Source organism: Lytechinus pictus, unplaced genomic scaffold (assembly GCF_037042905.1).
Source record: "Lytechinus pictus isolate F3 Inbred unplaced genomic scaffold, Lp3.0 scaffold_20, whole genome shotgun sequence".
NCBI lineage: Eukaryota > Metazoa > Echinodermata > Echinoidea > Temnopleuroida > Toxopneustidae > Lytechinus > Lytechinus pictus.
This window is the reverse complement of record NW_026974141.1, coordinates 4,727,192-4,871,370: the sequence shown is the minus strand read 5'-3', so window position 1 is coordinate 4,871,370 and position 144,179 is coordinate 4,727,192. Positions and strand designations below refer to the sequence as shown.

The following is a 144,179-nucleotide window of genomic DNA, read 5'->3' as shown; positions in this document are numbered from 1 at the left end:
AATTTGGGCAAGTGCAAGCCGTTATTTTAAAATATAGTATAGATTGGTTTCAAATCTTAGGCGATTGCATGATTGTTACGACGTCATTGCGATTCGATGTAGCGTAGTCTTGAATTTGATCATATGTCTTCATATGTAAATAAGATATTCCATGTCTCAATCTTCACATTAAATGTTATGCCGATTTGTTCCGATATCGGGTCGCAGCTCTATCAATCATCTATGGAAAGCTGGCAACATCAACATCTAAAACACATGTTTTTCAAAATATTTTCTAAATATGATGTACATGTATATCAGACATTGGCTGTTTTCTTGACAATTCAGTGTGCTTCTCTGTTTTCAAAGGACATTGTGGAAAATTCCTAAATAAATAAGTGTTTGGTACCGCAAAACCGTAATATAGCCTTAAAATCGCATGAATGACTAGAACGCTAGAGCGAAATAATATATAATAGAACCGAAAAAGACAATGGATGCTAAACGGCGAGATGTGATTAACTGTCAAGGTAAAAAAATTTCTAAAGAAAAAAAAAATTCCTAAAGAAAAAACTTATGACATTGATGGATTTCCATAATACTCGAGGTTGGTCAGATCAATCATAACTCTTTGTAAGATGGGGCCCTGGTTAGCATGGCAGTTCAGGTGGGCATCCAAAGCAATTGGCATCATCACGATGGGTCTTGATGAATGCCCTACAAGGCCTAGTAGCAGAAGCGCGAGTTATGACCCCTGTACATACACAAATGCGTTCCTTACTGGTTTCTATTTACCCACAATTCGATGCCCCAGGCAATCCTAGGCAATCTTGTAAACTGGTTAATCAGCGCTATTGCCACATGCAAAGCATTTCTATAACCAACTTTTGAAGCAGATTCAAATAATGTAGATTTAAATTTAACGGTTACTACATTCTCTCATTCATAAATACACGATCAATGGTGCAGTGGTTCAGAGTTGACCTTTTGGTGTTGGCGTTGGAACAATTTACATGTATCAGCACAGCACTAAACACAAAACGAAGCGGGTTCTTGGGTGCATCAAACTTGGTGTTCATACTTGTTTTGATCAATTAAACTCAAGGAAGGCAATCTCTCGACTGTTCGCCCAACACCAACCCTGGCAAATACAGTATAAAACTTGAAATTGCCAAATGCAAGTGCCATCCAGTTTCCACCGAATAGGCCGTTATCAACCTAAGGGATCGATTAGCATTGTGAAGTTTCGAGAGGAAACCTTGAATATTTTACTTCATAAGCAACATTACATGCCTCACAATATTAAAGCAAAGTTTATATTTTCCCTCCATAGCCTCCAGTGTTCACTGGAGGCATTCGAGTTGACACAATGACTGTAGTCATCATAATCGCGGCAATTAAGTGACCGATTAGCCTAAAATATCTCAGGAGAATCCTGTCTAACCTATTTAATGAAGTTAAACAATCCATTTAACATTAGTATTCTCCAATAGATATAATATTTGCACTCTGTATTTAATCAAGATTTGTGAGTACATGTGATTTCTATGCACTAGAACTCGAGAGTGCAGTACACTATGTATTAGGTGTTAATTACATTGATTTGCTTTCGAAACAGACCACTCGAATACACAAATAGAGATGAAGTTTGACATATTATATTAGGTGTGTATTTTTCAGATATGACACAATAGCTACCTAACTCATGGACTACGGAATGGGCATCGTCAGGCATAGAAATTTTTGACGATGTGTTGAATGGGGCGTCGACACACCGGACAGGGTTTACCTCGTCGCCTCAGTTTCTTGGCGCACTTGTAACAGCAGACCTGGTGGCCAGTGCGGCCATGGATGATGCAAGCCGTCTTGGGTCGCACGCAGCAGAATCGGCACAGCTCCTGGGCGTGGCTGGCAACTGCCCCACTGCCCATCGTGGAGCTGCCCACGATTGGAAGGGGAAGGGTTGTGCTGGAAGTAAGACCAGGGGATTCAAGTCGGGGCGACTGGAGAGTCATGGTTTGGTGGGGGCCAACTGATGTCTTCTCTGTGAGTGAGGTCATGACTGGGATATGATGCATAGGATGGGTTGCAATTGATGGCCCTGCCAAAGGTGAACTGCCACTTGTTTGACCTCCTACCTTGGTGATCATCTTCTCATGGCTACAGCCTACAATTAGAAGAGAAGATTTGAGAGAAATATCATCATTGGTCACACTTTTATCGGAGGGGTGGGAGGAAAATAGTGGCTCCTTTAACCCTAAAATGGCCGAGGGGGGGGTTGATTCAACCCCTCCCTCAACATTTTCTGCAATCATTCCGCCGCGCGAAATTTTTTGACCGCGCCACTCGCAGAGTTTATACTTTTAAGTCTCGCGCATCTTTTGAGACCAAATTTACGACGCCCAGGTACGCGGTTCTGAAATTACGCAACATGTTGTAAGTGCATGTCAGACCAAAAATTGTTCCTAAACGTGATTTTGTGTACAAAGTCAATGCAAATTGAGTTTTCTCATCTTATTCATTAAGATATGATTATTTTTACTTTAAACAGCTGAAAGCAATTGATTTTAGCATAATTATGCTTCAAAAAGGTTGTGCAATAAATCTGGTGAAAAAACAAAGAAAAACAAAAGGTTGAAAAACAAGGAAATACATAAGAAATTCATAAAACAATAAAATACATAAGAAATTGATTTCCAAACCGAAGTTTTTTTCAATTGTCATTGTTAAGAATGCTACAAAGAATATTTTTACCAAAAAAAGCATTCTAGGAGCTTTATTTAGTGAATTAGAGCAAAAAGTATGATTTATGCATAAATTAGCATAATTAATTCATATAAAATAAAATCTCATTATTTTGGAAAATTTTACCATACAGCCTTGTAGATTACATCGCACACTACCAGCATGCAAATTTTTGCGGCGCTCGCGCAATCGGCGGCCGAGATCTCAGGGGGGGGTTGAATCAACCCCCCCCCCCCCCGGCCACAGAACAGCCAAAAAGCCCGGCCTAGTTAGGGTTAAAACGACCTTTCATTGACAAATCATGGGGAAATCGAGGCTAAACTCAGAACAGAGAAGGGATTCAAGTCTTCCACTCGGCTGCATGCCTGGGGGTGTTATGTAATAGATGCCAGCATGTCTGGGAGGTCAATAGGAGAGCAAAAGTTAGTAGACTAACCCACCAGAAGTAAACTGCGTGTTTTCACTTTGAAACATGTAACTTCACAGAGATTAATTTATTTTGGTTTAGCAATCAAGAGACCTGCTATGAGTCTAGGAATTGGGATTGTTGGAAACTGGAGCTGTGATGATCCCAAGTAAGTAACCATCACGAGTTTGGTCGAATTTGTGCTGTCCGAACTTTTATCGCATTAGTCCGACGGGCGCTCATGACGGACGGATTATATTATGCAAGTCAATTGGCCTTTTGCAAATTTCGTATTGATTCAATTTCCCCATGATTTGTCAATGGCTGGGTCCTTTAAGATCTTGGCTGTGGATCATGTGACCGTGAAAAATTGTGGTAAACTATGAAGTTGTTACCATAAAAACGGTGTCTTTGTTTTACTTCTGCTAAAAAAATATTAATCTATTACCAGATATATCGGAAGCATTCAGAACAAAATTAGTACACTTTCGAATTAAATCTATCTCACAAGTGATGAAGGAATGACACTATATGCTGACGAAACCTCAAAATAACTCCTAATACTACTGACCTGTTGTTATTATTGGTGTTGCCTGAATCAGATTAGTTGATACTGGAAGGGTACTTTTGACGACTGGTCGAATACTATCCGCACCAGAATGGCCAGAAGATTGTCTTTTGAGGCATACGCCAGAGTCTTCCCTACTGACCAGTAATGCCCTTCGCTTCCTGGGCGTACATCCAGCAGCATCCCCAGAGCTATCGCTCGAGTGGTGAGACACAGTATCAGCAACTCCTTGAGTGTTCTGAGACACGTCACTCCCGACACCCTGATCTTCATTCCCATGAGTCGTGCTACTATGAGGGGTAAGAGTGCAGGATGCAGGAGCTCGCCTGTTGATATTCAAAGGGATCGCTTCTTCAGACGCCTCGTGAACTGTTGTCAGGTGAGTCAGGGGGGCTTTCCCATCCTGGCCGTGGAACCCTTGGAGCGGTCTCAGGGGCGGTGCCAACCCTGGTGAGGATATCTGGCAGAAGACGTGCCTCTCCTCCTGGACATGACTCCGGCTATGTTCTTCACCCTCATCACCACTCTTCCCATCTGCAAAATCCCTGGGAATGGACTGGAAGCGAAGTGGACTGGCTGTTCGATGTCCAATACCCGCTTCATCACTTCCACAAGGAGCATTGTCTGCTTGTGATAAGACTCTCGCTGGGACGCTAGATTGACGGATCTCATCTTGATGGCAGCCAGCTGAAAGAAAATCAAGTGAATCCTATTTCATTCAAGAAATGTACAATTTTTCCCCCACAAGTCATCAACCAAGACCCATCTACATGTAAATATTCAAAGTAATGGAACCTAAATTCTAACAACTGAGACTCATGGCACCAACCAAATAGCTGCACATGATCATTACACATCAAGAGCAAATCAAGGCTAGCCATTTCAAGGGCTCTTATTACTAAGGATCTGGATTAGGCCTGGGCCATTACAAAAAAAAAAAACATTTGAAGGTTATCGCAGGGTGAAAAAAGAAAAGTTGCTGAAATTTCACATTTTGCAACCTTACATCCCTGGAATGGCCATCGATTTTCCATAATTTCCCCCATTTTTTTTTCATCAAGTTGGAACTATCAAGACAATGAAGATTATTCTGTTCTTTGTTGACTCCTAACTATTGTTTTGACTCGATGTCTTATTAGAAGTGCTAACATAAAATGTCTACATATGGGACTATATATTTTTTCATCTCATTATTGTTGTAATGTACTTTATAAGGGGCCCCTCTCACAAGCTCTGCTTCCATGGGGTTCCAAACCTATCATGTATTCTCATTTTTGTTAAACTATGTAATATGTCTCTTGTTTTGATTGGTTTAAATAAACATGAACTTGAACTTAATGAACAAGGATTCAAACCATGCTGAAGTCTTACCAGGTGCAGAAAAGGCTCTACGGAGTACATGCTTGTCACCTAATCTTTCTGTAGGGTTCTTCCTGTCTTCATCGGCAAGCCAACCAGATCTCCTAGCCCAGCAGAAGGAACAGTAGCCGTGCACAGGGTTGTTGACCTGGTTGCATTCGGAGCACTTCCATTTATCCTGCATTTATCCAGTAAAGTACATTTTTACGCTCAACAAATATCTTGAAAACAATGCTTTTCCCCGACTTCACCTGACATTTTGCTTTTGGAAAAAAAGTATTTTTAACAGTGTAGTAGGTTTCACGGTACACCATGTATATTTCTTGGGCAAGTGTTGGTCCTGAAAAGGACCACTCAATCTCTTAACACTTGCCCCAAAAAGATACGCGGTGTACCGTGAAACCTACTACACTATTCTTCTTCACCATGGAAACCTTCAGAAGTTACAGTATTTTTAACTTCCCTGACTTTCCAGAGATCCCTGACCCATATGGGCCCTGTTTTACTCCAAAGTAAAGGCTTGCAAATATTATATTAGATTCACAGAAAATAAGCAAAATAAATGTTCCTAAATCAGTCAGGAAATTTGTTTATGTAGAACAGCATTCAAATCACTATCAGGAATATAAACAGTCTATATGAAGTGTCAAGCCTTTTACTATGCACAAGCATTTCAAGGAATAAATTCCTGTCAGGTACCCATTAATCACACCTGTTTTACTCCAAAGTAAATGCTTGCAATAATTAAACAAGATTCCCAGAAAATAAGCAAAATAAATGTTCCTAAATCAGTCAGGAAATTTGTCTATGTAGAACAGAATTCAAAGCACTATCAGGAATATAAACAGTCTATATGAAGTGTCAAGCCTTTTACAATGCACAAGCATTTCAAGGAATAAATTCATGCCAGGTACCCATTTATCGCATCTGGGTTGAGTGCAGCCCAATAAACAAAGTGGGCATTTTCCTAGCAAATTCATGTACTTCCCGCCCAGCAAGGAAATACTTGGAAAAAAAGGGCAAAGGCTAGGAAGTACTTCAGATATACTGGGAGTTACAGGGAAATGCTAGTTTAGGAAACACCTGGGCAATACTTGAAAGTATTCAACAAGTATATTTTCGTAGGATTTCCCTGCATATCCAACTATTTCCAATTTTTCTGAAGAATTATCGAGGGGAAATTTACCAGAACCCTGTGATGTTAGAAGGTGTGCGGTGACCTTTACAAACACTGTTTTAATCCATTACCTACTGAATCCAGAAGGACCCTATACAAAGCCTATGGGTATAATAGAATTCAGTAGTCAAGGGATTGATACCCACCTCTTCAGGTATTTCCGAGTCTGTGGTGTCCTCATCAGCAAACCTGGAATCACTGGAACTGCCAAGGTCATCAACCTCTACAAAGATCTATCAACAAAATATACCAGAATGGTTCAGTAAAGGAAAATGAAGCCCTTGAAACAAGTTGATTCATATAACGGTAAGAGGAATAAATCTACTTAATTTTCTCCCTCCCTCACCCTCTTCTTCTCTTTCTTCTTCTCTTTCTCCTTCTTCCTTCTCCTCTTCCTCTTTTTCGGTGCCTTCTTACTTAGGCACTCTGCATAGACAGTCTCTATCGACTGTTTGGTGCAATCATTGAAAAAAATGAAATGAAAATCCATACTTTATTGTTCGAAATAGACATGAAATGAAATACTCCGAAAATTTGCTTTGCCCAATTGATCGTGGTCCCGGCAGCCGCTGTGCAGCGCTGGATTGACGAGGCTCTATCCCTTCAATCGTTGAACGCCAAACAGGGCAGCAGCAACTCCCATCTTTTAACGTGTTTTGGTCTGACGCGGCCGGGGTTTGAACCCCTGACCTCCCGGTTGTGAGATGGACGCTCGACCAATTGAGCCAACACACAGATCTTCATGGTGGGAGCCACTGAAGAAGCATCTAACATCACCCTTAATGGCAGGAACGATATCTTGCAAGTCTTCAAGAAGATGGCAAGCATGTACTTGCCGAAACATTGAGTTTGGGCAGTCCTTTTTAGGACCAATACACATTCCCACAAAAAATACATTTTGTACCATGAAGCCTCTACATTGACTCATTCTTCACCGTGGAAACATTCAGAAAATACATCTAAATTCAAATGCCTACCTCGGCCTCGGTCGTAGTCGAGTCTGACCTTGCATCATTGCTTTCAGGCTCCGACTCAGAATCTTCTACCTCATACTCTACAGAGAATCGATCATCGTCCATAAACCAAAGATCGTCAGAAGTGTCAGTAACGACAGCAGTTTCCTTACCCTGGAAAGAGAGAACGATGGAGAAAAGTATGAATGAACATGTGTGAAAATGTGTTTGTGAAAAATGACCTTTCACTCAAGACCAACAACGTTCATACATGTTTGTTACGTCATCATATTCATTGCCTTGTAATGAAACAAGTATCACAGGACATATGAATAAAACATGTGAAAATGTGTTTGTGAAAATGACCCTTCATCCAAAAAACCAGCATCATTCATACATAACATCAGATTCCTTGCTTTTCAATGACAGAGTATCAAAGGAAATATTAATAAACGTGTGAAAATGTGTTTGTTAAAATGACCCTTCATTAAAAAACAAACAACGCCTCACACATGTTTGTTACAACAGCAGATACCATGCCTTGCAATGAAAGACTATCAGAGACAGTATGAATGAACATGTGTGTGGAAATGCCATCTTAATGCTGAGATAATGATTCCCAATTGAGAAATAGACGCTCCATCTTGGGCAGAAAAAGTTGCGATCATCAAAAGCAACTATACTTTCAGCCATTTAAAGGAAACCAAAACCCAAGGAGAGAATCAATTTTATTGGAAAGAGTAAAATGAGAGGAACAATTAAAAAAAAGTTTCATGTACACAAATATTCAGATTTTCCCCTTTACTTTACATATTTCAGTTTATCTCCTCCTGACCTTGACACATGTGGTGTGAATGATATTTTCCCATGACGTATGTTGTGCTCAGAAGGAGGCAAGATGCAATTTGAAAGACACTGAGGAAAATCTGAAAATTTGTGCACAAAACAAATGGAGAGTTGTCCACATAATCAGCCATTTTGAAGCACGTTTGCCAATTTGAGGATCCCCATAGAAAGTACAACAAGACTTTTTAGATGTCCATATTTTGGTTATTTCATAACCGATTTTGATGAACTAAAAAAAAAAAAATCCTCTCATTTAACTCTTTCCAATAAAATTGCTTCTCTTCTTGGGTTTTAGCTTCCTTTAAATGCACACATAAGACTCGTACGATCAATTAAAATAGTTACATCCTTCGTCTAAATTGTTGACTGTCTATGTAATATTGGATACTAATTAAGTTCTCAATGGTCATAACACACTTCTGCCTACATCCTACCCACCTGCACACTGTATATCTCGCTGCTCTGTGACTTCACATCTTCCTCTGCGTTGTAGAAGACGCAGTACCACGGCCGACCTTCTCGACCACGCCCATCGGCCACGTCCCCTCTCGACCTCTTCACCGTTGACCTCTTCGTTGCGGACTTCAGAGATGACCTCTTTGACGATGACCTTTGCGATGACCGATGTGATGATCTTTGCGATGATCGATGTGATGACCTGTGTGATGACCTTTGGGATGACCTATGCGATGACCTTTGGGATGACCTGTGACTTGCTCTCGAGGCTAGAGTTAGGCTGGATGACTCAGATCTTGAGCGTGATTTCCTTCCTGTGAAATCAATTCAAACAAAAACTGTCTTGCTTTACATCAGATTACTTGCATACGCACATCTTCGTTTATCTTTAAGATCAAAGATGATTCCACAAATTACAAGATCAAACACTTCACTTCTCTCCGGTCCGGATGTTTCCTCTTCCTTGCTTTAATAGTGATAAAACAAGCACATATAGAAACACAGATCTGCATCAATGAATGCAAATATTGACCAAAAATATGACAAATTGAGCTGTAAACTTGTTCACTCATTGAAGTTTAATGTACTGTATAACTCTTAAAGCCTCTTGCATAAATTCCAGGTGTGGTAATCCGACATCCATTTTATCTCAGATATTTTATTTTTAATCTCTGTTAAAATCAGTGAGATAAAGTACCCTTAAAACCTCCACAAATTTGTATTTTTTGAGAACCATTTTATCATCATTTTTTATAAGACACACCTATTTTTGACGCAATATCCCATGAGAAACGCTGTTTTATAGTGCTCACTCTCATCTCATTCAACCAAAAGAAATCCATTCCGCCCGGTGTTACAAAAGAGCAAGATTGTGTCAATTTATTGAATTCAGAAGTGCTTCAGATGCAGGTCCCCGCCTTACAGAGAGTTTTGATAGTTTCAAATAAAACTCAAGTTGAGATTGATCTGAATTCCTATTTCTTAACAACAATTATCTCAGATTGAGTTTGATTTGAATCTATTGCAACTCTTTGTAAGAAGTAGCCCCGCCCAGCCACCTGATTTGGGGTAAAAACAGTTCTGGAACAATTAAACTGAAGTTACTGAATCATCATATGGGTATTCAAACTAATCAACATTGCACATTATCAAAATGGAAATTCACTGATGCTAGTTTCCTAAAAAATAAAGGTCAAGGTTAATTTCCGACTGTCATGGCTTTCATTCTTAACTGTAAAGATACCTCTTAGACAATATATTCCCCCAAAGCAAAGACAATATCATCTCCTTTAATACCCTGGGGATATTGGTGCCAACGCATTCAGGAACACAAGATAAAACTCACAGAAGTCATGCACATAAAACAAACACTCAACTCCGGATGTTTTTGCTTCGTGCAGTTGCAACAAAACAATTAAATTTGACATGACTCTGTGGGGTGACTGTGGTCCGTGCAAATATTTGGATAGTGGGGACTAAAAATGAATACTCCAGAACTACCTGAATGCTTGTATCATTCTCTATGTTGCAATACATACTGATACCTGATAATGACTGATGATGTAACCATCTTTTATCAGGCTTTCATTCACAGAACCGCCCCGGACTAGACAAGACTCATGAAAAGCGGTTATATGAGATTCTCAACTTTTACAAAATGGAAGGAGTTTTTCTAAAATGTGATTAAAGTTTCATATCAATCTGGTAATGGCGTCATAATGTAAAAAAAGTTTATTTCATTAAACATTGTAAGGGAATGGCCATAAGACACTGCTCTGCATGCTAAAACTGTCACATTGTCTGCATGTACACCCATTTTGTCTTTTGGCCTTTTGGGGATATATATATACTGTATCAAGTCATCATTATCATCACTAAGTACTATAACAAAGTCCACTTCTGTATTAGTTTAGTAGAAGAAAATTGATTTCTCATATCTTTTAGAAGCAGAATCAGTCGGTCAACACCTGTTTCTGGTTTGCGTTTGATTGCCATTGACTTTGGCAAAGTATTAAATGAGTCATTGTCAGCATGATATTGTCTCATAAAAAGTCACGTGGTGTGGAGATGCTAATGTATACCTGTATGTAGCGAATTTGTTCTCAAAAGTTGTGCAAGACTTCAAAGAAAAACATTTAGCACCCCTATCATTCACAACTGTGTGACAAACTTAATTTGTGTTCCATACCGGTTCCATTCATGCATGGAGAAATAACAATACACGTAATAAAAAGTGTAAAATGTCAACAAAATTCTGATTTTTTGGCATCTCATAATTTTCTTTAAATATCTCACAATTTTCTTCTGAGTTAAACCTTGGTCTAACTTCAACCTGGCCCCATAACACAAAGGTTAGTGATTAATAAATAAAATGGGTTGACACGATCATCGTTGTATGCGCAGTTTGTTCAGTTGACTCACTGGGAACCCATCGGAATCGTTCAAATTAGCGTTTAATAACCTTCATCTTAAGGGGCCCTGATTTTAGTTCAGTTTTTTGTCCTTTTGAATCTTCCCATTTGTGAGCCCACTAGAAAAGTGACTTTGCCCAAAAATATCAAAATTTAAGGCCTGGTGGGTGTTTGATAAAGCTGTTTCTTAATTCAGTATGACTTTATACACCCAAATGTTCATTGGAGATGGTTCAGCACATAGGAAAGGATCTCCTGTCAATCGTAAAGTCGCTCTTAACTTACAAACAGCTTTATGAAACACCCACCAGTTTTCTGCTCTTATTTCTATAGTAGAAATTTAATCCCTCAACTCTTTAAGCAGAGACTCAATCTCTCAATATTTCAAGCAGCAAAAAACACTGAGTAACACTGTAAAGTCAACAAACAAGTTTTCCCCGCGCTTAGAGATAAGACCCCATCTGAAGTGCAGTTATACTTGGCACAATGAGGTAAAAAGTCCATGTATCTTTAAACTTTTGAATTATCGACAATAAAATCAAATGACTTCCTAAGTTGATTAGATCGCAAACAAGACAGGAGTTACATGTAGGATCTTATCTGTTAAATTGATACTCTGTGCAATCATATCTATAATAAACATGATTGTTGACATGAAACATATAATGATTCTGGTTTATGATACAAAGTCATTCTCTATTACTACATCTAGCTACATGTAAATGACATCAAAGTATATCTCCCTGGTAGCCTAATAATGGACTCCAGAAAACAATAGGCTTTGATTCTTCATCACCAAAATGGCAGCTACATGTCTCTATAAATGACCCATTCATTTGGTCTTGAGGCAATTGGTCTAACTCTAAGATGTAGTCTATTAACACATCCATTTGGTCTATCATCAATTTTGGTTCAATCGCTATTTGGTCTACATTACAATACACTTGGTGTAAGACCTATTTAGTCTAATGCAAACATGGTCTAATTTCCCCTTTTATCAGATTCTTTATTTTGCACTTTTCGGCTAAATTATTCGAATATAAATAGTTCATTTCATCATGGAGGCTTAGTGGTGTTAACCTTTTGGATATCAAATGAAATGAGCACAGCCTACTGAACTAGAATTTAGATTAAATGATCAATGGGCTACATGGCAATTGGACCAAATGTTTACCTGGGGGTGTTTCACAAAGAAGTATAGAATTGCGCTTAAATGTTGACGCATACATGATATGCAACGCGCAATCTTCTTGATTGATACGCGGCACTGCATGTCCTGTTGGCAAGATCTGACCAATGCGGTCATGCCTTTAATAATGCACCCAGCTAGGCATTTAAGTGCAACTCTCGTTACGCTTTCTAAAACTAGTTTCCTGGAAACCGATTCAGGAAACCAGTTTGGAAGATCGCATTGCCAGCGTTCCCACTTGATCACATGAAAGCGGTTTTCAAAATCACTTCACGGAAAGCAATCTTATTGCTATGGAAACGCTCTTCAGTGGGGCAAAACGTTTCGCGCGAAATTCGAAACTGCAGCGTAGGCATGCTACACCTGTCGTGTGGAGTGGCGCGCTCAAAATGTGCGAATATCGCTTCCCGAGAACGGTTGTGTCCTCACTTACGCTAAAACCAATTCAACAAGGCAAAGCGATCTTGAGAACTACCTCACGAGTTGGTTTCTGAACCGGTTTGGAAGATCGCTTCGACCGTTCTCACTACACATTAAACTAGTTTCCACTAATCTGGTTTTAGGAAGGTAGTGAGAACGGTGTCTTAGTCATACTCAATCTTCGTGAAACACATCCAGGTTGTAGATGAACTAGACCATGTGAAATTAGCCCAAATGGAAAGAAGACAAACCACACATAGCCCAATGGGAAATTTACCAGGTTATCAAGATCTTCTTTGAATGGAAGATGACCTTTGAATGTATATTCCTCATTAGAGAATGAATCATAAAAACCTGATAATTTTGTTATCAATTTACTCAACCTCCCCAGAAATAAGGAAAACATTTTTTTTTTAATGAATGCCACATCCCTATGCCAATATTGACACTAAACTGACCAAACGTAAGATTCAAATTCAGACTTTGGACACAATTCTTGGAGGACGTTATCCACCCTATCACAAATTTTCCCTGAAATAGTAATCCTGCATCAATTTCATTTTTAGTGCAGGCTCTTGCGAAAAAAAAATCAAGGGTTCAGAGAAAAGATTTCTGGTATTCACACAAAGATCTGGGGCCCGTGACATAAAACTTAGCAATGATCTTAGAACATTTTTCTATGATTGATTTCATTGACAACACGGTACAATTGATCGTGAAAACCGAGTGTATGATTAATTGCTAACTGTCGTGTTGTGGTACCCTGATTAGATTACGGCATTATGGTCCCCTAAGATCTCGGGAATGGATCACCCCATTCATAAATAAAGCCATTGAACTGCTTGAACTGCTGTTTTCTTCAGGGACTCTGGGTTTTGATTCTGCTCATGAACATGGATAATAAAAACGCAGTTCTTGTATAGCGCATATCACAGTATGTCATAACGTCCCTATGCGCTTCCAAATGACTTGGGTATTATTACCCCGGCTTTAGCCCGCAGCCTTTTACAGCGCGGTGGCATTTCAAGAAATAAATTCCTGCCAGGTACCGATTCACCTCACCTGGGTTGAGTGTAGCACAACGTGGGTGAATTCCTTGCTGAAGGAAATTACGCCATGGCTGGGATTTGAACCCACGACCCTCTGTTTCAAAGTCAGAAGACTAATCCACTGGGCCACAACGCTCCATTAAAAAAGAAACGCTGGATAAAAAAAATTAATTGGTATAAAGCTGTATTCCTATGGAGTTCTAGCTTAACCCTTATCAAACGGGGGGGGGGGGGGGAGTCAATTTGAACCCCCCCCCCCAGTCACAGTATATTGGTCCGAAATAGCCCAGTTAATAGAGGGTTAACAGTTATTTAGAAATTTAAATCTAAATCTAATAAACGTAATAAAAAGTGTAAAATGTCAACAAAATTCTGATATTTCTGGCATCTCATAATTTTCTTTAAATATCTCACAATTTTCTTCTGAGTTAAACCTTGGTCTAACTTCAACCTGGCCCCATAACACAAAGGTTAGTGATTAATAAATAAAATGGGTTATCAAGATCATCGTTGTATGCGCAGTTTGTTCAGTTGACTCACTGGGAACCCATCGGAATCGTTCAAATTAGCGTTTAATAACCTTCATCTTAAGGGGCCCTGATTTTAGTTCAGTTTTTTGTCCTTTTGAATCTTCCCATTTGTGAGCCCACTAAAAAAGTGACTTTGCCCAAAAATATCAAAATTTAAGGCCTGGTGGGTGTTTGATAAAGCTGTTTCTTAATTCAGTATGACTTTATACATCCAAATGTTCATTGGAGATGGTTCAGCACATAGGAAAGGATCTCGAGTCGTTCGTAAAGTCGCTCTTAACTTACAAACAGCTTTATGAAACATCCACCAGTTTTCTGCTCTTATTTCTATAGTAGAAATTTAATCCCTCAACTCTTTAAGCAGAGACTCAATCTCTCAATATTTCAAGCAGCAAAAAACACTGAGTAACACTGTAAAGTCAACAAACAAGTTTTCCCGCGCTTAGAGATAAGACCCCATCTGAAGTGCAGTTATACTTGGCACAATGAGGTAAAAAGTCCATGTATCTTTAAACTTTTGAATTATCGACAATAAAATCAAATGACTTTCTAAGTTGATTCGATCACAAACAAGACGGGAGTTTGGATCTTATCTGTTTGAAATTGATACTCTGTGCAATCGTATCTACAATAAACATGATTGTTGACATGAAACATATAATGATTCTGGTTTATGACACAAAATCATTCTCTAGTACCATGAGGCCTACAGTTACATGTAAATGACATCAAAGTATATCTCCCTGGTAGTCTAATAACGGACTCCAGAAAACTTTGTAAAGAAAAGTTAACAAACAAGTTTTCCCAAACAAGTTAAAAAGCTTTGATTCTTCATCACCAAAGTGGCAGCTACATTGTACATGTCTCTATAAATGACCTATTCATTTGGTCTCGAGGCAATTGGTCTAACTCTGTAAAGATGTAGTCTATTACCACATCCATTTGGTCTATTAACAATTTGGTCCAATCGCTATTTGGTCTAAATTACAATACACTTGGGTAAGACCTATTTAATCTAATGCAAACATGGTCTAATTTCCCCTTTTATCAGATTCTTTATTTTGCACTTTTCAGCTGAATTATTGGAATATAGATAGTTCATTTCATCATACAGACTTAAGGGGGTGTCGGAAGAAAATATTTGCGATCAATCGCATATATTCTGTTGCAATTTTACAATTGATTGATCACTTTTAACTATAGCCAATCAGATTACACTCCTTGTTTCGTGGAGCAGATTAGCAATCAATCGTAAATTTGCAATTAATTGCACGGCATATGCTTGATTTTAGGAACGAAACTAGACTTGCAATTGATCGTAAGTTTCTTGCAACTCCCCATGGTGTTAGACCTTTTGGATATCAAATGAAATGAGCACTGCCTACTGAACTAGAATTTAGATAAAATTTAATGGTCAATGAGCTACATGGCAATTGGACCAAATGTATACCTGGGGGGTGTCTCACAAAGAAGTGACTTAGAGTAGCGCTTAAGTGCTGACCCTTACAGTACATGATAGGCAACGCGCAATCTTATTGATTGATACGCAGCACTGCACATCCTGTTGGCATGATCTGACCAATGCGGTCATGCCTTTTATAATGCACCCAGCTAGGCATTTAAGTGCAACTCTAAGACACCGTTCTCATTACGCTTTCTAAAACTAGTTCCCTGGAAACCGATTAAGGAAACCAGTTTGGAAGATCGCATTGCTAGCGTTCCCACTTGGTCACATGGTTTTCAAAATCACGTCACGGAAAGTGATCTTGTTGCTATGGAAACACTCTTCAGTGGGGCGAGATGTTTTGCGCGAAATTCGAAACTGCAGCGTAGACCTGCTACACCTGTTGTGTTCCCGAACAACGGTTGTGTCCTCACTCACGCTAAAACCAGTTTAACAAGGCAAAGCGATCTTGAAAACTACATCGCGAGGTGGTTTTCTGAACCGGTTTGGAAGATCGCTTCGACCGTTCTCACTACACGTTAAACTTGTTTCCACTTATCTGGTTTTAGGAAGGTAGTGAAAACGGTGTCTTAGTCATACTTCAATCTTTGTGAAACACCTCCAGGTTGTAGATGAACTAGACCACGTGCAATGAGCCCAAATGGAAAGAAGACAAGGCAGACATAGCCCAATGGGAAATTTACCAGGTTTTCAAGATCTTCTTTGAATGGAACATGACCTTTGAACGTTATCTTCCTCGTTAGAGAATGAATCATAAAAAACCTGATAATTTTGTTATCAATTTACTCAACCTACCAGGAAATTATGAAAACATTTTTTCTTTTTCAAATGAATGCCACATCCCTCTTCCAATATTGACACAAAACTGACCCAACACAAGAATCAAATTCAGACTTTGGACACAATTCTTGGAGGATGTTATCCACCCTATCACAAATTTTCCCTGAAATAGTAATCCTGCATCAATTTCTTTTTACGTAGGCTCTTGCAAAAAAAAATCAAGGGTTCAGAGAAAAGATTTCTGGTATTCACACATAGATCTGGGGGCTGTAACATAAAACTTAGCAATGATCTTAGAACATTTTTCTATGATTGATTTCATCGACTTCACGGTACAATCGATCCTGAAAATCAAGTGTATGATTAATTGCTATTAAACTGTTGTGTTACGGACCCTGATCAGATTACGGCATCATGGCCCCCTAAGATCTCGGGAATGGATCACCCAATTCATAAATAAAGCCATTGAACTGCTTGAACTGCTTTTTTCTTCAGAGACTCTGAGTCGGGTCCTGCTCACATGGATAATAATAATAATAATAACGCAGTTCTTGTACAGAGCATATCACATTACATGTATGTCATAACGTCCCTATGCGCTTCCAAATGACTTGGGTATTATTACCCTGGCTTTAGCCCCGCAGCCTTTTACAGCGCGGTGGCATTTCAAGGAATAAATTCCTGCCAGGTACCCATCGTCTCACCTGGGTTGAGTGCAGCACAACGTGGATGAATTCCTTGCTGAAGGAAATTATGCCATGGCTGGGATTCGAACCCACGACCCTCTGTTTGAAAGTATGAAGACTAATCCACTGGGCCACAACGCTCCATTAAAAAAAGGCTGGATATAAAAATAATTGTTATAAAGCTGTATTCCTATGGAGTTCTAGCTTAACCCTTATCAAACTGGGGGTCAATTTGATCCCTCCACCCCCAGTATGTTGGTCCAAAATAGCCCAGTTAAGATAGGGTTAACAGTTATTCAGACATTTAAATCTACAAGGGTCTAAAAAAATTCAATGTTCCCATTCCACAGCCCTGGAAAAGATCTTCTTTATCACAAATGGGTGTTGAAATATATTTTCATTCTGATAAGAGCAATTCATTGTCTTCTTCCCCTATATGCAATGCACATGATTTTCCCGCGCTTCGGAACAAATATTGACAATGATATGATTATGATCTACTTAAAGATGTTTTTGTGGCTATATAAGTTCAATATAGCAGGGGCAAATTGTTTCCTGTATTAATCTATAATTTGAAAGCCAGGACTGATTCATATTAAGTTTAATGTTTACCAAGTAGTTGAAAACATGATATCTTATCTCCTTTTACGATTATTGTCACATTAATAAACATTGTGAGCATACATGTAAATTGTAGCCATCTTCAAGATGCACAATGAACAGCTGAAATCAGTCTGTTTGGAGGAGTTTTAAACATTTCTTTTTAGTTTCTCCTGGAAAATTAATAATTAATAAACAATGTGAGCACAGCCCTCCTCAAGGTGCACATTAGACAGCCGAAATAAGTCTTTTCGGAGGAGTTTTGAAACTTTTTTTTACTCTTTTACTTTTTAGTTTCTCCTAGACGACGAGCCATATTGCACACAAATAGGGACCTACGTCAAGCGCAATGCATTATTCCCCTCATTGTGGGGTTCTGATTTTGATTGATTACTTATACTTATACTATCTCTCTCTCGTGTCTGGAGCGAACACAGCATGAAATTACTTATCAAAACACGAAGGGCCGTTTAGATCATCTGCGGTAATCGCGAGGTACATCGTCTCCCTTTGGACTCGCAAATTGCGTTGTCATGGCAAAATGTCAATCAAGGGAGAAAGCGTGCACTGCACAACAATCGAGGCCATGCGCTCAGCCTCAGATAAAGGACTTCCGTTTTCTATGCCGCGTTTACGCCAAGACCGTTTAGATCTACAGTCCAACAGTGGATCACGCTTTGTGATCTCGCAATGGTGCTTCACTGTCTAGGGTGTATTTTCCCTCGTGATTACCTCAGATTCGTGCTCTAGCTTTTGTGCCGAGACCGTTTAGATCCAACGACTTGTCTTGAACGACCTGCGGTTACCTCCGGAGGCACTCCAGATTTTCGACAGATCTAAACGGGGTATCAGTTTAAAAGTACACCGAGGTGGTGTCAAATGTAAGATCCTTGCTTATTTTCATTTAACTTCAATAATTCAAGGAGATATATTTTGAGGGAAAATGCTGTATTTAACATAAATCAATAATGAATGTTTGGGTATAGGTTCCCTGAACAGAGTGGAACAATTTATTAAAGTTGTGAATACATTACATTTAGCTTTATGCACCATGCAAAACAAGAACAACACCATGGTAGTACTCACTAGATGAAAGACATGTCTGAGGGGGCGGAGTCACAGAGATCCCAACATCGGGCTCGTCAGTACCTCCTGGAAAATAATAATAAAATGGGTTGAAAGTCATATTGTTAATGGATAAGACTCCGGACTTTAAACCAAAAGGTCCAGGGGGGATCAGATCCCACCCAGCACTTGCGTCCTTTGACAACACGTTCATCTAAATTTGCCACTCTCCACCCAGGAGTAGTAACCATGGGTGTGTTCAATGTCGATTTTCAAATTAAACAGCAACATGAATCATGACTGAAAATTCAATTACAAACACAGAACAGAACAGAACACGATCAGCAGTGCACTTTCCAGTGTCGAAAATATAAAGCTGATTATTTGTTGATTGTCTTTAAATTTCCCGCTTCCTTTAGCGCAGCTTTAATGCACAGTTTGACCCACCACAAGAAAAGTCAATTCTTGAACCTGCTTGTGTAGGCTTCCACTGCAAGAGCAAATTTAAAGGCGTTTCAAAACTTTTCAATATTGCATTCGCGATGCTGAAGGATGTTAAAATCTGAGCCAGTCGCATTAAAACAGGGATGCCACTAGGTGTCCTCCAAAAATACTGAAACTTATCGCGGGCCGGGACAGTGTCCAAGAAAATTTTTTTTTAGGGGGGTCCACCTTAAATTTTGGGATGGACACATGTCACAGGTAAAAAATTGGACAAGCAAAAAAAAAAAAAAAAAAAAAAAAAAAAAAATTGGAGGGGGGGGGGGGTCCGCCCCCCTCAAATTTAGGGGAGGGGGGAGGACCAAGTGGCTTCTTTTTTTTCTTACCTTGTTGTGATCGATGACTTTGAAGTCAATTAGGTTTGAAAAACTGACGGTAGTTAGTTGTGTGTTTATCATAGAACGCGAGACCAAAAGCTTCAGTCTCTATTTTGGTTGTTCAGCTTAAAGGAGAATGAAACTCTTGGAGCAAGTTAGCTTTTGTGAAAGCAGAAAAATCCAAGAATAAGATCAACAAAACTTTGAGTAAAATAGGACTAGCAATAAAAGAGTTATGAGCATTTGAATGTCGAGATCACTAATGCTATGGAGATCCTCCCATTGGCAATGCGACCAAGATCTGTGATGTCACACACGTACAACTCTCCCATTTGGACACTGAAAATATACCCCAAAACATCTCTTTTTGCTCATTCTAATCATATGACAAACGATTCATCAATGATATAATGTTGTGAAACCTCTGTACTTGTCATCTCATAAAGAGAACATCTCACCTTGTGATAGACTCTATAAAAGTGAGAATATAAGTGAAATAAGTACTAAAGTAATGAGGGAGTTGTACGTGTGTGATATCACAGATCTTGGTCGCATTGCCGTTGGGAGGATCTACATGGCACTAGTGATCTCAATATTCGAATGCTCATAACTTTCTTATTATTCATTCAATCTTCCTCAAACTTTCAACAATATGTTTCTTTGATTTTTTTCTTTGATATGGATTCAGCTGGTTTCAAGGGTTTCATTCTCCTTTAACGGTGAACCGCGTTGGCTCCACTCACCAATACATAGACTGAAGAGTTGTTGGCCCGTACATAAAGACAACGTATCAGCTAACCCAGGGAGCTGATACGTAACCCAAGGAGCTCCGGCCCGCTTTCCGGGCCGGAGCTCCCTGGGTTCCGTATCAGCATGCAGCAGTAACGTTAGATCTAACATTCGGCGGAAACCCGATTTTCGGATTGTTTTTGGTACATAAAATGTCACATTATAAAAAAATAATTACATCCAAACTTACGAGAAAATATATAAAATTCAGAAACATCGTACCTTAGACCGCAGTTACCGCTAATTCCTTTCAAATAATGATCAAAACTTAGTCATCCTCGATTCCTTCGTTGGTCATCGTAAGTTGCCATCTTGGATGACGTCATCATCTTTACAGACGTATTTACCAGTCGCTATTATACCGCGATTCGTGCCGCTGCTTCGCGCTTGTCTATGTGCATGCGTTTGGAACTTGTCGCTCGCATTGATTGGCCAGGATATCGATAATTCTAATCAGAGAGCCTTGATAAAAGCATAACTCAATGAACGTAGTAGGCAGTGCGCGCGTTGATAAATTATGTACCGTATAAAAGCAAATATCTCGGGGAAATATCTCTCACTCGGTCGATCGACATGCATCGCAATCGGGAGAGATAGGGGAAAAAAGGAGGGCTTCCGTTTTTTTTAATACACAGAAAACAGGAAAAGTCGGAAATACGGAAATAAGACAGATAGCAGGAAAAAAGCCGGAATTCCGTATAAATACGGAAAAGTGGCATCCCTGTTAAAAAAAAATCTTTTTCGACGTTTAATTTTCCTCTGAATCATGATTTTGAAGACGTTTACTTTTACGACAGGAAATGGGGAACATTGAACACACCGTTTGTTTCTCATTATATCGGCGTTTTGTAATCCCTTTTTCACTTATGATTCATGTTGCATTTAAATTTGGAAACGGACATGCCACATTAATTTGTATTGAAAAATCAGATAATTTCTTTTTAATCCCTAAGAAAATATGGAAAAATCATGCATCATATTGATGACTGGAATTTAATCCACAGACACAATACAAGAAGCATTGTTGTTTTCCAATGCCTGTACTGTACTGTCATCATTAAAGAGAAAAATTATTATGATTGAAAAGACACAATTGCAAGAAAACGTGTCCGTGGCACGATAAGGGTTAACATACCCTTAGTGCCTGGAAGGAAGTAATACCTCAAATGCTTGAGCACCTGATGAGATGTAATATCATAAAGCTCTTAAAAAAATTGTATTTGGTGCTACATAAACGTTGCATACGTTATTGCATGATTATGACTTGAAGTTTCTACAAGATTTTCTTAAACTCGAAATGAATACAGTGGTGAAACCCACCATAAAATGCACTCCTTGACACCGAGTATTCAATGGAAACAATAACATTACAATGTTCGGCGAGCCCAGAGAAACAAACAAACTTAATTGAATGTAATATTATATCACCTGACTTCACAAATAAATATCTAATACATAGCAGGACTTGAGCACTTGAAATATATTCATTTTCTGGTGGAGTTCACTAACTTTTAGCACCATTGAAGCGTTCCAAATAAACTGAAAAAGACCGAGTATCACCTCTACCTTCTCTTCCTTCAGATACTGTATCAAGCATCTTCTCCATCACCTGCTGGTCAAAGAAATCCTTGTCGATCCCGTCTGCGACGTCGACCCCCGACGATATCACCTTGACTCCCGATTGGTAGGCTGACCTAGGGGCGGGGTGGGTGTACAGATGGGGGAGGGGGTACGGAGGTGCTGGTGCCATTTCATGGGTGTGCTGTAAAGTACAAAGTAAAAAGGAAAAGAAGCGATAAAGGACTGATGATAAATCTTACTACATTCAATAAAAAAAAAAGAACTATAGATATTCTAAAATAACAAAATACATCAGGCAAAAGTTGGCTTTCATCATGAAAACAGATGACTAACTAAATTTAAATCTCACATGAAAAGTGGGTGTTTGATATGTTTTTGCACATATATTTGTATAATCGATTCATATGTACTAGAAATGTCGATATTTTGACATTTTTCATGCAGTCTTTGTACTTCACGTGGGAGGGAATGTTCCTGCCAAAATTTGATGTTGATGCATGGATGGTAGCGGCCGAGATTGGGTGGGTTTTTTTCCAAGAAAATTCTTAAAATATGCTAAGATCGCTTCCCGAGGAACAGTTGTGTCCTCATCTACGCTTAAACTAGGCAAAGTGGACTTGAAAACCACAACACGAAGTGGTGTTCCAAATTGGTTTGGAAGATCACTTCCAAGACCGCTTCGAGCGTTCCCATTACATGTTAAACTCCCTGTAGCTTCCACTGAACGAGCTTTAGGACTATAATGAGAACATGGTATCTTGCAGTCACACTGAACTCTTTTAGAAAAACCCCTGTCCCTGGCACCAATTACAATTTATGTCTATCCATCCTATAAATGGAGAATTCATAACGAAATCTGAAGCCTTACCTCTTGATTATTGCGGAAGGTGATGTAGTAGTCTTTCCTTGTTTCAGGTAGGGACTGTCTTCTTGGAATGGTTGGCATTTCAGGTGGTTTATCAAGAACCTTCATGTTCTCAAAGAGTAACCTCCTACGAGTCAAGAGAGTTAAGAGAAATTACTGAGCTATTGGAGACAAAGCATAATATTGGGAAAGACATTCAAAGGTGCATGTTTGGAGGAGCCAGCCAATCTGGGTCGCCTAGAAGGGCGCGCACATAGAACTGTGACCCGCAGGTCTCTCCTCCTGATATACCTGTAATTGGTTGGGGGAATGCAGGTGGACCACTACACCGGGGTTTCTCCCTACTCTTATTTGAATAGTGCAGTGGGTTGTGACTGTCCTCTACACGGAGCCTCCATTTAACGTCCTATCCCAGGGACGGAGTGTTTTCCACTGTAACGTCGCCTGCATCTATGAAACAGGGAAGAGACGTTTACACACAACGCACTGGCTTCAGTCATCCGCCCGGGGTGGACTCGAACCCACGATCTTTGGTTCGACGGGCAGACACTTTACCGACTGAGCCAACTTCGCTCTCTAAATGTGTATATCAAAGGTGCATAAACTTTTTTTACTCTAAGGTCATGGTTTTCAAAGACGTTTTAATTGAAACATACCTGCCATCATTCGAAATGCATAATCTGGGTCCCCTACCAAAGGTTAGCGATTAATCGCACGCTTAATTTCCACGATTGATGCAATCAATTGCAGAAAAATGTTGTACAATCATGGCTAAGCTTTGTGTAACGGGCCCCTTGGACAAACAAAGGTTGAGAGGCCAGGGGGCAGCATCCCCTAAAGTTCCTGGATTCTTTTACAGCAGCTTTAAAGGCCATAGAGACACAATTTTCACACCTCAACTTACATTAATGTATTGAAGGTTACAAAATCTTTTGAAATACACTGCAGTGTAATGAAAATGGTCTCGTTCATTTTCATTTAGTTTTCTACGCTCTTTTTTTTCTAACATGACGTTCAGAATCTCCCGATTTTGGGCCATTTTGAAAAGTTGAAAATCTGCACATTTAAAGATGAAATTTGGACAGTTGGCAGGTCAGGGGGGTGTTTCACAAAGATTGAAGTGTGACTTAATAGAGTCGCACTTAAATTCCCGGCTGCGTACGGTATAGAAGACATCACCACATTGGGCAGATCATGGGCACGGGACGCGCGCTATCGCGTATCTATCAATCAGATTGCATGTTACATATCATGTGCGCGTCCGCATTTCAGTGCGACTCAGCAGTGTTGCAAGAAAATATTTGCAATCAATTGCAAATATTCTGTTGCAATTTTACAAGTGATAGAAAAACGTTAGCTGTAGCAAACAGATTAAACTCCTTGTTTTGAGAAGCAGATTAACAATCAATTACATACATGTATTTGCAATTAATTGCAAGACGTGTGATTGATTTAGGGACCGAAAATAGACTTGCAATCGATTGCAAGTTTCTTGCAAAACCCTATATTAATCTTTGTGAAACACCTGCCTGGAGTACAAAATGTGGTTGCATTCAGTATCTACATGTAGATAGCAGGATGTGTATTGGTTGTGTTTATTATAAACTCTTTTACCCTGGATTCATGGTACAAGAATCTGACGTTTCTTTCCAACCACAGCTTCCTTTGGTCAAGTTTTTGTCGGTCACAAAAGAAACAGCTTCCAACATGCAAACATGGACGCTCAAAAACAATCTGCACATTTCAGATGGGCTATATAGGAGTACATGTATATCTACTTTTCACTTCAATACATTTAACATACATACAATACTTTAATATTTTTTAATACTTTGAAGGCCATTGTGGGGGAAATAAAATCCTTTTGCTCAAATGAAATTTTTACTCATCCTAAATTTTCATTTGTATTCCTCCTATCACATTAAATAGAAACCTACAAATGTATAGTGCAGTTACACCTTTAACACTTGACCTTTGACCCAAACACTATTGACCTTTGACCCCAAACACTCCATGCAATTTACCTGCGTTCTGTCCAGCAACCTTGTATGCACTTACTTTGCATCTTTTATCGTGAATGAATGGACTTTGAAGACTTGGCCGAGTGGGTCTGATTTGCAGAATACATTCTTCGGGTCGTTGGGATCATAAAGCTGCCTTGAGCTGATGTATTTGATTAGATAAGAGAGAACCTACATGTAGGATGAGAATGACAAAAAGAAGCAATTTGAATCTAGTCTGCAGGCACAGACCCTGATTGTATTAAACTTTGCACAAGTGGGTCTTCACACCAGACTACAAGTATCACAAATACTGCCACTGAAGAGAGTACCAAGGATGGGCGTGACAAAAAGAATAGTGTCAGCGACTTCAGTCTAGTCTGCAGGCACAGACCCTGCTTGAAACTTTGATTGACAAGTGGGTCTTGACACCACACTAGTGCTCACAAATATTCCCTCCAAATTCTCTCTAAAGGAGCATTTTCAAAACTTTTTTTTTGGTATTGGTGGTGATTTTATACCTGATTGCTAAGAAAGCATGAATGCTTGTAAGCAAGCAACCAGAGGACCGACGGCTTAAGGTCCTCTCCGAAGGACCTGGTACTGAGGATTACATGCCTTTTACCAAAGGGCACTAGCGCACCAAGTGGGAATCGAATCCGGGTCGCCGGAATACGAGTCCCCCGCTCTACCGGCTGAGCTATCGCGCCTCCATTATTAGGGCTAATCTACAGCTTTTTTTTCTTTTTTAACTACATGTATAAATCGCCCTCATCATCAGCACATTTCGCTGATGGTGTACATGTATGACCACATCATAAAACATGATTTTTTTTGTTTTTCTTTCATTTTTTTTCTTCATCATGTTGAATAATGTACTCTGACTGTCATTTACTACAGTGTACATGTGTATCATCATGAGTAATTACACTTTTTGTATCCCTCAGTTTCTTACAAGTATTTCTCATTATTTGTGACAGACATCCTCACAGGAATACCATCATACTTTCAAATGTCATTTCAAGTGGCTTAAAATATTTAATAATTAGCTGCAATTAAATTGCATCATTAAATTTCTGACAAGAGCTCATCATAATCATATTACAAAACATACAAAAGGAAACCTATGAACATAATGCACATAAAAGAAACACGAGGTGCTTTTAGACCGACCTGAAAACCGAGAATACCAGGTAACCTCTGATAAAAAAAATAGACTGATTTTATACAGTACTACCCTCATATTAAGAAAATACCAGGTAATTTTGTGGAAAGAAAATTTCTGGCAATATTCCCAAAAGAAAACACCCCCTAAATAGTAGCTCCTTGTCATATTATGAGAACTTTCAAACGGATATTTTTAAAGGTCGGCGGTATTCTCACGATGTGAAAGCAAATTACGAATTCATTTCCATCCCAGCGAGTGGTTGTCTGGATTGCTAGCTTCTACGGTGCCTGCTAACAACTTCCAGAACCTCCAGATTCTTGGGATCGAGGCGGTCTGAAACCATCTGTCTGGTACGGGTGGGTATGAATGGAAATTAATTATCGGGAATTTAGAAGCCTGAACAATCTTGGGAAAATTTAGAGATATTTTGGAGATGGAGTCAGTTTGAAAGCATCTATTGATTTTATAGTTTACACTGGAAATGATTAATCAACGGGCCTTGATAAAATAGCAATCGATACTTGAAACCAGGATGTGAGAACCAGGATGTATTTTTTTTTTCCAGGGACTTTACGGATTAATCATCAAAATTTAATTCATCTTATTCTAACAGGTGGATTCCCTGTCAAGAGTACCTCTACACTAGGTGGGTGGTGTTCTGATAGCCATGGTTTGAGTTTTAAACCAGAGTCAAAGGTCAAGTCCACCCCAGAAAATTGTTGATTTGAATAAATAGAGAAAAATTAAGCTAGCACAACGCTGAAAATTTCATCAAAATCAGATGTAAAATAAGAAAATTATGACAATTTAAGTTTCGCTTATTTTCCACAAAACAGTGCTATGCACAACTCAGTGACATGCAAATGACACAGTCGATGATGTCCCTCACTCACTATTTCTTTTGTTTTTTAATGTTTGAATTATATTTATACAATATTATATTTTTTACAGATTTTACACTAAGGACCAACTTGATTGAACCATATAGTATTAAACAATGCTAATTCCACATGTTCAGGGAGGAATTAATTGTTGTTTCACAGAACAACAGGTGGAAAATTTGAATATTTCACATTTCATATAAAAAATACAAAAGAAATAGTGAGTGAGTGATGTCATCAGTCTCCTCATTTGCATACCGACCAGGATGTTTTTATTTTGGGAGTTCATATGGCCGGGGGGGGGGGGGGGGGTGAAATTGCACGCGGGTTATCTGGGACATAATCTACACATTGTATAGTAATTTATTTCATGCAAATTGCTATTAAGTGATTATGCTAATTTATGCGTAATTAGTATGCAAAATCATACTTTTTCCTCTAACTCCCTAAATAAAGCTCCAAATGTTCTAATTTTTGGTATAGAAACTCTTTGTGGTGTTCTTAGCAAGAGTACATGAACAAAATTGCGATATCAAATCATTTTCTTATGTACTATATTGTTTTTTTGCAATTTCATATGTATTTTTTTGTTTTTTTACCTTTTGTTTTTCATTGTTTTTTCAATGAAATTTGTTGGGGACTCTTCTGAGATCATAAAAAGCATAAAATAAATACATTTAGACCAGCAAAACTAAAAATAATCATACATTTATGATTTTTGATTGAAAACACAATTTGCATTGACTTTGTACACAAAATTATGTTTTTGAGCAATTTTTGGTCTGACATGCACTTACATAATGTTGCGTAATTTCGGAACCATGTACCCGGGCGACGCAATAGATAGGGTTAAGTTGTGGTTTAACTATGGATAGCCAATAGTAGCAAAAAACCTCCCTAAGAGTGAAATTTCAATGTATCAACTCATTTTTCTCTCAAATCATTCTGAACTCTTTCGGAAGGATAAGATTGTTTTTTTTTTCAGTATTCATGATGAGTTAGGAAAGAACCAGGGTGGGTGTTTCGTAAAGCTGTTCGTATAAGAGCGACGTTAAGAACGACTGGTGATCCTTTCTTGTGGTATTGTATACACCAAAAAGTTCACTGGTGATGGTTAAGCGCGTAAGAAACGTTCACCAGTCGTTCATCAGTCGCTATTAACTTACATGTACGAACAGCTTTAAGAAACAGCCCCCAGTAAACATAAACATAAAATGTAAAGTTTTGACATTATTGGCTTTCCCTAATTTTGGCATTGAGTTTATAGACCATGGTCTATTTAAGTTAAACCTGACTTCAGAATAAGGGCATTTGGGTCTAAGCCAAAAGTGGGAAACCAACACCTGAACAAGCCTTTCATATCCCTAAGAGCTCAGAATTTACAGCTTATGAAACATGAGTTTACCAGTTGTAATCATGTCCATTTAATAAGAAAATAACCTTTGAAAGCGGAAAAGCGCCTCTGTAATAGTGCAACAGGACAGAATTTCAAAAATCTATATTACATCTGTATGTCAAAACTAAAAAAAAAAAAAAATTGGGGGGGGGGAAATAAGTCATCCCATTGAGTTTTGGGAGCTACATGTATCTGCAAAAATGATTAAAATTTCAAGATTTGGTTAAAAACTCTTATTTTGGGGGCATTTGATATTTTTTTGGGGGGATTGGTCAGTTATACAGTAATTGTTAGATAGATATGTATACATCAAAAGCTAGGAGCCTGGGACCCATAAATTAGTACCTTAAGTTTCTTAACGATCAAAACCAATTTCCTACGATTCAGAGCAGAACTGTTAAGTCTTAACCTTTTTTTTCTGTCCCTCCGCATAAAATTGGGATTTTAAAGTACAGATTACAGATTTGGAATGTTAAATTTTTGTAAATAGCAAACTGCATCCACCAAACAGCCAGTGTAAAAGGTGCCTTAATGTAAAAACAATCAACTTACTTCTTTGGCTGTGAAAGTGTTGCCCTGAGCTCCAACTGTTCGTAGAAGCTTGAGAAACTGTGGTATTGGGGATACCTGGAAGAGAGAAAAGTATAATACATGTATCTTCTTCAGTATCCAATTAGTACTAGTATCTATCCTGGGGCAACAACGCCATGAGTAACATGATTGTGCACATTAAAGATCAATACAAAATTCGTCATGTACATGTACTGTACACTGTAGGAGTAATAATACATGTACATGTAGGCTGTGGTCGAATACCTATCATGTCAACCTAATTCCATTATATTTTCTAGCTATTCCACCTTGGAAAAAATGAAGGGTTAAGATAAGATAAAAGGGGAATAGATCTTTTTCTCGGTGTGTACGTGTAGGTCTACATACTGTAGTTTCACAATTTTTTTGCTAACAAAGGCACTCTCTGAATCTCCCCCTCCCTTTCTGCCCCCCCCCGCCCCTCTCTGTCCCTCTCCAATCCTTCTTTCCCTCCCTCCTTCCTTCCTCCTTCTCTCCCTCTCAACCACACAATCCCTCCCTCACTCTCTCTCTCCATCCCTCTACATGTATATCTATACCTCTCTTTTCTCTCTCACATAATCAGGGTTTGGGATTCCTCCCTGGCTGGAGAAATAGTGAAAAACTACTGGTGCATGAATAGGCCTCCATACCTGCCATGCATATCTATTTTTGTTTCTTACCCCCCACCCCCCCCCCTAGTCTGCTGGGCAAACCCTTCACTCGAGTTAAGGGTCTGAATGTGCAGCCTAATCATGCCTTGTGTACTGAAGGCTCTCTCGCTCAGGATTGGAACAGCAAGTTTTGTATGTGCTAGTCTTTGCGTGGAGGCACACTTATTGATCAAAGTTCCAATCAGGGTCTGTGCCTGCAGACTAACCCCCCCCCCCCTCCTCCTTTTTTTGAACTCCTGATAATATATACATGAACATGAATGTAATATTCATGTTTTCACAAAAGCATTACCGAAGTTGGAGCAATACAGTGAGAGCTTTGTCACACAATGCAAGAGGGGCGGGAACCCTATTGTTCCTTGCAAACAGTTGTCACAGCGGATGAACAATAATTGAACTGGGAAGGATGGAAAGGACAGATTGCACTCTGCGCCATCCAGCCAGCCAGGCAAGCAGAAACATGTCCAGTGGTTTACAGGAAGCATTATTAATATGGATGCCATGTAGGCATACATGTAACAAATTACCAGTACCTTCAAACAATATTCTTAAATCGAGATATGTAATCACAAACATGAACTCTTTCCATGCTTTTTTTCTATTCAAATTAAATTGTTGGACCTCACCCTGAGATTAAAAAAAATACAAGTTAATAATGTTCTTTCTTTAAAATGAAATATACTATAAAAAAAAAATCTTTATGATAAAAAAAAATGGACACTCCATGGACAGGCTTTTGTACGTACACTCCGTAGAAGATTGCTTCAAAGTTTCAAAACTTTAATAATATGCAACATTTTCAGTGCTTAATACAGTGTTTCTAATAGCGCAATCACATTTCCCCTACAGCGGCCGTACGGCGAGTAGAAAACGGCTGTTTGATTCATTTTTATTGAAACCACCTATTTGTAGCTGGTACAAAAATTGTTAAAACGGGTGTTTTCTACTCGCGTATGGCCGCCGTAGGGGAAACGTGACTGCACCATTTATTGTATTTTCACACTTAAAATGTTGCATATTCATCCATTTTTTAAACTTTGAAGCAATCTTCTATATGCTGTGGATGCTGAATATCATTGTAATATAGTTTTCTTAAAATACAAAGTGCAGCAACCCCTTATCAATGACCTGAAAACAGACTGTATTGAGAGACTACATGATTACCTTTATATTAGAATGCAGGAATAACACATGTATTGATGGATGTGAACATTGTAATAAACTGAACATGCACAGACATGATGCAGTAGGAGCAAACCTTGAGCTGACTATCATGTTAAATCGTGGAACAAATGATCCTTTCAGTGTCTGACTTGGTGTGAAATGTGAATGTCCAACCTAATGTATTGTATGTATACTGAATAGTAGGGGGGAGTGGTCTCAGATTAAATTCAGACCTGAGAACTCTAAAAGTCCATATCCAGGGCTCGACACTAACCATTTTTTTTACTGGTCCAACCAGTTCATGTCGAACCAGTGGATACCCAGTTTTTCCATGTTTTACTGGTCCGAACCTAAATTTACTGGTCCTTAAAAATAATGAAAAACATACTGAGACTTGAGTTTATTTGCTGTCTTTTGTTGCTTTTATTGCCCCTCCCCCCCCTTAAAACACCAAAAATATAAACAGTGCACATATACACTCACACATTGAGAGCCTTTTTTAATATTCTATAAAAGAGGAGACAATGTCATTTGCATCAGTTTGATAAAAGTATATTTTTTACTGGTCATGTCAGACCAGTAAATCTGGCTATTTCTGAAAAGTTACTGGCCCAGCAGCAATTTTTACTGGTCTGCGACCGTCGAACCCGCGCCAGTGTAGCACGCTACCATATCATTCCATGGATCCTTTTTAGCTATACAATGGTATTTTCAAGGATTTCATATATTAGGGGGAAAAGAGAGAGATTAAACTAATCAATTGATTCACGTATGATCTAAGGATCGTCATTAAAAGTAGAATTCTTCCCAGGCATTCCTTTAATAAAGTTTAATAAAGCTAAACATTGCAGATCCAGTAAATGGAGGCCTATACTGTAGGTTTGTGAAAGAGCAAACATGAAAGTGATGAAAGATCAAATAACTTTATAAAGAGATGAATTTTTTATGGTCTAAGTCGATCAAAATTGACTACTTTTACTTTGCCGAGCTACATGTTTATACATGTCGGAACTAACCAAGTGAAACTTATCGACTTTATGAGGCTGTTCTAGTTGATCAGTTCAGCAGTCGGAAAGGGGCATTTAAAGAACACAACAATGAACAATCTTATACAATAAAGCACAATACAGTGGTTATTGTAAACATGCCCAAAAGTCAATTGGGCAAGAATGAGAGACTTGCTGGATCTTGCCTGGGCTATGACTGTAAACACATTCATGACATTGACTCTAGATACTTGATTCAATATGTCACACAAGAAGAGTGACGATTGCAGTTTCAAAAGTCATGAAAAAGTATTTCAACAGAAATTGAAAGTCTGATTTTATGCAGAAAGTAGAACCACAAAAATGCAACCACATACATACTTCTTGTAATACTGTCAACATTGACTAACTACTTGCCAGTGTATGTTAAACTGGTGAATTATCGGATGGTCTAATACCACTTGGTCTACTTATCAGTTCGTCCAACTTCAATTAGTCTAAACTCATTTCGTCTACAACCAGTTCGTCTAATATCAAATTCGTCTAATTCCCACTTGGTCTACTATCCAATTCGTCTAATTTCCATTAGGGCTAATAACCAGTTGGGCTAATTCTCACTTGGACTAATATTCAATTCGTCTAATTCCCACTTGGTCTAATATCCAATTTGTCTAATGAGCAGTTGGGCTAAAACCATTTAGTCCAAATGTTGTTAGCCCATCTGATGATTAGACCAAGTAATATTAGACCAACCGTCCGTAAACCGCTGAACTTTACTGTGATAGATACTGTAGTCCTTTTCATCAGGTGGAAATGACAGATAATGGAGCCCCCAAGTCATTATGGTTTTTTTTTTATTAAAATTGTCATTACTCCAAGTCTCTAATATTCTTCTGTAAAGTTTTGTGTCATAATGTTTGTTACTTCATTGCAAGCCCTTGATGTGAAGACGAGAGGTCAATACTGTACGTACATTTACATGTATAGGAAATTTTGTCTCCCATAGATTTAAAAAAATCAAACAATTCCGATATAAAATAATACCAACATATTTTTCTTATTAATGTTCTATATTGAATCATATGTGATAGGACAGAAAAGATTTAGCCATTTTAATTGTTTGTTCATGTTTTGCTCGGTTTTATGAATATCTATTACTCTTATTTTTTCATATTCCCCATTTGTTTTGCTTTAATTATTTCCACTGAATAGTAGCTATGAAATCTTTATAAATCCCATAAAATGTGTATACCAGGTAAATCACTTTTTAAGCTCATGATTTTTTCTCCAAAAATAATTAAACTTCATGAAATAAAGATGAATTTTTGTGTTATAAGAAGAAATTCTCTTGGACTTGCCCAGTAAACATTTAAGAAAAGTTTTTTGGTACTATCAGAAAAAATATATGTCCTGTATGAGTTAGTTCCTTGACTAATCAAAAGTAAGAATTCCAGTTAAACAAAAAATAGAAAAAGGGTTATTTGCTGAAATGTTGAAATCTTTATGGCTACCATAGTAAATGGTCCATAAACCTTGATTCATCACATAAAAAAAAACCTGATTTTTCATCAATCAGTGTTGATGAAAAAAAAAGTGGGCTTGTTAAATTTATAATTTCAAATTCTGAAGACAAGTTTTTACTTGCTAGAAATTTGGTACATACATGTATACAGTCTGTTTGTTGACAGGGCCTCCTCATATTGACAATACAGGTATTACATATAAAGCTGATATTTACTTTTTGAAACTAATAATTGTCATCCAATGTTATCAATCTCAAGTCAAGTGTGTATTTATGTGCCCAGTTATCAAATAAATACATGTACATGTAGTTGCATTTACATTGGAAATAAATTTGGCAAAAACTTATTCCTGGGCCTACTTCAAGAAGAAATAGAAAGGGATTAATTGTAGGCCTACTGTTTAAAGAAAAAGTTAATCTTGGGAAATGTTGATAGCACAGAGACATGTTGAGTATAGACTGCAGGGATATAATGATGAACCTGGCTTGGTTTTCAATAGAGGGATGTCCATCCCAACTTTGACTTGTATTTTATTTTTTTAAGAAATATGCAATACTTTATTTCTTTCCTCCTTGATGTGAAACAATGTTAATTCCTTCCTGAAAATGTGGAAATACTACATGTATTTCAAACCTATTGTGATTGGATAAGTTCCCCTGCAAAATCTGAAGAAAAAAATATATATATTTCCAAAAATAGTGGGTGTGTGACACCAACATCTCTCTCATTTTCATATAAAATCAAGGTGGTTTTCATAATAAATGTAATTGTCATGAAAAACAATATTAAAGCAAAATTTTGAAATACCATAACTTTATTTCCTGTCAAATTTTGGTGAAATTGTATTCTTGATTTACTTTCCCTTGTTTTTTGTCAAAGGAAAAAAGGTTTTGTTGGAGTAGCCTTTATTGTTAATGTACAATATACAGAGAACAGTGCTTATTTTCTTGAGATAGACTGGAAACTTTCAAGGAAAAGTATTGCATGTTATAATAGTTACCTCACATAGAGACAGTTTTTCTCGTAAGAACTAAATTGTTTTTAATCTGCCAATCTTTCTTGCATGTTCTATGTAGGACACTGCACACCTTTACACAGTGAGAGGAAAAAATTTCCAATGAAAAGGACACAACTATAATTCATATCCTCATTAAAATAAATGTAATTTGGCATATTAATAACGCAGACAAGACAAAACATGAACTTTCCTTGAGGCTACGTTCTGAAAATCTAATGCCAAAGCTGTTTCTTCTCCCCGTGCCTATGGAATTCATTCCTGGCATTTTAATACAGTGATGATCCTGCTAATGAGAGACTAGCAAGTCTCTGCTTGTTGGGTGCATTGTACAATCAGATCACATGACCATGTCACCTGACTTTACCATTCCACCCATTGGCTTGTGTGTAGTCTGGTTTGCAGACCTTCAGTCTACAATAAGAAGTTGCAGAGTGAATATAGAATGGGCATCTTGAGAAATTATAGCCGATGCTGAGTCATGTGGTTTTGCACTTTTGTAAAGGGCATTTGAAATGTCATCAGTGACTCAGCTTTAATATACATACTAGAATTGTGTGATTTTTTTTCATTCCAGACTCTCACAATTGCAATCTACAAAATTACTTCCAAACAGGGGTACTTTGAAAGGGTAAAGGAGAAGGTAGTAGAACGTTGGATTTCAATCAAAATGTCATTATTTCATTAAATATAATCTAGCTGGTCTACATCTCTTATTCCACTTTTGGAATGATTTTCTCCTATTAAAGCGTCCAATTTGTAAAACCAAAACTACACTGTAGAGTACAATAACCTGTTTTAATACAAAATCCAGTGACTTTTTAATGATATCAGTTTCCAACTTTATATTCAAATTGAAGAACTACATGTACTGTACATTGAGGAGGAGAGGGCTTGGGATTAAGACTACATTATCTATCTACCCTTTAATATCACAAGCCAAAGAAAATTGAAATCCATAACTATCAAGTACAAGTCTGTACATGTAGTTGCTTAGATCTCAATCTCATCTTTCCTTCATCTTCAGTTCTTTCTTTCTCTCTCTCTCTCTCTCTGTGTGTCTCTGTCAGACATGTATGTACAATGTACTGTATCTTTCTTTCTTATTTTCACCACACAATTCTGTTAAAGGAATGGTCCAGGCTAGAGATATTCATATCTCAATAAATAGAGTAAAATTCACAAAGCAAAATGCTGAAAATTTGATCAGCCACAATGGCTGATTTTATTTTTCTTTCTCTCTTTTTTTTTCAGCTAAGAAATGACTCTTCTCAATTGCTCATCATATTCTCTTTTTATCTCTCTCTCTCACTGCAATATAAAATCCATCAATTCCAACTTCTTCATATTTCATGGCGATTAAAAATATTTTTCTCATAGATTGTGTCAGATGATTCATCAATGAACATTTAAAAAATCATGTTCAATTTTCTGAATAAATCACACTTTATTCAATTCATAATACAAGAAGTCCGGGAGAGTTCCTCACTCACATAAGGCATCAATCACTTTTATCAAAACGGTAGAAATCCATTAAACAGTATTATTCTTTGTAGTTTGATGAAAATTTTTGTAAATTTATATGTAGGCCATTATATATTTTTTTAGTTTGTCTGCTTCTAAAATTGAACCAAAATCAACTTGACAATCAGGAAGAACTTCCCTTGATGGGTGGGTAGGCCTATATAGGTTTTTGGATAGCAGTAATTCTGATTTTTATATACACATGATCTAAAAGAGTTTTAAAGGCAAAGAAAGCATCAATTACAATTTAGACTTTTTCTTTTTTTCTGGCTTAAGACAATTGGACATCATACAGTGTAAGCCTTCCTTGCCCCCCCCCCCCCACCTAAAAAGGGGGGAAAGCAGTTTTGAATTGAATATACTGTATTGTGAATTTCTGATTTCCTATAGGTCTATAGCTACATGTAATGCATACTGTACATTGTTGTATCACACTTGGATACAGCCCAGGTGCTTAACTCTGAATGGGGGTTCCCCCACTCCAGACTGAGGAGATTGAGTCACCAATGCTTTTGTTGTGGGTGGATGGGATATAACAAGCACACAAAGAAACCTACATGACAAGAATGTTTGCAATTTTTCATGAATGGCAAATGCCATTTGGTCTAGACTGAAGGCTTGATAGGGCTCTTCATGCTCTTGGGAAGTTATACCTTGGTCACATTTGTTCTACGGCGGCCGTACAGCAAGTCGAATACAGCCGTTTTAACATTTTTTGTACCAGCTACATATAGGTGGTTTCAATAAAAATGAATAAAACAACTGTTTTCGACTCGCCGTACGGCCGCCGTAGAACAAATGTGACCAAGGTATTAACTGAGAAGTCCACCCCGACCAAAAGTTGATTTGGATTTGATTTACAATGTAGTTGGTCCAATAAATGCTGGGAGCTGGGCTGGGTTGGAACTCTGAGACCAGCAAGTTGGGGGGGGGGGGATTTCCCAGTCCGGGTTGAGAGCGAAAACAGCAAAAACCGGAAGCTGTCACTTTCACATCCCGGGATGTCAGCAAACTACATGTATTTTGACTTAAATTTCAGTCTGATTTAATTCCCAAATATTGATCTTAACTTGATTTTCAACCCCATTGAGTATCAGGAACCACTATATTTTGGCCTTGATCTCATTTCATCGTTAGAATTCTTAGTCCGCCATATAATCTTTTTGTGATGAAATATCTCAGAAAAATTACCAAATAAAAAGCGAGATAATGTGACCATTTACCTCCATGCATGAACTTAGTATATATTTTCCCAAATGATCATTTGAAGTTAATTGATCCTTAACATGAAATTCAGCCACACCAAGCATCGGAAACGGCATTATTTCGGCGTCGATCTTGATGTCCTCGTTTGAATTCTCAGTCAGATTTCGCCAAACGTTTGTTGTCTTTGTGTTTGCCGTATTTAATCGCTAATTTTCAGCACATATCAAAAAGAATATACGGCGGACTGAGACCCTAAATCTGAGAATTCAAACGATGAAATCGAGATCGAGGCCAAAATAAAGAGGTTCCTGATGCTCGATGGGGTTGAAAATCAGGTTACACTGTAAGATCAATATTTGGGAATTAATTCAGACAGAAATTTAGGTTAAAATACATTGTAGTTTGCTGACATCCCGGGATGTGAAAGTGCACAAGGGCCTACATGTAGATCTAGCGCTAGTGTGCACCGAACTTCTCGGCGCTGCAGTGCTCCGAGTTCCGGGCCGATCCCGGACTCGGAAAGTTTTTTTCTAAATTTTCCAGTCAAGGTTCAAGCCGGGTTTTCCTACAAGGCCGCAACGTTACTACTCCAGAGGCGGATCCAGGATTTTCCAAAAGGGGGGGCACATTTTTTCAGAGGAAAAAAAGTCTTCAATTTCCAAAGATGGGGCACACCTCTGTTTTAATGGCATTTTTACATTACAAATTTTAATTTTGCTTCTCAAAAGAGGGGGCACGGGCCTGCTGTGCCCCCCCCCCCCCCTGGATCCGCCAGTGGTCTAATCATAGACATGTAAAGCACTTATGAATAACTCCCGCGAGCTTAAGAGTGCAATTACTGAATTATTTCCTTAGCCTGAGTTTGGCAGAAAATTTACACGTAGCCTGATCAAGTACGGGCCCGGGTTAAGAAACCACTGTGAGAAAAAGGGTGAGGCTATTTTCAGGAGTACTATACATCATATCATTTTCAATTCCCAGTACATTTACAAAATTATCAAAATCCGACTTACCCAGATCTCTTTCTTTGGAAGCTTGTGTTCTGGTTTGAGCTCACTCGCAAGAACAGTTGCCATTTCTTGTGCTGATGATTGTTTCTTGTGTGTTATGGCGATGAACGCCCTCCTGCTACCCCGACCAAGTCGCTCCGAAGAGCTCTGCGAGCTTGACGAATGGTGTCGTCCTCTGCTTCTCTTTCGCTTTCGCGACTTGGGCATCTATGTAGGAAGGTATCCAATAAAAAATGTATCAATGTGTACAATATCTCATTAATAAAATACCAGGATTTGGGATTATTGTAACGTAGGATTTCAAAGGGGAAGTTCACAATGACAATAAGAACTTGATATTTGTAAAGATTTGATTTAAAATTTAAAGTTTATATATTGTGACATCACAAACGGTCCTGATATGTCATGTGATCCAAAAGTGCTATTTTCTCAAAAATTTGAAAGTGATTTTATTTGTGCAATGATCATTTTATTTGTGCGATAACCCTAAGGTCCCCTCTTTAAAAGATATATGAATATTCTACTCAAAAATTGGAACTTATGAATTAATATTATGCCTACACTCTACAGCCAGGCCTTCATGGTAAAATGGGGAAGCTAACTAAAATATGACAACACAAATTCAAAACTTTAACAAATTCATACATGTATATATCTTTTCATTCTTTGATAACTTGCTCTTTGATGGATTTTCGTCAAACCTTCACCAATATTTTCTCTAATTTCATGAATTTTCCTGCAACTATCAAAACTAACTTATCTGATCATCAGGGTGAGCTTTCCCTTTAAGGGCGAGACTTGAAGTAGATGTCTCTGAAACAAGACATTTTTGTTTAAAATTTTGGTATCCAATTTTAGGGACAGACTCCACTTCGGAGAAAACCATATTCTTTGTTTATATTTTTAAAGCAGTAGGCCGAGATCTATACAGTAACTTGGTGCCAAATTTTTAAAAAATGTAACAGGCAGATGCAAATTTCTCCAGAAAAATTAATATTTTGCCATGTTCCTCTTTTATATTGACCATTGACTTAGTCCATTCTTACATGTAGTTCAGACCACCTTTTGGGCTTTGGCATACTATCGGATTCTAGGTAGATCTAGACCTACATGTACACCAGTTGACCAACCTACATGTAACCTTCCTCTTTTAGGAATTGGTTTAGTTTTAACAGAAGACTCTAAAGTCAGGTCAGGGTAACTTTACAATCCAATGTCATAATCAATTACATACATATATGAGAGCATGGATACTAAACTGTAACGTTAGTGTAGACAGTGTTAGAACGAGGCATCACACACAAGAGCAATCCAATGCATTGGATTCTAATTGTTAGCCATCTGGGGTCCGTTTCTTAAAGCTGTTCGTAAGTTAAGAGCGACTTTCAAGAACGACTGGTGATCCTTTCGTGCGGTAAATGACATATTCATTGGCGATGGTTACGCGCATAAGAAAGGATCACCAGTCGTTCTTAAAGTCACTCTTCACTTACGAACAACTTTATGAAACGGCCCCCAGGTCAGGATTCTCAAACACACGGGACCAATATTTGCATCCTTTCCTTTCCAACTGCATTTACAACTGCACTTGAATGACCTCATTCACTGCCTTAAATACAGCAGTGAGGCAGGCATACTATAGATCTACATCTTACTCTTAGCCTACAGTATGATCTAACATTAGATCTAAAAAAGCTAGGGCATTAGATCTACGTTAGATTAGATTCTGTACACAACTTATTATAACGTTAGGGGGGGCCTTTTTTTATTTAAAAATTAAAATACACGACTCGAACCCACACACATTGTTGTGAAAAATCATCTTACCGAAATGACTGAGTATGTAGATCTAGACTATATTGGTGAGAAAATAAATAAATTGAACTTGAGTTGAACTTTTCCAATGTTCATAACATTAAATCTAGACTCGAGAGATCTAGAGTCTAGATTAGATCTACTGGCCATGCAGTTGATGCATTGCCATTGCCATTGTCCCCCAGCCAGGAGGCTCCTAGTCAGTAGGGGCGCACGGCCAATATTGGAGACTGTCTCCAATGTGGGAGATTATCTCCAATATCAGAGACTTTTGTAAAGAATTTGGGTATCCAATTTCAGACAGTCTCCAGTTTTGGAGACCAATTTCCTTTGTTTACATTTGCTGCAAAAGGATTACCTTGGCGGCAAATAACAATGTGATAAGCAGATTCCTCATGAAAAATTACCCCTTTTCACCGTCTACACTAAAAATTCACCGTCTATTTTTGTTTTGATAAGGATTTTTGTTGTCAATCACACACAAAACAAATGGGCTTCTAACCTCAGTGAGACAAAATTTTGGGTGGAAAAAATCATGCTTTTGTTGGTGTTGTTTCTTTTGTCCTTTCGCAAAGCAAGTCTCCAATGTGGGAGATTGTCTCCCCTATTGGAGAGAGTCTCCCATATTGGCCGTGCGCCTCTACTGACTGGCCATGCAGTTGATGCATTGCCATTGCCATTGTCCCCCAGCCAGGAGGCTCCTAGTGAATAAAAATCATTTACTAACGTATGCTTACTCTCTACGAAGCCAGGGTCAGGATTCCATCCCATTTATCTGCGTGTACCGCCAAAAAACCTGAAACTTTCGCCCCCGAGAAGGAGAGTAGAAATCTCGAGGGGCCGGGGGCGAAAGTTTCAGGTTTTTTGGCAGTACACGCAGATGAATGCACTGGAATCCCTGGCTCCGTTGAGAGTAAGCATAGATCTACGTTAGTAAATGACTTTTACTCTCTAAGAAGTAAGACTAAGAGCCTCCTGGCTACACCCCCCCCCCCCCCAAAAAAAAAAAATTGCCCATGCTTACCCACACACACATCACGATTTAACTTTAACTAAATAAGGAATTATTATTTACCACCATATGTTCCACAGCCATAGGCACGACCATCCTTCCCATTACCAAATAAGCAAAAATCCACTGATAAAGTCAGACATTTGAATAAATCACTTTTTTCCGAAATAAAGAATTAGCGGCGACCAACTCCACACGGCCCTACGCCGTCAATTCCCCCGGAAGTTCGGCGATAGGGACCTCTCACACGCCCGTTCCAGCTGCTGCTCGAGAAATGTTAATGATCACTCACTACAACCTACTCACGTCACTCGCTAATATGAGACAAATTTGGTGGGGTAGTATTTGATATTACCTTATCTTGTGTAGAGTTTGAACAACAGCATCGTTCGTAAACAGGCATGCATGCACTTGTCTCTGACTTATCCTCCTTTTCCGATGCACTTTTCCCCCTTGTCGAGTCAGAGCTGGACATGTTCAAACACGCTTTCCCCAACAAGGTTGACCGGCCATTTACACAACACGCGCAAGCTATGCATGGTGCTATGCTGCACATGTAGACTACTGTTATATCGCGACTAAATTTTTCAGAGACTATGAACAAAACTGAAAACATATTTATGGTATCATATCTTACTGAGAGGCCTTAAGTAGGAAAATTTTCATTTTTTTTAATATATTTCAAATTTTATTACACTAATATAAATAAACGATCCTGTTTCAAAAGCATTATCAAGAAGGGTATGGACGATAAGTCGATGAATTCTAAAAATGAGTCTGTGAATGTAGACTCGGTTTACAGGGGGAAGATTAGTAGTCTAAAACGCAGTCCTAGATACACGTAAATTATCACATACTAGCTTGTACAAACTTGAAACTCGATATTGCTCAAGATTTTGAGTGACTATTTTCCAACTAGACATTTGACATATAACAGACTGAAATTCCTCTCTGACTTGTCCCCAAAGAAAATCAAGAATGAGAAAAGAAAGCCGTTTTAATCAACACACCCCACCCTCCGGGGCTCAGCTCCCCACCCCTTATTCCATTAGTTGGGTTCAGCTTCATCAGGAAATAATTCCAAATTCACATTTTTACAGCAGAGTAGGATATTTGAGTTCGTCCCTTATCTCGCGTGTCGTACGTGCATTGCCCATGAATGAAAAACTCGTCGCCCTTAACAGTTGAAGTAAAGGAAATATAGAAAGAAGATACAGATCGAGGTGTTTTTTTTTTCAAATTGATATGAATGTGCTCTTGTACTAACTTGCCTTGGTAGGGCCTACCATTAGGCTACAGGGGCGGATCCAGCCTTCGCCAATAGGGTACGTGGCCCGAAAAACAAATTTAAGCCACATTTTCCCCGATCGGCCGCTCGAAGTTGATTTTTTTTTTTCTTTGAAGGGGTAGTCCTAATAGTCAGTTAGTCACTATTCTTTATTCTTATAAATCAACAAAATATAATACTAATCTCATAAACCTTATTTAAATAGTGCCAGCGAGAAGCGCGAGCTTCTTTTTTAATCAATTTGTCCTAAAATTTAAACATTCCGAGCAATGTTTGTGATCCTAAACAATATGTGTATCCAACTAAATAATTACTGCGAGCGCGAAGAGCGAGCAGAAATTTTTATACACGTTTTGATCTGATCAAAAAAGGATCTAGTAACGGCTGCTTGTTAGCCATGAAGACGTTACATATTTCAACTACCAAATAAGTATGCGAGCGCGAAGCGCGAGCTGAAAATTTTGACATTTCTACCTGAAGAATGGAAATTCTAAGCACTTTTTGTAACCGTGAAAAGGATAAGTATATCACTAAATAATTGATGCGAGCGCGAAGCGCGAGCGGGAAAAAAATCGAGATTTACACCTAAAAATGGGACACTCTATTCATGTTTTCTAAATTATGAAAAGGATTAGTATTTGGAAATCTTTCAACATTGATAATGCGAGCGAAATTTTTTTATTTTTAATATACGTTTTGATCTGATCAAAAAATTATCTGTTAACGGCTGCTTGTTAGCCATGAAGACTTTACATATTTCAACTATCTAATAATGCGAGCGCGAACTGAAAATTTTGACCTTTTTTACCTGAAGAATGGAAATTCTAAGCACGTTTTGTAATCGTGAAAAGGGTAAGTATATAACTAAACAATTGATGCGAGCGCGAAGCGCGAGCAGAAAATTTTAAAATTTACACCTAAAAATGTGTAATGCGAGCGCAAAGCGCGAGCAAAAAATATTTGATAGTTTGTGATCTGAAACTGGATAATGATTTGAATAGAGAACAAGCTGCGTAGCTATCTGATTTCGACCTAGAATTTTTTTATCATGAAAATCAATCAAGCGAGCGCGAAGCGCGGCTTAAAATATTTGATATTCCGATCTGAAAAAGAGTCGATTTAAGCTCTGTATTTCAAGTACTTTGTAGGAAAATTGTGAGGTGGATATGGATTACAAATTTACAGTTAAAAAAAAGAGAAGATAATGTTGCATTATTATTACTTTGAGTTTTGACATAGGACCGGGACATTCTATAAGGACATTATGTCATCATATGAAAATGATGACTATCGATCTTCCTATTTCTCTTCCTAAACGCGAGATTAAACTTGTCGATATCCCCTTCAGAAAAATGGACAATTTGATTGTTAAATTAATATCTTCTTTATTAATCCAATAAGCCTAATGAGAGCGCGAAATCTGTTAATATTATGGCCTGAAAACTGGACATCTAAAGCATTTTTGTAATTATTAACAATCAATGCGAGCGCAAATCGCGAGCCGAAATTTTTGATGAACCGACATGAAATGGGGATCTTAAGTGGTTTGTTTTAGAATTAATATTGAGATATACATAACTCACCAATCAAAATGCGAGCGTGCATCTCTAGCTGATACGCTTTGACAATCTGACCTAAATAGGGATATTTTGAGAACTTTATGAAATACAAGAAAATAATAGGTAACTGATAAATCAAATTTTGCGAGCGCACAGCGCGAGCAGAAAATGTTAATTTTCAGACCTTAAAACATAAATTTTTACAGAGCACTTTAAAAAAAATCAATTTGTAAATCAAACAAAATAATGAAAGTTCGATTTCCGAGCTGAAATATGTATTGTATATTGACTTAGAAATTTGATATTTGAAGTTCCATATTGAGCAAGATATGTAGATCAACTAAAAGGCAATGCGAGCGCAAAGCGCGAACGAAAATTTTATATAGTGACATGAAAGATTTTTCCCCTCATCTCCTCTCTTTTCCCTCCTTTTCCTTTTTTTTTTCTTCCCCCCCTTTTTTTTTTTTTTTTTGCTCCGCCAATAGAGGGGGGGGGGGCCCGGCCCGGGCCCCTCGAGCCCCCTGGATCCGCCTATGCATTATATTCAATATAAGTTGTTTTCTCTGTTGTGTTTTAAAATCTGTTTTGTAGGCTACAATATGTCTTTCACAATAAATTGGCCTATTTCAGTATGTGTCATTTCTACTTTGGGTAAAATAGGAATAGGGCCTACAGCTATAGTTGTTATGTCCAATATTTAGCCCCGGCTGACCATAAATTTAGGCATATTCTAGCCCCAGAAAAAAAATAACTGGGCAGTATATAAGGCACAGCATCCTATTTATAGCTCATTTCATAATAGATTCAGTGGTTTCAACTCGTGAACCGACCCCCCCCCCCCCCCTAATAGAGCTTATACGGTGAGGGGTGTCATATTATTAGCTTTGGCAATAGGGCTAGTAAAATAAATTATTCAAGATATGACACCGCCCCCCCCCCCTCCAATGAAGAAGGACTAAGAGGGGGGGGGGGTGGTCATGAGGATTAATAAAATCGTAGGCCCTATCAAATCATCTGCGGAACTTTGTATTATAAAGGCGTCCGAATGTAGGCGAGCGCTCGGGGCCGAGTACTTCTCGTATTAATTGCATGCATGCCTTGGTTTTGGCCCAATTCGTAGAATCTCAATTTGTTTCGGGGGGGGGGGGAGTATGATGAGCTGTTGTCACTCGATCGTGTGGATCGCAGTCTCTCTATTTCTCAACCTTCCATTCAGGGGCGTATCCAGGATTTTCCAAAGGGGGGGGGATAGATTTTCCCATAAACATTTAAAAAGCAAAAAAAGAAAGAAAAAAGACTCACCTGAAATTTAACCTCATTTTTGCCGCGGAAAAAAGTCTTCACTTTCAGGGGGGGGGGCAGTTTGTTAACAACGGCATATTTACATTAAACATTTCGAATATGGCTCTCAAAGGGGGCACGAGCCGCATGTACGCCCCCCCCCCCCTTGGATCCACCACTGCTTAAAATATTTCTCATTCCATTGATCTAATCCATTTTTTAGTCATTTTAAAATCTATTTTTTCTTATTTGTTCCTATTTTTCAAATTTCTTATCTTCATACTTTCTTTCTCTTCAGTGTTCTGATCATTCCCTCTTTTCTCTTGATCTTTCTTAGCTTTATTCTTTAATTTATTTAGTTGTTTTTGTATTTATTCATAATCAGACTTTTCATTAATCATTTAATATATTTTCCCTCCCTCTCTCTTTGCAATACAGATAGCGCTACTTCTATCAAATTTTTTTCACCTCTACACTTCTTTATTCGGGTTCCGTTCGGGTTCCAATCGGTTCCAATTATTTAAAAAAAAAATCACAATCATCTGACCTTGAGTATTTTTATACGGAGAATCATGTTTGTACATGCAGAAAGCTTGACAGCTCATCGTTCTTACGGCATATAGGCGTACGTCATAGAACTTTTTATGTTGTTTGTGTTGTTTTTGTGGACCCCTTCACTTGTGAATTGACATGAGGGCGCTGTTCATTCTATTAGCGCAGTGCCATTTAGGGCACGCGAGTAATTCAGACACCCATTCTCTATTATACTGTCCTAATACACCGAGACATTTATTTATATGAAAGGATCCTCTCTATGACTGGCGTACAGATCCCCCTCTCCCAGTTTTGTTTTCACGACCAAGAAAAAAAAAGAGAAAAGGAAAAAAAAGAAAAGAAAAGGGATAAGAGGAATTATCGAGAAAAGGAAAGGGATAAGGGAGAATTGTTTTCTGAATATTATGTCAAAATCTATCACAAACTTTGATTTTTGAAATAAAAACGTTATTAAATGAAAATAATATAATAAACATGTTTTTGAATAAAAAAATTCTTTTCGCTCGGTCGCAACTTTTTAAGATATAATTTATGCGATATGCCAGGTCGAGCCCCCATAAAAATGCCACTGCTCTCTATGATGTGAGGTAAAAAGCGCATACATTCGTTATTCCGAAGCTTCGTTATTCCGAAGGTTCGGATATTCCGAAGGTTCGTTATTCCGAAGGTTCGTATTTTCGAAGGTTCGTAATTCCGAAGGTTCGTTAGTCCGAAAACGAAATGAGGTTCGTAATTCCGAAGGTTCGTTAATCCGAAAAAGAAATGAGGTTCGTAATTCCAAAGGTTCGTTAGTCCGAAAACTCAATGATAAACTAACCTTATTTCGTTTTCGGACTAACGAACCTTCGAAACAACGAACCTTATTTCGTTTTCGGATTAACGAACCTTTGGAACAACGAACCTTATTTCGTTTTCGGACTAACGAACCTTCGGAACAACGAACCTTATTTCGTTTTCGGGTTATCGAACCTTCGGAATAACGAACCTTCGGAATAACGCCACAAATGTTCGGATTAACAAACCCTTTTACATTTTCGGATTAACGAACATCGAGGTATAGGCAATTTGCGTGTTTCGGAATTACGAACCTTCGGAATTACGAAGTGTAACCGTAAAAAGGATAGGTGTGAGAATGAAATGCACATTCATTCATGTAGTTTCCAATTTCTAAACAAGTACAAAAGTATACACAAGTGCACCGTAGCTTTTTGTGGCGAATCGTGATGCCTCAAGTATATGGCAAAACTGAAAAGTGAATTGTGTTGAAAAAATAGATATTTGGGAATGTTTCCAATTTTATTTGATGTGGATATTAAACATCAATAAAATACACCTAAAAGCCTTATTGTGTCCTGAAATTTGGCGAAATGTCGCATGATAATATTTTCAAAATGTAAAAAAAAAGCCCTCAGAATTTGACAATTTGTTAATCGACGTTTAACAAATTTTCCATACACTTTCATTAGGGCCTACACAAAAAAAAAATCAGTTTGAGGGAATATGCGTCACAATTGCGGCCACTTGAGTAATTTCAAATATTATTAAAATTTAATATTGCAACATTTATTTTTGCTTTCCCCTAAAAAATATCAGCGATGTGTCTGTTCATAATATCCGACCAGAGCAGCGAAAAGTAATTATATAATAATGAATACCTTGCAACAAAGCATGAAGTCGTGCAGTACAGTGCGTGTCAAAAAATGGTAACACTTTGAAAAAAATCCTATAAAGGATGTATATATTTATAATATCATGGAGCTTTTATTTATAGGTCTCATTGAGCGAATGGCGATATGACTTACGACAAATATTTCCGCTTGAGTGAGCGCCATTTACTTCGTGAAAAGTTCGTAAAAAACTCTTTGCCAAAAATAAATGGAAATAATTGTATGGATAAAAGTAGACGTGAATCATGTATTCATCATTGTGATGATATCTGCTAAAAGCAGCAACGAAACAGCAGCCTTATATCCAGTGGCATACCTAGGATTTTCCACAGGGGGGGGGCAAAACCGTCCGGCGAAAAATTTGAGAAGCAAAAAAAAAGGTCTTCAAGCTCGTCAGGGGGGACAAAAAAAAGGTTTCGTCGGGGGGGGGGGGCAGGTATACGTTTTTTGCATATAGGTTGTGACTCGTCAGGGGGGGGCAGACTGCCCCCTGCCCCCCCCCCCCCCCCCCCCCCCCGTAGGTACGCTAGTGCTTATATCGACGGTCCAGGCTGGATATATTTATATCGCAGTAAGTAGAGTAAAATTCACAAAGCGAAATGCTGAAAAAAACCGGATAGCAAATAATAACGAAGTTATTTAATTTTAAAGATTTGCATTATTCCAGTGAAACGGTTCTAGGCATGTCTTCATGAATATTCATTAGATGGGCTGATGATGTCATATCCCCACTTGTTCTTTTGTATTTTATTATATGAAATTAGGTTTATTTACAAAATTTCTACCAGGAACTAAAACAATTGGATTGACAACTAATTGAGTGAGTTATTCATTGCCGCAACTTATTTCATCATAATGGAGACACATCAGTTACACATGTATAGAAAATGAAACAATTATGATTTCATGTAATAACATAAGAAAAAGGAAAGTTTAGATTGTAACATCATTAGCGCACCTAATGAATATTAATGACGATGTGCGTAAATACTGTTTTCACGAAATATTTATTAACTTTAAAATTCAATAACTTCGTTATTTGTCGTCCAAATTTAATGACATTTTTAGCATTTTGCTCTGTCAATTTTACTATATTTATTTAGATATAAATATTTTTAGCCCGGATCATCCCTTTAATAACGTTACCTCAAGTACTGAACTACTCAACTCTGGCCATCATAGTGCAATATTCTGAGCTGTGTAGTCTTGTAATATTAGCCTTCTTGAATGATAACGCACTAATTCCACTCAACACTCAATATAATTTATACCCATTATGTTAGTAGCAAAACAATTACTTTCCTCTCAAAACATTTAAGTATCTCTGTATTATCATAGGCTAATTCATTCTATGAAACATTAATGGTTATCTAAAAATGTGTGGTCATTTTTAGACTAGTTATTTTATAACACGCAATCAATGAGAGACATCACACAGTGTTGGTCAATTAGATGCAGCTAGTCTCCAAGCACAGACTCACATTTGACACTTTAACCAACAACAGGTCTAGAGTTAAGACTAGACGCCAAATTCTACGTCTGTGTCAAATATTGGTAGAGCCAGCCACAGTACATAGTAAATCTAGTCTCGGTACTTCAGACTCTGCATTATACACTATGCGAATTGCGAAAACCAAGGGTCTGTGCCTGCAGATTTATGATGTAGCTGTGATTGGCACGAAAAGACCAAGGATCCAGGGAGGGGGGGGGGGGGGCACAGGGGGCACGTAATGTAAAAATGCCATTAAAACCGAGGTGCACCCCCTCTTTTGAAATTGAAGACCTTTTTTTTTTGGGGGGGGGGCTTGTCAAATTTTTTCGGGTACGAAATATCCTAAATTTGTGGTTGAAAACCTTTTTTGGGGGGTGGGGGACTTGTTAAAATTGTCATCTGAAAAGTTTGCCCCCCCCCCCTTTGGAAAATCCTGGATCCGCCCCTGCAAGGATTCATTTGTGCCCGAGGGAAAGTGGAGAGAAACACTTATAAAAATTGGAGCATGAAATTAGAGGCCTAAACCCCTTTACATGATAAAATATGATAAAGAAAAATGCTGGAGATCTCTGAAATGAACTTTTGTCTGCATTGATTTGTTTAATCTTATGTCCTCATATCCAGCTGCATGGTACAAACAATCTAAAGGTTATGTTTCTAAGCTCAAAATGTTCCTTTGGGTAGCATAGTGGGTATATAAAGTTACTGAGTGTTTTATTTTCATTGACTATACATTATGAGAAATGTACAGCAAATGTATTTATATATTTGAAACAAACAGATATAGTACACGAGACAGGAAATGTTACACCTATACCCACACGATAGTGTAATATCGAAAGAGAGAACTGTAAAGGAATAATATGATACTGTAACAAAACAAAGAAAATTGATTTTATCGCCTGTAGGACAGATAAAACTTGTAAATTGGGCGCTATCATGCATGTATAGCTATGGGGACTATTACCATTTTTTAAAGACTAAACATAATTATACCATCTCCAGGGGCCGCGGAACGGTTTTCAAAGTAAGGGGGCGGGGGCTGGCCATGCAAAAAATCACAATCCTATGGTCATCTTTACGTTTTTGTATATACCTGGTTTTGAGAAAAAAGTGAGGGGCTTAAGCCCCCAGCCCCCCCCCCCCCCCTGCTTCCGTGGCACCTGATCTCTTATCACGATTATGCAAACTTAAGTATATAAACAGAGCAGTCAACAAATCATGTAAAAATACAAAGATATTACAAAGAGAACTACCAAGGATGAAAACTTCACTACTCCTGCAATTGAAAATCAATTTGATTTCATACAATTTTGTTGGTCATTTCCACATCAATTTTCAATGACAAAGATATACATGTACCAGTATAAGATCTTTAACAAAAATAGTAAGCGAATAGTTTACATCATAAAGAACGAGAATGCATAGTTATTCTCATTCGAATATGAATTGTGTTTTGCATTTGTTTCCTCTTTTATATTAATTGTTGAAACATTTATACGATCACGAACTGAACAATTATACAAATCGTCAATATAAATGTTGGAGACCCCCATCTTAAGTAGTTTAGGAGCTTGAATTTGATGGAGGCCTCGAAAGGAAAGTGACGAGGAAACTTTATTACAGTGCAATAAAAGACACTTCTCTTTTATTGCATAATTGGGGGGACAAAACAAAATGGATAGGGAAAGAAAATAATATCTGCTCATAGTATTATAACATTGATAGACTGTATGAGCGAGTGTATGAGCGAATGTAGAATAATCAGCATACTGTTCCTACAATATATTATAATTTAGTTATTTGATACAGAGACGAAATAGATTACACCCCCATCATCATGGCGCACCAAAATCATGACATCGAAAGAGGGTACTGTCAGGAATCATGTAACACTACAACAAAGCATATACATGTACATAACATTTTTCGTCAGAATGAACGTACATCATCCATGTCATGTAAATATGCTTATACACTCTGGCGTAAATCTGGCGTATATGCTTGCTTATACACTGGGTGAAAGGGGATATATCCCCCTCAACTTTCGGAGAGGGTTGCCAGTACAATCATCCCCACGCATTTTTCAAAACACTAAACGATAATTGTTTTAATTGACCAATGATTGATATTCGTGTTTATGCATGGATTTATTTTAAAATGCCGCCAAAATGCTCTTAATCGCAATGCTTCTCACGCGGTTGCTCCGCTCCCGCGCTCAATCTTGATTTGAACATACTCCTTCGTTCAGATCTAGTATTGCAAAGGTTATATCCGCTGTATTACAAGAGAATGGTATGACTCCATTTACTTATTAATATGGTTATTATACATGTACATTGATCATATACCAATATCCTTTAAATACACCGGCGTAGATGGGGGTGTGGCATCTTCTGTCATATTCTTTGTGCAAAAGGGGGAAATAATATGGCATGAATGAGTTAATGATGACATCGAACACATCAATACCGTTAATAAGATAAACCTACACTAGTAGGATTACTATTATGTATAGTGTGTACGGGTGTATGTATGTATGTACTGTATTGATTGATTTATTTATTTATTTTATTTGGCAAGTCACCACAACATATATACAATAGCGTTAAAAAACAGGCTTGCACAGGATGACCCACGACATGTATAGAATTACGATAATAAAAGGTAAAATTATACTATTTACACAAAGAAACAAAAAATCTGAATTTACTATTAGCAATGAATAGGATACAGAGATGATATATACAAGAAGAATATAAAGAAAACAAGAAGATATGTATATATATTCTTGTATCCATTTCAAATCGCAGTATAATTAACATAACAATCTAATGAATATTTCAAATGTGAATAAAATTTTGTTCAGAAATTCCAATGTTGCATCATATTTGTGTATAATTTAAAAGATTGTTAAAATATTTTCCTCTATATTTGCATCATTTTGCAATTTCCAAGTTTCAATTTATAGTTATCAATTTATTAACGAGTGACCCTTATTTCCCCTACAATATATGCATGTTGTTTCCTAACGCCTGAAGCAACTTTTTCAACGCTCGCTCACGACGCTCTCTCGCCGCAGCCCGCAGGCTTTCGGTCTCGGCCTTTACACAACCCATGAAAGACATTTTTTGACATTTTCAGTCTCCCAACACAATACCTGATGATTGTCAAATTCAAATTTATTTATTTATTGTCGACATGATACATTCAGTAGACAAACACCATTTAATCGCAGTGTTAAAAAGATTGTTAACATTCAATATAAAATCATGTTCCATGCAAGTTAACATGCATTTTATTTCATTTTATTTCGTTTATTTCCATTTTCAACAATTACATTTTGTTTTGTACATTTTGACATACAAATAACAAAACATATTTAAAGTATCCCTGTACAAAAGTTATATTCAAAATTGAAGAAAATGACAAGAAAAAAATATGGAGAAACAACACAAAATCCATAAGCAAAATCGCTTATCAAAATTATTTCAGACATGCATCCTTATATATAATATAATGTACATTTGATTTATATTGATTGATTGATTGATTAATTTTATTTGGCAAGTCACCACAACATTATATACAGTAGCGTTAACAAAACAGGCTTGCACAGGATGACCCACGAAAGCTTATTTCCAGTGGGGTCCCTCGACATGTATAGAATTACGATAATAAAAGGTAAAATTATACTATTTACACAAAGAAACAGTCTGAATTTACTATTAGCAATTAATAGGATATAGATATGATATAAACAAGAAGAATATAAAGAAGAAAAGAAGATATGTATATATATTCTTTATCCATTTTAAATGGCAGTATAATTAACATAACAATCTGATTAATATTTCAAATGTGAATGAAAGTTTGTTCAGAAATTCGAATGTTACATCATCTTTGTATATAATTTGAAAGATTGTTAAAATATTTTCCTCTATATTTGAATCAATTTGCAATTTCCAAGTTTCAGTTAGTTATCAATTTATTAACGAGTGACCCTTATTTCCCCTATAATATATGCATGTTGTTTCCTAAAGGGTGAAGCAACTTTTTCAACGCTCGCTCACGACGCTCTCTCGCCGCAGGCATTAGCGTACCTACGGGGGGGGTGCAGACTGCCCCCCCCCCCTGACGACTCACAACCCATGCAAGGGACGTATCCCTGCCCCCTGACGAGTTACAACTGATCCCTGACGAGCCAGAAGTGGCTCCTTTGAACTTGATGACTTTTTTTTTTTTTTTGCTTGTCAAATTTTTTTCTGGTACGAAATCCTTTATTTGTGGTTGAAGACCTTTTTTTTTCTAAGTACGCCACTGGCCGCAGGCTTTCGGTCTCGGCCTTAACACAACCCATGAAAGAAATTTATTGACATTTTCAGTCTCCCAACACAATACCTGATGATTGTCGACATGATACATTCAGTAGACACACACCATTTAATCGCAGTGTTAAAAAGATTGTTAACATTCAATATAAAATCATGTTCCATGCAAGTTAACATGCATTTCATTTCATTTGATTTCATTTCGTTTATTTCCATTTTCAACAATTACATTTTGTTTTGTACATTTTGACTTACAAATAACAAAACATATTTAAAATATCCCTGTACAAAAGTTATATTCAAAATTGAAGAAAATGACAAGAAAAAAATATGAAGAAAGAACACAAAATCCATTAGCAAAATCGCTTATCAAAATTATTTCAGACATGCATCCCTGTAATATAATGTACATTTGATTTATATTGATTGATTGATACGTTTTACTTCTCATAAACAGAATACAAAGCAAGTACATTACATTTAATAAACAAATTAATAATTCAATTAATGACATAGTAAACGAGTATATGAATGTGAATTTAAAAGAGAAATATGGGGAAAACCAAAATACTACAACGTGTACAAGGAGCACCAAGGCACATGACTTGTGCTGAATCATTGATTAAATCGGCTGATAAGTTCTTTATATAATAGGCGGCTAGGCCTATTAGGTATATTATTTTAGACTCAGTAAAGCTCTTTGTTGAGTACACATTAGGGACTAGTCTGCTGTGCAAACCCTTCACTCGAGTTTAGGGTCTGAATGCCTTGTGTACTGAAGGCCCCTGTATTGCAACAGCAAGTTTTGTATGTGCTAGTATTTGCGTGGATCAAAGTTTCAATCAGGGTCTGTGCCTGCAGACTAGATAGGGACTACGAAAGGAGAGCATAATCGTCGTCATAACATAATATATCCATCGGACATTATCAATACCGGAAGACGTGTAAAAAAAGCTGATGGAAGATTAATTGAAATTAAATTTTTTATTTATATACTTGTAGCAACTTCACCTTTTCTTCAAATTATACAGAACTTCATTTTTTATAAAGTCCATTCACCTTTGTCAAATCACGTGTTTTCACATATTTGTAAGCGCACGAACGTTTCCTGTATTGTAAATACTTTTTGACATGTACGCGCATTCCAAACTCCATGCCTTGTAGACATCTGAACAGCCAATCAAGTTTTGTTTACAACCCATCAACGAATGACAGCTTTTGTTTATGGTCAACAAACTTTTATTCAACCAATCATTTCAGTTCAAGGCGTGGCTTATCTCAGAGCTTTTTGTGTGGAAACGTGTTTTTACTTCACTTCTTCTTGTGATCTCGTGGAGTCAACTTCGATGTCACGCGTTTGCCGAAGAAAGTCGCTAAACCTCGTGGTTTTACAATTAAACCCTTCTCGGATTTTATATACCCATAACAGATTTATACACTTGGATATTTATATATTGGAGTTATATAGTTCTGCATTTTTGAGTTCATCTTTTCATCTGTGGACATACCTGTGGATTATTTTATTCGCATTTTCCGGGTGCCATAGAGGAGCTTCAAATTCATTGTCTTTTTCGCGGACAAGATAACGCGACAAGTTTTCTTTTAATTGTGTCGGGATTGTGCAACAACTTGGGACTTCACTTTCGCAGTGATTACTAATATCTTCCGCGTTTCGGTCATCAACTAGAGCTCTTGTCGCGATTCGTTGTACGCCCTCAACGGACTAAATCGCTTGGCCATTATTTATAAACAACCGAAATCGCTAGCGTGGCTAGCTTCCATATTATCTTTGAAGCTCAATTCATGGAATCCGTGAATCAACTCAAGTGTGCCATTTTGGATCAGAACTAGTCAGACAGTTGGTGAGTAAAGTAGAGAACCTTAAATAAAAATTGTAGTTAGGAATTCACATAACATCCTGTCCATTACTACTAAATACTTATTTACAACCGGACAAAATTATAATACAAACTCATAATTATTTCAAATGGTAAAACTATGAACTAACAGAAAAGTATACAAACATACATTAATTACATTTGGTAAATAATATCTAGACATGTCAATGTACACCGTTAAAATAGAGACATGTGAAAGTAGGGACATACTGACGATGACACCCAGGGGGGCACTCAGTATATAATGCATATAGTGGGTATGTGCCGCGGAGGGGCAACCCCATTTTTACACTCAAATTTCCGTTCCAAGGCTTAGCATTTTTGTCTTATTGAGAAAAAGAACAAAGAAAGCCGCTCCAAAGCATAGCATTTTCTTCTTATCGAGAAATAAGAAGAAAAAAATCCGCTCCAAAGCTTCGCATATTTTCCGTTACGCCGTTCCAGCCGCATTGATCTGCTACAATTTATTATGAGCCGCAATTTTGGTGAAAAGCGGCCGCAGAGCGCTGTCCGACCATCGCCTCTGCGCTAGCGCGCCCGCGGCGCCGGGCTAACTGCATGTACGTTCCATAGGGATGCTTTGTCTATGGGATGCATACGCAGTACTCACACGCAGGCGACCCGTTCCAAGGACCCCCGTTTTCACAAACATTTGTAGTTCCGAAGACCCTCCTTTTTACAATAAGCCCACTCCAAGGCCCCCGTTTTTTGTCTCGCCCCCGGGCAAATACCTACTACCTTTAAGGTCGAGTACCCCCCCCCCCCCGGGCGATGACATCATAAAAAGTGCCGAACATCCCAAACCATACAACACCTCCATAGCGCTAACCTTTAGGATTGGAGCAGCCAAGATGTTTGATGGCTACAAGGAGACTGTACAGCGATGTTCCAATTCAGAATCAACTTGTCTACCAGACATGAATGAAGAATATGTAGGCGATTTTATTCCGTTCCATTGTAGTACTCAATACATAATTCATGCGAAGTCCTTCCTGGTTGTTGGGTGATCATCAACAGTTTAGTTACTTATCTTCTTACTTCTTGACTCCCACTTTTGTTTGAGTCGTTCAAACTTCTTCCTAGAGGCACCACCCACTAAAAGTTCAAAAAGGAGTACCAAAAAAGAGAGAGAAAAAAATTTAAAGGCTAACTCAAAGGCTTATATATAAGTGCGTTCGATGATAAACAGTTACATTCTAAAAAATATATATCGAAATGAAAAATGGGAACTTCTCGGTTTTCAATCAGAGGGTCGTGGATTCGAATCGCAGGCATGACGTGTTTTCCTTCAGAAAGAAATGTATCCACACTGTGCTGCACTCAACCATGCAGGTGAGAATGTGTAATAGAATCAAATCCTTAAACTGTTAAATGCAGCGAGCCCTTCTGATTAGTGGTAGCTCGAGCCAGTATAATTATAGTTGCGCTGTGTATCACGTGTACCCTATTGCAAAAGCGCTATCTAAATTCAGCGAGTGCTATCATCATCGTTATCATTATCATCATCATCATCATCATCATCGTTACTTATTTCATTTATTACAGGGAGTAGAATGTGCTTACTTTCTCGGAAGATCACGTCTGTTAGATATTCTAGACCAGCGTTCTGCAAGGCCAGATGAAGTTCCTCTACCTGCTCACTTGGTCGGACCCTCCGTCTCCATTCACTTAGCATCTCAATCAAGCCTGATCTTGAGATTTTATCAAAATTATATTTCCTCATACTTTGGTGCGAGAAGCCAAGTTGGTAGCCAAGAGATGTCAAGTCCTTCAGTTTATGGATCACATCGGCAAGTACCTCAAGCAGATTATTAGATGCAAAATGTTGATGCCTGCAATGTTAAATAATTACAAGTAGAATCAGAAAAATTGTTATGTAAAGCCATATCATCCTTACACTTGTATTGATAATATTCTTACAGACATGCTCAAGTTTTCGTATTTGATAGTGCCAAATTAAAAAAAAAAGTCAAGCTCTATAGAATACAGACCGATAGGCGTACAAGATAATAATAATAATAATTATATATACATATATATATATATATTTGGGCAGCCCACCACATGCGCGCGCACTCGCAAAACATCTCTCTCACACACACCCACCCACATAACACACACCTACCAAAATGAATAATCCGGCGTTGTAAATGACTTGAAAATTGTTTTACCCAGAACCGCCTCGGCATGCCAACATATAAGATTAATGCAATGTACAATCTTTCAGGAATTCACGGGCCCGTATTCTGAAGTCGGGTTTAACTTAAACTCAAGTTTAAAGTTGTGGTTTAAGTATGGGAAGCAAATTGATACATAAATCACTAACGATAGAGATATCATATTTCAGCTCATTTGGCTCTCAAATCGTTCATAATTGTCTAAGAAGTATATATTATTGTCTTTACCATGTAGATGAATCAGGAAAGAGCACAGTAAACATAAGAAACGTACAACTTAAAAAAAATTGATACATTTGGCTTCCCATACTTAAACTTCAACTTTAAACCTGAGTTTAAGTTAACCCTGACTTCAGAATACGGGCCACGGAATCATATTTTCCACATCCCATTTTGTGTTTTTTTATATGCCAAAACGGAAGGACTAAAATTAATTTTAATGTAATGTGACATGTTTACATTACAAAATTAACCATTAGGAATAAATTGTTGCAGATTAAAAAAAAAACCTATAGAACTTATCAAAATACGCAAGAGATGACTTTACATGTGCAAATGCCACCTAATGCATGTCATGTATTTAAAACGTTATATTGATATATTAGGGGGGAACTCATGGCCCTGGAAAAGCGGAAGTGCTGAAGCACCCAAAAAAATTCCAAGGGGGTGCTGCGTGTATTCTTTTTCCATAGGCATTCTGGAAGGTGTGTTAAATTGGGGAAAAGTATGGAAAATGACCAACATTTTGTGTTAAAAACCTTTCTTTTTGCTTGGGACAAAAACGACCTTCATCTTGTAATGAAACCTTTTTTTTTGCTTGTCAAATTTCCTGGGACCAAAATGTCTTTCAATTCGGAGGGAAACTTTTTTATTTGGCTTGTCAAATTTACTTCAGCACCCCCACTTGAAAAAAATCGTTCCCAGGGCCCTGGAAAAACTTACGTATCCGTGATGTTGTCGACAGCATAATCTGGTTCATCTGAATACAGAAATACAATATAATTCGGTTATTTTACACCATGTGCTATTGGCAGTTTATAATAAATTACTTCATGTCATGAAAGTTAGAATCTTCCTTTAGAGATTAATGATATTCCCATAGAATAAAAGAAAAAAAATGAAAAGGAAAGAAACCACTACAGTAAACGAAAGTGACAAATATATATATCGAACCGCCATTGAAGACTTTTGAGGAATACTGTATAAGGACACCCACAACCTAACTATCTACTTTGAAATAATTATTTACCTTCTATAGAGATGGAAATTTGTTTTTCTGCTGTTCGTTTGAGATCTTCTTGGATGGTAATGTTCAAGTCCTTGTTGCCTTTCTCTTCAGCAGAGAACTGCAGCTTGAAGATCAGAGGATCGCATTCTCCACTCAGTATACCTTTAATCGGCATCTGCAAAAATACCATGATATGGTACGTCAATGATCATGATAGAATAATATTAATAATAATGTTTTACTTACCCAGGGTAGTCACTACAGCGGGCCCTCCACAAAGTTATACTCTTAACCTTCTCCAATCTAGATTGTTGAACGCCCAGCAAGAAAGAAGGCAGACGGTCCCTTTTTGTAAGTCTTTGGTATGACTCGGCCGAGGATCGAGCACACAACTTCCGGTTCATGAGGCGGGCGCTTTACCAGTCAGCCCTTTGTTGTTAACGTTGTTGTCGTGTAAACATGGTAAACGACTGTGCACTATGTTATTTAGAATATTGAATCCCATTAAGTTTGGGCCATTGTTTGAATTAATAAAAAAAAATACTTTGAGTGTGCATGGTGAATCCGAAGTTGGTTCCATTTCTTTCAACATCTTCTGCATTCACGTGACCAACGGAAATCGTAATGTGGTGCATATCCGGTAATCTAAGCATCTAAGGTTAGAGTTGGGGGCAATATGCATTCTTATACACCACATTTGCCTACAAAATGGCCCCTCTTAGGTACCCCCACATTTCCTGTTAACCCCCCCCCCCCCTTCCATGAAAATGAAACATTACCATTCTTTTCTGTACTTTTCCTCCATCCTGGAGTATAATCTTCAGGTGCTTTGACGTTGGCTGTATTGAGAACTGGAATTCCTTCTGGACTTGACAGTAGGGAACAGATGAATTCCTTTCCTTTCGGCTTATATGCTGTAAAAAAAATCATATACGAAATAATTTTCGATTAAAAAGCACAGTAAAAATATCACGGCATGACTTGATTCTTTGGTCAAGTAATACAATTTCTACCAACTAAATATAAGTAAATAGAATCTGGCCCAATTTCGGTATTCTCATCATATCATCTCGTCAAATTCACTAAAATGACAAAAGTTGTATATTTGCCTGTCCATCACATCGCACATTCGAAAATGCAACGGTAATATTATTTCACAGTGACATAGGAGATCCAACCCTCATAATTCACCTGTTAAATAGCATTGTACCATGATATCACACAGATATGTATAAGGTAGGCATATGACCATGTCAATAATATTTATTAAACACACACGCGGTGTAAAAATCATGTATTAAAGAAAAAAAGTAAGGTCAAAGTAATCTTTGTATCATATCGGAAATAAAACCTTCATATATATCCTATAGGGATGAACTATGTAGACGCGTAAACGTGGTTCCTCTTCTGGAGTCAAGATGATTGGCTGGAAGACGACACATCTTAACTGAACTCCTGGACTATCGCTAGAAGACAGAGCCAAGACTTGAAGATGACGTGTATGAAACACGATCTCAGATTTTGCGGTATGTGATGTACCCCTAGTAAGGCTCCTCCGACCGAAAGTCCCTGTGGTAATTTGAAAATTACAATAATTGGAGAATGAATACAAATCAACCTTATGATCACCTTCGGAGAAAGCGCATGTCAATCTAACACCAAAAAGGCAATCTGGCAAATAACACTAAGCCTGTGGATCATTAATATTGAGCACCCGGTCAAAAAAGCGTATTAAAACCTCTTCCCAAGTTCGAAAGGGCTGATACATTCAGTATAGTCTGATTAGCTTCATAATATCCAGTCACTATCATTTGCAAGATAAAAAAGTACATTGAGGGACTTGCAGAATTTTTCGCCAAGAAAGGGCGTGCAAGATATTCTGATATCCAAATTTTCGCAAAGGATTGACGGTTGGAAAAAGGTTCAGCGGCCTCTTCACTTTTGTAAGATTGACCAATTCGATGATATAGTATAAATAACATTACTGACCCCTAACAAAAATTTTAGACAGGCATTAGGGGTATTATCTTTATCCTTTTATTGAACTTTAATCTTTGTTAAGAATAGGGACCAAAAGAAAATGGAATAAGTATAGAAAATCTAGCATTAACATAATCATTGTTTTACTACTTGATTTGATATTCAAGTTTTAAAAAAGTTTGATATATTGTTTAAAAAATAAAATGTCGTTTTTAAAAGACATATTATACATATTATACAATTAATCATTGCTTAGAATCTTAAAAGTTAAAACTTATATCATAAATGACTTATTTGTTTGTTTATTTTATTTTCAATTTGTAAAAAAGGGCTTAACAAAGTATACTTTTCGGTATTATAATTATGAAGTGATGAACAAACCTAATAAGGGTGATATATTACCAACTGTAGAATTCCAATAAATTCCAGCACCGTATAATTAAGAATAGGGGGTGTCCATTATTGTTATTAAATCAGCAATAAATCATACACACTTTTTACCTTTAAGACAATATACCTGAATAGTAATGTTACTTCTTACTTGGTTTTGTTTTGGTGTGGAGAATGGTAGAACAGTCATCACTTCTCCCCCGGAGACTGATACAGTGTGGTAGTACGACTTTGCAAGGTTTGAGTAGTTCTTGTGTGAGGGAAGTCTCTATGACTGGGGTAACCAGGACCTCACCGTCTCTGAGGGGAATCCTAGGAGCATCATGAGTTGATACCTGAAGGGTCACAACCGATCTCATTCCTTTTGGTATAGCTCCTTCGGGAATAGATAGAGTGACACCAAGTTGATCGAGGGCCAGGGTTCCTCCTCTGTGGTCAACGTTGCAGTGCGAGATGAAGTTTGGGTAGCTTGGTTGCGATCCGAGTGCTGAAGACATGGATGAGGATAAGATATACTCAAATAAAATCACGCCTTCAAAGGTCAAGCTTTGCGAACCGACCTCGGGAGGATAGGCCACGAATCATAGGTAGGCCTATTCCTGAAGAGACGTAATTCATTCACGTGTATACATGTATGTGTGTGAGGGTGTGCGCGTGTGTGTTTGTGTGTATTTGGATGTGTATACCCATCCATATAGGTGAGGGTGTGTGTGTGTGTGTGTGTGTGTGTGTGTGTGTGTGAGGGTGTGTGTGTGTGTGTGTGTGAGTGTGTGTAGTTTTGGGTGGGTGTGAGGGTTTGTTGGTGTGGGTTTGGTGTGTATGTTAGCATGCAAGTTTTCAATGGCCTAGTTCTGGGGACATTTTTTTTTTTACATTTTACCTATCAACCGTGGACGTCCACGTTCCAGACAACCATGCCAGTCGATTCCTCATCTCATTTAAACCGTTCCATCCAGTATTTGGACAAAAAAAAAGAATTTCCGTTCGGTCAAATCTACTTGGTTAGCGAACCACGCTCACGTATGTCTAAAACTGAGCCTGGTTTGTGGAATACATTTGAATTAGGAGTGTATGAGACCACTACTGAGTCCCCACTATGTCGATTAATTATAAGTCAGCCCCCAATCGTCAAATTACAAGACTGTGTGTGGGGGTGTTTTTATGTGTGTATGTTAAAAAAATACATTTAAATGCTTTGTAAATTTCAGCTTTCTAATTGGCAGGATTTAAAGTTGTCACACGTAAAATTACCTTTTCAAATGAAAATAGCTAACAGAAAGAGGCTTAAAAACTATCCTGACATCTGAGAAAAGAGGTGATTCAAATATCACAGTTTCATAAGATTGAAAAGCTACAAACACGATACTCCATTGTAATAAGGTTGATGTTAATCAACTCTTACCAATGCTTCAAAGTTTATGATTAGGTAAATAATTACAAACGTGTGGTTAGGATTGCAGCCCCCCCCCCCCCCCCCGTCGCTTTGAGGTAAAAATTTGAACGGCATTTACCTTCTGCTATCATTTTGGCTGCGTCATTGAAACGAAACGCCTGAGCAATTGCCAGAAGTCTATCTCTGGTTCCACATTTCTGCAACCATTGGTTCAGCATCTTCATAACCACACGACCGATGACGTAAGACGGTAGAGAAGTTACAGATGCGTTCATGATCTGCAGAACTCTCGAAGAATTCACCGTTACTCGATGACACAAGGTCAGTAGGTCTGCGGTGGACCGAATAGCGCCCAGGACATCTTCACGACCTGAGGGCATTGATTGTTTTGGAATGGTTACCATTTGTTTCACTTTCAAGAAGTAGTTTCTAGATCTAAAATACACTTGAGGGGGGGGGGGGGGTATGAGTCACGAACAAGATAAATCACAGAGGGAAAGAAAGGAACACAAACGTGACAAAATGAGAGATTCTTTTAGGTGTTTCAAGAGTATTAAATAATAATAATAAGGCATTTAGGAACGCTATACATAGTACACTATATCATAGCGTTTACACTGTAGATCAATTTACAACACTTAAAAAAGCTACATCTATCCTAGATACAAGTACGTTTTCAACTGTTTTTTAAATCTAAGAAGAGAAGTTTCAGATCTTAATTTAGTGGGAAGCTTGTTCCATTCTTTTGCCGCAGCAACAGTAAAACTACGTTCACCGGCCTTGCTCCGGGTTGTCTGATAGGTTAGTCTAAAATGATCTCCACCTGACCGCAAACCTTCTCGTTTATGATTATGAACCTGAAGTGCCCCCTTGATATACATTGGTACATGATCATGAAATGATTTATATACATACAAAAGAATCTTAAATAATATTCTTTGTTTAACTGGTAGCCAGTGTAATGCCCTTATTAGTGGAATAGCATCATGTCTACGGTCAACTTTGTGAATAATACGTGCTGCCCAGTTTTGCAGACTCTGTAGTCGCCTTACGTGCATTTGGGGAACTTCTGTAAGGAGTGCATTACAATAATCGATCCGAGATAGTACATGACTACGTACCGCATGATGACATGCATCTACTGTTATGTACTTTCGTATGCGACATATATTTCTTAATTGAAACCTAACAGATTTACATAAAAAATCAATTTGCTTTGTCATAGACATGTTACAATCCAAATATACACCAAGACTCTTAATTGAAGCGGATGGTAAGACTTGTGATGTACCAATATCAATAGAAATATTATCTAACCCACGAAGGTTATATGGTGAACCTACTACCAGAAATTCAGTTTTTGCTTCATTCAGCTTTAGTCTGTTATTATTCATCCATATGCTGATGTCTGCAACACATACCGAAAGGGTTCTCAAAATAATACACTTCAAACTATATGCTAAATTAATCATGTAAATTGAACTTTTCAGGAAAGGATTAGCAAATAGCTGTGATTGGTGAAATAATATGGTTGACGCAATAAACGTAAGGGGCTTAGTTTTAGAGACGGCGCCCCTTTTGGATTGTCTTCCAGGGAGTGACGCAACTGAGCAAAAACGGATAACACGCGTTTTTGTAAGAAATGTGAGAACAAAAGTGTATAAGAGCCATATCGACAAGTATGAACAAATTTTGCTGGTAGGAGAAAAAAGATATGTTAAAAGAACACCTACAATACAATTTTCGCAAAAATATTGTGGGGTCACAGCAGCTCCGTTTGCAGGTTATATGAAAATGAATGTCAGATACTTACCTTCTTTGATTTTTGTAATGTTGTATTCGAGAAGCAGCTTTGAACTCTGATCTTTCCTTTCGTCCTCTTTCAAACCATGCCACCAAATGTCTAGAATCTGCCGTGCGATGCTATGAAGCACTGACAGTCTTTGTAGATCTATGATCTCAAGAATGACGTCATCACCCAGACAAAGTGATTTCCCAAGTAGACATACTTGTGAGAGACTTTTTACCGGACGGGCAACGCTGCAAAGCTCTTCTGTGTTTGACATTCCGCCATGTAAGTCGGGATCTTCGTGAGAATTCTCATATTTCACCGGAGTTCCACCCCCGGATCCACCGCGAGCATCTTCGAAATAAAAAAAGGATTTGTTGCGGAATAACAGATCATCATTCATTCAATCAAAGACTAAATGAAATACCACCGTTCACAGTGTCTGTTCAAGATACGTCATTCGGATTGGCGTATAGGTTACCAAGCTGTAAGAAAGTATTGTGGGAACCTTTAACGTAGGTTGTTCTGGTGAAGACTTCTTATTGCCGCGGGTCGAATTTGCAGATAATAAAATAGTAACATTGCCAATCCACTAGGATTCAAAGGATAGAATGGTATATCTATATCATTCATAAGCCCATCCCTTTTCCAAGGAATGAGAAAATAGGGGGATCAGGCACAAAGCCGAAATTTCATCAAAATGGGGCGTGGAACAAGAATATGCCTATTGGCCATTTATGCATATACGCACACTCACATACACCTACATAGACATCTGTTGTGATGTAACCATGGACCTACATGGACCTACTAGTCCATGATGTAACTCACCCACTTCAGTGTATGAGTCCATATCCTCTGATTCGTAGGTAGGTCCACATGGTACAGTGTCCTCTGCAGGAACTTGGTCCAGACGAGCGGAATCTCCTTTATCCATGAAATCTGAAAAAAGAAGACGTCGTCATAAATGTTATGCGCTAAGAATCCGCGATCCACTGGGTCTATGCGTGTATTCTTTGAAATCGCGTAAAGGGTTGCTCGACATTTAATTAATTCAAATTTTGGAATCTCCATTCTCTCTAATTATCCAACTGGTTTAGAAATAAACATCCCTGAACACAAAACTAAATGGGACACTAATTGATTTGTAGTGGAGTATAAAACAAGTATCCAATTGTTTTCTATGGCTTAGAAATCGACCTCTGTTCATGAAACAACCGTGACAGAAAATGTAGTTTGCCGTTTTTCATAACATGAGGCGAAACATACCTTCGCAGCTTTCTGTTTTTCCTACTGCTTGTATTGATTCCCAAACAAGTTTCAGAGTCTGCATGCCTTTCTCTGCCGATATTTGGGATGACTTCCACTTATAAAGCATTTGGAGGTTAGCATCTTTCTGGTTGCAGAATGTCCGGTGCTTTATGTGTTGAAGATCCATCTTTGTTAGACCAAGCAATTGTCCTACCTCGTAGAATTGATTTGCTTTGATCGTCTTAGAGAGGGTAAGCAAAGTACTGTCTTGGATTTCACTATTTTTTTATTTTAAATCGTAAATAGAAAAAAAAAAAAAGTAGACTCTGTTAAACAAAACTGAACAGTATATAAGGATTTCAATCTCGTAATTGACCATTCGACATGTAGAGCACGTCGGATTTGTTAGTTGGGTTATGTACAGAATGAACTATCTGTCGACTTTTTGCCGAAATGGTTCTTATCTCCTTACAAAATTTATTCGATATAGGGAGTGTAAATCATGAAATTTATTTTCATAGGATTACAAGTCATGGGTCTTGTTTGACCTTGCTTTAAATGGTTAAGATCATACCTGACTAATCTTCATTTATTATTCTGCATGCAAAATGTATTTCAGATCATACGCCTGTAAAATACGGAGCTCCACAGGAAAGCATGTTTGCCCCAACCCCTTTCATGTGTTATATCAATTATGATTATATGAATGCGTATAGATAATAGAAAATTATACTGATGAAAGTCTGTTACTTATTTCGGATGTTCCTGGACCAATCCTCACCTAATGAAGTGATTATTATACAGGAATTTGTGAATCATTAAGGTCGTAATTTGACTAGTGATATTTTCTGCTGAAGTTTGACTGGGAGTATTGTCAAAGAGCCAATGCCCATCTCGGACTGTTAATGCTATCTTGTGTACATCTACAATCTTCGTTTCACTTTTTTTCAAGATGGAGGCGTTAACTTTCTCATTATCTTTATTTTCTTTCGTTTAGGAGATAAAGAACCCATTTATTTCCTTTGAAGACGCAAAGTTTGTATATAAAAAAGACACAAATATATGCATATCAATTACAAAAACAAACATTGTATTTAGGGGGCCAAAATACAGACTGGATAGGCACTTACCTGACAGAACCGAGGTCTGGTATACGCAGGTCAATTGAAGTAAGGCGATATGAGGAACGAAAGAAATGAGGAAAAATTTGTTTCAAATTGGTGTCTTAAAGTACAATTTTGTCTCCCTCGATCACTCCTTCTCACTTCACTTTCGCTTACTCCCTCTCCCTCTCAAGAGAGAGAGAGACAGAGAAATTCAAAAGCTGTTGGAACTATGAATGAAAATAGTCGAATCCAAAAATAGCTGTGTACCAACGAAAGCAGTGACTTATTACTTTTAGGTTTGTAATGCTATTAACTTGTATATCAATTATTGTTTTCTTGTTATATAAATGCTTCAATATTGTGTATAATTTGAGTTTGGTCACCCATCACTTTGACTTTACACTTAAAATGTTCCCTTTTATAGTTTCATTCCCCCAAGGTCTTGCCCCGGGTCTTGCAATGGTTGTCAACGATAACTGTCATCCTTTGCAATCAGAAGACTTGTGTATCATCTACGAAATGTTGCAATTTCTAATTTACCACACCTACAAATTGCCTAATAACGATTTCCTAGGACCGGAACCGGTATTTAAAGAAGTAACCTGTTATTTGCATGTCCTCACTTGGCATGCTTGGCAGATCTAACGACTCCATTACTGACAGCAACGCATCCTTCGCTGCAAGACCAGATGGCTGTGCCTGCCTCCATTTTACCAGCATTTGGTACATAGCCTGCTGCCTGTTTCCTAACTGCATGTATTCGATGGTATCCAACTTGGGGATTCGAAAGCCAAGTGCGATCCCCAAATCATAGAAATGGTTCACCGACATCTTCTCAGCAATGCTGTGCAGCTCGACATCCTGGATGTCAGTTCCTGAAATGCCTCTAACCACGCTGGTAAGGAATGGTAAATATATATAAAATAAATACATTGTCAGCCCCGCCCCACCCTCCCCCCCCCCCCCCCCCGCCCGCAGCTGGTCTTTTGCATTTTGCTTCTTACACTATGGTAAACGCCAATCTGGAGCCATCTTTCATTATAGCACGTCAGATTATACAAATTACCATTATTTGAAGTAAGTGAGCTGAACTTTCATGATAGATCGATTGTCATGCCCAATATTTACGTGTGAAGGTTTCATGAACCTTTTTTGTCATGGTAGAAAAGCACTTAACTTGAGCCTTGTCAAGGATGGCGCACTGGAGGCGCCGTGGCGTAGCGGTTCTGACGCTCGCCTTATAATCAGAAGGTCGTGTGTTCAAACCCCACCATGGCCTAGCTTCCTTTGGCAAAGCGTCAATCCACACTTTGCCACTCTCACCAAGGTGCTAATTGGCACCGATAGAAAACAACCGCCATTGTGGTTGGTTTATCAAGAGTGCGCCTAACGGACTGCGTAAAAGCTATGAATCCAGTGACTGGGTAATAATAATTGTAAAGCACTTTGAGCAGTCGTAGATTGATAAAGCGCTATATAATTATAAAAGTCAATTATTATTATTTTTGTCATTATTACTATTATTACTATTATTGTTGTAATAAACAAAGATTAATGAGTTATCCATGCCATTCTGTAGGAACAACGCTTTCGTCAAACTTAGAAAGCATATTCAGTGCACTGCTTACAGAAGGTTCTAATGGTCTAGTATTTTTAACATAAAAAATACTGTTGTTGGTGCATTTTTACAAAATATTATCATACCACAGATATTACAAAATAAAAGGTGATCGCTTACCGAACAGAAGAAGCGATTTCTACAGAAGGTTCTTGCTCTTCACCATCTGTGTTGCAAATAAGGTATGAAATGTAAAGAAATCGGTCGATATAAACTATGGTATGTATAATGTATCACTGACTCAGTGATTTCTAACGTTTGGTATGACCCTTAAATCATTATGGTTTTTTTTTCTAAACATGCTCAGAGGGCCCCATGGGTTCTCCTGACATGCATAGATAAACCAAGACGGTAAGAATGAAATAATTTGGCTAAATCTTTTGTACAGGGCTAAAATAAATGTCAAGACGTAGTCATGTCAACATGTAAATAAGTCCCGTCTTATATACAGGTAGTTAAATCCCCCTTTTCAATCAGATATCACCGGTATCATGTTCATGAAATGTTTCATTAAATTCAATGCATATTATGCAATTTCCATAAAAGTACAGATGTTATTCCTAGGGGAATTACCTGAACTATTGAAGACAAAGGCGAAATATATTGCAACATCAAGCTTTCCCGTCTGCGCGATTGTGATAGTTAGTGGGAAGTCAATGTCCTCTTCACTTACGGTAACTGGTAAAAGAATGTGGTTTCTCATATTGCTATGAACATCTTTTAGAGGGAGAACCTAAAATCATAATACAAAAAAGCAAAGTAAATATATTCCACATAATACGATTTATAGCGCTAGACTTACCATTTGTTTTTAAGTTATAGGCCTTTAATCTCAGTGATTTTTCACTGATAAAAGGAGGAAGAGAGGGAAGCTTACTCCATCCTAAAAAATCGAATCGCAGAAGATGCTTAACTTAATTCCAATTCAACGCGTTGAATGGCTTTGAACAAAATCCACAATACATTATCGAAATATTATTCCGTTAAGTAAAAAAAGAAGAAAAGGGCTATACTTTTCAATTCTGGATACGTGAAAAGGGCATATATTTCACCCTATCAAGCAAATAGAATAGTTGGTGCATTATTTATGATAGAAAAAACCCCACCTGCTTTTGGTACTGTGGACGTTTTTGAAATGGAAGGAGGGTACTTGTTCAGGCTCCAATTGAAAGTACGAAGGTGTCCTCGTCCTTTGACTATAATTACTCTTACTATATATTGTTTGGCGTCACCTGTGCCTGAGAGGTGAAAAGCAAACTGAAATCACTGACCCGCAGGGCTCTCCTCCCGATATAACTAATTGGGAGAGTGCAGGTGGACCAGTACCCCGGGGTTTTCCCCTTTAGTGAACTGGGTTCTTAACGTGCAAAGGTGGTGACTCTCCCCTACAAGGGCCCTCCATTTAATGTCCTATCCGAGGGATGGGGCGTTTTCCACTGTAACACAGACTGCACCTATGGAACAGACAAGACAAGTTTACGCACAACGCACTGGCTTTAGTCACCCGCCCGGGGTGGACTCGAACCCTAGATCTTTGGTTCGACGGGCAGACACTTTGCCGACTGAACCAACTTCGCTCTCTGACGGCATCTTGACTATATAATTTCTAACATTAAAATGATTGTGGGTCAAATATTGGCAGGATTTCATACATAGTGATGAATGTAAGACAATTTACAAGACTGATCTCCTGTGGAAACGTTTACATCCCAAGTCTGGAGAGGAATTTTACCTCCTTTACATCACGATGGCCCTCACGGTGGCAAACCACATCAAGGTCTCCAGACTTGGTTGCTACGTTGATAGGAACAGATGGATGGGCCTTGTGATATGATTGCTTCCTTTCCTCCTCTTCGGCATCCTAGAATAAAGTAACGACGATAATAATCATCAGCCAAAATATAAACAGGTGCAGTAAATTTTCCACCAGGATATTGTTCCTTATCTGTTATTGTGGTACCTCGACCCTCAATATGGTATTTCCGCCCACAAGATTCTGATCTGGACCCATATTGTTTAGAAACACCGTACTAGCTATCATAAGAGTACATATATCTGACAAATTTTGTGGGAATGGGTTCATGGGGTAGGGGGTCGGAGATGGGCCCTCATGAATACGTACCCATTCAGCGCAAATTGGTTTTGTCTGGTTCTTAGCAGATGAACAGTAAATCTGGGTTTGTTTAACGACACGAAATTGTTAAGTGTGATCTAGAATAATGCATAAGTGCAAGACCATGTGTGCTATCATGGACCTACTAGCAATGCTCAACATCATCGATTTGTATCTCATCAGTAGTAAGATATAAAACGTAGTGTGCACGGAACTGAGACATCAATGTGACCTTACTTATTGGAGTACCGCGTATAGATTTTTATTACGTTTTGATGGTAGAGGTTGAAGTGGTGCAAATGTCCTATGACACATGGAACCTAAAGGCAGCAATTTTCACCTCCAAAGATTGATAAAGATCTGATAAAGGTGATTGAAGCCTCGACTTACCGCATCCATTCCTGGAAGGTTCGCATGAAGATGGATGTGAACATCGATCTTCTTGCCTTTGTCTATCTTGTCCGGGATGTATGGCGTACAAATAAGCTTCTGTCGGACCAGTTGTTGTTCGAGGGGAATAAGAACCCACCACTCGGCACAGTGGTCAATGTAGAGCTCAAGATGTCTACCGTACACTCTACAGTGTGGTGGTTTGTCTGGTGAGGTGGATGATCTCCTCCTTGACGTAATTGGTAGATCTGATCATTAAAAAGAATCAGTACAGAATGGTTTTTACAATCTTACCAGTTATGTTTGACTTCTTATCGAGATATCCATAAACATAAAGTGAGACAGGATGTTTTATGTACATTCAATTCACCATCTGATAAAGTTTTTTATGCATGCTTCTTAACAAAAACAAAATATTATTCGAGAAGAGTAGACAAATCTCATGGGAATTCATACTACATTGCATATTAGGGATCTGTTGACATAATGACATCAGACAAATCAAATTTTCATCAAAGAACAACCTTCTGCATCGTCTTCCTGGCTCTTATTTGGGAGCCCATGTTGACATGCGATTCGCACAGATACCCCTGTTCTTGTCAACTGCGATGCAGCATATGCTGATCCAGTCTGGAGTAGAAACTAATTCCAAAAGCCCGATGTTTCCCTAAATGACACTACGAGGAGAGTTATTGGACGTTTTAGACCGATCCCAGTAAGCATCCTATTCCTCTCGGACATACTTGCCCCTCCCCCTTCCGCAGTGAACATTACACATTCAGGCTAATTAAGAAGGCTTAACAAAATTTCAAGAATCCCACGAGGGTGAAAACTTCGGTAGCCGGTGTGTTGTTGTGTTGCAACACAACAAAACCCCGGCTACTAACGCATCCTCGTCGACCGTTCAGCCGTCACAGAGACTCTTCACTCAAACTTCAATGAAAACTAGAAGCAGGTTTGGTAAGAGATGGCAAAACCTGTTCAACTCTAACCATCGCCCCTGGTACAAAGTTTCATTCAGGTGTCGAACTCCCTTGTCGCAGAGGCGTCAGTCGTTTCGAAGCTATAACAAGCTGAAGACTTAAGCCATCAGCAGCCTGTCAGACAATGAGTATGGAAGAACACCGAACAAACTGTACACCATATTACTTTGAGTGACTCGAATTTAGGCAGGTTAGGACTAATAGGACCGCATCCCTCACAACGGGGTCTGGTACACCTAAGCGACGCGGCAGTTGCATGGATTTGATAAAGCCATTCTGCAGCGTAGTTTTTGGCAATTGATTACTCTTAAACGGATTCTTGGCACATCTTATGATACTCTCCCCAATACTCTCCGCTTCTTCTTGCATTAACCTACCACCTTGGTATGACATAGATTATTAAAGTATCATTTTGATCAGAAAAAATTACCGTTCACTGAATCCCATTCATAGCAGACGATATCTGGTAGTACTTGATATGGGTTGGTGACAGAGAAACAATGTGGAATTCTGATCATCACGGGTTTATTGAAGATCATATCTCCGGGATCACACTTGATACCACAGCATGCCAATGATTCATCTTCCTGAACATCCAGACATGAAGGGTGTTCTAAAAGCGTTACGATGATCCGACGTGAGTGATCCTGATGAATGGCATCTGGAGGAATGATCACTGATACGCCATGATCGTCTAGTGCTGTTTCCAAAGTGCTATCAGCTCCGACCTCAACAGACTTCACTGACGGTGCAGGTCCAATTTCTGATGTAAAATATAAGCATGATAATGAATAGACAAGAAAGTGTTGACTGATTATACACATTGTAGCAATCTTGAGAAGAGCCAGGGTGGCTTCATGATGTTTGATGTGTGGGTGTGTGTGGGGGAGGGTTGGTGTTGTGGGTGTGTGAGAGGGTGTGTGTGTGTGTGTGTGTGTGTGTGTGTGTGTGATTGTAATCGATATTAGTATGCGGCCTGCACAAGCAAGCCATCCGATTTCAACGTAGTTCTTTCTTTTTGCTCTAAATATCTTCAACGTCTGGGCCCCTGATTTGATTGAAGGGGGCTATCCGGTCCATATGTAGAGGATGAATAGAATAAATAACATGAGTTTTTTTTCATCAAAATACATGTTGTTCTGCATTTTCTCCTGCTTTAAAAAAAAATGCAATATAAAAATTATATATTTTTTTTTATCTTTGTGCACTCTCGTATTTGTATCATGAGTGAGCGATCCGGACTTCCATGCACTATTGATACAAAAAATTAAATCGAATAAAATTGAAAAGGCGATTTTTTTTTTTTATACAACAATAATTAATTTTAGCGTCTTCTCGGGGGAGGGGGTGGTACACAATTTTTAAAGACCTCTTACCTCGGTATGATTTGATGTCCTCCAATGAAGTCAATCTGAAAGTAATAACAAAAAAAAGGTTGGATTGTCTGTAGTGCTGTACACACACACCACACATACCCACACACACACTCACACGCACCAACACACACACACACACCCACATATATATATATATATATATATATATATTACGATTCTACCGAGACGAACCATAATGAAAATATCAGCGTATGAAGGAGAAAGGTACAAACAATATTTTTTTCTTCAAATTTTCAAAATGATTTAAGTGCTGAAACAAATATTAAGTATTAAGTGAACATTAAGTGATACATAGATTTAACTCTCAATATCGAGCCTCCATCAAAGCTATACACGGACAATGTCTATACCTCTATGGCTCATTAAGACATTTCAGTAATACTCGCAAAGGCTTTCACACACCTTACGACCGGTCATCTGTCCGAATTTGTGATAGAGCACATTTGCTAATTATCTGAAAATATGGAGGTTCAAATTAACTGTAAGATTACTGATATAACAATGGATGTTTGCAAGCCTTTATTTTAGAGTACAGGTCAATTTGATTTCAAATCGTAGCAAATCGTACAATTGCTAGACATCATTACGACGAGATATTCAGTTCGCTTAAATTCTAATAAGGATGGTATCGTAGTCACATATTTGAACGGAAGTATTCGTACGATGACTTAAAACTTTAAAAAGCGATATGTTCCATGTCTCAATATTCTATCAAATGTTAATATGTTTTATTCCAAACCGGTTCCCCGACCAATCGTAAGGTGTGCGGTGGCTTTAAGAATCACCTCGATAAAATCATCTGTTTGACCACCTCATCCTTGGCATACTGAATCGGTAAGTTGCCATCCGCATCCTCCACATCTATCCTAGCTCCGTTCTCCAGGAGATACAACACGAGGGCCATCTCGGGAGATAGTTTCCCATCGTAAAACTCGTCCGAAATCTGAAACACACAAGTTTATGTGGCTATTAATGTATGCCAACTAATAGTAATAGGACAGTAGCCCCTTTCAATACAGCATGCCCATGGGCGGGTCAGTGATTTCGAAGGAAGTCTTCACTTATATTTGTCATGGCTCTGAAAAGGGGGGCTCCAGATGTGCCCTCGTATCTGCCACTGAGGGTGCCCAAAGAAGAAGGCACTTTAATTTGCTGATCCATTATGTTCGTGATCGAAAAACGCATATGTTGGTGGTGGTACATTGCCAATTCGTCCACTACTAACTTGTCCACTCATCACATGGTCTACCTTCATTTAGTCTGCCATTCCGTCCATCAGCATTTCGTATGACAACCATTTGGTCGAATCATCACTTCGTCTAATCACTAGTTTGTCTATTACCATTTCGTCTAATAACCACTTGGTCTAATACCCATTTTCTTTTCATTCATTTTGCACAATTAAGACTTTAGACCACATGGTATATAAACTAAGTGGTTGTTGGACCAACTGGTTATTACACGGAATGGCATTAGACTAAATGAAAGTAGACCATTTGGTGAGTGGACGAACTGATGGTAGACCAAATGATAGTAATCGAGTTGGCAGTTGGACAAATTGGCATTGGACGAATTGGAAATAAACCGTGTGGTTCGGAATATAGACCTTATGCATTGACGTCTTAGTGCCGCCATCTTGCTTTGCGTACGTTGGTGATTTGCAGCCGGCGCATCTCCGACAACTCCGTTTTTGGATATGCCTATATCCTCTCAGGGAGGGCGCTATGAGATTATGACGTCACACGTCTAAGGTCTGTAACATTATATGTTGTGTCTCACCCTTTTTAGTGCGGCACTTCCTTCCACAGTTACCCCAGTCTTGTAACAGAGTTTGATGGCTTTGTGAAGACACGTCTGACCGTCAGTATTCTGGGCATTGAGATCAGCTCCACTTGAAACTATCTTCTCAATGGAGGGTGTGTGGCCGTGTTCTATGGCATGTTGTATATCAAGTACATCAACCTGGCTCACCTACAAAGGATAGAGAAAGGTAATAGGTGAAATACCGTTACATTCCGATATATCATAAACCAAAGGAATTTGTTCATGTAATTTTTCAATGCAAGAATCATTTAAGCAATATTCATTCATTGTAAAAGATACCATAGATATATAACGCCGATGGGTCAGATGGCACGTGAATCATGCAATCAAAATTTGTGTGGAAGATTTGCATAATTAACTTGAGTGTAACATCTGTTGAGGGTGAATGGGAAATGTACAATTTCAAAAGTTGATATGTATTGTGTAGAAAAGAGGTTCCAAAATGGTTAGTCGCTTCCATATGAGTGGCTGAAAGTCCACACACAGAGCTTCAACACAGGGAACGTTAGTTTTTACGAACATAATATTGCCAAAATCCGGGTATATCTTTTTAATTATTAAAGGTCAAGTCCACCCAACAAAAATGGTGATTTGAATAAATAGAGAAAAATCAAACTAGCAAAATGCTGAAAAATTCATCAAATCGGATGTAAAATGAAGTTTTGACATTTCAAAGTTTTGCTTATTTTTCACAAAACAGTGATATGCACAACTCAAATGAGACAGTCGATGATGTCCCTCACTCACTATTTTTTTTTTTTTTTTATAGTTTGCATTATCAATATTTCATTTTTTATAGATTTGACAATAAGAACAAACTTGACTGAATCATATGGTATCAAACCGTCATTGCTCATTCCACATGTTCAGGGAGGAATTAATCGTTTTTTCAGTTGACAATGAAGAGAAAAAAAAGGATATTCCCTATTTTACATAATAAAATACAAAAGAAATAGTGAGTGGATGACGTCATCAGTTTCCTCATTTGCTCAACCAACAGAATGTGCAAATAACTGTTTTGTGAGATTAGGCGAAACTTTACAATGTCATAACTTATGATTTTACATCCGATTTTTATGATATTTTCAGTGTTATGCTTGTTGGATTTTTCTCTTTTTATTCAAATTAACTTTTTGTTGGGGTGGACTTGTCCTTTGATAATCTCACACCAGACTGATAGGATTATATTGTATTCTTTTCCATCAATTTTATGTAGATATTATTACAATTGATTCACTATTTACGTCTCGCCGTTCATTTGATATTGTCCATGTTCACAACTCTTGCTACTGCAAACGGTCCGAAACCACCCACATTTTCGAGACACTGGCTCATTTGCTTTCCCACTGAAATATCCCTAAGGGTAAAAAAATGTCGAGGTCGATCGTCATCTCAATGCTAAATAGATTACCTACATGCTGATGTATAATACTACGTGACTGGTATAATGGTTACATCTCATATTTCTCAAGAACTTTGAGATCCTAGACCCTTTTTATATGAAACAATTAATGCAATCCAAACAAAATTGATTAATTCATTTAAAGTTGAAAGTAACAATGTTCTTGTACTATAAAGCTTTGCCTACTGATTTTTATAATATAGCTACAGTTTGAGAAATAAAATATTTAGTATTACCGAGTCCAGAATTGATTTTTATTTGCAATAGTGTCTGCGTACTTATAGTATAAACTAGCAGTCTAGCATCGCCTGCTACGGAAAATAAATGAGCGAAAATGACCAAAACTAACCATTACAGTGAAGAAAAAAACCAATGAGGGCCAGGGTCTCTGGTGAATGAAGGTTATCATAAATGAACATCTATGTTGAACTGAGTGAGAGAGATAGAAAGAGAGATAATGTGGATAGAGGGGGAGATATAGAGAGGTTAGGCAGATAGAAAGAAGGAAACAAAGTGGTTTCAGTTTACCTCTGAATTGCGACCATTGATGAGAAGATCAGTGATGTCTTCATACCCAAGTAACTGTGACAGCTGTAGAGATGTCTGTCCGTGAATGTCCTCTGCGTCAGGACCTGACCCTGCCTCTAACAGAACTTTAACCAGATCAAAGTGCCTATTCTGAACAGCAAAGTGTAATGCTGTCCAGCCACCATTATCTTCTTTATTCACGATAGCTCCTTCAGAAAGTAGGTATCCTGCGACAACAGTATGGCCTTTTTCTGAGGCAAAGTGTAAGGCAGTTCTACCTTCATTGTTTGCTTTATTCACGTCTGCACTGCACAAAACATACTTGGTGACACCGGTATGACTTTCTTGATGCGAAGGCGGATCACGAGGTTTTATGTTTTCATATGCAGCGCCCTCTTGATTAGCATATTTAGTAAGACATTTCGTGACAGCTAGATGACCTCTCCAAGCAGCATAGTGCAATGCAGTATTCCCATTCTCAGCTTCTTCATTTACTTCAGCGCCTTGGTTAAGAAGATACACGGTGACATCAAGATGGCCACTGAAAGCAGCGAAATGTAAAGCTCTATTGCCATCGATGTCTCCCGTATTTACGTCAGCACCATGCCATATCAGACAATGAACGACATCTAAATGACCTTGAAGAGACGAATCGTGTAATGCAGTTGAACCTTTATTGTCTTTTTTGTTGACTTGGGCTCCTTCACTTATGAGATGTTCGGTGACACCAAGATGACCACTCTCAGCAGCAGCGTGTAAGGCACTCCAGCCATTAATGTCTCCATTGACTTGGGCTTCGTGGCTTGTGAGAGTTTTGGTGACATCAAGATGGCCTTTCTTAGCGGCAGTATTTTGCAATGCAGTGTGGCCGTCATTACTTCCCTTATTCACATCGGTTCCTTGGGTGATCAGATATTCAACGATCTCACGAAAACCATTCATCTTAGCATACAGTAATGCAGTGTGATTGTCGTTATCTCTGTGATTTACATCGGCTCCTTGCTCTATCAGGTATTTGATGACAGCTCGATTGCCATTCTTAGCAGCAATGTGCAATGCAGTCTCACCAGCATTGTTTGCCTTATGCACATCAGCTCCGTTAACGATCAGACATTCTGCAACACGAAGCCAGCCACATTCAGCAGCAATGTGTAATGCCGTCCAACACTTGTAGTCGATATTATTGACGTCAGCTCTATGTCCTATCAGAAATTCTATGAACCCAAGCTGACCCTCCCTAGCAGCAATGTGTAATGCAGTGCGACCGCTATTATCTCCCTTATTCACATCGGCTCCTTCACTTACCAGATACTCAATTACATCAGAACAACCATTCATATTAGCATAATGAAGAGCGGTGTGGCCGTCATTATCTCCTTTATTAACCTCTGCACCTTGACCTACCAGATATTCAACAACATCAAGAAACCCATACTTTGCAGCATGCTGTAATGCAGTGTGACCGTCATTATCTCCTTTATTAACATCAGCTCCTACACCAATTAAATATTTGGTGACATGAAGAAAACTGTTCTTAACAGCTATGTGGAATGCAGTCTGACCAGCATCATTTTCCTTATGTACATCAGCTCCTCTGGCAACGAGATATTCTGCAACATGAAGAAGACCACCCTCAACAGCGCTGTGTAGTGCCGTCGAACCTTTACTGTCAGTATGATTTACTTCAGCTCCATGATCAATTAGATACTTAGTGACATCAAGATGACCATTCTCAGCGGCACTGTGTAATGCTGTAAAACCATCATATTTAGCCTTATTGACTTCAGCCCCGTTCAGGATTAAATGTTTGATGATGTCAAAATTACCTGCCTGAGCGGCAAGATGTAACGCGGTAAAACCGTGCTCGTCTTGCGTGTTTATACCTGCTTCCTGACTGATCAGATATTCAACAACATTCAGATGATTCGCTTGTGCAGCAACTTGTAACGAGGTCCGACCATTATTTTTTCTCTTCTTCACATGAGCTCCTTGATTGATCAGATACTTGACAATATCAAGATCGCCAATACTAGAAGCGATGTGTAACGCAGTGGTAAAGTCATTGTCTCTGTTGTTCACCATAACGCCTTTGGTGATTAGATATTTGGTGATGTCGAGATTGCCAATCTTAGCAGCGAGATGCAATGATGTCGAACCATTGGTATCACGCTTATTCACATCAGCACCAGCACTGATTAGGTGCTCCATTATGTCAGTAGTAATGCCGTTTCGAATGACATTAGACAACGGTGTTGCACCAAAACAATCACTCTCATTTACTCCAACTCCTTGACTTATCAAATACTTAATAACATCAAGATGACCCAATTTTGACGCCATATGTAGTACCGTTGACCCATCATTCCTTTTCATATCTATCTTAGCACCTTGACGAATCAGATATTTGCTGACGTCAACATGACCCCCATAAACAGCACTGAGTAAAGCAGTCATGCCGCTCTCACTCCTTTTATTCACATCAGCTCTATGAAGAATAAGATGCTTTGCAACCTCAAGATGACCCGCCCCAGCAGCAAGGTGCAATGCGGCCCAACTTTGTTTATCACCCTTATTCACATTAGCTCCTTGAGATATCAGATATTTTACCACTTTTAGATGGCCAAACTTAACCGCCCAATGTAAGGATGTTCTTCCTCTTTTATCTTCTTTCCCCACTTCCGTTCCTTGACTAACCAGATACTTGGTGACATCGAGATGACCATTTTTTGCCGCAATGTGCAATGCAGTCGAACCTTCAGCATTCTCCTGGTTTACCTGAATTCCTTGACCAATTAGGTATTCCACTATATCCGTTGAGCCGTATTCTGCTGCAATGTGTAGGAGTGAGTTTTTTGCAACATTGACCTCATGGTAGGCCTTTGCCCCCTGGTTGATTAAGTATCGCACGACATCAAGGTGGCCCTTAATTACAGCAATGTGACATGCAGATTGTCCCTCTTTATTTATTGTGTCAATGCTCGCTCCATGACTGAGTATAACTTTTGTTACTTTTAGATGTCCGAGCGATGCAGCAAGATGTAAGGGTGTGTGTCCATACGTAGTCACCTTTTCCAAGTCAGCGCCGCGTTTAATGAGGTATTCAATGATGTTAACCTGGTTGCTCTGCACAGCGACATGTAAACTTGTGTATCCGTCTTGATCTGTTCGGTTTATTCCAGCACCCTGCTTGATCAACTGTTTTACTCTTTTTAAATTCCCTCCAGATACCTCACCGTGTAGCTTTTGGTGGTTTCCCTCCATATTTGAAGAAAAAGGCGATTACCTGGTACCCATATCACTGTTTCTTGCGTTTGTATAACACTGCTTCCAAAGTTTTTGCTTCACTATAAATCCATATCCTGAATTATATCGGTTTGCTTGTCACGAACCTGAAAAACGTTTGTACTTTTACCCTCGCAAACAATCATAACAACAATAAACGCAATATTAATATTCTATTGCATCCTCCGAAATTGGTTTCGAAGTACGAAGTTTGCAAACATTTGTGATCTCATGCCGTAATTTAGTTTTTCCCTGCTTTATTGAGCAAATATCATTACCAATATACCATGATAACAGAAACATTAGCGATATTCATATTTGTCTTGTGTAATCGTATATTTATCATATGATTTTTCTTATCCTGATGATTGAGCAATGATGATAATAATGAACAATCTTTGTTTTGCAATTTTTCCAAAAAATACTTTTTTTAATATTTGCTCTCCATTTAATTTCTTCTAAGAATATTTCAAATATTTCTTTAAATTTTTATTTTATTTTTGTTGAAAAATTGTATAAAAAGCTAAATTGATTAATACATTAAAGAAAGATATAACGTTGTGTCCATGCTGTTTTTTTTTTTTTTTTGTTCAATGTACAGTGACGATGTAAATGAGAACATACAAATAAATAAAAAATTAAAAAAATGAACAATCCAAGAGGGGTTTCACACGCTCGCATTTTGCGTCATTCGAGTGATCATTGGAGTGACGTCTCAATTGAATGATCATTCGAATGACTAAGTTTGATCGTGTGAATGCAAAATGACGTCTTTGTCTTGTCTTTCCGTTAATGCCCACAATCACTATATTGATTATTATGGCATATGAACTTAAAGATTGACTTGACCTGAATTTTGCCGGGACCGGCAGGTGCAACACACCGGCTGAACACCCTACTTTTTGACGAATAGTGTACTGGTTTTAACGTGCATAGGCTGCGACTCTCCTATACACGTGACCAATATTTGCGTCCTTTCTGATGGACGGAGTATTTTCCAACTGCATTCACAAATAATTCACGTAATTTGAAATGCGCAATTCAAATGACGGTATCAAAGTGTTTTCCAGTGACGGTATTCGAGAATGACTTAGCGAAACAGCCGTGTGAATGCTTTGACCTTTAAAACGTAATTCGTGACGCGGAGCTTCGCCAAGCCTCGATCCTTAACCTAGCGTCATTACAATTCAATATTCAAATAACGCACTCTGCTCTCATTTGAAACCGCTCCAAATTAACCAGATTATTACCTACAATTTATTTACCGGTAATGCAAGTATGGCGCTTTGTGTTATTAGTAGCTGGAATAAGATACCCCCCGCGAATAACCGATTCATCTTCACAAACTAAAATGTCTATAATCGCGTTAACCGAGACATGGTTATCTCAGGAATCTGATGGTTTATACTCATTCCTGGTTATACGTACGTAGAAAACCACAGTAATAGACGGGGAGGAGGGGTAGGTATCTATATCAATTAACAACTAGAATATTTTACTCACAATGATTTTAATTGTATAAATGAAATTGCTGAATCTCTTATCATTGAAATTCGGGTACCAAAATCTAACAACATAATGATCGCAGTATTTTATAGACCTCCTAACTCCAACACAAATATTTTTTTAAATACTTGCAAGATTTTCTACAAAATACGGTTTTTGTCTCACCTGCATAGCAGAGTGAGACTATAGGCGCCGCTTTTCCGACGGCGGCGGCGTCAACACCAAATCTTAACCGAAGGTTAAGTTTTTGAAATGTCATCATAACTTAGAAAGTATATGAACCTAGTTTATGTAACTTAGCCAAAAAGTTAATCAAGTATTAGTGCACATCCTGCTTGAGTTTTAGGGCACATGACTCAGGTCAAAGGTCATTTAGGGTCAATGAACTTAGACCATGTTGGGGAATCAACCTCAAAATCTTAACCTAATGTTAAGTCTTTGAAATGTCATCATAACTTAGAAAATATATAAACCTAGTTCATGAAACTTAGACATAAAGTTAAGTATTACTGAATATCCTGCCTGAGTTTCACCAAGGTCAAAGGTCATTGAGGGTCAATGAACTTTGGCCAAATTGGGGGCATCTGTTGAATGACCATCATAACTTTGAAAGAACTTTAAAAGAATATACAATTAAATATGCTATAGATGTACAACGAAAAAAGAGAGAAAAACTTGTTCAATTGGAAAAGCAATATTTTTTATTGAACAAAGAAATGGACAGTATTCCTAATGATAGAAATATCGAAGAAATTTATAAAATAAGGAAAGATATCGATGATTTGTATAATCATAAATGTAAAGGAGCTTACATAAGATCGAGAGAGAAGTGGATGGAGGAAGGTGAAAAATCAACAAAGTACTTTCTTGGCCTTGAAAAAAGAAACGGAAAAAAGAAAGAAGTTGATTGCTTAGAATACAAGGGTAAAACCATTAATGATAAGGTGAAAATATTACAAAGATTACGTTAATATTATGATGATTTATATAAAAACCTTAACTGTAATAGTGATTTGGAGTACGAAAAAAATTTATTTCATACAAATATACAAATCTTAAATGAAAATGAAGCATCGAATTGTGAAGGTGATATAACCGAAAAGGAATGTGTTGAGGCTCTGTCAAGAATGCAGAATAATAAATCACCAGGTAGCGACGGCCTCACAGTCGAGTTTTATAAATGCTTTTGGAGCAAGATAAAAGATATGTTAATGAACAGTTTAAATGAAGGACATAGAAAGCAGCAATTGTCTCCAAGTCAAAACATGGCCATTTTGGCGTTATTGTTTAAAAAAGGAAATAAAAACATTCATAACTGGAGACCAATATCAATCCTAAATGTGGATTACAAAATCATTGCACAAGTTCTTGCCAAACGACTACAAAATGTAAACACGAGCATTGTATCTCCCGATCAAAGTGGTTTTATTAAGGAACGGTCTTCAGCCGAAAATATACGTCTGGTGCAAGATGTAATTTATTATTATCAGGGCATAAAAGCCCCGGGCATAATCATGTTTTTGGATTTTGAAAAAGCCTATGACAACATAAGTCATAATTTTCTGTTTTACCTTTTAAAAAGATTAAATTTTGGAAATTCATTCATTCAGTGGATTCAATCGATGTATAAAAACGAAAAAGGCCGTGTGTTAAATCATGGCTGGATCTCTGAAACTTTTCAAATTAAAAGAAGTGTAAAGCAGGGGTGCCCCCTCTCATCACTACTTTTTATAATTGTTGCAGAAGTTTTGGCGACGAAAATTAAACAGAATCATAAAATTGAAGGTCTCAGTTTACCGATCTTTCAGATAAATGATGATCAAGTAGAAGTAAAAATGTCCCAATTTGCGGATGATACAACTATATTTATGAAAAATAAAATTTATCTTTCTATTTTGATGGAAGAATTAAAACTATTTGGTTCAAATGCTGGACCAAGGATTAATTTGCAAAAAAACCAAGCTGCTGAAGTTTAATATTGATATTGTCCCCGGACAAATAGAATGTACTGAAGAACCGATAAAATATTTAGGTATATATGTTGGGAAAAATGAGAAAGATGTTGAAGATTATAATTTGCAAAATAAACTAGATAAGATACAAAATATTATTAGAGTATGGAAACTAAGAAATCTAACATTTTTCTGAAAAAATTATTATCATCAAAACTTTGTTGGTGTCTCAAATTGTGTATCCTGCAAAAGTGATTAGAGTTCCCAAGAAAATAATCAAATCTCTAAATAAAATGTTATATACTTTTATTTGGAATTCTTCAAAAGAAAAAGTTAAAAGAAATGTTTGTATAAATAAAACAAACGAAGGTGGTCTTGGTATGGTCCACTTAGAATCGAAAACCGAATCGCTTATGATTTCGTGGATAAGCAAGTTGTTCGAGCAAAGTGAACGTAGTTGGAAATTTCTGTTTAATTATTGGTTATCAAAGATTGGTAAAATTCCTTTATGTTTTGAATACAATATATCAACAAAAGATATGCATTTTCTTTGTACAAAAGCAAATATACCTAATTTTTACTATGATTTTTTTGTAGCTGGTCCAAGTTAAGATATATTGGTATATTTGGAGTAAAAAAACATTGCAAATTATATCATTTGGAATTACAGCAATATAACTTTTAATAAATGTATGTTGATATTTGAGAAATGGAAGCATGCAGGTAAAATGAGTGTAAAAGATGTTATAAGAATCGTCAGTGGTTAGCACCGAATATTTTTAATAAATCTGTCTATTCTTCTCAGCTTTTATTTGATTTAGAATATGCTAAATTAAAAAAGTCTTTTCCTGTTTATTGGTTGAATAATTTGTTTAAGGAAAATTATCTACTCGAATTAAAAAAAAGTGAGCGAATTTTAATCTCATTAAAAAGTGGAGTACAAATAACTCTAGATTCTTTACATACAAGAAATATATATTCTTGTATCTTTTTGGTCTAATTTTTTCTCATTACCAATTTCATTTGATTGGAACCATGTATTTTATTTCAAGTTGCATTTAATTGTTGATAACAGAATTAGACAATTTAGTTTTAAATTTTTGAACAAGATTTTACCTTCAAGAGACAATTTATTTAAGTGGCATGTATTAGAAAGCAACACATGTACCATTTGTGGAGAAGTTGATACTACTTTTCACTTCATACTGTATTGTAAATATGTTCGATTCTTTTGGAAAATTATAGAAAGGTTTGTATCTTATATTTCCAAGATTACTATTTCTATAGATTTAGATGAAAAAAACATTAATTATAGGTTATGATCTGCAAATTTCTAGCAATGTTATGTGTAATCTATTTTGTGTTATTGCTCAATTTGTTTTTTATCGAAATTATATAAAAAGCATATTGAAAGGAAAAAGATATGATGCGAATTCTTTATGGATTGAATTCAAGCTTGCTATGATTATTTATTAAGAAAGTTTATGTAAAAAAAAAGTTTGGAACTTTGAAAAAATGTGATATTCAAAAAATTATTGCATTATTGAATTGAATTTTTTTTTTTTTTATAAATTGTTTATATATACGTACATGTTATTGTGAATAAATACCTCGATTAAGAGGATAAAAGAAAAGACATCGAGGAAAGTTGTCAGATCTGACAAATGAAGATTTCATTTATCTTAATTTTGTTAATGACAAGGTCTGGAATAAGATAATTCTCTAAATCTTTATCTTATTACAGGTTCTTAGTTTTTAAGATTGTTGGGTCTTAGATTCTGTTGTTCTGTAAAAAAAAAAAAAAAAAAAAAAAAAAAATTATTTTTGTTATTTTTAAATAATTGGGTCTGGAAGAAAGACTACGCCATGTCTCCATATTATTCAGCTTTTGGGTGTGGAGGGAAGACTTCACTATATTTCCATGTTTATATTTCCATTTTTGCCACAAAAGCTGTGGGAAACATAGTCAGTCCTGACTGGTTGCCAACCAAGGAAAGAAGAAGTTTGTCAACATCATTAAAAAAAAATTTGAAAGTTTATGGATCTGTTCATCAAAATTGGACATAAGAGTAATCAAGTATCACTGAACATCCTGCGCGGAATTCAGGTCACATGACCAAGGTCAAAGGTCAATGAACTTTGGCCATAATGGAGGTATTTGTTGAAATACCATCATAACTTTGAAAATTTATGGATGTGATTCATGAATCCTGGACATAAGGGTAATCAAGTATCACTGAGCATCTTGTGCGAGTTTCAGGTCACATGACCTTTCAAAGTTTATAGATATAGTGTATAAAATGTGGACATAGGGGTAATCAAGTATCACTTACAAGTTTTAGGTCACATGATCAAGGTCAAATGTCAATGAACGTAGTATTGTATCATTATATGAATGGTGTTTTTGTGAATAATTATTTTATAGTAGTTTTCAAAGTCAGCACTGCTGCTATATTGAATCGCGTGATGCAGGTGAGACCGCCATAGGCATTCCACTTGTTTATAATAAAGATTGTTATGTAGTAGGTGACTTCAATATAGACATATCTAAATCTAATCACAATAGGTCACATGAATTTTTGGATATCATGCTTTCATCATCCTTTTCTACCATTGATAACAAAATCTGCAACCCTTATTGATAATATTTTTGTAATGTTTCTCCTTTACCCTTAACACTGTTATATATAAGTAGAATTGTAAGAGCATTTACATTCATTTATTTAGTTATCTTCTCTTTAAGGATATTCATAGCATGGAATGATTAAGAATGTTCCAGAAGGCTCTATGGTACAGCTTTGTTAGACATGAGTAATCTTTGAATAATCTTTGTTATTTCTGAATAGAGATTGCTACACAATAAGATTCCCAGCCTGCAGTGAAAAGAACAATAGGATTAGCTATGTTCTTGACATGTTAATTTCACCGAGGGCATTCAAGAGGCTTCTAAATTTATACCCCTTTTATCAACCCAATTATGCGGATAATATCCGCATAATTTGGTCGTAGAATCGGAACCGGACCAGAGTTATCCGCATTATTTCGATGCTGCAATTATCCGCATAATAGCGGCATCGGGACCAGATTTTGACTTTATGAACGCATTTCCAAAGTAATGCAGATAATTGCCATGGTGCGGTCACAAGGTCACCCTTTTCCAACACAACCCCATCGCAAGGGGTGTGTGCAGTTGCCATGACAATTATCCGTCTTTTTCAGGTCGGGTGCTCGTAAAAAAATAGTGCGGATTATTTTCGGAGTTTGTGAATGCAATTTTTATTGAATTATCCGCATTACTCTTAGGCGGATAATTGGAGGATGGGTTTGTGAAAGGGGTATTAGTCTGCTCTAGAAATTGGCAGAATGTTCTTTTTGAAGACAATACTAGAAGCCTCTAGAATAGTGAATAATTTGTATATAAGCTGGCAGTATCATCATATCAGATCAGAACTCAGAGTTTCACGCCAGACTTTATGTCAGAGCAGACTTTATTTCCACCTGGAATATTCATCTCCTGTGGAATTATTTGCCCGCCAACAATGAACTATTTGCCGTTATTTTGAGAGAGGAATTCTCAGATCTCATCGAGATCATCGACATGCTTAATGAACGCTTTTCAACCCATGGATTGCTGAAATTGACTGTTAATCACCATCAACATCGTCATAACGGACATTTCAACTCGTTACAGTGACTATTGTCATTCATCGTGCTTCAACATCGGTTTCATAGTCGCCATCATTGTGAGCTTTAATTTACGGAAACTTCGCCAACCAACTAGGATTAAATACTCGCCTATCATAACTTTGGGATTATAATCAACACTGCAGGATATGTAAGACCGTTATCATTTATTTATATCTGTTAATGTGCAATAAATTTCCTGTAATAAAAGAAAAGGAAATCAAATTGAACACTAAATATTTATTGTTATTTGTTGCAGTATCGTAACAACACAAAATAATTTACAGAGCTTAAAAGATGGTCTTGAAGACGTGGATTGGTCTCAAGCGTTCAGTTTTCAAGATATAAATACAGCAAATAATATATTCATGAAAATTTAGATAGACATGTACCATTGGTCAGTAAAATGTAATAATAATAAAAAGAGTCCAATACTTCCTTGGATATCGAAATCAATATTACGATCAATAAATCGCAAAAACAACTTATACTATGCCGATTAATTTAATCGCTCAGAAAAGTCACATCATAATAATAATAAGACATTTATAATGCCCAAAACATATATCCACCCTATTAGGGGTGCTCAAGGCGCTAACAATATACTTAACTCACTACTGGTACAACTTACAATTTGGCCATTAGATAAGTTTTCAAACTGACCTTGAAATGTTCGACTGATCTACAGTCTTTTAGTTTAGTTGGAAGATTGTTCCATAGACGGGGAGCAGCTGATGCAAATGCACGATCTCCCCATGTCCGTCTGGTTTTTGGAATAGAAAGATCGAGAGTAGAAGTCTTAGAAGAGCGAAGACCAGAGCGACCAGGTTTGCGAAAATCAAGAAGAGATGAGATGTGTTCTGGTGAAGAGAAGGTCAGCGCACGATATGCTATCAGAAGAAGCCAATGAAGGGACTTAAGGACTGGTGTGATATGGGAAGACCTCCGCGTATAGGTAACTAGACGGGCAGCGGCATTCTGAACAAGTTGGAGTCTTTTTACTTGAGACAAGCATGACAAGTGAATGCCGTACAACAAAGAATTACAACAATCAATACGAGAAGTAACAAATGCATGAACAAGCTGCTCAGCGGCTTTTTAGTTAGATATTTGCGAACAATATGGAGATTGCGGAGACTGTAGATCGCAAGTTTAACACTCGATGATACTTGCGATTCCATTGTCATATTTGACTCAAAAATTACTCCTAGATTTCGAATTTTATCCACTGGAATAATCGATAAGAAACCAATATGCAAATTTGGAATTGTCAGCTTGGCGAGTTGCAGCTTAGAACCCAGCATAAGAAACTGAGTTTTGTCATCATTAAGCTTCAAAATAATTCTCCATCATCCAGTTCCTAATTTCACTAAAACAGGCTTCAACACGAGCAATCCAGACATCAACTTCCTCTTGTGTAGGAGAGCACGAAAAATATATTTGCGTGTCATCAGCATACATATGGTGATTGAGATTATGCCTTTTGATGATATCATGAAGGGGAAGGGTGTAGATGTTGAAGAGTTGTGGCCCAAGGACCGACCCCTGGGGCACAGAGAAGGGAAGATGAACTTTGCCCGAGTCAGCTCCACGTACACACACCCTCTGTGATCTGTTTGAAAGATAAGACATCAACCACTGGTGAGCCCGTCCACCAATGCCGATAGACTGAAGTCTCTCCAGCAGTATGGCATGGTCAACTGTATCGAATGCACTACTGAGATCGAGCAGGATCAACCCTGTAACTTTTCCATAATCCATTCCAGTGAGGATATCATTTTGCACACGTAAAGGGCAGTCTCAACACTGTGTTTCTCTCGGTAAGCTGATAGGAAGTTGTTCTGAATGTCATTTTCAGTAAGGAAGGACCTAATACGTATTGAAACAATACATTCAATAACATTCGATAAGAAGCTTAGATTTGCCACAGGTCGATAACTTGAAAATTCTTGCCTGTCAAGATTTGCTTTCTTCAGGAGAGGCTTAACGAGAGCCTGTTGCATAGATGCTGGAAAACTAGCACTTCGAAGAGATTTGTTGACAATGTCTGTAATATATGAAGCGAAGTCATCAATGCATTCTTTTATCAAGGAAGTAGGAACTGGATCTAGCCCACATGACGATGCTGGAGAATCCACAACAACCCTCCTGATCTCATTTACAGAAGCCGGAGCAAAGTCAGTCATCAATGGAACAGGCAATTATTCATATTGCTGCACACGTTGTTCTAAATGCAGCTTGGCGTCAATGTCATCACGTATCTTGGTGACCTTGTTATAGAAGAACTGGCAAAAATCCTCAGCCAGTATCTGGTCAGAAGAGGTAACTGGAAGAACGGACTCTTTCTTACGATGAAGCAAAGTATCTACTACAGTGAAAAGACGTCTTTGATTGCCTTCACATTCTTCAACAGTAGTATTTCAACAGTAGTATTTTGTTTTTGCCTGCTCAATTTCCTGAGAGGCAACCTGTCGTTGTTTCTTATACAATTTGCGGTCCTCTTCACTTCTTGTGTTTCTCCACTTACGCTCTAGGCGTCTCCTACGACACTTAGCTGCATGAATTTCCTCTCTATGGTATAGAGGTAAAAAGGATCATAGGTGTGAGAATGAAATGCACATTCATTCATGTAGCTTCCAATTTCTAAACAAGTACAAAAGTATACACAAGTTCACTGTAGCCTTTGGTGGCGACTTGTGATGCCTCCTGTATCACGGGAAAACTGAGAAGTGGTTAGTGTTGAAAAAATAGATATCTGGGGATGTTTCCAATTTTATTTGATCACAAAATGTGGATATTAAACATAATAAAATACACCTAAAAGCCTTATTATGTCCTGAAATTTGGCGAAATGTCGCTTGATAATATTTTCAAAATGAAAAAAAAAAACCTCAGAATTTGACAATTTTTTTAATCAACGTTTTACAAATGTCCATTCACTTCCATTAGGGCCTACAAAAAAGTGTATGTTCATAATATCCGACCAGAGCAGCGAAAAGTAATTACATAATAATGAATACCTTGCAAGAAGCATGAAGTCATGCAGTACGGTGTGTGTGAAAAAAAAACTTTACACTTTGAAAAAAAAAATCCTACAAAGGATAAATATATATAAAGATAAAGACGGTATGTACTCGTCGAAAATTTGTGGACTGTAATAAATTTTGTTGGATTAAAGCATGAAAGTTTCAACCTTGTTTCTCTCTCTCTATATATATTTATGTATATGATATACTGGAGCTTTATCACATTTATAGGTCTCATTGAGCGAATGACGATATGACCTTTGACAAATATTTTCGCTTGAGTGAGCACCGTTTACTTCGTGAAAAGTTCGTGAAAACACTATTTTCCAAAAATAAATGGAAATAGTTGTGGATAAAAGTAGACGTTGATTATGTATAACATTATTGTGATGATATCTGCTTAAAGCAGCAACGAACCAGCAGCCTTAATAACGCTACCTCAAGTGTACTCAAATCTGGCAGCATAATGCAATTTTCTGAGCTGTGTAGTCTTGTAATATTGGCCCTCTTGAATGATAATACACTAATTCACCATTCAATACAATTTATACCCCTTTATTTATGTTTCAAAGGAGCAAAACAATTACTTTCCTCTCAAAATATTTTAGTATCTCTGTATTATCATAGGCTAATTCATTTTCTGAATCATCAATGGTTATCTGAAAAAGTGTGGTCATTTTTAGATTAGACTATAGTTTATTTATAACACACAATTAAAGGGATGGTCCAGGCTGGAAATATTTATATCTTAATAAATAGAGTAAAATTCAGAGAGCAAAAGGCTGAAAATTTGATCAAAATCGGAAATCAAATAACGAAGTTATTCAATTTTAAAGATTTGCATTATTCCGGTGAAACATAAGCATGTCTTCATGAATATTCATTAGGTGGGCTAATGATGTCATATCCCCACTTGTTCCTTTGTATTTTATTATATGAAATTAGGTTTATTAAAAAAAATTATACCAAGAACTAAAAAAAATGAATTGACAACTAATTGAGTGCATTAGTTATGTATTGCCGCAACTTATTTCATCATAATGGAGACACTTCAGTAACACATCTATGAAAAAATAAAACGATTAAGATTTCATGTAATAACATAAGAAAAAGGAAAGTGGGGATGTGACATCATCAGCGCACCTTTTGATTATTAATGACGATGTGCATAAATAACTGTTCTCACAAAATATCGATAAACTTTAAAATTCAATAACTTCGTTATTTGTCGTCCGAATTTAATGATTTTTTTTGCATTTTGCTCCGTCAATTTTACTGTATTTATTTAGATATAAATATTTTCAGCCCGGACCATCCCTTTAATAACTCAAGTACTGAACTACTCAACTCTGGCCATCATAATGCAATATTCTGAGCTGTATAGTCTTGTAATATTAGCCTTCTTGAATGATAACGCACTAATTCCACTCAACACTCAAAATAATTTATACCCATTATGTTAGTAGCAAAACAATTACTTTCCTCTCAAAACATTTTAGTATCTCTGTATTATCATTGTCTAATTCATTCTATGAAACATTAATGGTTATCTAACAATGTGTGGTCATTTTTAGACTAGTTACTTTATAACACGCAATTAATGAGAGACATCACACAGTGTTGGTCAATTAGATGCAGCTAGTCTCCAAGCACAGACTCACATTTGACACTTTAACCAACAACAGGTCTAGAGTTAAGACTAGACGCCAAATTCTACGTCTGTGTCAAATATTGGTAGAGCCAGCCACAGTACATAGTAAATCTAGTCTCGGTACTTCAGACTCTGCATTATACACTATGCGAATTGCGAAAAACAAGGATCTGTGCCTGCAGATTTATGATGTAGCTGTGATTGGCACGAAAAGACCAAGGATCCAGGCGCGGATCCAGGGAAGGGAGGGGCACAGGGGGCACGTAATGTAAAAATGCCATTAAAACCGGGGTGCGCCCCCCATTTTGAAATTGAAGACCTTTTTTTTGGGGGGGGGGGGCTTGTCAAATTTTTCGGGTACGAAATATCCTAAATTTGTGGTTGAAAACCTTTTTTTTTGGGGGGGGTGGGGGGCTTGTCAAAATTGTCCTCCGAAAAATTTGCCCCCCCCCCCCTTTGGAAAATCCTGGATCCGCCCCTGCAAGGATCCACTTGTGCCCGGGGGAAAGTGGAGAGAAACACTTATACAAATTGAAGCTTGAAATTATAGGCCTAAACCCCTTTACATGACAAAATATGATAAAGAAAAATGCTGGAGATCTCTGAAATGAACTTTTGTCTGCATTGATTTGTTTAATCTTATGTCCTCATTATCCAGCTGCATGGTAAAAACAATCTAAAGGTTATGTTTCTAAGCTCAAAATGTTCCTTTGGTTAGCATAGTGGGTATATAAAGTTACTGAGTGTTTTATTTTCATTGACTATACATTATGAGAAACGTACAGCAAATGTATTTATATATTTGAAACAAACAGATATAGTACACGAGACAGGAAATGTTACACCTATACCCACACGATAGTGTAATATCGAAAGAGAGAACTGTAAAGGAATAATATGATACTGTAACAAAACAAAGAAAATTTATTTTATCGCCTGTAGGACAGATAAAACTTGTAAATTGGGCGCTATCATGCATGTATAGCTATGGGGACTATTACCATTTTTTAAAGACTAAACACAATTATACCATCTCCAGGGCCGCGGAACGGTTTTCAAAGTAAGGGGGCGGGGGCTGGCTATGCAAAAAATCACAATCCTATGGTCATCTTTACGTTTTTGTATATACCTGGTTTTGAGAAAAAAAGTGAGGGGCTTAAGCCCCCAGCCCCCTCCCCCCCCCCCCCTGCTTCCGTGGCACCTGATCTCTTATCATGATTATGCAAACTTAAGTATATAAACAGAGCAGTCAACAAATCATGTAAAATACAAAGATATTACAAAGAGAACTACCAAGGATGAAAACTTCACTATTCCTGCAATTGAAAATCAATTTGATTTCATACAATTTTTTTGGTCATTTCCACATCAATTTTCAATGACAAAGATATACATGTACCAGTATAAGATCTTTAACAAAAATAGTAAGCGAATAGTTTACATCATAAAGAACGAGAATGCATAGTTATTCTCATTCGAATATGAATTGTGTTTTGCATTTGTTTCCTCTTTTATATTAATTGTTGAAACATTTATACGATCACGAACTAAACAATTATACAAATCGTCAATATAAATGTTGGAGACCCCCAGTAGTTTAGGAGCTTGAATTTGATGGAGGCCTCGAAAGGAAAGTGACGAGAAAACTTTATTACAGTGCAAGACACTTCTCTTTTATTGCATAATTGGGGGGACAAAACAAAATGGATAGGGAAAGAAAATAATATCTGCTCATATGTTATAATTATTATAACATTGATAGACTGTATGAGCGAATGTAGAATAATCAGCATACTGTTCCTTCAATATATTAATAACCAATTTAGTTATTTGATACACAGACGAAATAGATTACACCCCCATCATCATGGCACACCAAAATCATGACATCGAAAGAGGGTACTGTCAGGAATCATGTAACACTACAACAAAGCATATACATGTACATAACAATTTTCGTCAGAATGAACATACATCATCCATGTCATGTAAATATGCCTATACACTGGCGTAAATCTGGCGTATATGCTTGCTTATACACTGGGTGAAAGGGGATATATCCCCCTCAACTTTCGGAGAGGGTTGCCAGTACAATCATCCCCACGCATTTTTCAAGACACTAAACGATAATTGTTTTAATCGACCAATGATTAATGTTTATGCATGGATTTATTTTTAAATGCCGCCAAAATGCTCTACATCGCAATGCTTCTCGCGCGGTTGCTCCGCTCCCGCGCTCAATCTTGATTTGAACATACTCCTTCGTTCAGATCTAGTATTACAAAGGTTATATCCGCTGTATTACAAGAGAATGCTATGACTCCACTTACTTATGAATATGGTTATTACACATGTACATTGATCATATACCAATATCCTTTAAATACACCGGCGTAGATGGGGGTGTGGCATCTTCAGTCATATTCTTTGTGCAAAAGGGGGAAATAATATGGCATGAATGAGTTAATGATGACATCGAACACATCAATACCGTTAATAAGATAAACCTACACTAGTAGGATTACTATTATGTATAGTGTGTACGGGTGTATGTATGTATGTACTGTATTGATTGATTGATTGATTTATTTTATTTGGCAAGTCACCACAACATATATACAATAGCGTTAAAAAAACAGGCTTGCACAGGATGACCCACGACATGTATAGAATTACGATAATAAAAGGTAAAATTATACTATTTACACAAAGAAACAAAAAATCTGAATTTACTATTAGCAATGAATAGGATACAGAGATGATATATACAAGAAGAATATAAAGAAAACAAGAAGATATGTATATATATTCTTGTATCCATTTCAAATCGCAGTATAATTAACATAACAATCTAATGAATATTTCAAATGTGAATAAAATTTTGTTCAGAAATTCGAATGTTGCATCATATTTGTGTATAATTTAAAAGATTGTTAAAATATTTTCCTCTATATTTGCATCATTTTGCAATTTCCAAGTTTCAATTTATAGTTATCAATTTATTAACGAGTGACCCTTATTTCCCCTACAATATATGCATGCTGTTTCCTAACGCCTGAAGCAACTTTTTCAACGCTCGCTCACGACGCTCTCTCGCCGCAGCCCGCAGGCTTTCGGTCTCGGCCTTTACACAACCCATGAAAGACATTTTTGGACATTTTCAGTCTCCCAACACAATACCTGATGATTGTCAAATTCAAATTTATTTATTTATTGTCGACATGATACATTCAGTAGACAAACACCATTTAATCGCAGTGTTAAAAAGATTGTTAACATTCAATATAAAATCATGTTCCATGCAAGTTAACATGCATTTTATTTCATTTTATTTCGTTTATTTCCATTTTCAACAATTACATTTTGTTTTGTACATTTTGACATACAAATAACAAAACATATTTAAAGTATCCCTGTGCAAAAGTTATATTCAAAATTGAAGAAAATGACAAGAAAAAAATATGGAGAAACAACACAAAATCCATAAGCAAAATCGCTTATCAAAATTATTTCAGACATGCATCCTTATATATAATATAATGTACATTTGATTTATATTGATTGATTGATTGATTGATTTTATTTGGCAAGTCACCACAACATTATATACAGTAGCGTTAACAAAACAGGCTTGCACAGGATGACCCACGAAAGCTTATTTCCAGTGGGGTCCCTCGACATGTATAGAATTACGATAATAAAAGGTAAAATTATACTATTTACACAAAGAAACAGTCTGAATTTACTATTAGCAATTAATAGGATATAGATATGATATAAACAAGAAGAATATAAAGAAGAAAAGAAGATATGTATATATATTCTTTATCCATTTTAAATGGCAGTATAATTAACATAACAATCTGATTAATATTTCAAATGTGAATGAAAGTTTGTTCAGAAATTCGAATGTTACATCATCTTTGTATATAATTTGAAAGATTGTTAAAATATTTTCCTCTATATTTGAATCAATTTGCAATTTCCAAGTTTCAGTTAGTTATCAATTTATTAACGAGTGACCCTTATTTCCCCTATAATATATGCATGTTGTTTCCTAACGGGTGAAGCAACTTTTTCAACGCTCGCTCACGACGCTCTCTCGCCGCAGGCATTAGCGTACCTACGGGGGGGGGGGTGCAGACTGCCCCCCCTGACGACTCACAACCCATGCAAGGGACGTATCCCTGCCCCCTGACGAGTTACAACTGATCCCTGACGAGCCAGAAGTGGCTCCTTTGAACTTGATGACTTATTTTTTTTTTTTGCTTGTCAAATTTTTTTCTGGTACGAAATCCTTTATTTGTGGTTGAAGACCTTTTTTTTCTAAGTACGCCACTGGCCGCAGGCTTTCGGTCTCGGCCTTAACACAACCCATGAAAGAAATTTATTGACATTTTCAGTCTCCCAACACAATACCTGATGATTGTCGACATGATACATTCAGTAGACACACACCATTTAATCGCAGTGTTAAAAAGATTGTTAACATTCAATATAAAATCATGTTCCATGCAAGTTAACATGCATTTCATTTCATTTGATTTCATTTCGTTTATTTCCATTTTCAACAATTACATTTTGTTTTGTACATTTTGACTTACAAATAACAAAACATATTTAAAGTATCCCTGTACAAAAGTTATATTCAAAATTGAAGAAAATGACAAGAAAAAAATATGAAGAAAGAACACAAAATCCATTAGCAAAATCGCTTATCAAAATTATTTCAGACATGCATCCCTGTAATATAATGTACATTTGATTTATATTGATTGATTGATACGTTTTACTTCTCATAAACACAATACAAAGCAAGTACATTACATTTAATAAACAAATTAATAATTCAATTAATGACATAGTAAACGAGTATATGAATGTGAATTTAAAAGAGAAATATGGGGAAAACCAAAATACTACAACGTGTACAAGGAGCACCAAGGCACATGACTTGTGCTGAATCATTGATTAAATCGGCTGATAAGTTCTTTATATAATAGGCGGCTAGGCCTATTAGGTATATTATTTTAGACTCAGTAAAGCTCTTTGTTGAGTACACATTAGGGACTAGTCTGCTGTGCAAACCCTTCACTCGAGTTTAGGGTCTGAATGTGCAGCCTACTCATGCCTTGTGTACTGAAGGCCCCTGTATTGCAACAGCAAGTTTTGTATGTGCTAGTATTTGCGTGGATCAAAGTTTCAATCAGGGTCTGTGCCTGCAGACTAGATAGGGACTACGAAAGGAGAGCATAATCATCGTCATAACATAATATATCCATCGGACATTATCAATACCGGAAGACGTGTAAAAAAAGCTGATGGAAGATTAATTGAAATTAATTTTTTTATTTATATACTTGTAGCAACTTCACCTTTTCTTCAAATTATACAGAACTTCATTTTTTATAAAGTCCATTCACCTTTGTCAAATCACGTGTTTTCACATATTTGTAAGCGCACGAACATTTCCTGTATTGTAATACTTTTTGACATGTACGCGCATTCCAAACTCCATGCCTGGTAGACATCTGAACAGCCAATCAAGTTTTGTTTACAACCCATCAACGAATGACAGCTTTTGTTTATGGTCAACAAACTTTTATTCAACCAATCATTTCAGTTCAAGGCGTGGCTTATCTCAGAGCTTTTTGTGTGGAAACGTGTTTTTACTTCACTTCTTCTTGTGATCTCGTGGAGTCAACTTCGATGTCACGCGTTTGCCGAAGAAAGTCGCTAAACCTCGTGGTTTTACAATTAAACCCTTCTCGGATTTTATATACCCATAACTGGATTTATACACTTGGATATTTATATATTGGAGTTATATAGTTCTGCATTTTTGAGTTCATCTTTTCATCTGTGGACATACCTGTGGATTATTTTATTCGCATTTTCCGGGTGCCATAGAGGAGCTTCAAATTCATTGTCTTTTTCGCGGACAAGATAACGCGACAAGTTTTCTTTTAATTGTGTTGGGATTGTGCAACAACTTGGGACTTCACTTTCGCAGTGATTACTAATATCTTCCGCGTTTCGGTCATCAACTAGAGCTCTTGTCGCGATTCGTTGTACGCCCTCAACGGACTAAATCGCTTGGCCATTATTTATAAACAACCGAAATCGCTAGCGTGGCTAGCTTCCATATTATCTTTGAAGCTCAATTCATGGACTCCGTGAATCAACGCAAGTGTGCCATTTTGGATCAGAACTAGTCAGACAGTTGGTGAGTAAAGTAGAGAACCTTAAATAAAAATTGTAGTTAGGAATTCACATAACATCCTGTCCATTACTACTAAATACTTATTTACAACCGGACAAAATTATAATACAAACTCATAATTATTTCAAATGGTAAAACTATGAACTAACAGAAAAGTATACAAACATACATTAATTACATTTGGTAAATAATATCTAGACATGTCAATGTACACCGTTAAAATAGAGACATGTGAAAGTAGGGACATACTGACGATGACACCCAGGGAGGCACTCAGTATATAATGCATATAGTGGGTATGTGCCGCGGAGGGGCAACCCCATTTTTACACTCAAATTTCCGTTCCAAGGCTTAGCATTTTTGTCTTATTGAGAAAAAGAACAAAGAAAGCCGCTCCAAAGCATAGCATTTTCTTCTTATCGAGAAATAAGAAGAAAAAAATCCGCTCCAAAGCTTCGCATATTTTCCGTTACGCCGTTCCAGCCGCATTGATCTGCTACAATTTATTATGAGCCGCAATTTTGGTGAAAAGCGGCCGCAGAGCGCTGTCCGACCATCGCCTCTGCGCTAGCGCGCCCGCGGCGCCGGGCTAACTGCATGTACGTTCCATAGGGATGCATGGGATGCATACGCAGTACTCACACGCAGGCGACCCGTTCCAAGGACCCCCGTTTTCACAAACATTTGTAGTTCCGAAGACCCTCCTTTTTACAATAAGCCCACTCCAAGGCCCCCGTTTTTTGTCTCGCCCCCGGGCAAATACCTACTACCTTTAAGGTCGAGTACCCCCCCCCCCCCGGGCGATGACATCATAAAAAGTGCCGAACATCCCAAACCATACAACACCTCCATAGCGCTAACCTTTAGGATTGGAGCAGCCAAGATGTTTGATGGCTACAAGGAGACTGTACAGCGATGTTCCAATTCAGAATCAACTTGTCTACCAGACATGAATGAAGAATATGTAGGCGATTTTATTCCGTTCCATTGTAGTACTCAATACATAATTCATGCGAAGTCCTTCCTGGTTGTTGGGTGATCATCAACAGTTTAGTTACTTATCTTCTTACTTCTTGACTCCCACTTTTGTTTGAGTCGTTCAAACTTCTTCCTAGAGGCACCACCCACTAAAAGTTCAAAAAGGAGTACCAAAAAAGAGAGAGAAAACAATTTAAAGGCTAACTCAAAGGCTTATATATAAGTGCGTTCGATGATAAACAGTTACATTCTAAAAAATATATATCGAAATGAAAAATGGGAACTTCTCGGTTTTCAATCAGAGGGTCGTGGATTCGAATCGCAGGCATGACGTGTTTTCCTTCAGAAAGAAATGTATCCACACTGTGCTGCACTCAACCATGCAGGTGAGAATGTGTAATAGAATCAAATCCTTAAACTGTTAAATGCAGCGAGCCCTTCTGATTAGTGGTAGCTCGAGCCAGTATAATTATAGTTGCGCTGTGTATCACGTGTACCCTATTGCAAAAGCGCTATCTAAATTCAGCGAGTGCTATCATCATCGTTATCATTATCATCATCATCATCATCATCATCATCATCGTTACTTATTTCATTTATTACAGGGAGTAGAATGTGCTTACTTTCTCGGAAGATCACGTCTGTTAGATATTCTAGACCAGCGTTCTGCAAGGCCAGATGAAGTTCCTCTACCTGCTCACTTGGTCGGACCCTCCGTCTCCACTCACTTAGCATCTCAATCAAGCCTGATCTTGAGATTTTATCAAAATTATATTTCCTCATACTTTGGTGCGAGAAGCCAAGTTGGTAGCCAAGAGATGTCAAGTCCTTCAGTTTATGGATCACATCGGCAAGTACCTCAAGCAGATTATTAGATGCAAAATGTTGATGCCTGCAATGTTAAATAATTACAAGTAGAAGCAGAAAAATTGTTATGTAAAGCCATATCATCCTTACACTTGTATTGATAATATTCTTACAGACATGCTCAAGTTTTCGTATTTGATAGTGCCAAATTAAAAAAAAAAGTCAAGCTCTATAGAATACAGACCGATAGGCGTACAAGATAATAATAATAATAATTATATATACATATATATATATATATTTGGGCAGCCCACCACATGCGCGCGCACTCGCAAAACATCTCTCTCACACACACCCACCCACATAACACACACCTACCAAAATGAATAATCCGGCGTTGTAAATGACTTGAAAATTGTTTTACCCAGAACCGCCTCGGCATGCCAACATATAAGATTAATGCAATGTACAATCTTTCAGGAATTCACGGGCCCGTATTCTGAAGTCGGGTTTAACTTAAACTCAAGTTTAAAGTTGTGGTTTAAGTATGGGAAGCAAATTGATACATAAATCACTAACGATAGAGATATCATATTTCAGCTCATTTGGCTCTCAAATCGTTCATAATTGTCTAAGAAGTATATATTATTGTCTTCACCATGTAGATGAATCAGGAAAGAGCACAGTAAACATAATAAAAGTACAACTTAAAAAAATTGATACATTTGGCTTCCCATACTTAAACTTCAACTTTAAACCTGAGTTTAAGTTAACCCTGACTTCAGAATACGGGCCACGGAATCATATTTTCCACATCCCATTTTGCGTTTTTTTCTATGCCAAAACGGAAGGACTAAAATTAATTTTAATGTAATGTGACATGTTTACATTACAAAATTAACCATTAGGAATAAATTGTTGCAGATTAAAAAAAAAACCTATAGAACTTATCAAAATACGCAAGAGATGACTTTACATGTGCAAATGCCACCTAATGCATGTCATGTATTTAAAACGTTATATTGAATGAATGAATGAATCTTTATTTCGTTTCAATTCCGATATCAAGCAACAACAATAACAACAGTAGATTATTGGGATACAAGTACATAGCAAAGAACAAAATTAAATAATTACAGGATGATATACATAATACATGCACTACTTTTTATGGAACATTAGTAACACCCATGAGAACAGACGGAAATGAAACGTGGTGACCTACTAAGAAGCTTAGCTTGTGGGCCATAGGCCACCAGAATGTTAAAAAATTATATTAGCAATCATTTTAAAACATCATAGAACAAGCAAACAAAAAATTTGAGTAAATAACCAAAGTACAGATATACATATTTACAAAAGATACACTACAAAGTAACAAAAAGGTGAAATGCAGAATGCAAACATTCTATTAGACCTAAAGTATAAGAATCTAAAATTCAAAAAGAAGAAAGAAAAGAGGAAAATATAAAGAAAATAGGCAGAGCTCTATTTTTGCATAGATAATTGTGGGAAGAATACAATTTATAAAGTTAGACGAGATATAACAAGCAGGCATTCGTTTACTGATTTAAGTATTTCTTCAGTAAATCGGTCTTCAACTTGTTTCTAAAAACACTAAGGCTAACTGTTTTCTTCAATGAAGAAGGAAGGGAGTTCCATAATTTTGGCCCTGTATAAACAAATGTATTTAGCCGAAAACTATTTTTGACCAAAGGCAAGTGGAGAAAAGAAACTTGTCTTGTATAGTAAGAATGGATTTGGTCATTTCTAACACATAATGAATCAAGGGCAAGTGGAAGTTCTCTTTTATTTAATTGATACATAATGCAACCAAGGTTGAGATCAAATATGTCATGTAAATTAAGGAACTTGTTTTCATAAAACAAAATATTTGTGTGAGATCGTGAACTTACTCCACATACTAGTCTAATTACCCTTTTCTGGACTTTAAATAACCCATCTAAATGAACTTTAGCAGCGTTACCCCAGGCAAGGATGCAATAATTCAAGTAAGGCAAAATGAGAGTTGAGTACAACATGCATAAAATATTTTTTGGGAATATACTCTTCAATGAATTAATGACTCCTGAATTTCTGGAACGAAGTTTACATAAATAAGATATGTGAACTTTCCAATTCAGCTTACTATCAATGTGTACCCCAAGGAATTTTGTACTCAAGACTTCAGTAATCTGAACATCACTGATTGTAATATTATCTGGCAATGTTGCTAGGGTGTTGCTGAATAACATGTAGTTTGTTTTAACAAGATTTAAGGAAAGCCTGTTAGCAATGATCCATTCGTTAACAGAAATCAATTCTGAATTGATAGTTTGCAATAAATTGCAGGGGTTCTTTTCAGAAAAAAATATGCTTGAGTCATCTGCAAACAGGATAAATGAAAGGATTTTTGAAGACTGAGGGAAATCATTAATATATATGAGAAATAAGATAGGTCCAAGGAGTGAACCTTGTGGCACTCCGCATGTAATTGACTGCATAGAAGACTTAACACCATTTAAAAAAACAAACTGTTTTCTATCAGAGAGGTAGCTCTTGAACCACTCCAAAACCTTACCCCGGAATCCATAGAAAGATAGTTTATACAAAAGGATGTCATGGTCAATTGTGTCGAAGGCTTTGGATTAGTCTAGGAATATACCGACAGTATGTAGCCCATTATCTTTTGCGGAAGAAATTTTGTCAATAAAATGTAACAGAGCATGAGAGGTGGTATGTTTTTCACGAAAACCAAATTGTTCAGGAGCGAGAATATTATTAATTTTCAAAAATTTCATAACACGAACAGAAATTATCTTTTCAAGAATTTTAGAAAAACATGTAAGGAGAGAGATGGGCCGGTAATTTCCAATTTCCTGAGGGTTTCCCTTTTTGTAAATCGGCACAACTTTGGCTATCTTCATACTCAAAGGAACGATTCCATATACAATGGATAAATTGAATATATGAGTAATAGGAGAAACAATAACATCAATTGATATATTAGGGGGGAACTCATGGCCCTGGAAAAGCGGAAGTGCTGAAGCACCCAAAAAAAATTCCAAGGGGGTGCTGCGTGTATTCTTTTTCCATAGGCATTCTGGAAGGTGTGTTAAATTGGGGAAAAGTATGGAAAATGACCAACATTTTGTGTTAAAAACCTTTCTTTTTGCTTGGGACAAAAACGACCTTCATCTTGTAATGAAACCTTTTTTTTTGCTTGTCAAATTTCCTGGGACCAAAATGTCTTTCAATTCGGAGGGAAACTTTTTTATTTGGCTTGTCAAATTTACTTCAGCACCCCCACTTGAAAAAAATCGTTCCCAGGGCCCTGGAAAAACTTACGTATCCGTGATGTTGTCGACAGCATAATCTGGTTCATCTGAATACAGAAATACAATATAATTCGGTTATTTTACACCATGTGCTATTGGCAGTTTATAATAAATTACTTCATGTCATGAAAGTTAGAATCTTCCTTTAGAGATTAATGATATTCCCATAGAATAAAAGAAAAAAAATGAAAAGGAAAGAAACCACTACAGTAAACGAAAGTGACAAATATATATATCGAACCGCCATTGAAGACTTTTGAGGAATACTGTATAAGGACACCCACAACCTAACTATCTACTTTGAAATAATTATTTACCTTCTATAGAGATGGAAATTTGTTTTTCTGCTGTTCGTTTGAGATCTTCTTGGATGGTAATGTTCAAGTCCTTGTTGCCTTTCTCTTCAGCAGAGAACTGCAGCTTGAAGATCAGAGGATCGCATTCTCCACTCAGTATACCTTTAATCGGCATCTGCAAAAATACCATGATATGGTACGTCAATGATCATGATAGAATAATATTAATAATAATGTTTTACTTACCCAGGGTAGCCACTACAGCGGGCCCTCCACAAAGCTATACTCTTAACCTTCTCCAATCTAGATTGTTGAACGCCCAGCAAGAAAGAAGGCAGACGGTCCCTTTTTGTAAGTCTTTGGTATGACTCGGCCGAGGATCGAGCACACAACTTCCGGTTCATGAGGCGGGCGCTTTACCAGTCAGCCCTTTGTTGTTAACGTTGTTGTCGTGTAAACATGGTAAACGACTGTGCACTATGTTATTTAGAATATTGAATCCCATTAAGTTTGGGCCATTGTTTGAATTAATAAAAAAAAATACTTTGAGTGTGCATGGTGAATCCGAAGTTGGTTCCATTTCTTTCAACATCTTCTGCATTCACGTGACCAACGGAAATCGTAATGTGGTGCATATCCGGTAATCTAAGCATCTAAGGTTAGAGTTGGGGGCAATATGCATTCTTATACACCACATTTGCCTACAAAATGGCCCCTCTTAGGTACCCCCACATTTCCTGTTAACCCCCCCCCCCCTCCCCTTCCATGAAAATGAAACATTACCATTCTTTTCTGTACTTTTCCTCCATCCTGGAGTATAATCTTCAGGTGCTTTGACGTTGGCTGTATTGAGAACTGGAATTCCTTCTGGACTTGACAGTAGGGAACAGATGAATTCCTTTCCTTTCGGCTTATATGCTGTAAAAAAAATCATATACGAAATAATTTTCGATTAAAAAGCACAGTAAAAATATCACGGCATGACTTGATTCTTTGGTCAAGTAATACAATTTCTACCAACTAAATATAAGTAAATAGAATCTGGCCCAATTTCGGTATTCTCATCATATCATCTCGTCAAATTCTCTAAAATGACAAAAGTTGTATATTTGCCTGTCCATCACATCGCACATTCGAAAATGCAACGGTAATATTATTTCACAGTGACATAGGAGATCCAACCCTCATAATTCACCTGTTAAATAGCATTGTACCATGATATCACACAGATATGTATAAGGTAGGCATATGACCATGTCAATAATATTTATTAAACACACACGCGGTGTAAAAATCATGTATTAAAGAAAAAAAGTAAGGTCAAAGTAATCTTTGTATCATATCGGACATAAAACCTTCATATATATCCTATAGGGATGAACTATGTAGACGCGTAAACGTGGTTCCTCTTCTGGAGTCAAGATGATTGGCTGGAAGACGACACATCTTAACTGAACTCCTGGACTATCGCTAGAAGACAGAGCCAAGACTTGAAGATGACGTGTATGAAACACGATCTCAGATTTTGCGGTATGTGATGTACCCCTAGTAAGGCTCCTCCGACCGAAAGTCCCTGTGGTAATTTGAAAATTAGAATAATTGGAGAATGAATACAAATCAACCTTATGATCACCTTCGGAGAAAGCGCATGTCAATCTAACACCAAAAAGGCAATCTGGCAAATAACACTAAGCCTGTGGATCATTAATATTGAGCACCCGGTCAAAAAGCGTATTAAAACCTCTTCCCAAGTTCGAAAGGGCTGATACATTCAGTATAGTCTGATTAGCTTCATAATATCCAGTCACTATCATTTGCAAGATAAAAAAGTACATTGAGGGACTTGCAGAATTTTTCGCCAAGAAAGGGCGTGCAAGATATTCTGATATCCAAATTTTCGCAAAGGATTGACGGTTGGAAAAAGGTTCAGCGGCCTCTTCACTTCTGTAAGATTGACCAATTCGATGATATAGTATAAATAACATTACTGACCCCTAACAAAAATTTTAGACAGGCATTAGGGGTATTATCTTTATCATTTTATTGAACTTTAATCTTTGTTAAGAATAGGGACCAAAAGAAAATGGAATAAGTATAGAAAATCTAGCATTAACATAATCATTGTTTTACTACTTGATTTGATATTCAAGTTTTAAAAAAGTTTGATATATTGTTTAAAAAATAAAATGTCGTTTTTAAAAGACATGTTATACATATTATACAATTAATCATTGCTTAGAATCTTAAAAGTTAAAACTTATATCATAAATGACTTATTTGTTTGTTCATTTTATTTTCAATTTGTAAAAAAGGGCTTTCCAAAAAACAAAGTATACTTTTCGGTATTATAATTATGAAGTGATGAACAAACCTAATAAGGGTGATATATTACCAACTGTAGAATTCCAATAAATTCCAGCACCGTATAATTAAGAATAGGGGGTGTCCATTATTGTTATTAAATCAGCAATAAATCATACACAGTTTTTACCTTTAAGACAATATACCTGAATAGTAATGTTACTTCTTACTTGGTTTTGTTTTGGTGTGGAGAATGGTAGAACAGTCATCACTTCTCCCCCGGAGACTGATACAGTGTGGTAGTACGACTTTGCAAGGTTTGATTAGTTCTTGTGTGAGGGAAGTCTCTATGACTGGGGTAACCAGGACCTCACCGTCTCTGAGGGGAATCCTAGGAGCATCATGAGTTGATACCTGAAGGGTCACAACCGATCCCATTCCTTTTGGTATAGCTCCTTCGGGAATAGATAGAGTGACACCAAGTTGATCGAGGGCCAGGGTTCCTCCTCTGTGGTCAACGTTGCAGTGCGAGATGAAGTTTGGGTAGCTTGGTTGCGATCCGAGTGCTGAAGACATGGATGAGGATAAGATATACTCAAATAAAATCACGCCTTCAAAGGTCAAGCTTTGCGAACCGACCTCGGGAGGATAGGCCACGAATCATAGGTAGGCCTATTCCTGAAGAGACGTAATTCATTCACGTGTATACATGTATGTGTGTGAGGGTGTGCGCGTGTGTGTTTGTGTGTATTTGGATGTGTATACCCATCCATATAGGTGAGGGTGTGTGTGTGTGTGGGTGAGGGTGCGTGTGTGTGTGTGTGAGTGTGTGTGTGTAGTTTTGGGTGGGTGTGAGGGTTTGTTGGTGTGGGTTTGGTGTGTATGTGAGCATGCGAGTTTTCAATGGCCTAGTTCTGGGGACATTTTTTTTTTACATTTTACCTATCAACCGTGGACGTCCACGTTCCAGACAACCATGCCAGTCGATTCCTCATCTCATTTAAACCGTTCCATCCAGTATTTGGACAAAAAAAAAGAATTTCCGTTCGGTCAAATCTACTTGGTTAGCGAACCACGCTCACGTATGTCTAAAACTGAGCCTGGTTTGTGGAATACATTTGAATTAGGAGTGTATGAGACCACTACTGAGTCCCCACTATGTCGATTAATTATAAGTCAGCCCCCAATCGTCAAATTACAAGACTGTGTGTGGGGGTGTTTTTATGTGTGTATGTTAAAAAAATACATTTAAATGCTTTGTAAATTTCAGCTTTCTAATTGGCAGGATTTAAAGTTGTCACATGTAAAATTACCTTTTCAAATGAAAATAACTAACAGAAAGAGGCTTAAAAACTATCCTGACATCTGAGAAAAGAGGTGATTCAAATATCACAGTTTCATAAGATTGAAAAGCTACAAACACGATACTCCATTGTAATAAGGTTGATGTTAATCAACTCTTACCAATGCTTCAAAGTTTATGATTAGGTAAATAATTACAAACGTGTGGTTAGGATTGCAGCCCCCCCCCCCCCCCCCCGTCGCTTTGAGGTAAAAATTTGAACGGCATTTACCTTCTGCTATCATTTTGGCTGCGTCATTGAAACGAAACGCCTGAGCAATTGCCAGAAGTCTATCTCTGGTTCCACATTTCTGCAACCATTGGTTCAGCATCTTCATAACCACACGACCGATGACGTAAGACGGTAGAGAAGTTACAGATGCGTTCATGATCTGCAGAACTCTCGAAGAATTCACCGTTACTCGATGACACAAGGTCAGTAGGTCTGCGGTGGACCGAATAGCGCCCAGGACATCTTCACGACCTGAGGGCATTGATTGTTTTGGAATGGTTACCATTTGTTTCACTTTCAAGAAGTAGTTTCTAGATCTAAAATACACTTGAGGGGGGGGGGGGGTATGAGTCACGAACAAGATATATCACAGAGGGAAAGAAAGGAACACAAACGTGACAAAATGAGAGATTCTTTTAGGTGTTTCAAGAGTATTAAATAATACACTTCAAACTATATGCTAAATTAATCATGTAAATTGAACTTTTCAGGAAAAGATTAGCAAATAGCTGTGATTGGTGAAATAATATGGTTGACGCAATAAACGTAAGGGGCTTAGTTTTAGAGACGGCGCCCCTTTTGGATTGTCTTCCAGGGAGTGACGCAACTGAGCAACAAGTGGAATGCCTCTGGCCGTCTCACCTGCATCACGCGATACAATATAGCAGCAGTGCTGATTTTGAAAACTACTATAACTCGCACAAGATGTTCAGTGATACTTGGTTACTCTTATTTCCACGTTTTATGAACTAGACCAATACACTTATAGAGATATGATGGCAATTCAACAAATACCCCCAACGTGGCCAAAGTTCTTTGACCTTACATGACCTTTGACCTTGATCATGTGACCTGAAACTCGCACAGGATGTTCAGTGATACTTGATTACTATTATGTCCAAGCTTTATGAACTAGACCAACACACTTTCAAATTTATGGCTGTAATTCAACAAATACCCCAATTTGGCCAAAGTTCATTGACCCTAAATGACCTTTGACCTTGATAATGTGACCTGAAACTTGCACAGAATGTTCAGTAATACTTGATTACTATTATGTCCAAGTTTCATGAATCAGATCCATAAACTTTCAAAGTTATGATGGTAATTCAACAGATACCCCCAATTCGGCCAAAGTTCATTGACCCTAAATGACCTTTGACCTTGGTCATGTGACGTGAAACTCATGCAGGATGTTCAGTGATACTTGATTAACCTTATGTATAAGTTTCATGAACTAGGTCCATATATTTTCTAAGTTATGATGACATTTCAAAAACTTAACCTTAGGTTAAGATTTTGATGTTGATTCCCCTAACATGGTCTAAGTTCATTGACCCTAAATGACCTTTGACCTTGGTCATGTGACATGAAACTCAGGCAGGATGTTCAGTAATACTTGATTAACCTCATGGCCAAGTTTCATGAACTAGGTCCATATACTTTCTAAGTTATGCTGTCATTTCAAAAACTTAACCTCAGGTTAAGATTTGGTGTTGACGCCGCCGCCGCCGTCGCCGTCGCCGTCGGAAAAGCGGCGCCTATAGTCTCACTCTGCTATGCAGGTGAGACAAAAACGGATAACACGCGTTTTTGTAAGAAATGTGAGAACAAAAATGTATAAGAGCCATATCGACAAGTATGAACAAATTTTGCTGGTAGGAGAAAAAAGATATGTTAAAAGAACACCTACAATACAATTTTCGCAAAAATATTGTGGGGTCACAGCAGCTCCGTTTGCAGGTTATATGAAAATGAATGTCAGATACTTACCTTCTTTGATTTTTGTAATGTTGTATTCGAGAAGCAGCTTTGAACTCTGATCTTTCCTTTCGTCCTCTTTCAAACCATGCCACCAAATGTCTAGAATCTGCCGTGCGATGCTATGAAGCACTGACAGTCTTTGTAGATCTATGATCTCAAGAATGACGTCATCACCCAGACAAAGTGATTTCCCAAGTAGACATACTTGTGAGAGACTTTTTACCGGACGGGCAACGCTGCAAAGGTCTTCTGTGTTTGACATTCCGCCATGTAAGTCGGGATCTTCGTGAGAATTCTCATATTTCACCGGAGTTCCACCCCCGGATCCACCGCGAGCATCTTCGAAATAAAAAAAAAGATTTGTTGCGGAATAACAGATCATCATTCATTCAATCAAAGACTAAATGAAATACCACCGTTCACAGTGTCTGTTCAAGATACGTCATTCGGATTGGCGTATAGGTTACCAAGCTGTAAGAAAGTATTGTGGGAACCTTTAACGCTAGGTTGTTCTGGTGAAGACTTCTTATTGCCGCGGGTCGAATTTGCAGATAATAAAATAGTAACATTGCCAATCCACTAGGATTCAAAGGATAGAATGGTATATCTATATCATTCATAAGCCCATCCCTTTTCCAAGGAATGAGAAAATAGGGGGATCAGGCACAAAGCCGAAATTTCATCAAAATGGGGCGTGGAACAAGAATATGCCTATTGGCCATTTATGCATATACGCACACTCACATACACCTACATAGACATCTGTTGTGATGTAACCATGGACCTACATGGACCTACTAGTCCATGATGTAACTCACCCACTTCAGTGTATGAGTCCATATCCTCTGATTCGTAGGTAGGTCCACATGGTATAGTGTCCTCTGCAGGAACTTGGTCCAGACGAGCGGAATCTCCTTTATCCATGAAATCTGAAAAAAGAAGACGTCGTCATAAATGTTATGCGCTAAGAATCCGCGATCCACTGGGTCTATGCGTGTATTCTTTGAAATCGCGTAAAGGGTTGCTCGACATTTAATTAATTCAAATTTTGGAATCTCCATTCTCTCTAATTATCCAACTGGTTTAGAAATAAACATCCCTGAACACAAAACTAAATGGGACACTAATTGATTTGTAGTGGAGTATAAAACAAGTATCCAATTGTTTTCTATTGCTTAGAAATCGACCTCTGTTCATGAAACAACCGTGACAGAAAATGTAGTTTGCCGTTTTTCATAACATGAGGCGAAACATACCTTCGCAGCTTTCTGTTTTTCCTACTGCTTGTATTGATTCCCAAACAAGTTTCAGAGTCTGCATGCCTTTCTCTGCCGATATTTGGGATGACTTCCACTTATAAAGCATTTGGATGTTGGCATCTTTCTGGTTGGAGAACGTCCGGTGCTTTATGTGTTGAAGATCCATCTTTGTTAGACCAAGCAATCGTCCTACCTCGTAGAATTGATTTGCTTTGATCGTCTTAGAGAGGATGAGCAAAGTACTGTCTTGGATTTCACTATTTTTATTTAAAAAATCATAAATAGAAAAAAAAACATGGTAGACTCTGTTAAACAAAACTGAACAGTATATAAGGATTTCAATCTCGTAATTGACCATTCGACATGTAGAGCACGTCGGATTTGTTTGTTGGGTTATGTACAGAATGAACTATCTGTCGGCTTTTTGCCGAAATGGTTCTTATCTCCTTACAAAATTAATTCGATATAGGGAGTGTAAATCGTGAAATTAATTTTTATAGGATTACAAGTCATGGGTCTTGTTTGACCTTGCTTTAAATGGTTAAGATCATACCTGACTAATCTTCATTTATTATTCTACATGCAAAATGTATTTCAGATCATATGCCTGTAAAATACGGAGCTCCACAGGAAAGCATGTTTGCCCAAACCCCCTTCATGTGTTATATCAATGACATGAATGATATGTGCATTTGTGTAAATGATAGAAAATTGTGTCTCTATACTGATGAAAGTCTGTTACTTATTTCTGATGTTCCTGGACTAATCCTCGCCTAATAAAGTGATTAATACACAGGAATTTGTGAATCATTAAGGTCGTAATTTAACTAGTGATAATTTCTGCTGAAGTTTGGCTGACAGTATTGTCAAAGAGCCAATGCCCATCTCACATGTCTATGACGGTTAATGCTATCGTGTGTACATCTACAATCTTCGTTCAATCTTTTTGTTCAAGATGGAGGCGTTACCTTTCTTATTATCTTTTTTTTGGGGGGGGGTAAAGAACCCATAAATTTCCTTTGAAGACGCAAAGTTTGTATATAAAAACACACAAATATATGCATATCAATTACAAAAACAAACATTGTATTTAGGGGGTCAAAGGACAGACTGGATAGGGACTTACCTGACAGAACCGAGGTCTGATATACGCAGGTCAATTGAAGTAAGGCGATATGAGGAACGAAAGAAATGAGGAAAATTTTATTTCAACTTGTATGCTTTTCAAACTGCATTTCCTTAACCCTGTACTATCCTTAATCCCGGACTATCCTTAACCCCATACTATCTTTTTTTCGATTCACACTGTATTTCTTAACCCCATACTATCTGCTCAGCTGTGGTTAATGCCTTAACCCCAGACTATCCCTCAGCTCATGAATATTGATGATTTTACCATACAGAGCGTGATTAACGTGCAATTCAACTTCTGTGATTGGCTAATGCTTAGCCCCACTTTCCTTAGCCCTGTTTCGTTTTCACACTGCATCTCTTAGCACCGCAATTGTGGTGCTAGCACCACAATAAGCCGGCTAACCCTGCTTTTTTGCAGGGCCAGATAGTACCGTACTATTTACCGTGCTAGCCCACTTTGCTAAAACGTAGTGTGAAAACGAAGTGGGCTAAGCTTAACCCCGGGAAATTGGTGGGGCTAAGACCCCCCCCCCCCCCCTTAGCCCCACCAATTTGCCGGGGTTAAGGAAAAAAGTGCAGTGTGAAAAGCATATTGGTGTATTAAAGTACAATTTTGTCTCCCTCTATCACCCTATCTCACTTCACTGTCATTTATTTGCTTTGTGTTTCTTCATAATTATCTCCACTTTTCATTCGTGCTTCATCATACTCCATCACCCTCGTTATCTCATCTCGTTCTTTAATTTTTCCCCATAAAAATGTGTTACATCAAATTCAAAAGCTGTTGGAACTATAATAAAGAAAATAGTCGAATCCAAAATAACTGTGTACTAACGAAAGAAGTGATTTATTACTATTAGGTTTGTAATGCTATTAACTTGTATATCCATTACTGTTTTCTTGTTATACAAATGCTTCAATGTTGTGTAGAATTTGGGTTGGGTCACCCATCACTTTGACTTCACACTTAAAATTTTTAAAAACGATTTTTTTTTTTCATCAATTGATTCAGTTTGAATATATTGTACCTTCATCATGGATACTATCTCTGATACGTTGCCGGAATCTTCCCGTAGTTCCATTCCGTCAGGGTCTTGCAATGGTTGTCAACGATAATCATCATTATTTGCAATTAATCAAAAGGCATGCGTATCATCTACGAAATGTTGCATTTTCTACATTCACACACATACAAATTGCCTAAAATGATTAGGAAGAAGATGATTAGAAACACCGCTATTGAAAGAAGCATCAGATTTTCAGATTACAAAAAAAATCAAGTCATCAACTAACCTGTTATTTGCATGTCCTCACTTGGTATGCTTGGCAGATCTAACGACTCCATCACTGACAGCAGCGCATCCTTCGCTGCAAGACCAGATGGCTGTGCCTGCTTCCATTTCACCAGCAATTGGTACATAGCCTGCTGCCTGTCTCCTAATTGCATGTATTCTATGGCATCCAACTTGGGGATTCGAAAGCCAAGTGCGATCCCCAAATCATAGAAATGGTTCACTGACATCTTCTCAGCAATGCTGTGCAGCTCGACATCCTGGATGTCAGTTCCTGAAATGCCTCTAACCACGCTGGTAAGAAATGGTAAATATATCTAAAATAAATACATTGTCAGCCCCCCCCCCCCCCCCGCCCACAGCTGGTCTTTTGCATATTGATTCTTACACTATGGTAAACGCCAAACTGGGTAATAATAATTGTGAAGCACGTTGAGCAGTCGTAGATTGATAAAGCGCTATATAATCATAAAATTAATTTATTATCATTTTTTTGTATTACTATTATTATAGAAAAAGTTTAATGAGTTAGCCATGCTGTAGGAACACCCTTTCGTCAAACTTGGAAAGCATATTCAGGGCATTGCTTACAGAAGATTCTATTGATCTAGTAGTTTTAACTTTAAAAAATATTGTACAACGCCTACTTAGCTTGTTGTACGCGAGCAAATGGGAGGCTGAATGTCAAACATTCGTACCGTTGCACAAAAGACGTACCATCCAAAATGTACCGTCCAAAATGTACCGTTGCACGGCTTAGGAGGTGACGTCACAATACGATTCAATTCATTGCGCTCAGTAAAAATGCAGGTGCAATACGCGTATAGCCTGCTGGCTAAATGCGCAATGCTGCCCGAGGTGTTCGCTTGTTACCGTGTTTACACTTAATCGGCATTTGAATCGGCTCGCGGTTCTGAACCGCGAGCCGATTCAGCATCGGCTTTTTCATAGCGTGTAAACGCGAGTAACTTGAATCGGCTCGCGGTTCAGAACCGGCAATTTGCACCACCAAAGTAGTAGGTTCTGAACCGCGAGCCGATGCAGAATCGGCTTTTTTACTACGTGTAAACAAAAAGCCGATTCTGCACCGGCAATTTGTGCGCATTCATTTACTTTACCATTGTGACGTAATTGTAAGCGCACTGATCCAGCGTTGTCTTTATTATGACGTATATTGTAGGTATGCGTATCATTTCAGGTTTTTGCATCGGCTCGCGGTTCTGAACCGCGAGCTGTAACAACGTGTAAACGCAATCCAAATGCCGATTCTGCATCGGCATTTGGTTCAGAACCAAATGCCGATTAAGTGTAAACACGGTATATGGGATTTTGCTTTTCACTTTCCATATTTTTGCTCCCTTTTCATAGATTACTGCAGGAAAAACTCTTTTTTTTTAAACATATTTTCGCTAACTTCCGAGGCGTTGTACAACACAAATAGCGAATATTCTTATTCGTGCAATGGTGCGAAATTTCGCATTCGGTGAAAGAAAGAAACACTCTATTCAACTCGGCTAACGCCTCGTTGAATAGAGCATCTTTCTTTCACCTCATGCGAAATCTCGCACCATCGCACTCATGCCTATTCGCTATTTGTATACTGTTGTAGGTGCATCTTTTCAAATTAGTATCATACTAAAGATATTACAAAATTAAAAGTGAACGCTTACCGTACAGAAGAAGCGATTTCTACAGAAGTGTCTTGTTCTTCATCATCTGGGTTGCAAATATGGTAAGAAATGTAAAGAAATCGGTCGATATAAACTATGGTATGTATAGTGAATCACTGACTCAGTGATTTCTAACGTTTGGTATGACTCTTAAATCATTGTTTGGGGGAGGGGGTTAGCATGCTTAGAGGGCCCCAAGGGTTCTCATGCATTGATAAACCAAGACGGTAAGAATGAAATAATATGGCTAAATCTTATAGGGCTAGTGGTACAAAAAATAAATAAATGTCAAGACGTAGTCATATCAACATGTAAAAAAATCCCGTCTTATATAAAGGTAGTTAAATCCCCCTTTTCAATCGAATATCACCTGTATCAAGTTCACGAAGTGTTTCATTAAATTCAATGCATATTACGCAATCTCCATAAGAATATGAATATTATTCCTAGGGAAATTACCTGCTGAACTATTGAAGACAAAGGCGAAGTATATTGCAACGTCAAGCTTTCCCGTCTGTGCAATTGTGATAGTAACTGGAAAGTCAACGTCCTCTTCATGCACAGTCACTGGTAGTAGAATACGGTTTCTCATATTGCTATGAACATCTTTTAGAGGAAGAACCTAAGATCATAATACAAAAAAGCAAAGTAAATATATTCCACATGATACGATTTTTTAGAGCTAGACTTGTTTATTGTTTTATAGTTATGGGCTTTAACCATGTTTACTTCGAGTGATTTCTCGCTAATAAAAGGGTTTAGTACAAACATGACAAAGAGGAGTGTGTACTGTATTCACCAAAACTCCAATCGTACCAGATGCTAAACTTGCATCCAATTCAACGCGTTGAATAACTTTGAACATAATCCACAATACATTATCGAAATATTATTCCGTTTAGTAAAAAAAAGAAGAAAAGGGCTATACTTTTCAATTCTGGATACGTGAAAAGGGCATATATTTCACCCTATCAAGCAAATAGAATAGTTGGTGCATTATTTATGATAGAAAAAAACAACACCTGCTTTGGGTACACTGGACGTTTTTGAAATGGAAGGAGGGTACTTGTTCAGGCTCCAATTGAAAGTACGAAGATGTCCTCGTCCTTTGACTTTAATTACTCTTACTATTTGTTTGGCGTCACCTGTGCCTGGCAGGTGAAAAGCAAACTGAAATCACTGACCCGCAGGGCTCTCCTCCCGATATAACCAATTGGGAGAGTGCAGGTGGACCAGTACCCCGGGGTTTCCCCCTTTAGTGAACTGGGTTCTTAACGAGTAAAGGTGGTGACTCTCCTCTACAAGGGGCCTCCATTTAACGTCCTATCCGAGGGACGGAGCGTTTTCCAATGTAACACAGCCTGCATCTATGGAACAGAGGAGACAAGTTTACACACAACGCAATGGCTGCAGTCACCCGCCCGGGGTGGACTCGTACCCTAGATCTTTGGTTCGACGGGCAGACACTTTACCGACTGACCCAACTTCGCTCTCTGATGGCATCTTGACTGCATAATGTCTAACATTAAAATTATTGCGGGTCAAATATTGGCAGGATGTCATACTTTGTGATGAATGTAAGACAATTTACAAGACTGATCTCCTGTAGAAACGTTTACATCACAAAGTCTGGACAGGAATTTACCTCCTTTACATCACGATGGGGACGATGGCCCTCACGGTGGCAAACGACATCAAGGTCTCCAGACTTGGTTGCTACGTTGATAGGGACAGATGGATGGGCCTTGTGATATGATTGCTTCCTTTCCTCCTCTTCTGCATCCTAGAATAAAGTAACGACGATAATAATAAAAATAAAATATAAACAGGTGCAGTAAATTTTCCACCAGGATATTGTTCCTTATTCTGTTATTGTGGTACCTCGACCCTCAATATGGTATTTCCGCCCACAAGATTCTGCCCTGGGCCCATATTGTTTAGAAACACTGTACTAGCTATCATTCGAGTACATATATCTTACAAATTTTGTGGGAATCGGTTCATGGGGGAGGGGGTTGGAGATGAACCCTCATAGACCCATTGCATTCAACGCAAGTTGTTTTTGTGTGGTTCTTAACAGATGAACAGTAAATCTGGGTTCCTTTAACGACACGAAATTGTTAAGTGTGATCTAGAATGATGCGTAACTGCAATACCATGTGTGCTATCATAGACCTACTAGCAATGCTCAACATCAGTGATTCGTATCTCATGAATAGTAAGATATGTAACGTAGTGTGCATGCATGTAACTGATCATGAGACATCAATGTGACCCTACTAATTGTATAAATTTTTATTACGTTTTTCTGGTAAAGGTTGAAGTGGTGCAAATGTCCTATGACACATGAAACCTAAAGGCAGCAATTTTCACCTCCAAAGATTGATAAAGATCTGATAAAGGTGATCGAAGCCTCGACTTACCGCATCCATTCCTGGAAGATTCGCATGAAGATGGAGATGAAAATCGATCTTCTTGCCTTTATCTATCTTGTCCGGGATGTATGGCGTACAAATAAGCTTCTGTCGGACCAGCTGTTGTTCAAGGGGAATAAGAACCCACCACTCGGCACAGTAGTCAATGTAAAGCTCAAGATGTCTACCGTACACTCTACAGTATGGTGGTTTGTCTGGTGAGGTGGATGATCTCCTCCTTGACGTAATTGGTAGATCTGATCATTAAAAAGAATCGGTTAAGAATGATTTTTACAATCTTACCAGTTATGTTTGACTTCTTATCGAGATATCCATAAACATTAAGTGAGACAGGATGTTTCAAGTACATTCAATTCACCATCAGATAAAGTATTTTATGCATGCTTCTTAACCAAAAAAGCATTATTTATCGAGAAGAATAGAAAAATTTCATGGGAATACATACTGCATTGTATATTACATGTATTAGGGATCTGTTGACATAATGGCATCAGACAAATTAAACTTTCATCAAGGAACAACCTTCTGCATCATCTTCCTGGCTCTTATTTGGGAGCCCATGTTGACATGCGATTCGAACAGATACCCCTGTTCTTGTCAACTGTGATGCAGAATATGCTGATCAAGTCTGGTGTAGAAACTTATTCCAAAAGCCCGATGTTTCCCTAAATGACGCTACGAGGAGAGTTATTGGACGTCTTAGACCGATCCCAGTAAGCATCCTATTCCTCTCGGGCATACTTGCCCCTCCCCCTTCCGCAGTGAACATTACACATTCAGGCTAATTAAGAAGGCTCAACAAAATGTCAAGAATCCCACGAGGGTGAAAACTTCGGTAGCCGGTGTGTTGTTGTGTTGCAACACAACGAAACCCCGGCTACTAACGCATCCTCGTCGACCGTTCAGCCGTCACAGAGACTCCTCACTCCAACTTCAAGGAAAATTGGAAGCATGTTTGGTAAAAGATGGCTAAACCTGTTCAACTATAAGTCTATAACCATCGCCCCTGGTACAAAGTTTCATTCAGGTGTCGAACTCCCTTGTCGCAGAGGCTTCAGTCGTTTCAAGCTGAAGACTTAAGCCATCAGCAGCCTGTCAGACAATGAGTATGGAAGAACACCGAACAAACTGTACACCACATTACTTTGAGTGACTCGAATTTAGGCAGGTTAGGACTAATAGGACCGCATCCCTCACAACGGGGTCTGGTACACCAAAGCGACGCGACAGTTGCATGGATTTGATAAAGCCGTTCTGCAGCGTCGTTTTTGGCAATTGATTACTCTTAAACGGATTCTTGGCACATCTTATGATACTCTCCCCAATACTCTCCGCTTCTTTTTGCGTTGGCCTACTACCTTGGTATATGAGATAGATTTTTAAAACATTATTTTGATCAGAAAAACTTACCGTTCACTGAATCCCATTCATAGCTGACGATATCTGGTCGTACTTGATCTGGGTTGGTGACGGAGAAACAATGTGGAATTCTGATCATCACGGGTTTATTGAAGATCATATCTCCAGGATCACACTTAATACCACGGCATGCCAATGATTCATCTTCCTGAACATCTAGACATGAAGGGTGTTCTAAAAGGGTTACGGTGATCCGACATGAGTGATCCGGACGAATGGCATCTGACGGAATGATCACTGATACGCCATGATCGCCTAATGCTGTTTCCAAAGTGTCATCAGCTCCGAACTCAATGGACTTTACTGACGGTGCAGGTCCAATTTCTGATGTAAAATATAAGCAAGATAATGAATAGACAAGAAAGGTTTGACTGATTATACACATTGTAACAATCTTGAGAAGAGCCAGGGTGGCTTCATGGTGTTTGATGTGTGGGTGTGTGTGGGGGAGGGTTGGTGTTGTGGGTGTGTGAGAGGGTGTGTGTGTGGGTGTGTGTGTGTGTGTGTGTGTGATGGTAATCGATATTAGTATGCGGCCTGTACAAGCAAGCCATCTGATTTCAATGTAGTTATTTCTTTTCTTCCTTGTTTCCCCCTCCTTTTTTTCGTCAGAAGCTGACGAGGGACAATAGCGTATCATATACGTCGAGACAGCTGTGTATCTTCGTTATTAATCCTTCCTATGTTTATATTCTAGAACCATGATAAGGAAAAGGTCAAATTTAAAATCATTCGGCTGATTATATCTGTTCCTAAAACGATTTTCCATGTTTTGACCAGGATATTTGCATTAAAAATGGCGGTCAAATGCGCACTTTTCAAGCATCAATGTCTACAGTATACGCTTTAAATACTAGTTGCGAGACACGGGGCCCCACTGTTTTGAATGCATATCACTATTCATGTATCATACAATTCATTCCATGAATATCCATAAAGTTTTAATTCACGTGCAATATTGATAATACTGAAATTATTTCGGTCTTATATTCCGTTTTTTCACATCCCTTTTTACTCTAAATATCTTCAACGTCTGGGCCCCTGTTTTGATTGAAGGGGGCTATCCGGTCCATATGTGGAGAATGAATAGAATAGAATAAATAACATGAGTTTTTTTTCATCAAAATACATGTTGTTTTGCATTTTCTCCTGCTTTAAAAAAAAATGCAATATACAAATTCCATTTGAATTTTTATCTTTGTGCACTCTCGTATTATTATCATGAGTGAGCAATCCGGACTTCCATGCATTATCGAAAAAAAAATTTAATCGAATAAAATGAAAAGGTGATTTTTGATACAACAATTAATGTTAGCGTCTTCTCGGTGGAGGGGGTGGGGCACACTTGTTATAGACCTCTTACCTCGGTATGATTTGATGTCCTCCAATGAAGTCAATCTGAAAGTAATAACGAAAAATGGTTGGATTGTCTGTAGTGCTGTACACACCCTCACACACACATACCCACACCCACCCTCACACGCACCAACACACACACATATATATATGAATATATATATAAATTTATGTATATATATATATATAAATATATATATATATATATATATATACAAATTAAATTGAAATGTATCAAGTTCAGGGAAAGTGCTCGATGTTTCAACTGAAGCAGAGCGTTGTAGAAATTTTCCTCACCTCTGGTCTACCAATGGTTTCGCGCCTCGATCACGGGCGGCTCATCAGGACACTGAAGCTAGTTGGATTTGGTGGGGGCCCTCGGTTGGGGCAATGGGTGTATTTCACGGTCCGGCGGTTCTTTGTTCCTTTTTTTGTGACGGCATGTACTGATTAGTTCGGACCTTCGGTTGAGTGACTTTTTCTTGTGAGTTGCGATAATGAGTTTTTAGTCTAAGCATAGGTTGCAGATTCCACTTCCCCGCATTGCCAAGTTGGATTTTTCATTATTGCCCATTTTAAATTGTATCGTTCCCCTTTCTTTTGTAGATCCCATGTGTATTTAGATAGTTCTGTTTCGTTTTGATATTTCTCGTTTCGGAAAGATTTTGTGTGGTTTCTGAATCTTTTTTTTAAAGTTCCCCCTGCTAGGCCAAAATACACTTTGGTGTATCTCTTTGGCCGTGTGTGACAGATGCTTTGTATATTATCGACTTGGCCAGGCAATTTCTCCGTAGAGGGCAGTCTTCCTTCACTCGGCAGTTGCATGTTTTTCCGGAGAGTTCTCTTTTTCTTTTGATTTTCTGATGACTTTTTCGTTGTGTGATTTGATGATCGCATTTACGTTTTTCATGCAGCTGTAGCTAATTTTTACAGTATTTTTGTTAAAAATCTTGTGCAGTTTGTGTCCCTTGGGGAAATGTTTTTCGACAAGGTTGATGAATTTCCCTCCGATGTTGGTTTTGACATTACTGCTGTAGGGTGGGTTGAACCACGTGACGTTTCTTTGGCGTTTTTTCCTGGTTTTGTTGGGCTTTTGGTTTCTGGCGAATTCGATGTCACCACGGTAACCGCTGTTGTTCAGGGCTTCCTTGTACATCGGTGCTGCGATCTTAAATTTTTCTTCATTTGAAGATAGGGATGAGATTCAGAAAATCGAAAGAAAAAGAGAACTCTCCGGAAAAACATGCAACTGCCGAGTGAAGGAAGACTGCCCTCTACGGAGAAATTGCCTGGCCAAGTCGATAATATACAAAGCATCTGTCACACACGGCCAAAGAGATACAATCACCAAAGTGTATTTTGGCCTAGCAGGGGGAACTTTTAAAGAAAGATTCAGAAACCACACAAAATCTTTCCGAAACGAGAAATATCAAAACGAAACAGAACTATCTAAATACATATGGGATCTACAAAAGAAAGGGGAACGATATAATTTAAAATGGGCAATAATGAAAAATCCAACTTGGCAATGCGGGGAAGTGGAATCTGCAACCTATGCTTAGACTAAAAACTCATTATCGCAAATCACAAGAAAAAGTCACTCAACCGAAGGTCCGAACTAATCAGTACATGCCGTCACAAAAGAAGGAACAAAGAACCGCCGGACCGTGAAATGCATCCATTGCCCCAACATTTTGAGATATATGTATTATACAGCATACATAACCCAATATGTCTACATACTTTCAGAAATGTTTGTAATAAAAATCTGCGTAAACTTAATTGATTTTAATAGCTATTGGATAATCCTAATTAAACATTACCGATGTAAAACATATTCTTTTAAGATATACCTATATTTAGTAAATTAATCCAAATATATGCAGGTTACATGTAACGCCATTAAGTCTTTTACATCTTCAGATACCTGAAGAAGGCCGAACTTAATGACCGAAAGCTTGTACTAATAAAAGTTGAAGAAATCCAGGCTACGTCTCCAGCTTCAATGCTTTTTGAGCATCTTCGCCAATATATTACTCACTGAAGCACCCACGCAATGTTTAGGTCCTTGCTCATCACAATTATATATTTATATATATATATATATTACGATTCTACCGAGGCGAACTATAATGAAAATATCAGCGTATGAAAGAGAAAGGTACAAACAATTTTTTTTCTTCAAATTTTCAAAATTATTCAAGTGCTGAAGCAAAAAATCCGCTACACGATTACAAGATTGGAATATTACGTGATACATAAATTTAAATCTCAATATCGAGCCTCCACCAAAGCTGTTCATGGACTTCTATGGCTCAGTAAGAAATTTCAGTAATACTCGCAAAAGGCTTTCACACACCTTACGACTGGTCAACTATCCGGATTTGTAATAGAGCACATTTGCTAATTTTCTGAAGATATGGAGGTTCAAATTAACTGTAAGAATACTGATATAACAATTTTGGGATGTTTGCAAGCCTTTATTTAAGAGTACAGGTCAAATCGTACCAAATCATACAATTGCTATAACATCATTACGACGAGATATTCAGTTCGCTTAAATTCTAATAAGGATGGTATCGTAGTCACATATTTGAACGGAAGTATTCGTACGATGACTTAAAACTTTAAAAAGCGATATGTTCCATGTCTCAATATTCTATCAAATGTTAATATGTTTTATTCCAAACCGGTTCCCCGACCAATCGTAAGGTGTGCGGTGGCTTTAAGAATCACCTCGATAAAATCATCTGTCTGACCACCTCATCCTTGGCATACTGGATCGGTAAGTTGCCATCTGCATCCTCCACATCTATCCTAGCTCCGTTCTCCAGGAGATGAAACACGAGGGCCATCTCAGGAGATAGTTTCCCATCGTAAAACTCGTCCGAAATCTGAAAAACACAAGTTTATGTGGCTAATAATGTATGCCAACTAAGAGGACAGTAGCCCCTTTTCAATACAGCATGCCCATGGGCGGGTCTATGATTTTCAAGGGGGGGGGGGGGGGTTCAGACAAGCAAAAAGGAAAAGAAAAGATCAACAATGTTCACTCCAGGATGAAGACAATTTATGACATGGAAAATCTCACAAGCAAAACAGGAGGTCTTCACTTATATTTGTCATGGCTCTGAAAAAAGGGGATTCCAGATGTGCCCCCGGATCCGCCACTAAACATGCCCGAGGAAGAATGCACTTTAATTTTTGCTGATCTTTTAACTATGTTCGCGATCTAAAAACACCAATATTTCCTATGTTGGTGGTTCGGAATATAGACGTTATGCAATGACGTCTTAGTACCGCTATCTTGCTTGGCGTACGTTGGTGATCTGCAGCTGGCGCATCTCTGACAACTCCGTTTTCGGATGTGCCTATATCCTCTCAGGGAGGGCGCTATAAGATTATGACGTCACACGTCTAAGGTCTGTAACATTATATGTTGTGTCTCACCCTTTTTAGTGCGGCTCTTCCTTCCACAGTTACCCCAGTCTTGTAACAGAGTTTGATGGCGTTGTGAAGACACGTCTGACCGTCAGTAGACTGGGCATTGAGATCAGCTCCACTTGAAACTATCTTCTCAATGGAGGGTGAGTGACCGTGTTCTATGGCATGTTGTATGTCCAGTACTTCAACCTGGCTCACCTACAACGGAAGAAGAAAGGTAACAGGTGAAATGCCATTACATTCCGATACATCATAAACCAAAGGATTTTGCTCATGTAATTGTTCAATGCAAGAATCATTTAAGCAATATTCATTCATTGTTGTAGTAGATATCATGGATATATAGCGTCGATGGGTCAGATGGCACGTGAGTCATGCAATCCAAATTTGTGTGGAAGATTTGCATAATTAACTTGGGTGTAACATCTGTTGAGGATGAATGGAAAATTTCAAATTGTGTTTGAAAAGAGGTTCAAAATGGTTAGTCGCGTGCATTTGAGTGTCCGAAAGTCCACACACACAGTTTCAACACAGGGAACAGTCGTTTTCACGAACATGATATTGCCAAAATCCGGGTATATCTTTATAATTATTAATAATATCGCACCAGATTGATAGGATTAAGGAAATTTTATTCTTTTCCATCAATTTGATGTAAATATTATTACAATTGATTCACTATTTACGTCTCGCCGTTCATTTGATATTGTCCATGTTCACAACTCTTGCTATGGCAAACGGTCCGAAACCACCCATATTTCGAGACACTGGCTCATTTGTTTTCCCACTGAAATATCCTTAAGGATAAATTAGGTCGAGATTGATCGTCATCTCAATGCTAAACAGATTACCTACATGCTGATGTAATACTATGTGACTGGTATGATGGTTACATCTCATTTTTCTCCAGAACTTTGAGATCGAGCAGGCAGAGCATGGCATATTTTGTTGTACAACCTCACGTGACTTACGTATGATAGTTTCTATTCCTAGACCCTTTTCATATGAAACAATTAATAATAATAATAATAATAATAATAATAAAGGTATATTTTCCCAGGGTAGCCACTTCAGTTCCGAAAACTGTTGTCCCAGCGGGCTCTGCTATTATTACCCGGCTAAGCTAGGCTACAGTCCAAACAAAATTAATTAACTCATTCAATGTTGAAAGTAACAATTTTCTTGTACTATAAAGCTTTGCCTACTGATATTTATAATATAGCTACAGTTTGAGAAACCAAATATTTAGTATTATCGATTCCGGCATCGATTTTGATTTGCAATAGGGTCTTACGTACTTATAGTATAAATTAGCAGTCTAGCATCGTCTGCTGCGGAAACTAAATGAGCGAAAATGACCAAAACTAACCATTATAGTGAAATAAACTTGTTAGGGCCAGGGTCTCTGGTGAATGAAGGTTATCATAAATGAACATCTATGTTGAACTGAGTGAGAGAGATAGAAAGAGAGGTAATGTAGATAGAGGGGTTAGGCAGATAGAAAGGAGACAAAGTGGTTTCAGTTTACCTCTGAATTGCGACCATTGGTGAGAAGATCAGTGATGTCTTTGTACCCAAGTAACTGAGACAGCTGTAGAGGTGTCTGTCCGTGAATGTCTTCGGCGTCAGGACGTGCCCCTCCCTCTAACAGAACTTTAACCTGACCAAATTGCCTATTCTGAACAGCAAAATGTAATGCTGTACAGCCACCATTATCTTCTTTATTCGCGATAGCTCCTTCAGAAAGTAGGTATTCCGCAACAACAGTATGGCCTTTTTCTGTGGCAAAGTGTAAGGCAGTTCTGCCTTCATTGTTTGCTTTATTCACGTCTGCACTGCACAAAACATGCTCGGTGACGCCAGCATGACTTTCTTGATACGAAGGCAGGTCGTGAGGTTTTATGTTTTCATATACAGCAACCTCTTGATTAGCATATTTAATAAGACATTTCGTGACAGCTAGATGACCTCTCCAAGCAGCATAGTGTAATGCAGTATTCCCATTCTCAGCTTCTTCATTTACTTTAGCGCCTTGGTTAAGAAGATACACGATGACATCAAGATGGCCACTGAAAGCAGCGAAGTGTAAAGCTCTATTGCCATCGATGTCTCCCGTATTTACGTCAGCTCCTTGCCAAATCAGACAATGAACGACATCTAAATGACCTTGAAGAGAAGCATCGTGTAATGCAGTCGAACCTTTATTGTCTTTTTTGTTGACTTGAGCTCCTTCACTTATGACATGTTCGGTGACATCTAGATGACTACTCTCAGCAGCAGCGTGTAAGGCACTCCAGCCATTATTGTCTCCATTTACTTGAGCTTCGTGACTTGTGAGAGTTTTGGTGACATCAAGATGACCATTCTTAGCGGCAGTATTTTGCAATGCAGTATGGCCGTCATTATTTCCCTTATTCACATCAGTTCCTTTGGTGATCAGATATTCAACGATATCATGAAAACCATTCATCTTAGCAGACTGCAATGCAGTGTGATTGTCGTTATCTCTGTGATTTACATCGGCTCCTTGGCCTATCAGGTATTTGATGACAGCTCGATTGCCATTCTTAGCAGCAATGTGTAATGCATTCTCACCAGCATTGTTTTTCTTATGCACATCAGCTCCATTGACGATCAGACATTCTGTAACATAAGACCAGCCACATCCAGCAGCAATGTGTAATGCCGTCCAACCCTCATTGTCGCTAATATTGACGTCAGCTCTATATCGTATCAGAGTTTTCATATAACCAAGAAAACCATTCTCAGCAGTAAAGTGTATTACAGTGCGACCGTTATTATCTCCCTTATTCACATCGGCTCCTTGCTCTATCATGTATTTGATGACATCGAAATGACTATTCTTACTAGCAACGTGTAATGCAGTCTCGCCAGCATTGTTTCCCTTATGGACATCCGCTCCTTGGGCGATCAGATATTCTGCAAAATGAAGATAACCACCATCAGCAGCGCTGTGCAATACCGTCCAACCTCTACTGTCTGTGTTATTGACTTCAGCTCCTTGACTAATTAGATATTTGGTTATGTCGAGGTTACCCATCTCAACAGCAAAATGCAATGCTGTCGAACCATTGCTTTTACGCGTATTCACATCAGCCCCAAGACTGATTAGGTGCTCTGTAAGACCAATATCACCTCGTCGACAAGCATGGTGCAATGGTGTGTTACCAGAACCATCATACTCATCTACTCTAACTCCTTGACTTATCAGATACTCAATGACACCAAACTGACCCCTTTCCAACGCAATGTGAAATGCTGTTAAACCTCCATTAGTTTTTACATTCATCTCAGCTCCTTGACTAATCAGATATTTGCTGACGTCAACGTGACCCCCATAAACAGCACTGAGTAAAGCAGTCATGCCGCTCTCACTCCTTTTATTCACATCAGCTCTATGAAGAATAAGATGCTTTGCAACCTCAAGATGACCCGCCCCAGCAGCAAGGTGCAATGCGGCCCAACTTTGTTTATCACCATTATTCACATTAGCTCCTTGAGATATCAGATATTTTACCACTTTTAGATGGCCAAACTTAACCGCCCAATGTAAAGATGTTCTTCCTCTATTATCTTCTTTCTCCACTTCCGTTCCTTGACTAACCAGATACTTGGTGACATCGATATGACCATTTTTTGCAGCAATGTGCAATGCAGTCGAACCTTCATCATTCTCCTGGTTCACCTGAATTCCTTGACCAATTAGGTATTCCACTATATCCGTTGAGCCGTATTTTGCTGCAATGTGTAGGAGTGAGTTTTTTGCAACATTGACCTCATGGTAGGCCTTTCCCCCCTGGTTGATTAAGTATCGCGCAACATCTAGGTGACCCTTAATTACAGCAATGTGACATGCAGATTTTCCATCTTTATTTTTTTGGTCAATGCTCGCTCCACGACTGATTATAACTTGTGTTGCTTGTAGACGTCCGAGCGATGCAGCAAGATGTAAGGGTGTTTGTCCATTCGTGGTCACCTTTTCCAAGTCAGCGCCGCGTTTAATGAGGTATTCAATGATGTTAACCTGGTTGCTCTGCACAGCGACATGTAAACTTGTGTATCCGTCTTGATCTGTTTGGTTTATTCCAGCACCTTGTTTGATCAACTGTTTTACTCGTTTTAAATTACCACCAGATACCTCATCATGTAGCTTTTGATGCATCCCTTCCATATTGAAGAAAAAAGCGATCACATAATACCACTAACATTCACTTTCTTGCGCTTTCAGAACATTGCTTCGACAGATTTTGATTCACTATGAATCTTTGAAAGCATATCGATTTTATATGACGACATGCCTTACTCTTATCCTTTTCAAATAATCACAAAAATATTTATTTTCAATGAGGGTTCAAAGTCTGCATCAAAAGATTGAGAAATCTGCCTATTTTAGGGAACATTCCGATTTGCGTCACTACAGTGCGTCCCAAAAAAAACTATACACTTTTGAAATGGCTGCCAAATAAAAAATATATCACTTTGGGGGGAAAGACTTATATATATGGAAAGCCAATAAAGTCATCTTTCAAATGACACCAAAATGTTGGAAAACTATTCATGCTTGAGTGAGCACTACCCGCTTAAACAAAGGGTATGAAAATTAGGGTGGGCAGGAATTAGCCTTTCGGTTTCTTTCAGTTTTTGAGAGGCGAGTCCCTTGGAACTTGCAAACTTGAGGGTGTTCTGATGAATTGATGGTCATTCATTATCAATTTAAATTGTTAGAGCAAATTTCATGAATTATCAAATTGAAATTCCGTGCATGAGTGAGCATGAATTGCAATCTTTAGTGAAGCATTTTAACTTTACAATGTGGGTCTCAGCAGTGTGTTCATTGGAGTCAGGAGAATAGGGGTAAGAAATTACTTCAGTGGGTGAAGTAAGCTGATGGGAAAAGGGTCAACAGAACGTTTAGCCTCCCTCCTACAGGTCCGTCCCTCCCCCCTCCTGTTGAGATTGAGACTGATTGCTATTACATGTACGCATTAAGTGCAAAGCGGACTGTCAATTTGATAATAAATTCTGAAAATTAGATCATCAACTTTTATCTATCAATCATTCAATCAACAATATGTTAGTAAATAAACTCAATCAATGTCATCAATCAAATATTCACCTTTTTCAATAAATTATCAATCAAGCATTCAGCTTTTTCAATAAATGATTTCATAAATTATCATAATTAGTCAAGTTCTTAATAAATCATTCAATGGAAAATAAAGACCCATCAACCATCAGTCACTTGGCATTTTAAGTTTTAAATACCAACCAAGAGAAAGAAAGGGGTGGAGGGCGGGGGTGAGTACATGACATGTAATTTGTAAGAGAACACAAAGAAGAATGCCCCTTTAACCCAGTCTTACCCTATCTCATCCCCTTGCATGTAACAGGTACCATCACATTACGCTGACTCTCACAAGCACACTTGCTAAGATCCACATAATAAACGAAAAATGCTACACTAAAATTACAATTCCTGTTTACTCATGCATTACATTTCAATTTAGCAACTCGTGAAATTTGCTTAAGAAACCAAAACTGATCTCCATTTATCAGTAATTTAGCATAACACTCTTAACTTTGCAAGTTCCAAAGGACTCACCTCTAAAAAAAAATGGAATTAAGGCTAATTCCTGCTCACCCTAGCAAAGGCTAGTCTCTCAGGAGAGGTGAAAGGGGTAGAGAGAGAGAGAGGGGGGGTTAAGTGTTCTGTTGACCCATATCCCGTCAACCTACTTCCCCCACCTAAGTCCTATCCCTATTCTGACTTCCATGAACACATTGCTGAGATCCACTTAAAAAGTGAAAAATTGTATTTCATGTTCACTCATACATTAAATTTCAATTTAATAATTCTTAAAATTTGCTCTAAAAACCTAAATTGATAATGCTTGATCATTGATTTATCAAAACATCCTCAACTTTGCAAGTTCCAAGGGACTCGCATCTCAAAAACTTAAAGAAATTGGAAGGCTAATTCCTGCCCACCCTAATTTTCATACCCTTTGTTTTAGTGGGCAGTGCTCGCTCAAGCATGAATAGTTTTCCAACTTTTTGGTGTCATTTGAAAGTTGACTTTATTGGCTTCCATGTATGTAAGTGTTTTCCCCCAAAGTGATATATTTTTTAATTGGCAGCCATTTCAAAAGTGTATAGTTTTTTTTGGGACGCACTGTAGGTCATTATAGCCTGTTTTTGTGCTCCTGTAATGCAAAGTCAAATGATTGAAGCGACGAGGTGCGGAGGTGGTGGCTCTATGAAGCTCAACTATGCACATGCATGCAAGCGCAAAGGGCCTGTCCACTATCACGGCAGAACACGTCGTTTGGGGAGAAATCGACGTCGTCGTGACCATGCCGCCGCCATTACATGGCATTGTGGCTTCAGTGCATCGACTTCAACTGAAAATGATAGTGGTCTCGCAATCTGGTCACCGAGGCTCGATTCCACTTGGTGTGGTATTGCCCTTTGGTATGGTACATGTATTTATACTCATTACTGGGTCACTCAGAAAGGACCCTAAGCCGTGTGTTGGGCCGTTGGTCCTCTTGCTACTAGCTTACAAGCCCCGGGGGCCACTTACATTGACGAGTGGATACCATGCGCGACCCCAAAAAACACGTAAAAAGGATGTTTTTTTCAAGACAGTGCACGTTACATACGTAACGTAATAAGTGTGTCAAAAACTCTAAAATAATGAAAAAGGGGGTCTATTCCGGATATCTATTTCATTAGGAAAGCTACGTGTTTAGGGTCGGATTTGCGAGGGTATAACAAAAGACTAAATGTTTTATAAAGGATTAACTTTTTGCCCCAAAGGTCAACACTACGTGTTCAGAGTCCGATTTGCACGAGGTTTGGGAGGTGGGGCCGTACGAAACCCAATGAGGTAGGGTCCATGATGTATGTAAAGGTAAAATCGACGTCTGTGATATATACAAATTAAAATATCGCTGTACTTGTTTAGGGGTTCAATTCAGGGAATACTTGCCAAGGGTATCGTTTTGTTTCCAATACTTGTTAAAGGTAGGGTTTCACGCGCCAATACTTGTTAAGGGGTGCATTTTCAGAATATGGAAAATATTGTTTAGCATGTTTAGGGTGCTTTTCAAGATCCCATGGTATAAAAATTAAAATATCGCTGTACTTGTTTAGGGGTTCAATTCAGGGAATACTTGCCAAGGGTATCGTTTGTTTCCAATACTTGTTAAAGGTAGGGTTTCACACGCCAATACTTGTTAAGGGGTGCATTTTCAGAATATGGAAAATACTTGTTTAGCATGTCTAGGGTGCTTTTCAAGATCCCATGGTCGCGCATGGTATCCGCTCGTCAATGGAAGTACCCCCCCCCCCCTCCGTTCATTCTTTCTTAGCAATCAGGTAAACAGATAGTCGTAAACTCCATAATAGTTTGGCACTTCAATTTTCAACTTAAATTAGTTTACTCATAATAAAACCCATAAAATACACAACATATTGAGTCACTAATCCAGCTAAAACAGAACCAAAGTACAGACTGGACTTAATTGGTACTAAAAATGTTTAATACCACGGTCACATTTGCTCTAAGGCGGCCGTACGGCGAGTCGCAAATAGCCATTTTATTAAATTTTATTCAAACCACCTATATGTAGCTGATACAAAAAAAAAATGTTAAAACGGCTGTTTTCGACTCGCAGTATGGCCGCCGTAGAGCAAATGTGACCGAGTTATTAGATTTAAAACATGTTACGAAACCGCTTGATATCCAAAGAAATTTGATTTCAGATGAGATTTTAAAAGATGACAACCTCAGTTTTAGGTAACTGAAAATCATTAATTTTCTTGTGGGTCGTATTGCATTCATGAATTTCATTATTTCATGCATCAAACACATTATAAAGTAAATGGTGAAATTTTGCAACATAAAATGTAAAGAAAGCTTCATGCCTAGCAATGACAGGAACTCGGAATGACATTACCTCTTCTTGCTGCAGTCACATTTCCCCTAGGGCGGCCTTACGGCGAGTCGAAAACAGCCGTTTCATTTATTTTTATTCAAACCACCTATATGCAGCCGGTACAAAAATTTTAAAACGGCTGTTTTCGACTCGCCGCACGGCCGCCGTAGGGGAAATGTGACTGCGCCATAAAAGAACCCTTTTGTAACACTTTTTTATAAGCCTACAGTATGTGAATATAACAGCTGCTGCCATCAAGGTAATAGGATGATACTGGTAAGAAGACACAACGTATGTATATATGTCTTGGTGTGTAAAGGTGTACGCTACACATGCTATTGCTCAAGTCATAAGGGTGTTGGTTGTCTGATGAGCACTAGTATATTTGGAAAACAGAAAACATGGAAAATGTGGCACTTTTCTTTGAAGAATCTCATGTATTTAACATGTTCATCCTACACTACCATCGGTGAATGATAATTTTCATATTGTAAATAATACAGCGATGTATATACTTGAAAAAAAAACATTGTTTAGCTGCAAGTTCAGTAAAAGAAGCAATGATACAATCCTTCTAGACTTCTATCAAATGAAGAATTTTTGGAAAGAAACAATATATAGTTTTTATTTCATGTCTTTGTTGTGTAAAGGGATTAATGTCTTGTAACTATTGTTTCATTCGAAAAGAACAATTATGAAGAACCATTTGCGCCTTACTTATTTCGCACTCAATGGCGCATTACCCAAGCTTGGTATTTTTAAGGCGCCGCGGCGCCTTAAAAATAAAGACACAACGGCGCGCCGTTGTGTCTTCCTGGAGGCAACGAACTTTGGTGAAGCAAGTGGAAATTTCAGCGCATTACGTGTCGGGCACCAGCAACGGTGAGCTGTATCAATAAAAAACTGAACATTTCGCATGATTTTGTTAAATGAACTACAACACAATATTAGGGTGAGATTGTGGAATCAATGATACACTTCAGTGGCTCTTATCAAAGGCATGCACAACTAACATTTTGTATCCAGGCTTCAAGTTTTGCCCTTTTGCATTTTCGTCTTCTTGAGTTGTCATTTTTCCTTAAGGACACTTCCAATTGTTTCTTAGCCACATCGCAGGCTAATGAAAGCATTTCTCTAATCCTTGAACCATGGAGCTATAGCTCTTTGCTTGAACCAAGGTTTGCCCTATCATCCATAAGCTGTAAACCTCTTCATGACAACTTTAAATAGGGGCCCTTACCTCGTGTGCACAGACCAGGGTCCAGGGATCATAAAACTTGTCATGATAACAAATTTACAATAATAGTTTAAAGCTACTGAAATCCTTCAATCTGATTGACTTGCTATAGAAATTGTGCATTTGTATTTATAACATGTCTTTATGAAACGGGACCCAGTTTAAATGGACTGTAGTCTATTGAATCATTATATTTAAACCCTTGTTGCAAACTGTAAAAAATTACTTCATTTTATTCCTGACTTTTTACTATAAATCAGCACCCATCTGCGAGGAATCCAGTACATATCGTTGAGCTGCTTTGCATTACGCATGTTACGTTTGTATTTGTGACCAATGCATTGGGCCTCGAGCCCTCGATCATATTTTCAGAGACTTTCCATTAATGTGTTTGGTTCAATAATCATGAACGCCCCCATCACCGTTCACTTTCGCGCAACCTACGCTCACTGGTCGATAGCCGAACATCTTGTAAAGGTGAACCGCTAGCTTTGATTTTCGTGGTCCCAAATTGTGGATTAATTGCAAGCACATGGAGAACCATGGAGACGTATATATTTTTGTAGAGTAGTTTTAATTGATTGTGTGCAACACCAGTTTTATTATTATAATTATTATTATCCTTATTACTATCATTATCATTATTTTCACTATTATTATTAGTGTTATTACTATTATCATTATTATTATCATCATCAACATCATCATTATCGTTATAATTATTATTGTTACTATCATTGTAAATATTATTATTATTATCCACTTATGTTAAACTTGAGAATAAATTACTGAATGCAGAAATTAAATGTGATAAAAGATAAAAGCAAAAGTATGAGAGAAACATATTCCACAAAAAGCAAAATTTCTCAATGAAATGTAATTACTGCGTTCTATATAATTTTTACCCAATTTCAATCATGATTTGAAGGTATATATATATATATATATACCCCCCACACTTTTTTTTCCAAAACCGTGTACAAAAACGTTATTGTTTTTTTTTTTTTGCATGGTCAGCCCCCGCCCCCAGTTTCAGAACCATTCCAAATTTATTTCATGGAAATCAAATTGAATGCAATATGGGGCAGTTCCTCGCATATGACGTCACAAATTGAAATCTTTTAATCATAACTCTAACTTTCTTTGCTTAATATTCGTCAAACTGTCATGACGTTTGTACTCACAATGTTCCGCTTTGATGTAAATCAACATGCTATCATGATGAAATGATCTATGTGTATTATTATAATATGCATTCATTTACAATTATTCTATCTAAACCTCTTAAGTTTTCACTGAGGTTCTAAACAATAAAAAAAAAGAAGTATGTACAGTGGTACACAAGACATATATTGCAAATATATACAAATACAGGAATATTACAAAGTAAAATCCAATCTTGTTTATTTCATGAACTTAGCACGGTGTCTGAGAAATCAATAAAATGTTTTAAAAAAATAATGCAAAAAGATATATTCAACTTACACGCAACAAATATTTTAAATTACACACGTGTGTTTGAAAGGTTCACATTTTGTTTACCGGATAAGTTTATACACGAGTTATGAGGTTGTTCAGGTGTTTACGTTGTACTCAGCTTGCTCAGTGATGAGTTCAGTGTAATCGAAGCATGAACTTACATCCCGCCCCTAGATCCATTTGTTTCTTTTTAGTTGGCCGTTATTTTGTAGGGGACAACAGGCCTTTATTTATTTATATATATTTTTTTGCCTGGCAGAAATTTGTCGTACAACGTTGCCACCTACCCCCCCTCCCCCTCCCCCTCCCCCACTGATTGAACCCTGGATCTCCCTCTGCTGTTCAACACCAAACTGCTTTCCCGATTTATCATTTTGAATTTTATCAATAAGTGGCTTTTAATTGAAGATACGGGTTTTCCCAATGATTTTTCCAAGCTGTATTTCATTCCATCAATTGCAAATCGGCAAACCAGTAGTGGATTTGAAGAAAACTAAGTTTTAGATAAAATTAAACTGACACTTTATCAGAAGGGCTTCTCCTAACTACGGAGAAATTTCTTTTCTTTTTCTTGATTGAATTGATAAAATAATATGCTAATATACCGTCAACATTTTTAAGGAACATCTTACATTCCTTAGACCCCGCCCTCTTGCGGTCAAACATATAATCGCTATTTAGCTAAAGAGCGCCACCATAATTTTATTCAACTACCTCTTTAGCATGTCAGAAATTATGAAGTATCTTATTAAATAAATGATAATGAGCACGAAACTCACATGTTTTTCAAATTTATACCTAAAGAAGCGTCAATTTCTAGAATCCAAAAAGATACATATTTGTCTAAACAATACGAATGCAAAGCGCTAGCTTAATTACTGTTGACATTTTAAGGACTGTCTTTAGGAATTCATAAAAAGGACACACTTCTCACTTCATTGTAATCAAATAATTCCACCAAGAAATTCGTGCTGAAATTGTGTAAGCTATTTGGACCTGAAGAGGTATACATTTGTAAATTGTTCTGTAATTATGATGAGGATGTATATCTCATCAAACAAATTAAGTTCGAGGAGCGAGCAGAAAATATATATATATATATATATATATATATATATATATATATATATATCTATATGCAGCAATGGAGATACACACCTGAAAGTTGACCCTGAGTCAACCGACTTGAAGTCAATTTACTCAGAGTCATGTTCAGGACTTAGAATTTTTTTGAGCTCGGAGAGTGTACTACGGGCGGCAATGGAGTGCTTTCACGATGGGAAACACAGTTGGGGGGTGTGATCGCTTATTAGAACAGCCACTACGTACATTCATAGACCTGCTGTGTGTTCTGCGGAGCGAGAGCTGGTTTTGTGAAATAGTGTAGTCTTATTCCAGGAACGAATAAATAACTATAAAAAAAAAGAGTAAAATTTTGATTTTTTTTTTTTGTAGTTGAATAATATGGTTCCAAGATTAATCACCAAAATATTTGTTCATTCAATTCAATTTGGATTACATCCAATTAAGTGTACTGAGGCCTAGATTAGTAGGGTTTCCAGGGCTGCAGTTGGGGGGGGCAGTTGATATTTGAATTAACAATAAAAATGAAAACAAAGGTAGATCGACTTGATTTCGATGTATACATAACATATCATAGATCCTGTCCATGTCTCAATTTTTTTTGGGGGGGGTGCAGTTGATATATTAATATAGCATAATACTCAGTATTATGATTATATTTCTTGATATAATGGACTAAAAGTGATGGAATGTTTTTGTACGGTGACTGGAGGTCACTGTCTGTAGTATTCACTTAACTTGATGTTGTTATGCCTCACTTCATGGATTTTCATGTTGAGATAACATTACCTCATCCCATACCCTGTCTATGACTTCTTCTTTTTTCCAGCGGGGGGGGGGGGGTTGAAATGATGATTTTGCATAAAACTGTTAATAAAACAACCTCAGTCGTGTGATTATATTCCTTCATGTAACTGACTAAAAGTGATGACATGTTTTTTTATTAGATGACTTGAGGGTTTTGTGGGTAGTATTAACTTTACTTGAAGTTTTGGGTCACTTTATGGTTTGCATGTGTGTACATTGTCTAGAGACATTAAATTTATCCCGGCATGTCCGACATCCACGTATCATACCTACTTATACTATTTTTCCCCATTTATTCATTTATTTATTTTTATTTTTTATTTGGGGGGGGGGGGGAGTTGATATTTAAAGACGCACATTCCTCGCCAGTAGTTCTGCAGCATGGAGACTTAACGCAGCAATGCCCACGCGATTTCGTGCGAATGGTACTGTGTGTTGCTATGACTCTCTTTGTGGATTTTCAGGACTAGATAACATTACCTTATATCCCTTAATATAATCAACTCAAAGAGAATATATGTTTTAGTTTGCTGACTTGAGGTCAATAATGGTGGTATTCATCTTACCTGAAGTTGTTATGACTCTATTTGTGGATTTTCAGGAATAGATAACATTACGTTCTTCCCATATCCTGTCCATATCTTAAGATAATATTTTTTTTTTGGGGGGGTGGAGCAGTTGGTATCTCACTTTAGCGTGAAACTGACCTAAAATATATAAAGTATCTAAAGTAAGATATCCCTCATTAAAATCGACTCAAAGTGGTGATATGTTTTAGTTTGCTGACTTGAGGACAATAATGGTGGTATTCATCTTACCTGAAGTTGTTATGACTCTATTTGTGGATTTTCAGGAATAGATAATATTACCTTATATCCCTTAATATATTCGACTCAAAGTGATGATATATTTTACTTAGCTGACTTGAGGTCAATAATGGTGGTATTCATCTTACCTGAAGTTGTTATGACTCTCTTTGTGGATTTTCAGGAATAGATGACATTACGTTATTCCCATATCCTGTCCATATCTTAATATAATAGTTTTTTTCTTGTTTTCTTTTTTTTTTGGGGGGGGTGGAGCAGTTGTTATCTTACTTTAGCGTGAAACTGACCTAAAATATATGAAGTATATAAAGTAATATATCCCTCATTAAAATCGATTCAAAGTGATGATCTGTTTTAGTTTGCTGACTTCAGGTCAATAATGGTGGTATTCATCTTACCTCAAGTTGTTATGACTCTCTTTGTGGATTTTCAGGAATAGATGACATTACGTTATTCCCATATCCTGTCCATATCTTAATATAATAGTTTTTTTCTTGTTTTCTTTTTTTTTTTGGGGGGGGTGGAGCAGTTGTTATCTTACTTTAGCGTGAAACTGACCTAAAATATATGAAGTATATAAAGTAATATATCCCTCATTAAAATCGATTCAAAGTGATGATCTGTTTTAGTTTGCTGACTTCAGGTCAATAATGGTGGTATTCATCTTACCTCAAGTTGTTATGACTCTCTTTGTGGATTTTTTAGCGTTGCGGGGTGGTATGTATCGAAATCTGACATAGTTACCATATAGATCTAGATCTAGTATTTTAATTATGTTGAAAAAAGTACAATTCAATGTCAATAGATCTACCAAGAATTGCCTCATCCGGCCTAGATCTACATTTTCAACTTGACAAATCAAATCAAATCAAATTAATCGACATTTTCATACATGCGCGCGCGCACACACACACATACACACATACACACACAAACCTTTTGAAGAAAATATGGGGGATGGGCGGGGGGGATGGGGGAACAGCAGCGCGCCCCACAAAGACACAACCCTACCAGAAGTAGGCCTACGCCACTGTCAGTACACTTTATTGGATGTCAAAATTGACGAATCTTGGAAAATAAGCGTCGAACCATAATATCACACCACAGTTTGAACAACAAAAACAAAACCAAACAATTTTAGAGCATTGTTATAATTATTATTTTACTTATTTATTTATTCCTGGAATAAGACTACACAATTACTCAAAATCGGCTCTCGCTCCGCAGAGTACGCAGTAGGTCTATGCACGTACGCAGTGGCGTACCGTGGGTCACGGCATTGGGGGGGCACCAGCAAAAATTTTGAGTCACCTAGTGAGCGCGCTTTGCGCTCAGTTGCTAGGTATGCTGACCTAATAGAGACATTTTAAGGACAGTGTCATTAAACGTATATGTATGTCACTGATCACATAATGCGAGCGCGAAGCGCGAGCTGAAAATTTTTGATATTCAGACCTAAAAAAGGGACATTATAAGCAAATTTTTGTAATCATGATGTGTACCTGTCTCGCTAAACAAACAATGCGAGCGCGAAGCGCGAGCTGAAATTTTTGTATATATTGACCCCAAACGGATATTTTAAGGACTATATTTTAGGAATCTATTAAGAGTATACATATCTCACCATAGTAATCTAATGCGAGTGCCAAGCGCTTGCTGATTTTGTAAGAATTATATGCATCCAAACACATAAAGCACGTGTAGTCATTGTAATCATGATTGACATGCGCATCTCACTAATCAAATATTGCGAGCGTGAAGCGCGAGCTGAAAATTTAGGAAATTCAGACCTGAATAGGGACATTTTAAGGCTTGTTTGTAGGAATTCACGAAGACCATACGAATTTTCATTAACCAAATGAAGCGAGCGCGAAGCGCGAGCTGAAATTTTTGTAAATATATTGACCACAAACATGGATATTTTAAGGACTATTTTTTAAAAGAATCTATTAAGAGTACACATATCTCACCATAGTCATCTAATGCGAGTGCCAAGCGCATGCTGATTTTGTTAGAATTACACCTAAAGACATACTTTTTGTAGTCATTGTAGTCATGATTATCATACGCATCTCAATAGTCAAATATTGCGAGCGCGAAACGCGAGGAGAAAAATTAGGAAATTCACACCTGAAGAGGGGCATTCTAAGGCTTGTTTGTAGGAATTCAAGTAGACCATGCGTATTTCACTAACCAAATGATGCGAGCGCACGCTGTAATTTTTGATATGCAGATCAGAAAAAGGGACATTTTAAGGACTGATTTTAGGAATTCATGAAGAGCAGACATACTAATCCACTAATGCGAACGTGAGCACGGACGGGAAATGTTTTATATTAAGACCTTAAAATGATATTTTACTACATAAAACAATAATTCGAAGTGCGAGGAAATATATTTGGTGTATATTGACTTGAAAACGGGAGGTTTTAGTACAACAGGATTATATATCTCGTTAAACAGACAATGCGAGCATCAGGAACAATGAAGACATAAGCCCTGAGCAAATTATGTTTCATAAAGTTATGATTTTTTTATCTTAATGTAATATAACATAACATAATTATAATATAATATAACATAATTAACAATAAGTTCTTCCTTCCCACTACGTTTCTCTCACTTTCTCCCTCTTTTTCTCTTTCTCCCCGTTTTTTTTTTTTTTTGGCCAGCCGATTGGGGGGGCACGTGCCCCCCCCATGCCCCCCCGTAGTTACGCCACTGCACGTACGTATAGTGGCTGTTCTAATAAGCGACCACAACCCCACATTAATCGCTCTGCGTGGAACATTACAATGACAAATCTAGACTCATTATTTTGTTATTAAGGCATTATAATCAATACAGGAAACGCAAATAGAGATGAATAACCAAGCAATAACTCAAACCAGTTGAACAGTTATCAAGAAAACAGACAACATATTAGAAAAATCAACTGAAAGAAACTGCAATCGTGATATAGCACTCCGTTGCCGCCCGCAGTACACTCTCTGAGCTCGAAAAAATTCTAAGTCCTGAACATGACTCTGAGTAAATTGACTTCAAGTCGGTTGACTCAGGGTCAACTTTCAGGTGTGTAGCTCCATTGCTGCATATAGAGAGATATATATATATAAATATATATTGTGTGTGTATATTAATTACTTGAAAACGGGATAAACATATTCGAAGCATGGTCCTCATGAATAATAATAATAGCTGGATTTATAAAGCGCTTTTTGCCTGAGGATACAAAGCGCTGCTATTATTACCCCGGCTTTAGCTCGAGCAACCATCACCGGCGCTCAATGCATACAAGGAAATAATCCAGCCGGGTACCCATTCACCTCACCTGGGTCGAGTGCACAGTGTGGAAAAATTTCTTGCTGAAGGAAAAAACGCCATGGCTAGGATTCGATCCCACGACCCTCTGTTTGAAAGGCGAGAGTCAGAACCACTAGAAAGGCGCGAAGCGTGAGCGGAATCATCATCTTCTTGATTTAGAGAGTCTTAAATGTTTCTCTATTTTCTTCTTTTTCCCCTCCCCATTATTGTTATTACATTTTCTTCCTCCTTGTTTATTTTACTTTTGCTCCTCTCCTTCCTGTTTCCTTCTCCAGGGCCGCGAAAAGGTTTTGAAGGGGGAGGGGCTGAACCGACAGTGTGTTTAGGGGGTGACCATTTAAAATCATAATCATATGATCATTTTTATGTTTTTACACCTTTTTTCTTAAAATTTGGGAGCAGAACCCCCCCCCCCTTCCGTGGCCCCTATTTTGTAATTCTTTTCCCATTTTCCGCCACGGGGGGAGGGGGTGGATGGGATTGGCCCCTACGCCTCCCCCTTCCTCACCTCCTGATCCGCCTCAAGGCCCTATGCATCCTAACATTATAATTGCAACCCTCTTCACAGCAATGAATACCTCCCATTGACGCGCCAGCGGTTTTTGTTACCGCTTTTGATAGCAATCCTGTCCACGTTGTAAGGCGATTTGTTTAGCAGACTGATTACAAGATACCGGACAATGCTCACAATGGGATGAGCTCTCGCCCGAGACCTTTTGTCAACGAGACCTGTCAATGGAAAGCCGATGATGGGCTATTGATCTTTCTTATTGTAAACTTATGGTTTCCTGGCCCAGGAACTGAAAGGACCAAGATTACAGGCCCACACATCCCCGAAAAGACGAGGTATAGTAGGAAGAAAATAGGGGATTGAGGAACACTAAGGTATCACAGGCCTAAATCATTCCCCATAGACTCGTGTGTTAAATTGGCACTTTAAAAAATTCATAAAAAATAAGGGTGAAATTCGGGGGTCGAATGTTTACTACCAGTGGATAGGATATATATCTGGCAATCCATATCTGACCAGAAAAGGGTCCCTCGACCGGCTCATTTTAAAAATAAATTGGCGTGTTTGAAGACACCGTCGGGGGGAGCAGATTCATCACCTCAAACAGCAAAATAGCCCTAATCCTTCCGCCAGTCAAAATATAGTCCAAAATTGGTGATATTTCTTCCCAATTTGGGAAAAGGAAGTTCAATAATTACCAAAAATAGAATCAGTGTTAGATGGACAATCATATGCATACACTTTGTTAATCAGCCATATCAAAATAAAAAAAATAGCAATGGGTTGGGTCGAATGAATATCTATGACCTGCCTCTAGTGATTAGGCCCGTGTAACCTGTATTGTATGGCACATGAAGGTTTCTTTTTAATTTACCTTCCTGGCTTTTCTTTAACATCTGTACACTCACTTTATCACAAAGAAATGCATGAAATATACAGATGTGTTATGTAATGACCAATTTTAATGTTACTCCTAATGTCTAGTGCCCTATGGATTTACACACATCCTACCTGCCTATATGTAGCTCAACAATGGATGCAATGTAGGGCCCAAATCCTATAATGCAAATTGTAGATATGAATAGTGTGCATATCTGGATTCAAGATTTGCCCACAATATAAATACCAGATTCACATGAGTTAAATTAGATAACAATAAGAAGAAATGAGAATCAACATACAAGCATACTATACATTCACATCTTCCTATGACAAGGGCCCAAGCCAAGGGATGTAAGAGAGAGAGACAGGGAGAGAGGGGGGTTAGATGGCTTGTATTCTAAATGGATGGGGGCTAGTCTGGCTAGAAGTCAGTAAAAGTTGAACAAGATAGCAGTAGCACTCATTCTCAGCCCCCCCCCCCAAACATACTAACTATGCTTTTCTCTACCCCCCCCCCTCCCTATTGAATCCACCACTCTTCAGCCAAATTCTAAAGTTTTCTCTTCTCCTTCCCTTCCCCATGAACCAATTTCACAAGTGCAATTGATGCAAGGCCTATCTTGTGATGGGTGCTATACACGATTTACATCAGCGCTCGTCGGTATACGAAAACACACGACAACATGAATCACAGAGACAAACACACAGCCTACACGGCCTAGCCTAGGTACACAAACACAGAGTTACTAATCACAATTTGTTACCTGTTATACCCCTATATAGCCTTGTATATAGCCATGAAGTTCAGTTTTTGGACCTCTTGATGATTGAAACATGTATACTAGTGAAAGCAATCTGCTACTGAAGAGTTTGGGCAGGTATTTCATCCACTAGGGAATTCTCCTTGTAATAGGCTATGGTCAAGGTGTACAGGTATCACAGGCCTAAATCATTCCCCATAGACTCGTGTGTTAAATTGGCACTTTAAAAAATTCATAAAAAATAAGGGTGAAATTCGGGGGTCGAATGTTTACTACCAGTGGATAGGATATATATCTGGCAATCCATATCTGACCAGAAAAGGGTCCCTCGACCGGCTCATTTTAAAAATAAATTGGCGTGTTTGAAGACACCGTCGGGGGGAGCAGATTCATCACCTCAAACAGCAAAATAGCCCTAATCCTTCCGCCAGTCAAAATATAGTCCAAAATTGGTGATATTTCTTCCCAATTTGGGAAAAGGAAGTTCAATAATTACCAAAAATAGAATCAGTGTTAGATGGACAATCATATGCATACACTTTGTTAATCAGCCATATCAAAATAAAAAAAATAGCAATGGGTTGGGTCGAATGAATATCTATGACCTGCCTCTAGTGATTAGGCCCGTGTAACCTGTATTGTATGGCACATGAAGGTTTCTTTTTAATTTACCTTCCTGGCTTTTCTTTAACATCTGTACACTCACTTTATCACAAAGAAATGCATGAAATATACAGATGTGTTATGTAATGACCAATTTTAATGTTACTCCTAATGTCTAGTGCCCTATGGATTTACACACATCCTACCTGCCTATATGTAGCTCAACAATGGATGCAATGTAGGGCCCAAATCCTATAATGCAAATTGTAGATATGAATAGTGTGCATATCTGGATTCAAGATTTGCCCACAATATAAATACCAGATTCACATGAGTTAAATTAGATAACAATAAGAAGAAATGAGAATCAACATACAAGCATACTATACATTCACATCTTCCTATGACAAGGGCCCAAGCCAAGGGATGTAAGAGAGAGAGACAGGGAGAGAGGGGGGTTAGATGGCTTGTATTCTAAATGGATGGGGGCTAGTCTGGCTAGAAGTCAGTAAAAGTTGAACAAGATAGCAGTAGCACTCATTCTCAGCCCCCCCCCCCAAACATACTAACTATGCTTTTCTCTACCCCCCCCCCCTCCCTATTGAATCCACCACTCTTCAGCCAAATTCTAAAGTTTTCTCTTCTCCTTCCCTTCCCCATGAACCAATTTCACAAGTGCAATTGATGCAAGGCCTATCTTGTGATGGGTGCTATACACGATTTACATCAGCGCTCGTCGGTATACGAAAACACACGACAACATGAATCACAGAGACAAACACACAGCCTACACGGCCTAGCCTAGGTACACAAACACAGAGTTACTAATCACAATTTGTTACCTGTTATACCCCTATATAGCCTTGTATATAGCCATGAAGTTCAGTTTTTGGACCTCTTGATGATTGAAACATGTATACTAGTGAAAGCAATCTGCTACTGAAGAGTTTGGGCAGGTATTTCATCCACTAGGGAATTCTCCTTGTAATAGGCTATGGTCAAGGTGTACAGGTATCACAGGCCTAAATCATTCCCCATAGACTCGTGTGTTAAATTGGCACTTTAAAAAATTCATAAAAAATAAGGGTGAAATTCGGGGGTCGAATGTTTACTACCAGTGGATAGGATATATATCTGGCAATCCATATCTGACCAGAAAAGGGTCCCTCGACCGGCTCATTTTAAAAATAAATTGGCGTGTTTGAAGACACCGTCGGGGGGAGCAGATTCATCACCTCAAACAGCAAAATAGCCCTAATCCTTCCGCCAGTCAAAATATAGTCCAAAATTGGTGATATTTCTTCCCAATTTGGGAAAAGGAAGTTCAATAATTACCAAAAATAGAATCAGTGTTAGATGGACAATCATATGCATACACTTTGTTAATCAGCCATATCAAAATAAAAAAAATAGCAATGGGTTGGGTCGAATGAATATCTATGACCTGCCTCTAGTGATTAGGCCCGTGTAACCTGTATTGTATGGCACATGAAGGTTTCTTTTTAATTTACCTTCCTGGCTTTTCTTTAACATCTGTACACTCACTTTATCACAAAGAAATGCATGAAATATACAGATGTGTTATGTAATGACCAATTTTAATGTTACTCCTAATGTCTAGTGCCCTATGGATTTACACACATCCTACCTGCCTATATGTAGCTCAACAATGGATGCAATGTAGGGCCCAAATCCTATAATGCAAATTGTAGATATGAATAGTGTGCATATCTGGATTCAAGATTTGCCCACAATATAAATACCAGATTCACATGAGTTAAATTAGATAACAATAAGAAGAAATGAGAATCAACATACAAGCATACTATACATTCACATCTTCCTATGACAAGGGCCCAAGCCAAGGGATGTAAGAGAGAGAGACAGGGAGAGAGGGGGGTTAGATGGCTTGTATTCTAAATGGATGGGGGCTAGTCTGGCTAGAAGTCAGTAAAAGTTGAACAAGATAGCAGTAGCACTCATTCTCAGCCC

At 37.8% G+C, this 144,179-nt stretch overlaps 7 protein-coding genes across 14 annotated transcripts in view; all 7 read right to left on the bottom strand.

Annotated features, from left to right (window-relative positions):
* Positions 1–41,275, bottom strand: part of LOC129282859 (uncharacterized) — a 46,200-nt gene extending 4,925 nt beyond the window's left edge. Inside the window, exons 1-13 of one of the 8 annotated variants that reach the window (XR_010296761.1) lie at positions 41,037–41,275; positions 37,858–38,061; positions 28,735–28,809; positions 24,796–24,929; positions 22,741–22,864; positions 21,852–22,053; positions 18,706–18,771; positions 8,472–8,803; positions 7,212–7,361; positions 6,381–6,467; positions 5,070–5,235; positions 3,702–4,385; positions 389–2,146 (exon numbers count right to left, since the gene is read on the bottom strand). Coding sequence is in view for 4 of the 8 variants with exons in the window: in XM_064114700.1 (XP_063970770.1) it covers positions 1,707–2,146; positions 3,702–4,385; positions 5,070–5,235; positions 6,381–6,467; positions 7,212–7,361; positions 8,472–8,803; positions 18,706–18,771; positions 21,852–22,053; positions 22,741–22,864; positions 24,796–24,929; positions 28,735–28,809; positions 37,858–38,061; positions 41,037–41,237 (2,865 nt within the window). In the remaining 4 variants the exon portion in view is untranslated. Of the gene's footprint in view, positions 2,147–3,701; positions 4,386–5,069; positions 5,236–6,380; positions 6,468–7,211; positions 7,362–8,471; positions 8,804–18,705; positions 18,772–21,851; positions 22,054–22,740; positions 22,865–24,795; positions 24,930–28,734; positions 28,810–37,857; positions 38,062–40,744 lie in introns of all 8 variants that reach the window. The other 7 variants (XR_010296763.1, XR_010296762.1, XR_010296764.1 and 4 more) reach the window with 7 other exon arrangements.
* An 11,502-nt stretch (positions 41,276–52,777) lies between these two features.
* LOC135157856 (netrin receptor UNC5C-like) lies at positions 52,778–62,281 on the bottom strand. The gene is made up of 8 exons (XM_064114917.1): positions 62,039–62,281; positions 60,679–61,014; positions 59,509–59,726; positions 58,937–59,071; positions 58,179–58,332; positions 57,872–57,908; positions 56,316–56,584; positions 52,778–55,847 (listed from the first exon to the last, which is right to left on the bottom strand). Exons 1-8 carry the CDS (start codon positions 62,193–62,195, stop codon positions 55,771–55,773), a joined length of 1,383 nt encoding a protein of 460 aa, XP_063970987.1. The 5' UTR covers positions 62,196–62,281; the 3' UTR covers positions 52,778–55,770.
* Positions 62,282–65,476: 3,195 nt separating this feature from the next.
* Positions 65,477–79,663, bottom strand: LOC129282862 (serine/threonine-protein phosphatase 6 regulatory ankyrin repeat subunit B-like). The gene is made up of 11 exons (XM_064115067.1): positions 76,322–79,663; positions 74,347–74,538; positions 73,353–73,510; positions 72,547–72,581; positions 71,601–71,933; positions 70,188–70,435; positions 69,417–69,545; positions 68,258–68,417; positions 67,805–67,850; positions 66,690–66,961; positions 65,477–66,106 (listed from the first exon to the last, which is right to left on the bottom strand). Exons 1-11 carry the CDS (start codon positions 79,580–79,582, stop codon positions 66,087–66,089), a joined length of 4,854 nt encoding a protein of 1,617 aa, XP_063971137.1. The 5' UTR covers positions 79,583–79,663; the 3' UTR covers positions 65,477–66,086.
* Positions 79,664–95,606: 15,943 nt separating this feature from the next.
* Positions 95,607–107,183, bottom strand: LOC129282865 (netrin receptor UNC5C-like). The gene is made up of 8 exons (XM_064114909.1): positions 106,940–107,183; positions 105,596–105,931; positions 104,420–104,637; positions 103,848–103,982; positions 103,086–103,239; positions 102,779–102,815; positions 99,247–99,515; positions 95,607–98,772 (listed from the first exon to the last, which is right to left on the bottom strand). The coding sequence occupies exons 1-8, from the start codon at positions 107,094–107,096 to the stop codon at positions 98,696–98,698; spliced, it is 1,383 nt and encodes a 460-aa protein (XP_063970979.1). The 5' UTR covers positions 107,097–107,183; the 3' UTR covers positions 95,607–98,695.
* Positions 107,184–107,437: 254 nt separating this feature from the next.
* On the bottom strand, positions 107,438–110,207 carry LOC135157936 (uncharacterized). Its single transcript, XM_064115141.1, has 4 exons — positions 109,960–110,207; positions 109,522–109,632; positions 108,713–109,042; positions 107,438–107,448 (listed from the first exon to the last, which is right to left on the bottom strand). The coding sequence occupies exons 1-4, from the start codon at positions 110,126–110,128 to the stop codon at positions 107,438–107,440; spliced, it is 621 nt and encodes a 206-aa protein (XP_063971211.1). The 5' UTR covers positions 110,129–110,207.
* Positions 110,208–112,094: 1,887 nt separating this feature from the next.
* Positions 112,095–120,424, bottom strand: LOC135157935 (uncharacterized). The gene is made up of 8 exons (XM_064115140.1): positions 120,225–120,424; positions 119,276–119,310; positions 117,904–118,236; positions 116,482–116,729; positions 115,704–115,841; positions 114,518–114,680; positions 114,059–114,104; positions 112,095–112,682 (listed from the first exon to the last, which is right to left on the bottom strand). The coding sequence occupies exons 1-8, from the start codon at positions 120,422–120,424 to the stop codon at positions 112,385–112,387; spliced, it is 1,461 nt and encodes a 486-aa protein (XP_063971210.1). The 3' UTR covers positions 112,095–112,384.
* Positions 120,425–122,000: 1,576 nt separating this feature from the next.
* LOC135157934 (serine/threonine-protein phosphatase 6 regulatory ankyrin repeat subunit B-like) lies at positions 122,001–127,034 on the bottom strand. The gene is made up of 3 exons (XM_064115139.1): positions 124,241–127,034; positions 122,719–122,910; positions 122,001–122,162 (listed from the first exon to the last, which is right to left on the bottom strand). Exons 1-3 carry the CDS (start codon positions 126,902–126,904, stop codon positions 122,001–122,003), a joined length of 3,018 nt encoding a protein of 1,005 aa, XP_063971209.1. The 5' UTR covers positions 126,905–127,034.
* Between the last annotated feature and the right edge of the window lie 17,145 nt (positions 127,035–144,179).

Excerpts from the sequence above, each read along its gene's own strand:
- LOC135157856 (XM_064114917.1), bottom strand. The coding sequence starts at position 62,195 with ATGAACGCATCTGTAACTTCTCTACCGTCTTACGTCATCGGTCGTGTG. Across the intron at positions 61,015-62,038 it reads AGCCAAAATGATAGCAGAAG|CACTCGGATCGCAACCAAGC; the intron begins GTAAATGCCGTT and ends CCATGTCTTCAG. Across the intron at positions 59,072-59,508 it reads CCTATAGGATATATATGAAG|CATATAAGCCGAAAGGAAAG; the intron begins GTTTTATTTCCG and ends TTTTTTTTACAG.
- LOC129282862 (XM_064115067.1), bottom strand. The coding sequence starts at position 79,582 with ATGGAGGGAAACCACCAAAAGCTACACGGTGAGGTATCTGGAGGGAAT. Across the intron at positions 74,539-76,321 it reads TCAATGGTCGCAATTCAGAG|GTGAGCCAGGTTGATGTACT; the intron begins GTAAACTGAAAC and ends TATCCTTTGTAG. Across the intron at positions 66,962-67,804 it reads GAAATCGCTTCTTCTGTTCG|CGTGGTTAGAGGCATTTCAG; the intron begins GTAAGCGATCAC and ends ATTCCTTACCAG.
- LOC129282865 (XM_064114909.1), bottom strand. The coding sequence starts at position 107,096 with ATGAACGCATCTGTAACTTCTCTACCGTCTTACGTCATCGGTCGTGTG. Across the intron at positions 104,638-105,595 it reads CCACACCAAAACAAAACCAA|GGACTTTCGGTCGGAGGAGC; the intron begins GTAAGAAGTAAC and ends AAATTACCACAG. Across the intron at positions 103,240-103,847 it reads GAAAAGTACAGAAAAGAATG|ATGCCGATTAAAGGTATACT; the intron begins GTAATGTTTCAT and ends GTATTTTTGCAG.
- LOC135157936 (XM_064115141.1), bottom strand. The coding sequence starts at position 110,128 with ATGGATCTTCAACACATAAAGCACCGGACGTTCTCCAACCAGAAAGAT. Across the intron at positions 109,633-109,959 it reads AAAAACAGAAAGCTGCGAAG|ATTTCATGGATAAAGGAGAT; the intron begins GTATGTTTCGCC and ends TTCTTTTTTCAG. Across the intron at positions 109,043-109,521 it reads GGACTCATACACTGAAGTGG|ATGCTCGCGGTGGATCCGGG; the intron begins GTGAGTTACATC and ends TTTATTTCGAAG.
- LOC135157935 (XM_064115140.1), bottom strand. The coding sequence starts at position 120,424 with ATGTACAAGGAAGCCCTGAACAACAGCGGTTACCGTGGTGACATCGAA. Across the intron at positions 119,311-120,224 it reads TTCCCCAAGGGACACAAACT|ATTGACTTCATTGGAGGACA; the intron begins GCACAAGATTTT and ends TATTACTTTCAG. Across the intron at positions 114,681-115,703 it reads CCCATCGTGATGTAAAGGAG|GTTCTTCCTCTAAAAGATGT; the intron begins GTAAATTCCTGT and ends TTATGATCTTAG.
- LOC135157934 (XM_064115139.1), bottom strand. The coding sequence starts at position 126,904 with ATGGAAGGGATGCATCAAAAGCTACATGATGAGGTATCTGGTGGTAAT. Across the intron at positions 122,911-124,240 it reads CCAATGGTCGCAATTCAGAG|GTGAGCCAGGTTGAAGTACT; the intron begins GTAAACTGAAAC and ends CTTCCGTTGTAG. Across the intron at positions 122,163-122,718 it reads GAAGAGCCGCACTAAAAAGG|ATTTCGGACGAGTTTTACGA; the intron begins GTGAGACACAAC and ends TGTGTTTTTCAG.